Source organism: Oryx dammah, unplaced genomic scaffold (genome assembly GCF_014754425.2).
Source record: "Oryx dammah isolate SB20612 unplaced genomic scaffold, SCBI_Odam_1.1 HiC_scaffold_9, whole genome shotgun sequence".
NCBI classification, from domain to species: domain Eukaryota; kingdom Metazoa; phylum Chordata; class Mammalia; order Artiodactyla; family Bovidae; genus Oryx; species Oryx dammah.
The window spans coordinates 27,401,202-27,545,380 of NW_024070193.1; positions in this window are offsets into that span (position 1 = coordinate 27,401,202).

Sequence of the window (144,179 nt, forward strand, 5' to 3'; positions counted from 1 at the left end):
ATACTCTTGCCCAGTGATCCATTAAATTGCAGGATTCTGTTTGTTTCATTTTTTTTTTCTAAATTAATACTATTAGGATGTGTGGTATTTCTAAGAATTTGCAGTTCAATGATGATGTGTTTCTAAACTCATCATCAAGAAGGAACTCAGCAACTTTATAGTTCAATGGTGGTTTGAGGTAGAGGGTTTAAAAAAAAAAAAAAAAAAGGCTTCCCAGCTATTTAGGAAGATTTTCTGTTCCTCAAAGATACTTTTTATTCTTACTTGATTTTGCATTTAAAACAGCAGTTAAGAGACCCTCCAGGCACAGACCATGGTTTCAAATATGAATCTGAATAGCTGTTGGCAGAGTTGAAGCACCAGGGGCTGCTGGTGTCAAACACACACACACACACAGCAAAGAATTTTTTCAGGTTTTCGTTTCATGAATTGGCCCTACCAAGTGCTGAAGGCTTAAAATCAGGATCTAAGTAATTCCCAAAACACGTTTTGGCACACACAAGGAGATCTCTTAACAGTTTCAAGGAGAGTCTAAAATTCTCAAAATACTTCATTTTTATTTGCAATCTTTTTCAAAATAAAATACATCCCAGAGTAGGTTAGAAGGGCTGGGTGATGCAACCCAGATTTTCTCAAAAGTAATATCCCAGACTGCTGGCCATGGACTGAAATCACGGCGAGAATGCTTTCTACAGTCTTCTTTGAGCCATTGCTACTCGTGGGATGGGATTTTAATGAAATAGTTATTTGGCTTTAAACATTGATTCTAGTCCCAAAAACTAGACACTAGACTAGGCACTGCAACTTCTGCAACTGGAAATAAAAAATAAATTAAAAACTCTTTTGGTCAAATATTATAATCTGAGCATACAGTTCATTATGTCATTGAATAAACTGGAATCTAGTTTTCAAACTGATCACTCAGCATTTCAAATTTGTTCAAGCTGATTTCTAAAAAGAATAAGAAATCAGCCTGAACAGAGAATAAAGATTTGGGTCAGATCAGAAACACTCTTAGAGAAACTCAAGATAGGCTCAAAGCCTACTGGGGAGATTCTTTTAATTTATAAGAAAATGGTGGTCATTATGTTGGTTTTATAACTTCTGAGATGTTTATCAGATTTCAATGACATCTGAGAGGTATGTGTATGTGAGACATACAGATTTTACAGAGGGGGCTTTGGAGTCCTATAGATTTTGGATTTGACAGCTGTAAACCTAAATTAAACATGTGATTAAAAAGTGAATCTTTAGAGACCTTGCCCTCCCCTGTGAGCTCTTCAAACTGCCAACTCTAAGGTCAAAGCCCCTGAACATACTTGAGGATTTCTGGCTTCATTTTGTTCCACGCTGGGGCTCTTTTCCTTTTTTAAATTTTTTTTATTACAGAAAGTTTCAAGCATAAGCAAAAGAAGATCAAATAATATAATGAACCTGTTTACCCACAAAGCAGCGTTGACAAATACCAATACACAGCCCCTCTTCTTTTGTCCACATCACCACCAACTGCCCCCACCCTAGATTATTTTGAAGCATATCATACCGTTTCATCTGTAAATATGTCAGACTATATACAACAAGGAATTTTTTTAAAGACAATTTTTTTGTCACAAAATGATTGTCAAAACTAATCAACAATGATGTCATTAATATCAAAGAACAAGTCAGTGATATTTGTGCTCTTCTGATTGTCTTACAATTTTTCAGTAAAGTGCTTGAGTCAAGATTCAAATAAGTCCCATCCATGACAATTGATTAAAGATGTGATTTTCTTTAAACTAATCAGAGTGAGGCAGTTGGTATGAACCAACACAGTGGATTATAGCCTGTTATATTTCCTCTTGATGAGAAACACCGTCCATGAAGTTCATCAAAAAGCCCAATCCCTAGGATGGAGGAAGATTGAGAATGTGTTGCAGAGGAAGCACTTTATAGAGAACAAATTGTATTTTCACAAACCCTTTTTAGTTGAGCAGAAGTAGGGAGAAGATGGAAATAAAAGAAGACCCTTTAAAGCAAAAAATTGTTTCAGGTCAGACTAGCTTTTCCTGGAAGAGGATTAAGCCCTGTGATAGGTGTCTTAACACTATCAAGCGTTTTGCTCTAACCCAATAAACTGGATCTTTTTCCTGCTGACGAGAGACATAAAATAAGCATGATATCTTAACCGTGTTTCAAGCAGATGAGCTGCAACCCTAGTGTTTGAAATGGTCTGAGGCTCTTCAACCATTAACCTGTTTTCCTCCATCACAGTTCATGTTACACAGGATGGTTCAATGAGGCTGGGAATAAGTGGGAATTTGCTGTAAAGTCAAGCAATGATATTGTTCTCTTGGCAAAGTAACGTTTACATAATAAAATGAAATCAAATGTTTCTCTTAATGACTCTTTAAAAGAAAAATTGGCTGGAAAAAAATTAATAGGAGGGCAAAGGTATTTCAGGAAAAAAATAACAACAGATGCTAGTAACATCTCTCCACATTCATTGCCTACGATTGAAGCTATCTCTTTTTGAGTTTTTTGGTCTTTTTTGCTCAAAGCAGCATACGTTTATTATGTCAACTTCCATGGGTTAGAAGTACAGGTTCAACATGACTGAACTCTCTGCTTAAAGCCTCATAAGGCCAAAATCAAGATATCAGCCAGTGCTGACATTTTTGTTTGTTTAATTTTTATTAAAGTATGATTGATTTACAGCATTGTGTTAGTTTCAGGCACATAGCAAAGTGAATCAGCTAGTTATACATATACATGTATCCACTCTTTTTTAGATTCCTTTCCCATATAGGTCACTACAGAGTACTGAGTAGAGTTCCCTGTGCTATACAGTATATATCCTTATTAGTTATCTATTTTACATATGGCAGTTTGTGTGTGTCATTCCCAATCTTCCAATTTATCCCTCCCCTCACCTTATGCCCTGCTAACCATTAAGTATTTTACATCTGTAACTCTTGTTTCTGTTTTGTAGATATATTCAATTGTACCTTTTTTTAAGATTTCACATATAAGTGATGTATGATATTTGACTTTTTCTGTCTGACTGCAGTTAGTATGACCATGTCTAGATCCATCCATCTTGCTGCAAATAGCACTATTTTGTTCTTTTTTATGGCTGAGTCATATTCCATTGTGTGTGTGTGTTATATATATGTATGTATATAAAGGAATAGATATTTCTTTATCTATTCCTCTGTTGATGAACTTTTAGCTTGCTTCCATGTCCCAGCTATTGTAAATAGTGCCTCAGTGAACCCTGGGGTGCATGTATCTTTTCAAATTACAGTTTTCTCGAGATATGTGCCCAAGAGTAGAATTGATGGATCATATCGTAGCTCTAGTTTTAGTTTTTTTAAAGGAACTTCCATACTGTTCTCCACAGTGGCTGTACCAGATTACATTCTGACAAACAGTGTAAGAGGGTTCCCTTTTCTCCACACTCTTTCCAGCATTTATTGTTTGTAGGTTTTTGGATGATGGCCATTCTGACTGATGTAAGGTGATACCTTATTGTAGTTTTGATTGGCATTTCTCTAATAATTAATGATGTTGAGCATCTTTTCATGTGCTTTTTAGCTATCTGTCTTCTTTGAAGAAATGCCTATTGAGATCTTCTGCCCATTTTTTGATTGGGTTTTTTTTGTTTGTTTGTTTGTTTTAATATTGAGCTGCATAAGCTGTTTGTATATTTTGGAGCTTAATCCCATATCATTTGCAAATATTTTCTTCCATATAGGTGGGAGGATCAAACTATTATCTCCTACCAGTGACCTCAGAGTTGCTTAACAGGCTGCCCAGGAAAAAGCAGATGCCACAACAAATGTGAAATACCTGAAGGAAAAGCTAAAAATGAAATCAACCAGGTTTTAACAGATAACTAGATATAGACATTGTTTACATCAAATACCTAGATCATGGGTCAACAAACTTTTTTCCATAACGAACCAGAAAGTAATTATGTTAGACTTTGCAGGCAGTTATTGATTTCTGCCACCAGAACATGAAAGGAGGCATAGACAATGCATAAATATCTCTATTTAATTTATTTACAAGATGATATACAAAAGCAAGCAACAGGCTAGATTTGGTGTACAAGTTATAGTTGGTAGACTTCTGATACAGATGATGACCGAAATCTTGCTTTCATGTGGGAATTTGCCACTTAGTTGCAGATATGAGAAGAAATGTGCAGATTATAAATTTTGTAAGTGGCTCAAGTAGGAGGTCACAGCCCAGATATCTACAGGTTGACAGCTTTCAGCTACGTGAAGAGATGTAGGTATGTATTAAAACGTTGAAAGTGACGAAGACATAGCCAGGTAGAAAGACCTTTCTCTCCCAGTGGAAAGGGACCCTGTTACTCAGCTGTACCTGACTGTCACCATGTAGAAATGTCCAGCAGCTCCATCTCCTCTAATGGTTCAGTGAAATCTCCCTATTCTATTTCTGAATATCTGAATATTTAAATATAGAAAATAACTAAACATTTTTAGGACAATGGAAAGCAAACAACAAATCTCAGGGCACCCAGAAAAGTGTTGAATAGACACATAATAGATTCTCAACAAATATGTGTCTAAAGGGCAAGAAGGAGAGGGAACCAAGAAGAAAAGAGAGATGGAGGCAGAGAAGCTGAGAGGGAAAACAAGCAAGGAGAAAGGCAGAAAAAATGAAAAGAGACAAGTGGACAAAACCGTTCCTTAAACCACCAGTTTTCAAACTCTGGGCAAGAGGCTACATCCCAGTCCTTCACACATGGCCTCTGCACAGGCCTGATGACACCATGTGTGTTAGAGGAGAGGTTTTATATTTCTCGAACTTAAACAAAGTGTGCTATCATCAACCTAGTAGGAAGGAAATAAAGTGAAGACCAAGAGTCTGGAGAGAGAAATCTCGATTTTTGTTTCTGCCCTGCACTGTGGGGCACCGCCAGACTTCATCGTCAATGCCCATGTACTTGTATTCTCTCCCTCCCTGAACACGAGTCATCAGGGAGTTTTGTAGGAGCGTCAGTGTGCAGTCAGAGTCCTGAGATTCTGATTTAGTGGATCCAGTATGATGCTCCAGCCTCGATATTTTTTTTTTAATGCACCCCATGTCATTCTAAAGCACAAAGTAGAGAATCACTAAACACTAAGGACGTATGTGGTGTTAGGAGCATAGTTGGGCATCCCAGCTGGCTCAGCGTTAAAGAATCTACCTGCCAATGCAGGAGACGCAAGAGATACAGGTTTGATCCCTGGGTCAGGAAGATGTCCTGTAGTAGGAAATGGCAACCTAGATTTACAAAGAGCAGACAATACAGAATCCCTTCAGTTTGCCATTCAGGGATGTCTCTAATGATGGTCTACACTGTGGAATTGAGTCATCCAGCAAACTCAGCAATTAACACAATTTCACTTCCCTATCCTTCCCAAAAGTACCATCTGACCAATGTCTTATTTCAGGGATCAGTCAGCTACAATCCATTATGGGCTTTTGTATGGCCTATGAGCAGGAATGATTTTTTACATATTTAAATGATTGAAAAAATTCTTAAAGAATAATGTTAGTGACCTATCAAATTTAAAAGAAATTCAAATTCCAATCTATAGTGAAAGAAAGTGAAGTCGCTCAATTGTGTCCAACTCTTTGCAAACCCATGGACTGTAGCCTGCCAGGCTCCTCCATCCATGGGATTTTCCAGGTAAGAGTACTGGAGTGGGTTGTCATTTCCTTCTCCAGGGGAAATTCCAATCTATAAATAAAGTTTTACTGAAACCTCTTCATTTACATATAGCCTGTGGTTTTCTATTCACTGCAAGGGCAGAGTTGCATCACTGCAACAATAACTGTGTGGACTGAAAATTCCAGAATATTTACTGTCTGACCCTTTACAGAAAACCTTTGCCAATCCGTCTTGGAGAGTATAAACTCTTTGATCTGATCAGTGGGTTAACCAAGCAAGTGCTTATCTTCCCCATATGTCACAGAGTCCTCCCATGTGGCATCATGATTCTTAACCTTTTTGTGCCTCGGACCCTTTGGGAAGTCTGGTGAACTCTATCAGCCCTTTTTCAGGATAATAATTTTCAAATGCATAAAATAAAATATGTAGAATTTAAAGAAAAATAAAATTCAATAATCAAAATATTTTAAAATGTGACATAATAATAGACATGCTTCACTACTAAAGAATTAAATAACAAAATCTAGCAACAGGTTCAACAACTATCATAACTTTAAAACAGTAGTAAGTGTAAAACACTTTTGAAATATCTGCAACAACAAAGTGATATGAAAAATCTGTGATGTATCCAGGTGACAGTCACAGGGAGTACTTAAATCATTGTGGTTATTTGCCTACATTCATAATAGAAGGAGATACTAAATTTAAGTTAGAGTTTCATGAAAATGTAATCTTTTTCTAGCCAAGGCTGTAAACTCCTTGAATTTTATCCATAGATCAAGCAACCAGGGACTCAACGTTATAAATTCCTGAGAAGCTCTACCATTTCTGAGACAATAGAAACATCTGTTTGAAACTCTGCTTTCCACTAGCAGGCAGGGAAGAGAGAGCAAGCACAGGGCAGTCTTAGAAGTAGTAGAAAATACAACAGCCCACATTTCATGAAGCAGAACTCCGGTTTATTGGAGATTCCAGCAGAACCCACCTGACTGCAAGAGAGGCTAGGAATGCATCCCAGGCTGTGCCTAGGAAGGAGGAGAGACCCACTTGGTCAACCCTCAGCTGATCTCCACCACAGCCTCTTCTCCAGAGTATAAAACACCACAGACTGACTGGCTTAAGTAACAGATTTATTTTCTCACAGTTCAGGAAGCTAGAAGTCCCAGGTCATGATGCTGCCTTTTCAGTTCCCCGGTGATAACCCACCTCCTAGTTTGTAGATGGCCCCCTTCTCACTGTGTCCTTACATGGAGAAGGGAGAGCACTTTTTGGTGTCTCTTATTAAAAGGATACTAATCCTATGGGTTCAGGTCCCCACCTTTAGGACTTCATGTAAATGTCATTGCTCCATAAAGGCCCTATCTCCAAATGCAGTCCCATTGAGGGGTTAGTCCTTTGAGGATAAATTTTGGGAGAAATTCACATTTAAGTCCACAGCAAAAACCATGCCAGGTTCTCCTTTAAGGCTTAGAGAAAAGAGGCTGTTTTGTTCAGAGTCTTCCTGGTGGCTTGATCTCAATATGGTAAACAGCTCCACGTTTTTCCATTTTCATGTTTTATCCCGAAGCAACAGAGCATTACATTAATTGACTTGTCTTATTAATTCAGTAAGCTGCTTCTAGGATGAAATGCTTAGCTATGCTTGCTTGTTTGGGGTCCTTTTTGGTTGTTGGGAGAAAGCTTCAAGGCTCAAGCCGTTCTGCTGTTTTTCACAGTCACTGAAAATTTTTATGCACTGGTGAAGATTCACCACATTTGGAATTACTATGCACTTCTAGTTTCTCATTATATTATAATTTAATTCACACTTTCTAGTATGATAAGAATGTATTGGGTAGTTCACATATTGTAGTGGGATATTTGCTCGTAGACAGTTAATATCGTGCTTTAGCATTTATCTTAAAGGGAATTTAATGCAGCAAATTTGACAGCTTCAATTAAAGCTGATGGAAGCGCTTGTGTGACAATGCTAACTGCAGCCTAAAACAGCGGAATAAGGACTTCGCTCAAATACTTTTTTGAAAATGAAATTAGGAAATCAACCAAGTAGAAAGTGAAAACTTTCTACAAATACAGGGGGAAATCTAGATATTTAATTATCAAATCATTATGTTGTACACCTTAAGCTTACACAATGTAACATGGCAATTATATCTCAGTAACCTGAGGTTAGGGGGAAAGTATAGATATTTAAGAGGCTAAAATCTTTAAGGAGTTAAAATAAATCTTGATAGGAACTTATTTATTAAAAGACTTCCCAGACTTACATTGTTGAATTTCTTTTTCCCCAAAATCCTTTGGTACAGTACCAGAACAGTACAGATGGGTGCCTAATGTGTGTTTTTAATGAAATCTCTATTGATGATGATAAATATGCCATTTTGTGAAACACAAGGATAGGTACTAAAGCATGGCAAAAGGATGTTTTTAAAAGTTGTTAGCAATTTAGACACTAATCTCAAGGACAATTGGAAATTTACATTAGTATTATAAAAGCAGCATTTTAAAGCAAAACTAAAGACAATCTCATCTTCCACAAGGACACAGATGTGTATGTGTTTTTCTTTGCAAACAGGCAATTGAACAAAAGATTTTTGCAAAAATCCAAGAAGGTTTAAAATGCTTATTCTACACTATGTTTGATATATAGAGTCTACAAAGCAGCTCACACCTAGACAAGTGGGTTTAATACAAATAAATATTCATGGTCCAGTGCCCACTTAAGCCTGGAACAAAATGTTGAAGTAACTAAATATTATTTTAAGCTTTCCTCCAGTGTATTGTACCAAACCCTGATGCAAATCAAAGGTTAATGCAATGCATTAGGTAAAAGGGTTTTTATTGCATAGAATTGACTTTCAAACAGGTTTTCCAGTACTAATATTAGGAGAACTGATAATGACGAAAAATACAAAGTCAATAGCTTGGACTTGCAAATCTTATGTGGTCTTCTATTAGCTGTAGAATTTCGCAAACCACTTCCTTGCTTCCACATAATGCATAGCAAAAGAACTGAAAACATGTGAATCCGTGCATTCATTTGTTCATGTGAACATTTATTCTCTCATTCAAAATTCATTCATTTATTCAACAAGTATTTCTTGAATAATTACCTTGCAGCAGGATTTTCCCCATTCATTTATTTCATAGCACTTTTTTAACCCATACATTTCAGGAATACATTCCCTGAGAAAAAATAATTCAAACAATAGAGACCATATTAAGGAAAAAAGTCTAAAATCGCCCTTCACTCTTCCCAATGCCACAGATTTCACCAGAACTAGCCAAACCTAGATCAAGAGACAACAACCAGTAAGCCCAGAGGATTTTATTTTTATATAATTCATGAGCTAAAAATATTTTTTATTTTTGCAGTTTGAAAGAGTTGTTTACAAACAAATGCATAAATAATATCCAACAGAAACTGGTAGATGAGCTGCAGAGCCTAGAATAGTTATAGTCTGGCCCTTTACAGAAAAAAATGTTTGCCTACTGGCATAGACTTTCAGACCTTTCTCCTAGTGTATATCTGCATGTGTACATATATAAAAACACAAATAGACACACAGAATCTAGAGTTTTGTTTTTCCATTTGTTTATAGAAGAGAAGTTGTATTTATTTGTTCATTGCACTTACTACTATTTTTTTTACTAAATAGTGTATCTCTAAGATGGTTCTATGCCAGTATATTTATCTCAATTTCTCCTTTTTTAACTCCTAGTAGTATTTCATGCCTGTTTCCTGTTCCCTTCATCTATAAAGCCATTGGCCCCTCTTCAATTTGGAGCAACAACTTCTCTGAAGACTCTCCCATACACGTCCTCAGTTTATGGCTCAAATATGTGTCCTTGTCTTCCATTTTAATCATCCATCCATTTATTTCTTCATTCTACATATTTTTTGACACATACTATGTATCAGGTACTCTTCCAGCTGTTGAGGATTCAATAGTGAATCCAAAACTCCTACTTCATAAAATTTAACTTTCTAGTAGAATAAATGGAACCCGCTAGTGAAAAATAATATGAAGCAGGGAAGGAAATGTCAAATGGTGGGGCTTGAAATTTAGATCAGGTGGCCGTACATGCCCTCCATGCAACAGTGACTTGAGGAAAGACCCTTGGGAAACAAGGGTGCTGACCCTGAGGATACCTGAAGGGAGACGTTCTGGAATTGAGGGAGAAGCAAGTGGAAAGGCCCTGAGATGGGTGAATGCTTGATAAGTCCAAGGAAGAGCAAAGGTAACAGGAAGAGCAGTGGGCCAGAAGCAAAGAGAAAGCGTTGATGGTTTCATGCAGCAAGATGACCAAGCTCGTGATCGGAAAGGAGGAGTGGAGACGAGGTTAATAGGTAATAAGAACCTGCATTATGTGGGTTAAATTGTGGATTATTATGAGGACTTGGGGTTTGACTCCAAATGAGGGGGAGCTGTGGGAGTGTGTTGAGCAGAAGAGTAACAAGGTCTAATTCTCTTTGTTTTTTCTTGTTTTTGTTTTTGTTTTTTGCGTTTCTTTTTTTTCACTAAGCATAATTCCCCAGAGATCCATCCCAGTCATATGTATCAATAGTCCATTTGTTTTTTGTTTTTTTCTTTATTTTACTTTACAATTTTGTATTGGTTTTGCCATACATTGACATGAATCCACCACGGGTGTACATGCATTCCCAAACATGAAACAAAGTTACTCTGGTTGCTTTGTTGAAAGTAGATTAAAGAGGCAAAAATATAAGGATAGAAGCAGTTAGACCAGTTAGGAGGCTATGATCATAATCTAGGTGAGATATGCTGGAGGCCAGGAATCGGGGGGCCTTGAAAGGGAGTGTATTATGGAATAAATGTTTGTGTCCCCCACTGTCAAATTCATATGTTGAAATCTTAACCCACCAGTTTTGGAATTTGGAGATAGAGCCTTTGGGAGGTGATTAGGGATCAATCAGGTCATGAGGGTAGGAGGCCCCATGATAGCTTTTAAAAGGAGGAAATACAAAATGAGTATCTCTCTCTGCACATCAGCGTGTGAGATATGCTGCAAAGGCAACCATCTGCAAACCAAGGAGAGGGCCCTCAGCAAGCACCACCTCTGTCAGCATCTTGATCTTAGACTACCAAGACTCCAGAACTGTGAGAAATAAATGTTTGCTGTTGAAGCCACTGGTTGATGGTAATTTGCTATAGCACCCTGAACAGAAGACAGGGTGGTTAAGAAATAGAAGCTATAAGAAGCCACAGAGGAGAAAACCAGTTTTGTGACTTCAGCATACTGACCCATAAGTAACACTCTCATTCTAAAAATGACAAAAGTATGTTACAAGATGAATTTTCAACTCTCAAAAACAGGCCAAAGGCAGCCTAGAAAGTAAATCTTAATGTCTGAGATCACACCTTATGTGTGTAAATATCCTTAAGGTAGGGTTTTATTACTTATTTTAAGATCAAGGCCATGTTCTGGTGAAACGTCATCTTAGAAGTTTATTTGTAAGCCCCATTGTGAAAACAGTGAAACTAGAAGGAAACGTTTTCCTTTGCAACTACTCCAGGAAAGAATCCAGTAATATGTGTGCAATTTTTTTTAACAGAAAAAGAGTTTGAGCATACGCCAAAGAACAAGGAGATCCCCAGAGCATAGGGCTGTTTGGCAACAGATATGAGTAGATGAGGGCAGAGCCTAAGAAACAGCAGAGCCAGCAGTGGTCATGAAGGCTCTTGGCCAAATCCCAGGGGTCTATTTTCAGCAGGTTGGGATAGCTCTGGTGGTCACTCCAGCATCTTCTCTTCTTGCAGGCTTGACTCCCTCAAGTTGTCAGTGGAGGCCACATTCCAGCATCCTTCCATTTCTCCACCTGAAGGGTGTTTCCTTTTTCTGTCTCCCAACAAATTCAGAAAGTTGAGAGTTCCACTGAGTTGAATAGCTTCTCAGAGGCAGTCTCAGGAGCAAATTCTAAGTCAAGAGTCTCAAGAACATTGTAAAGAATCTGAAATTCAGAATGTTTTGTGCTTTGAGTTGGACTTTATATACCTTTAAACAATACTGATGCTTGTATGCTGAAACTGGACTTAGTATATACTAACATGAGTAAGATCATTCTTAAGTGTGAGGCACAATGAGGTTAGAAGATATCCAGACAATTATTATTAAATTTCTGTTTCTAAGGAAAAGAAGTCCAAGATGTACTTCAAACTTTGGGGGGAAAAAAACTAGTAATAATTTTAAATATAGTAACACTCTTCATACCACTGTATATATTGATTGGATTCTTTTGGTTACAAATGATAGAAAAAATGACTCAAACTAACTCAGAAAGAAAGTGTATTGGCTCATCTAGCTGTGAAGTCCAAGAGTGGACACAAACATAGAAGAAATTTACATGTTGGGTACGGCAGATTCCAGGGCCTCAGATGACATCCAGCTGCTTTTCTTTCTCCACCTCTAGTTTTACTTCCAATATGCGTTGGCCTCATTTTCATTCAACTATCATGTAATTTGATAGATCACAGACAAAATCATACAGAAAGTAAGAGGACTAATCTTCCAAAGAAAGTGGAACTGAGAACACAGAAACTTCTGTCCGCTATAACTGTATTTCTCTTTTTACTGAGGTTTAATTGAGTTACATTATTATATTAGCTTCAGATGTACAGCACAGTGACTGAATACTTTTATAGATTATATTCCACTTAAAGTTATTAAAAATAATGGCTTTATGTCCCTATGCTATACAATATATCCTTGTAACTTATCTATTTTATACAGAGTCATTTGTATCCCTTAATCCCATATCCCTATTTTGCTCTGCCCACTGATAACAACTAGTTTGTTTTCTATATCTGTGGATTAATTTATGTTTTGTTATATCCATTTGTTTGTTGTTGTTGTTGTTGTTTAAGATTCTACATGTAAATAATTCAGTCAGTTCAGTTCAATTGCTCAGTTGTGTTCGACTCTTTGCAACCTTCTGGATTGCAGCATCCCAGGCTTTCCTGTCCATCACCGGCACCCAGAGTTTACTCAGACTCATGACCATTGAGCTGATGATGCCATCCAACCATCTCATCCTCTGTCATCCCCTTCTTATCCTGCCTTCAGTCTTGCCCAGCATCAGGGTCTTTTTCAGTGAATCAATTCTTTGCATCAGTTGGCCAAAGTATTGGAGCTTCAGCTTGAGTGTCAGTCCTTCCAATGAACATTCAGGGTTGATTTCCTTTAGGACTGACTAGTTTGATTTCCTTGCAGTCCAAGGGACTCTCAAGAGTCTTCTCCAACAACACAGTTCTAAAGCTTCAATTTTTTGGCACTCAGCTTTCTTTGTAGTCCAACTCTCACATCCATACATGACCACAGGAAAAACCATGCTTTGACTATATGGACCTTTGTCAGCAAAGTAATGTCTTAGCTTTTGAATATGCTGTCCAGGTTTGTCATAGCTTTTCTTCCAAGAAACATCTTTTAATTTCATGGCTTCAGTCACCATCTGCAGTGATTTTGAAGCCAAAGAAAATAAAGTCTGTCACAGTTTCCATTGTTTCCTCATCTATTTGGCATGAAGTGATGGGACCAGATGCCATGATCTTACTTTGTTGAATGTTGAGTTTTAAGCCAACTTTTTCACTCTCCTCTTTCACCTTCATCAAGAGGCTCTTTAGTTCTTCTTCCTTTGCTTTCTGCCATAAGGGTGGTGTCACCTGCATATCTGAGGTTATTGATATTTCTCCCCGCAATCTTGATTCCAGTTTATGCTTCATCCAGCCTGGCATTTTGCATGATGTACTCTGCATATAAGTTAAGTAAGCAGGGTTACAATATATAGCCTTGACGTATTCCTTTCCCAACTCGGAACAAGTCCATTGTTCTATGTCTGGTTCTAATTGTTGCTTCTTGACCTGCATATAGGTTTTGCAGGAGGCATGTTAGGTGGTCTGGTATTCTCATCTCTTTAAGAATTTTCATGGTATTTTGTATCTCTGTCTGAATTATTTCACTTAGCATAACACCTCTAGATCCATCGACAGTGCTTATACATTATACATCTTATATGATTCCCATAACCTGAGGGTTTTCCATCCATCTCCTGCCTTACCCATTCCACATAACAGCCCAAGTCTCTATCACTGCATCTTCTGCACCCAGAGGGCAGATACTGCCTCTCATGCACTTTTAGAAAGCAGAAGTTGACTATGTTTATTTCCTGTACCAAGACAAACAGCAGTCTCTGTCACCACCAGTAGTTATGCTAGGGTTCATTTCTAGCCAGTGAATTTAATTGGCTATATTTCTAGAGTGCCAACATCAGCAGAGCTTCTCCAGTTCATCAGTGACTGTTATTTCATCCACTGAATGAAATCCCCCCGCTGAAAAGGGCATAAATCCACAACAATAAAGACATTCAGTGGTTAAATAGTCTCTAGCATGTATGACTGCTATATTGAACAATGAGCTCATAGAGAAACTGTTACACTGAACACTGGACCTTATGTGGATCTCAGAAGAATGGGGTTCAATAGACAGAGTGAGGGTCTTCATGGAGCCTTAATTTACTTTTTAAGGACCCAAGGGCTTCATCAAAAGATAGCTTCACTTATGAGAGTGTTCCACAGAGATAGAAGTGAAATTTTACAGCAGGTAAAACGATAGCCTTTGGCATTAGAAAAGCTTGGGCTTGAATTCTCTCTCCACTTCTTGCTTCTTGGGTAACCTCGGGCAAGTCACTTAATCTTTCTGAGCAGACATACCTCTTTCTGTATATTGAAGTTAAGTAATGATGTACCACGTCACAGGGTTCTTGGGATCATTAAATTAGATAACCTTCAGAAAGTAATTAGCACAGTGCCTGGCACAAAGGAAGCACTCAAGAAATTTCCCTCCAACAAATTCCTTCCATTCCTGCACTCCTTGGGACCAAAAAATCTGTCTCTCTAAATATATGCCCAAGTTTATCATGGCCCTCACTCAAAGATCATTCCTGGCTTCCTAGCTACCTGGTAACATTGAAACTCCTTAAGATAACATATAGGCATTCACAGTTTACTCCTCTGATATCCTTTCAGCCTCACATCTAGATTCTTCTTACCTTGAATGTTTTACTGCACCCATAGCAATCTCATCACTGTACCCCACTTGCTCACAGTATGATGCCTTCTCTATTTTCTCCCCTTTGCCTGGAATGCTTTTATGGAGGGTTCAAGGCTTTATTTAGTCAAGGATCACCTTATTAGCTTATATTTATTAAGTGCATATTGTACATCCAACACCATGATGATCAACCACTCTATGATGTGGTACTATTATTAGGAATAAGAAGAAATCTGAGACTTGGCAAAGTGGAACTCAGCAAAGTGATCCAGGGATACATGTCCAGGAAGTGGCAGAGTGAGAATTCAAATCAGGGCATTCTGACTCCAAAGTAACTGTATTAGTTTCCTATTACTGTTGTCCCAAGTAACCACAAACTTTGTAGCTTAAAGCAACACATACTTGTTATTTCCCAGTTCTAGACATCAGAAGTCCAAAATGAGTAGTAATAGGTTCAAATCATGGTGTCCATGGTGTCAGCAGGCTGTGTTCCTTCTGAAAGCTCTAGAGGAGAATCTGTTTCCTTGGCATTTCTAGATTATAGGCACTACCTTTGTTCCTTGGCTCTTGACCTCTTATTCCATCTTCAAAGCCAGCAGTCATGGTAATTATTTCCTTGGTGGCTCAGATGGTAAAGAATCTGCCTGCAATGCAAAATTCAATCCATGAGTCAGGAAGATGCCCTGGAGAAAGGAATGGCACCCCACTCCAGTATTCTTCCCTGGAGAATTCCATGGATGGAAGAGACTGGTGAGCTATAGTCCATGGGATCACAAAGAGTGGGACACAACTGAGCAACTAACACACACACATTAAAATATCAGGTTGTACACCTTAAATATATACAATTATCCTTTGTCAAATACCTTAATAAAGCTGGAAAAGAAATATTTTTTAAAAACTTTGCAAGCAAACTGTAACTACTACTGCAATAGAGAGGAAAACAAAAACCACATCAGCTTAGATTGTTTTATTCTGCATTGAATCTGTCTGTGAATAATCTGTGTTTACTATTTAGTAAGCTATACATATATTTTTATAAATCTGATTGACATTTAGGTATTTTATAAAACACAACAAATGCCAGAGAAAATTAATTTAAACCTCCCCCACCCCGAAATGGAAAATTTGAGCACACCTATGCTGTAGGGATTTATGAAAATTAGATGAGATTTATGAAGAGCTTAGCTTAAGATCTAGCAAATTCTTTGCATCAAAGAAATGCTAACTAGCTAGCTATAATTATCATTTAGGATAATCCTTTGCTTTTTTTATATTAAAAAACAGCCCATTATGCAGTATAACAGAATAACATTTCAAAGTGTTTACCAAAGTCCTACTGACTACTTCCCAGTACAGATACCAACCATCCATTTTAGGAGTCACATGGAGGAACACCAGTTGTAGAAGTTATGCAATTTACTACTAAGAGCAAAGGTGACATCCTTAGCTCTCAGCGGTGGAAAGAATGAATAAGAAAAGATGTTTTCTTCCTGCCCCTGGATTCTAGAAAAGATCCTCTAAGGTATAGACAGAAAAAAAGAATTTGGATGAGAAGAAAGACAAGACATTCCAGAGGCCACTTACTCTGTCTCTCCTTCTTGGAATAAGTCCTGGTGAGGAAGAGGGGAGACAAACTCACAATTGATTTTAATTTGGGGTCTAGAATAGAGAGGACTGGTACCCTGCCAATTTTCTCTCAAACTCTGGTCATTAATAGTCTCAAAGACTTGAAAGTAAGTGTCAGGGGAGAGTAGCTCCCCATCTCCTGTGGACCTCCAAAAGATGAAGGACAGCAATCAGACCATTAGGAGAGATCCCAGAAGACAGAGGTTGGACTGAAAGAGCTGAATGAACCTGGAGTCAAGAGTATGAAGAATGGAGAATGACCTGAAGGCATAAGGATGAGAGAGTTACAACAAACCTTTATTATCTCAAGGGACAGAGTTGCTAGACGCCAGTGACCATAAGCTGTGATAGGTGAAGTGCAAAAACATAGACTGGATAGCACACCCCAGACCAGGCAAAGTACATTTTACATATTTAAAAGCTCTAACAAAATATCAAGATATAGTAAGTCTAAGATCTGGCATCTTACATCACCTGTCTTAACCCTGGGACATGTACTGAGTTGGAGGAAGGAGAGAACGTCAAGATGGTTGTATGAGATTTTTCTCAATGATCCTGAGTTTCAGCCCAGAAGTAACTTAAATAAAAATCTCTGAACTGGACTGATAAAATGCTGAAAAGTGTTAAGCTAATTTTTCTCTCTGGGGAAGTTGTAAGTCATAAAATCAGAAAGTTTCATAGAGGTAAAGTTCATTTTTGCACACCTGAGATAATCACTATAAATTGATAACCCACCAACATCTGCCTTTCAGTAACTCATTTGCTCAAGTTGTCACATTTGTGACAACTATGTTTAAAAGAGCATAGGTTGCATTTTATACTGTGTATTCCATTAGCAGTGCCAGGGGCACTGGATTACTGAAAAGACCCAGGGTGGGGTGTGTGATTTAGTGCATAGTCCTTGCTTGGTAAAGTATGACAAGTAGAATCTGCTAAATTAATCACCATTTGTTCAGGTGCCGCTCCTCAGATGAAGAAACAGAGAAGAGTGAAGGGTTGAGAGGGGTAATTGTCCATGTGCTGCCCTGAAACCTTCGTGACCAGTTCTAGAAATCAAAGTGCTTACTGCATAGCTCTGGTTTGGCAATTTTTTGCAGAGGGTTATGTCTCAGTCCAGAGAAGGCAATGGCACCCCACTCCAGTGCTCTTGCCTGGAAAATCCCATGGATGGAGGAGCCTGGTAGGCTGCAGTCCATGGGGTCACTAAGAGTCAGACACGGCTGAGCAGCTTCACTTTCACTTTTCACTTTCATGCATTGGAGAAGGAAATGGCACCCAACTCCAGTGTTCTTGCCTGGAGAATCCCAGGGGCGGGGGAGCCTGGTGGGCTGCCGTCTGTGGGGTCGCATAGAGTCGGACACGACTGAAGCGACTTAGCAGCAGCAGCAGCATGTCTCAGTCAGTTTGGGTTGCTATAACAGAATATCTTAGACTGGGTGGCTTGTAAACAATAGCAATTCATTTCTCACAGTTGTGGAGGCTGGAAATCCAAGATCAGGTGCCAACAGGTGAGAGCCTTCTTCTGGGCAGCAGACACCTTCTTGTATCCAGACATGGCAAAAGGGGTTAGGGAGCTCTGTGGAGCCTCTTTTATTAGGAGGTTAGGATTTCCACACATAAATCCAGGCACAACACAAACATTCAGACCATAGCAGGCCAGATAGTAAATATTTTAGGATTTGTGAATCGTAACATCTCTTCCGCAACTCCTCAAGCTCTCCACTATACCATGAAAACAACGATACACAATAAAGGAGTATGACTGGGTCTGAATAAAACTTTATTTACCAACAAGAAAAAATAAACTGCATTTGGCTCACAAGTTACAGTTTGCCAACCTCTAGTCTAGCTTATCTGCACCAAAGTGCAGCCAGTTGACAACGTGGGCATACAAATGACATTGCCCAGTGGATAAATGTAACAGATACAGGAAACAGGGGTATTTTTGGTTTTGTTTCATGGCCTCCTTAGGATCTGTTTCCATTAATGTCCTTTGGGAACCACCCTTACCCTACCTTCAGATCACATGATTTTGTTTAGACTGGACCCTTGGCCTCATGGATAGAGAATGGGATCCAAATCTAACCAATGAACACACCTATCCTCCTAGCCATGGGGATTGATGCAGAGATTGGAAAGAGATCCCAACTTGTCCAATCAATCAGGATGAGACTTGTGGCATGTTCAATCAGGAAGAATTCTTCCAAAGCAGACCCAGGGACAAATATTTGAGTGTGATTTTTTTTTTTTTTTAAGAAGCAATCACAGGAGACACTTGGTGTTATCTAGCAAGTTACAACTGAGGGAACTTGGAACTTCATCCTATTGAGGGATTCTGGGAGTTAGTGTAGAACAGGAGCCTCAGAGGCAGCCCACACCAGGGTACATCAGTACCCCTCAGTCACTGGTTGAGAGTTACTCTTTAGAGGATTCATCCCTGCTCCTTCTTACCTGCCCTGAACACTAGCACAGTGGCTGTTTCAGCTACAAAAGGATGACCTCAGGCAAGAGGTACAGATTCTAGGATGTGGAAGTCAAGGCTTACTGCACTGAAGTAAACCCTGAGAGGGAATTTCATGGAGGTCCTGCATCTTTTGCTACCAGAGAATTTCATTAGAACCCTTTTAAGTTGATGAAGAAACTGGGGGATTAGTTGAGTTAGTTAGAGCCTCTGAATCACACTGCACCAAAGTCATTAAATGGACATTTTAGTTACATGAGCCAATAAATTCCTTAATTGCTTAAATGGTTTGAGTCAGACTTCTTCTGTATGAATCAATAAGGACTAAAAAAATTACATGAGAACTTGGGTCACAAAGTGTTGGACACAACTGAGTGACTAAACTACCACACCATGTGCAGTAAGTAGATTACAAAGATGGATGTACTAATATTGATTCACTGCTCATTGTCATAATTTTGGGGGGTTATAGAATTCCTAACATTATAGGTTGGAGAAGGCAATGGCACCCCTCTCCAGTACTCTTGTCTGAAAAATCCCATGAATGGAGATGGAGGAGCCTGGTAGGCTACAGTCCATGGGGTCGTGAAGAATTCAACACGACTGAGCGACTTCAATTTTACTTTTCACTTTCACTTCTCACTTTCATGCATTGGAGAAGGAAATGGCAACCCACTCCAGTGTTCTTGCCTGGAGAATCCCAGGGACAGCGGAGCCTGGTGGGCTGCCGTCTATGGGGTCGCATGGAGTCGGATACGACTGAAGCGACTTAGCAGCAGCAGCAATATTATAGGTATAGATATATTAGATATGGATTATATACATCATCTGTATTGGATGTACGTGTATCATATATCACCCATGCTCATGTGCTTAGTCATTTCAGTCATGTCTGACTCTTTGTTGTTGTTTTTCTTAATTTATTTTTTAGTTGGCATCTCTTAATTCCCTGTTCCTATCTTGCCTCTCTCTCTTCCCACTGATAACCACTAGTTTAGTGTCTGTATCTGTGAGTCTGTTTTTGTTTTGTTGTATTCATTTGACTAGTCTAGTTTTCAGATTCCACACATAAGTGATAATATATAGTATTAGCCTTTCTTTCTTTGACTTATTTCACTAAGCATTATGTCCTCTAGATCTGTCTGTGTTGTTATAAATGACATTATTTCATTCTTTTTATGACTAATAGTCCATTGTATATATATATATACATCTTCTTTATACATTCATTTGTTGATGGACACTTAGGTTATTTCCATGTCTTGGCAATGTAAATAATGCTGCTATAGACATCAGAATGCATGTAGTTTTTGAGTTAGTGTTTTCATTTTCTTCAGATATATATCCGAGGGAGTGAATTTGCTGGATCATGGTAGTTCTTTTTTAATTTTTTGAGGAACTTCCATATTGTTTTCCATAGTGACTACATGCATAAGAAGTCACCTCTGTCGTGTCCAACTCATTGCGATCCTGTGGACCACAGCCCGCCAGGCTCCTCTGTCTATGGGATTCTCCAGGCCAGAATACTGGAATGGGTTGCCATTTCCTTCTCCAGGGGATCTTCCCAACCCCAGGGATCAAACCCATGTCTCTGAACTCTCCTGCATTGGCAGGAAGGTTCTTTACTACTAGCACCACCAGGGAAACCCATAGTGACTACACAAGTTTACATTCCCACCAACAGTGTACTAGGGTTCCCTTTTCTTTACATCTTCAACATTTGTTATAGACTTTTATATCATAGTCATGTCTGACTCTTTGCAACCCTATGGACTGTAGCCCGCCAGGCTCCTCTGTCCGTGGGGATTCTCCAGGCAAGAATACGGAAGTGGGTTGCCATGCTCTCCTCCAGGGGATCTTCCCAACCCTGTGATTGAACCCAGGTCTCCCACATTCCAGGCAGATTCTTTTCCATCTGGGCCACCAGGGATGCACAGGAAATCTGGAGTGGGTAGCCTATCCCTTCTCCAGGGGATCTTCCCAACACAGGAATCAAACTGGGGTCTCATGCATTTCAGGCAGACTCTTTACCAGCTGAGCTACTAGGGAGGCCCATGAATCATCAATATTTATGTCTATATCTGTATCTATATATACAGAGGTGTAGGGCTATATTCAGGAAAGAGCTACATACATAGTTGAGTTTTAAGAGTTAAGAAAGCCTACAATGTAGGATCTCAGAGAAAGGTCACCAAATCACCACAATCCTTTCATCTATCCACATGATGAAAACCCATGAGTATCGGCTTCCATGTAAAGCAACAACCGTGCAGAGTTGCCCAGCAGATTCTCAGGAATTGTTTAACGAAAGTGATCAATGTCTGTTCCTCGGGAGAACTTATTTTTGTCCACAATCTCTGTGCTTGAGCTTTCTCTCTCTCATTTTCTCCTCTTCTATTTGCTCAATGGAATTAAAGGATTAGAGTTTAGATGGTCAGGACAAATAGAAGAGGATCCGAAGATAATAAGACCAGAAAAACCAAATGTAGTCTTTCAGAGGAAGTCAGAATGTCAAGGGAGTGAGCAAAGGATGACATATGCTTATGAGTGTGGGAGAAGGGTCCAAAAAAAAAACCAAAATATTAAAAGAAAAAAAATTATAATGCCTGGAGCATACACCCCCCCTTTTTTGTGTTCTCAGAAAAAATGGAATATATTTCTATTATATTTTTGTTTGAACTGGTATTTCATGTAATGTGATTCTCTGCTGATCTGTGCTTACTTAGGCTAAGGTAGCTTATGAAACCCTGTGTAATCTGTGATCTGTGTGGTTCAGTCTTTGCTGTCCACTTATATAGGAGTCACAGTTCAAAAGCCTACAAGTAGACTAAGATGGATTCCATTCATTCATTCCAATTTCTCTTGAACAACCTTTATGTCGGCCACTACTCACGGCACTATTGATGCAACGGTAAACAGACTAGATGAAAAGCACTCTCATAAGTTCACATTGAGTGGAGAGAGGCAGATGATAATCTGAATAAACTGAGTCACATTAGGTGATCATCAGTGATGTGTACAGAACACAGCAAGAAAAATGACTGCGAGTTCTGGGAGTGAAGAATCTCTTTTGAGATGCTGGCTTTTAACCAAAACCTGAAGAGGCTGAGGGGTGAGTCACGTAGATATGTGAGGAAAGAGCATTGCAGACAGAAATGCAAGTGCAAACGCCCTGAGGTGGGAAAGCGCTGAACCTTTCTTGGGATTCTAAGGAGGTCAGTATGCAACTAGAACAGGCATCAGCAACCTTTTTCTGTAGAAAAATAAATAATAAAAAAGATTAGGGTCTCCATAACAAGCACTCAGTCCTACCACTGTGGTCTAAAAGCTGCTATAGACAGCAGGCCTTTGGTTTAAAGGAGTAAGTATTTGGTAATGAGACCTGAATATATGGGGCCTTATACATCATCATAATAGCTTTGGATTTTAACTTGTGTATTAGTCAGGGAACACCAGAGAAACTACCCAAAAGAACCAATAGGATAAGTGAAAAAGCGTGTGTGTGTATGTAGAGACAGAGATTATAAGGAATTTGCTCCCATGATTATTGAAGCCCACAAATGCCCAAATTTACAGTTGACAAGCTGGAGACCCAGGAAAGCTAATGGTGTAGTTCTAGTCTAAAGACCAGCAGCTCTGAGATGAAGGAAGACTCAGTGTTTCAGGTTTAGTCTAGAGGTAGGAAAAAAATCTGATGCCTTGCCCAGTTCGAAGACAATCAGATAGGAGTTACCTCTCATTCAGGAGAAGGTCAGCCCATTCATTCTATGCAGGCCTTCAACTGATTGAATGAGGCGATCCACATTAGAAACAATGATCTGATCTATATTCAGTCCAACAGTGTAAATGTTAAACCCATCAAAAAAAAGAAACTTTCACAAAAACACCCAGAATTGTGTTTGACTAAATATCTGAGCACCCTGTGGAGCAGTCAAATTGACACTTAAAATTAAACATCACATTTCACATGGGATGAAGAGATATTAAACGGTTTTCAGCGATGAAATGACATAATCTGTTTGACGTATAAACCATGTCACTCTAGTTGGTGTATCAGGTCAGACACAGGGTGACGAGCTACGAGGCTCTTTCGGTATTCCCGGTAGTAGATAGTGGGAGTTGGACAGAGGTGGTAGCAGTGGAGGTGGGGAGAAATAACCAGATTCTGATTACTCTCAGAAACAATGAGACTGATTTTTGATAGTAGCACTGATTACACTTTTAAAAAATCTATTGAAATACAGTTGCTTTACAATGTTGAGCTAATTTCTGCAGTACAACAAAGTGAATCAGCTGTACATGTAAATATATTCCCTCTTTTGGGGATTTCCTTCCCATTTAGGTCACCACAGAATGTTGAGTAGAGTTTCTGAGCTATACAGTAGGTTCTCATTAGTTACCCATTTTATACATAGGCGGGTATGCCAATCCTAATCTCCCTCTTTGGTGTCCATACGTTGGTTCTGTACGTCCATGTTTCTATTTCTGCTTTGCAAATAGGTTAATTTGTGCCATTTTCTAGATTCCATATATCTCTGTTAATATTGTTGTTGTTGTTCTGTCGCTTAGTTTTGTGTGACTCTTTGCAACCCCATGGACTGCAGCATGCTAGGCTTCCCTGCCCCTTCATCATTTCCCAGAGTTTGCTCAAACTCATGTCCATTGAGTTGGTGATGCCATCCAACCATCTCATCCTTGTCATCCTCTTCTCTGCCTTCAATCTTTCCCAGCATCAGGGTCTTTTCCAGTGAGTCAGCTCTTCACATCAGGTGGCCACTGTACTGGAACTTCAGCTTCAGCATCAGTCCTTCCAGTGAATATTCAGGATTGGTTTCCTTTAGGATGGTCTGGTTTGATTTCCTTGCAGCCCAAGGGACTCTCAAGAGTTTTCTCCAGCATCGCAGTTCAGAAGCATCAATTCTCATGCTCTCATGCTCAGCAGTTCAATGCTCATTCTTTTTTTATTGCCCAGCTCTCACATCCTTACATGACCGCTGGAAAAACCATGGCTTTGACTAGACGGACCTTTGTAAGCAAAGGAATGTCTCTGTTTTTAATATGCTGTCCGGTGTGTCGTTGCTTTTCCTCCAGGAGTAAGCGTGTTTTAATTTCATGGTTGTAGTCACAGTCCACAGTGATTTTGGAGCCCATGAAAATAAAAGCTTTCACTGTTTCCATTGTTTCCCCATCTGTTTGCCATGAAGTGATGGGACCAGATGCCATGATCTTCATTTTTTGAATGTTGAGTTTTAAGCCAGTCTTTTCCCTTTCCTCCTTCACCTTAAGAGGCTCTTTAATTCCTTTTTGCTTTCTACCGCAAGGGTGATGTCATATGCATATCTGAGGTTATTGAGATTTCTCCCTGCAGTCTTTATTCCAGCTTGTGCTTCATCTAGCTTGGCATTTTACATGATGTACTCTGCATATAAATAAGCAGGGTGACAAGGTACAGCCTTGATGTACCCCTTGTCCAAGTTTAAACCAGTTCATTTTTCCATGTCCGGTTCTAACCGTTGCTTCTTGACCTGCATACAGGTTTTTCAGGAGGCACATTAGGTGGTCTGGTATTCCTATCTCTTGAAGAATTTTCCACAGTTTGTTGTGATCCACACAGTCAAAGCTTTGGCATAGTCAGTAAAGCAGAAATAGATGTTTTTCTGGAACTCTCTTGCTTTTTCAGTGATTCAAGAATGTTAGCAATTTGATCTTTGGTTCCTCTGCCTTTTCTAAATCCAGCTTGTACATTTTTCTCTTTATGACTTACTTTACTCTGTATGACAGTCTCTAAGTCCATCCATGCCTCTGCAAATGGCACAAAATTGTGTTCATTTTTATGGCTGACTAATATTCCATTGTATATATGGAACACATCTTCATCCATTCCTCTGCTGATGGACATTCAGGCTGTTTTCATCTCCTGGGTACTGTAAATAGTACTGCAGTGAATATTGGGATGCATGTATCTTTTGGAATTACAGTTTTCTCTGGGTATATGCTCATGGGGAACAGTATGGAGGCTCCTTAAAAAACTAAAAATAGAACAGACTACATTTTCTGATTATATGAGTATGCAAGAAAGATTCCAGAAGGCTGGACTGCAAAACTTTGTCCTGAGGAACTTAAAGGATTGAGGTTTCCTCATCTGAGATAGGAAACATGTGAGTAAACTGATTTGGGAGAAAGCATAGGCGTTTTGGAGAGGTGGTATTAAAATGCTTATTAGATACCCAAGTGTCAGAGTAGGTGCTATCATCTGAATGTCTGTACTCTCTCCCCACAAATTCCTATGTCAAAATTCTAATGCCTAATATGACAGTATTTGGAGGTAGGGCCTTTGGGAAGTACTTAGGTCATGAGGGTGGTACTCCCATGGATGAGATTAGTATCCTAAAAAAAGAGACCCCACAGAGATTCTTTGCCCCTGCCACCACTGAGGATATACCCAGAAGGTGCTGCTTATGAACCAGGAAGAGGACCCTGGTCAGAACGCTATTTTGCCAGCACCTTGATCTTGGAATTTCAGCCACCAGAACTGGAAGAACTAAATTTCTGCTGTGTATAAGCTATCCAGTCTGTGATATTTGGTTGTAGCAGCTCAAATGGACTAAGACAGTAGAATAGGCAGTTGTATATACCATTTGCAGTTCAAAATGAGGAAGGGACTTTCCCTAACATAAATTCATAAGACAATTTGAGAGATTCGATTCAATACTCTCAACATTTCCTCTTTCCTCTTTGCTTCACATTCCTGAAACTCCTTGGCACTCTCTGCCTACAGCTCACCCTCTCCCTACCCTGTTAACACCCAAACTTCCCTCTTCCCCATGATTTCCTTGAATCTCTCACCAGGTCTATACCCCCCCCCCCACCTGCCCCCCAATTCCTGTCTGGGTCTTCCCTTGTCTGTCCTTTGCTGGATCTGTATCCCCAGGTCTCCCGGCTTGGGAAAGGCAAGGAGTGGATTACAAAGAGGGGAAGATGAAGAGAGAATTTAGACTGGAAATTATGCATTCTTCTGGGCAGATATAAGGATGGGTGAGATCTATAGACAACTCTATGATAAGCAATAGCAATAATAACCATATATGTATGTTTGTATATGATTTATAAGTAGCTGATGCTCATTATATCTGTGCATATTTATCAGTATCATAGGATTTTAGCATAATAACTCTGGAAGTTTAAAGATTGTCTTGTCTCAGTCTATCTTTTATAAAGGAAGAAACTGAGAACACAGCAGTGAAGTAACTTGTCTGAGCTTCACGTTTTCTCAGGAGTGTACTCATTTATTAATCACCATAGCAGTGTAATGTGTGTACAGATGTATGTATCTCTCATCAGTGTAATAAACGGAACATCTACACTTGTAGCACTGTGGCAAGTGTTATATGTTCAGAAAGTCTTTGAGTCCTCACAACTCTATGAAGTACATAAAATTAGCTCAGTTTCACACACAAAAAAAATGTCCAGAGGGCTAAACAGGTGCAATGACTGGCCCTGGCTCACTAGCTAGGCAGTGACAGAGCCAGGCTTAGAAATTTGTCTAAATCCAGTACTTTGCCTGCACATAGCTCCCTTTCAATTATGAATCATTACATGTGTTGGTATAAAAATAAGAAATAGGAATGATCTATATTATATAGTATTCCATTCTCCCTGAATTTCTTTCAGTATGGTGTGGACATGTTTGGAAGTCCCTGTGATTGAACTTCATAAGCTCTGAACTTTCTCTGAATGGCCTGGCTTTGTCTTCATTCATAGTTTTGCTTTTCTCTCCTATTATTTGCAAGAATGCACATGTTTTAAAAATGGTAACAGTGGTGCAAGAGAGAGGAATAGAGTACCATCCTATCCTAAAAAGAAAGCACACACAGAGGAGAGAGCATGCAGGCTCTACCAGCAGAAAAAGTACAAGCAGAAATTTGACACGAGCAAGTGTTAGGAACTTGTGACAACCAAACATAAGGAAGTGATCGTTGCCCACTCTAAACTAACGGCACTTAACAAAAAGAAGACACAAACAAGCTGTGGATCTGTTCCTGTTTCCATGAACTGTCATATTTTTCAGCCATATAATTTTTTCAAGGTAAATTCCAAAATATCATCCTGTAGAGGAGGATTGGAAAGGAGTCGTCTTCTTACTAAAGAGAATTTCGATAGAAGGGAAAGCAGGAAAGGTAATAGAGCTGTCCAGGGACACACGCTTTTATTTTTAATTTGTAGATGCTAAAGTCATTGTTTCCGTTCATTGCACTCTTTCCATTCACTGTCTTATGTGCTCCACTATAGAAATCCTTTCTCCTTTTGTCAAGTATATCTGATATATCTCACTCTTCCAGGCAAGCAAAAGGGCAAGGAAATTTTGTGCAAATGCAAAGAATCTTTGAATCAGTCTGATGGTTTATTTTGCTAGGAACACTGTATGGTGTCCGTGAATTGCGTCCATAACTTTCCTGTATTTTCACTCAGAAGGTCTGGACAAAGAGTAGGCAGTAAATGTCAATATGATGCATTTTAATTTCTGGAAATAGACTATGGCTTCTCAATTTGACATAGCTGACATTTTCAGCTAGATAATTCTTTGCTGTGGGGCGATATCCTGTGTATCACAAGACGTTTAGCAGTATCCCTGGCTTCTCCCCACAAAATGCCAATGGCATTCTCCTACTAGTCACGACAAGCAAAAATGCTTGTGGAGAAATGGGTGATTTCATGGCCGGGGAAGGAATAACATGATGAATTGAGTGCATCTCTTAGTATCAAGGATGAAAAAAAGATAGTTATCAAAACACACACACACAAACAAATTCAATGATGGTGTATGCCAGATGAACACAGAAGAGCTTACAGAGGCCAAAGCTGGAACAGTTTAAGCAACAAAATAAGAGTATTGGGTTCTAATGCAAAGTATAAAATCAATATCCATTAAGTCTATATTAATATAAATAAATGATTAAACAATTAAATGGGGATAATGGACAGTCTCGTCTGCAGAAGACTTTCAAGTAATTTATGTTGACACTCATTTTCATACACACACACACACACACTCATATCATGAGTTAGGCAGTCCTCAATGAGGTATGGGTAACTTCTCCCTCCTTAATTATGGACTATGCATAGTTACTCACTTAAAACGAGCACTTAAAAAGGAGGGATAAAATGAGTTACTTCACAGTAAAGAGACCTGACAGACACTAACCAGCCATGTGCTCAAGGGCAAAATTAGCAGTGGTAAGTCATGGTGATTGTGTGTGCCCTTGATTTGATGTGATAAGAATGATGCTCTCCTTCTGTGGTCTTCCTTCTAAAACCCATAACCCCAGCCTAATTATGAGGAAAGCATGGACAAATCAAAGTTGAGAAGATATCTGACGAGTTCTCCTCAGAACTGTCAAGGTCATCACGAGCAAGGAAACCGTGGCAAATCGTCATGGCCAAGAGGAACCTAGAGCTTCCCAGGTGGCTCAGAGGTAAAGACTCCACCTGAAATGCAGGAGATGCAGATTCGAGCCCTGGGTCTGGAAGATTCTCTGAAGAGAGAAATAACAACCAACTGCAGTATTCGTGCCTGGGAAATCCCATGGACAGAGAAGCCTGGCAGGCTACGGTCTAGGGGGTCACAAGAACTGGACATGAGTAAGCAACCAAACAACAAGCAAAGGAGCCTAAGCACAGATACCTAAACCGATTGTGGGATCCTGGAACAAAAAGGGACATAAGATAAAAGCTAAGGAAATCTGAATAAAGTATAGAATTTATTTAATAACAATGTATTGATATTGGTTCATTAATTGTTACAAATTGTGGTTCAGTCACTAAGTTGTGTCTGACTCTTTGTAACCCCATGGACTGAAGCACATCAGGCTTCCCTGTCCTTCACTGTCTCCTGGAATTTGCTCAAATACATGTCCATTGAGTCAGTGATATTATCTAACCATCTCGTCCTCTGCTGCCCTTCTCCTCCTGCCTTCAATCTTTCTGAGCATCAGGGTCTTTTTCCATTGAGTTGGCTCCTTGCATCAGATGGCCACCGTATTGGAACTTCAGCTTCAGCACCAGTCCTTCCAATGAATATTCAGGTCAGTGTTGATTTCCTTTAGGATTGACTGGTTGGATCTCCTTGCAGTCCAAGGAACTCTCAAGAGTCTTCTCTAGAACCACAGTTCAAAAGCATCAATTCTTCAGTGCTCAGCTTTCTTTATGGTCCAGTTCTCACATCCATACATGACTACTGGAAAAACCATAGCTTTGACTAGACAGACTTTTTTTGGCAAAGTAATGTCTCTGCTTTTTCATATGCTGTCTAGGATGGTAATAGATTTTCTTCCAACGAGCAAGCATCTTTTAGTTTCATGGCTGCAGTCACCATCTGCAGTGATTTTAGAGTGCAAGAAAATAAAATTTGTCACTACTTCCACTTTTCGCCATCAATTTGCCATGAAGTGATGGGACCAGATCCCATGATCTTAGTGTTTTGAATGTTGAGTTTTAAGTCAGCTTTTCACTCTCCTCTTTCACTCTCATCAAGAGGCTCTTTAGTTTCTCTTCATTTTCTGCCATTAGACTGGTGTCATTTGCATATCTGAGGTTGTTGATATTTCTCCCAGCAAACTTGATTCCAGCTTGTGATTCATCCACCCTGGCATTTCACATGTTGTACTCTGCATATAAGTTAAATAAACAGGGTGACAATATGCAACCTTGCCATAATCCTTTCTCAATTTTGAAGCAATCTGTTGTTCCATGTCCAATTCTAACTGTTGCTTCTTGACCCACAAACAGGTTTCTCAGGAGGTAGGTTAGGTGGTCTAGTACTCCCATCTCTTTAAGAAATTTCCACAGATTGTTGTGATCCACAATGTCAGAGACTTTCACATAGTCAATGAAGCAAAAGTAGATGTTTTTCTGGAATTCTTTTTCAGTGATCCAACAGATGGTAGCAATTTGATCTCTGGTTCCTCTGCCTTTTCTAAATCCAGATTGTACATATGAAAATTCACGTACTGCTGAAGCCTAACTTGAAGTATTTTTAACATTACCTTGCTAGCTGAAATGAATGCCGTTGTGCAATAGTTTGGACATTATTTGGCATTGCCCTTTTGGGGCACTGGAATAAAAGCTGACCTTTTCCAGTCCTGTGGCCACTGCTGAGTTTTCCAAATTTGCTGACATGAAATTGAATGCAGCACTTTCACAACATAATCTTTTAGGATTTTAAAAAGCTCAGCTGGAATTCTATAACCTCCACTAACTTTGTTTGTAGTAATGCTTTCTAAGGCCCACTTGACTTCACACTCTGGGACGTCTGGCTGTAAGTGAGTGACCACACCATTGTGGTTATCTGGATCATTGAAACCTTTTTTGTATAATTCTTCTGTGTGTTCTTGCCACCTTTTCTTAGTCTCTCCTGCCTATTAGGTCCTTACTGTTTCTGTCCTTTACATACCCATCCTCGCATGAAATGTTCCCTTGCTATCTCAACTTTCTTGAAGAGATCTCTAGTCTTTCCCTTTCTACTATTTCCCTTTCCTCTATTTCTTTGTATTGTTCAACAAGAAGGCTTTCTCATCTTTCCTTGTTATTCTCTATAACTCTGCATTCAGTTGGGTATATATTTCAATTACTTCCTTGCTTTTCACTTCTCTTCTTTCCTCAGCTATTTGTAAAGCCCCCTCAGACAACCACTTCACCTTTTTGCATTTCTTTTTTTGGGGATGTTTTTGGTCACTGCCTCCCATACAGTGTTACAAACTTCTGTATATAATTCTTCGGCACTCTGTCTACCAGATTGAATCCTTTGAATCTATGAGGTCACAAGAGTCAGCCACAACTTAGGGACTAAAAACAATAAACAATAAGAAGAGGAGCTTAAGGAGACAGGTGCTTAAACCTTATATGGGATCCAGGAACAAAAAGGGACGTCAGATAAAAACTAAGAAAATCTGAGTAAAGTACAGAATTAATTTAATAGTAATGTATTATGTTGGCTCATTAATTGTTACAAATATATCATACTAATTATTAACATGAACAAATTACCATACTAATTATTAACATGATGTTATTAATAGGAAGAAGTGGGCATGAGAATATGGGAAATTTGTTACTATTTCTGAAACTTTTCTGTAAAGCTAAAACAATTCCAAAATAAAAGCTAATTTTAAAAAATCACTGGATAGTGCCAAATGTCCCCATGAAGGCAAAATAGCCCCAAACTATGGCTTTAACATATCTTGTTCAAGTCTCACATCTTCCACTTTCTAGCTGTATGGCCTTGGGAAAATTCCTTAGCATCTCTGAGCCTCTGAAAAATGGGAAAAAAAATACCTATCTCAGAAGATCAGTTTGAGGATGAAGTGAGGGAATGTAAAGTGCAGGCTGACACCTCATAAGCACTTGATAAATGTCACAGCACTCGCCACGATCATTATCATTATCAATTCACTTGGTAGGACTAATGCACTACTGACATAGTCCTATTTGTCCCTAGACTATCAGGCTCCAGAAAAAAAAAAAAATCTTAAGGGTGAACTCGGCTTAGACAAATCTCCCTGCTTGCCTTGAAGAACACAATGTGCCTTTTAGAAAATGATAAACTCTCCCCTGAACCTGCAGACTGTCTCAAGAAAAGCCCAAACAGTGATTGACAGTGGCATTTCCTGGCCTAATACCGAGTCAGCCTAGCTGTCCCGCATCAAATTTCTTTTGGTTAAACTCGTTTGTTGAATCCCAGAGTGAGAAAGGCAAGCAATAGCACAAGTGGAAGATGAAGGAATAGCACAAGTGGTCTGTCTGGCCAGGGAACAAATGGGGACGTGAGAAGAGTGGGCCCCACTGCATGAAGGGCACAGCCTCTGATGACAGATCCGTTAGGTCAACCGTCCCTGGAAAATGTCTCCCATCTACCCTCTGACTGTTCAGTACTGGAACATCTGAGTCATCTAACCACCCACTCTTCAGCCTCTTGGACTCAAAACTAGTTAGATGTAATGATAGTGTTAGGAGTTTAGGGCTAAAGGAAAATTCAGAGAGCCATACAGTTTACATTTTCACAAAGGGCGCAGAGTGAAACAGGACAAAGGCAACCTCTATTGCAGCTCCTTGTTGCAAGTGAGGCTGAAATGAAGCTCAGCCTCGGGCAGCCTTCCACGTACCTGTTGATGTGGGAAAGTATGATCCCTAATGTCAGATTATCTCGGTTTCAGATTCCTCCAGAGTCACTTCCAGCTGGGTGACTGTGAGCCAGGCTCTGCCCCTTCTTTGAGGGGACATTTTATACTCTTTCTATATAAACTGGGGTGTGATTACAAGGAATAAATGAAGGAATTTTTAATAAAAGAAAATCAAAAGGACCAAAATGGCCACAATTGTCAGAGACCTGATGATTCTAGTCGGACTGATCCTGAAGACTGTTACCTCTGGAAGTTCAAAGACACAAAAGCAACACACTGTATCTGCAAAGAGGGTCTTGGTTCTCTCCAGCCAGGGCCCAGAGGGATGTCCTTCTCCTCTTTGAACTCAGGTCTGAAACTCTTGAGGTCAAAGAGTAGAATCTGTTTTCTCGCAGATTGTGTGTTCAGTTACTAAGGGATTATTTGAAAGGCAGTGATGGAAATAGCTTAGTCCAAGCAGTCTTTGTGGGAAGGAGGTGCTGGAGAGCAGGGTAGGTCCAAGAGAGGGTGTGAGATGGAGTCTAGGTGCCCCAGCTCTGAGAGTCAAGTGTGGAGAGCATTGGAGCCATCACCTATCACCTAGCCGCCAATGCATTAATCAATCTTCACATTCTTGAACCTTGACCTTTTTCTTGGATCCTGACCTCTGAAATCCTGATTTGAGCCCATTTTCTGGGATTTGGCTTCTTTTATTCAAAAAGTAAGTATTAAGCACCCACTGAATGCCTAGGCATGGGAGATACACTAGTATTGATTTGGCCAAAAATTTTGTTTGGCTTTTTCAGTAAAGTGTGTAACAGAAAAACCTGAAAGAACTTTTTAGCCAACCTAATAAAAACAAGCAGGCTGCCAGCTGGCCTTCCAAAGATAGGAAACAAACAATAGCTAAGGAGAGATACATGTGAATGAATAATCAAGACAGCCTTGGTGATGAGCTCTATAAAGAAAATAAATCCAGGTTAGCAGACAAGTGACTAGATTTGAGGTGACCTCCAGATAGAGTCAAAGAAAATGCCTCTGAGGAGATGGCATTGGAGATGAGCTCTAAAGGGAGAGAAAGAGACAAATATGCAATGATTTGTAGAATTATCCAGGTGGAATCAACAGCCTGAACTAAGGATATCTTTGATTGCTTCTTACTTTTGATTTGAGCACAATTTACTGAAATCTGATCGTCTGATTTCTCCCTGTTTAGGGAAGAGTTTTAGACTCTGCTTATGAAGACCATGTGTTCATTCATTCATTCATGCATGCACCCAGTTATTTATTAAGCACTTCCTAGTTGGCGAACACTAGAAATAAATAGTGAGTAGATCAGACATGAGTTCCCATTCAAATGGAAACTGAGTTAACAGAGACTATCCTCAAAATATGTCAGTGGCTAATGCCCCAGACAGTAGTTTCTTGGAAGGATGTTTCAGAGCCCCTACCTTCAGTTCAGTTCAGTCTCTCAGTCGTGTCCGACTCTTTGCAACCCCATGAATTGCAGCACACCAGGCCTCCCTGTCCATCAAAACTCCCGGAGTTCACTCAAACTTGTGTTCATCGAGTCAGTGATGCCATCCAGCCATCTCATCCTCTGTCGTCCCCTTCTCCTCCTGCCCCCAATCCCTCCCAGCGTCAGAGTCTTTTCCAATGAGTCAACTCTTCGCATGAGATACCCAAAGTATTGGCATTTCAGCCTCAGCATCAGTCCTTCCAATTAATACCCAGGACTGATCTCCTTTAGGATGGACTGGTTGGACCTCCTTGCAGTCCAAGGGACTCGCAAGAGTCTTCTCCAACACCACAGTTCAAAAGCATCAATTCTTCGGCGCTCTGCCTTCTTCACAGTCCAACTCTCACATCCATACATGACCACTGGAAATACCAAGCCTTGACTAGATGGACCTTTGTTGGCAAAGTAATGTCTCTGCTCTTCAATATGCTATCTAGGTTGGTGACAACTTTCCTTCCAAGGAGTAAGCGTCTTTTAATTTCATGGCTGCAATCACCATCTGCAGTGATTTGGGAGCCCAAAAAAATAAAGTCTGACACTGTTTCCACTGTTTCCCCATCTATTTCCCATGAAGTGATGGGACCAGATGCCATGATCTTTGTTTTATGAATGTTGAGCTTTAAGCCAACTTTTTCACTCTCCACTTTCACTTTCATCAAGAGGCTTTTTAGTTCCTCTTCACTTTCTGCCATAAGGGTGGTGTCATCTGCATATCTGAGATTATTGATATTTCTCCCAGCAATCTTGATTCCAGCTTCTGCTTCTTCCAGCCCAGCGTTTCTCATGATGTACTCAGCATAGAAGTTAGATAAGCAATATACAGCCTTGACGTACTCCTTTTCCTATTTGGAACCAGTCTGTTGTTCCATGTCCAGTTCTAACTGTTACTTCCTGATCTGCATATAGGTTTCTCAAGAGGCAGGTCAAGTGGTCTGGTATTCCCATCTCTTTTAGAATTTTCTATAGTTTCTTGTGATCCACACAGTCAAAGGCTTTGGCATAGTCAATAAAGCAGAAATACATATTTTTCTGGAACTCTCTTGCTTTTTCAGTGATTCAAGGATGTTAGCAATTTGATCTCTGGTTCCTCTGCCTTTTCTAAATCCAGCTTAAGCATCTGGAATTCCACAGTTCATATACTGTTGAACTCTGGCTTGGAGAATTTTGAGCATTACTTTACTAGCATCGCCTTTCTTTGGAATTGGAATGAAAACTGACCATTTCCAGTCCTGTGGCCACTGCTGAGTGCTCCAAATTTGCTGGCATACTGAGTGCAGCACTTTCACAGCATCATCTTTCAGGATTTGAAATAGCTCAACTGGAATTCCATCACCTCCACTAGCTTTGTTCATAGTGATGCTTTTAAGGCCCACTTGACTTCACATTCCAGGATGTCTGGCTCTAGGTGAGTGATCACACCATCGTGATTATCTGGGTCGTGAAGCTCTTTTTTGAACAGTTCTCCTGTGTATTCTTGCCCTCTTTTTAATATCTTCTGCTTCTGTTAGGTCCAGACCATTTCTGTCCTTTATCAAGCCCATCTTTGCATGCAATGTTCCCTTGGTATCTCTAATTTTCTTGAAGAGATCTCTAGTCTTTCCCATTCTGTTGTTTTCCTCTATTTCTTTGCATTGATCTATAAGGAAGGCTTTCTTATCTCTTCTTGCTATTCTTTGGAACTCTGCATTCAGATGCTTATATCTTTCCTTTTCTCCTCTGCTTTTCACTTCTCTTCTTTTCACAGCTATTTGTAAGGCCTCCCCAGACAGCCATTTTGCTTTTTTGCATTTCTATTCCATTGGGATGGTCTTCATCCCTGTCTCCTGTACAATGTCACGAACCTCATTCCATAGTTTATCAGGCACTCTATCTATCAGATCTAGTCCCTTAAACCTATTCCTCACTTCCACTGTATAATCATAAGGGATTTGATTTAGGTCATACTTGAATGGTCTAGTAGTTTTCCCTACTTTCTTCAATTTAAGTCTGAATTTGAAAATAAGGAGTTCATGATCTGAGCCACAGTCAGCTCCTGGTCTTGTTTTTGCTGACTGTATAGAGCTTCTCCATCTTTGGCTGCAAAGAATATAATCAATGTGATTTTGGTGTTGACTATCTGGTGATGTCCATGTGTAGAGTCTTCTCTTGTGTTGTTGGAAAAGGGTGCTTGCTATGACCAGTGTGTTCTCTTAGCAAAACTCTATTAGCCTTTGCCCTTCTTCATTCAATACTCCAAGGCCAAATTTGCCTGTTACTCCAGGTGTTTCTTGACTTCCTACTTTTGCATTCCAGTCCCCTATAATGAAAAGGACATCTTTTTGGGGTGTTAGTTCTAAAAGGTCTTGTAGGTCTTCATAGAACCATTCAACTTCTGCTTCCTCAGCATTACTGGTTGGGGCATAGGCTTAGATTACTGTGATATCGAATGGTTTGCCTTGGAAATGAACAGAGATCATTCTGTCGTTTTTGAGATTGCATCCAAGTACTGCATTTCAGACTCTTTTGTTGACCATGATGGCTACTCCATTTCTTCTAAGGGATTCCTGCCCACAATAGTAGATATAATGGTCATCTGAGTTAAATTCACCCATTCCAGTCCATTTTAGTTCGCTGATTCCTAGAATGTCGAAGTTCACTCTTGCCATCTCTTGTTTGACCACTTCCAATTTGCCTTGATTCATGGACCTGATGAAAGTGAAAGAGGAGAGCAAAAAAGTCCTGATGAAAGTGAGAGAGGAGAGTGAAAAAGTTGCCCTAATGCTCAACATTCAGAAAACGAAGATCATGGCATCCGGTCCCATCACTTCATGGGAAATAGATGGGGAAACAGTGGAAACAGTGTCAGACTTTATTTTTTGGGGCTCCAATATCACTGCAGATGGTGATTGCAGCCATGAAATTAAAAGACGTTTACTTCTTGGAAGGAAAGTTATGACCAAGCTAGATAGTATATTCAAAAGCAGAGACATTACTTTGCCGACTACGGTCTGTCTAGACAAGGCTATGGTTTTTCCAGTGGTCATGTATGGATGTGAGAGTTGGACTGTGAAGAAGGCAGAGTGCCGAAGAATTGATGCTTTTGAACTGTGGTGTTGGAGAAGACTCTTGAGAGAGTAGATCTAACCAGTTAGATCTGCAAGTAGATCTAACCAGTCCATTGTGAAGGAGATCAACCCTGGGATTTTTTTGGAAGGAATGATGCTATAGCTGAAACTCCAGTACTTTGGCCACCTCATGCGAAGAGTTGACTCATTGGAAAAGACTTTGATGCTGGGAGGGATTGGGGGCAGGAGGAGAAGGGGACGACAGAGGATGAGATGGCTGGATGGCATCACGGACTCGATGGACATGAGTCTGAGTGAACTCCGGGAGTTGGTGATGAACAGGGAGGCCTGGCGTGCTGCGATTCATGGGGTCGCAAAGAGTCGAACACAACTGAGCAACTGAACTGAACTGAACAGAACTGAACATGGACCTGACCTTCCCAGTTCCTATGCAATATTGCTCTTTACAACATCGGACCTTGCTTCTATCACCAGTCACATCCACAGCTGGGTATTGTTTTTGCTTTGGTTTCATCCCTTCATTATTGCTGGAGTTATTTCTCCACTGATCTCCAGTAGCATATTGGGCACCTACCAACCCGGGGGAGTTCCTCTTTCAGTATCCTATCATTTTGCCTTTTCATACTGTTCATGGGGTTCTCAAGGCAAGAATATTGAAGTGGTTTGCCATTCCCTTCTCCAGTGGATCACATTCTGTCAGACCTCTCCACCATGACCCGCCCGTCTTGGGTGGCCCCCCACAGCATGGCTTAGTTTCATTGAGTTAGACAAGGCTGTGGTCCATGTGATCAGACTGACTAGTTTTCTGGGATTATGGTTTCAGTATGTCTGCCCTCTGATGCCCTCTTGCAACACCTACCATCTTACTTGGGTTCCTCTTACCTTGGACGTGGGGTATCTCTTCACAGCTGCTCCAGCAAAGCACAGCTGCTGCTCCTTACCTTGGATGAGGGGTATCTCTTCACAGCCACCCCTCCTGACCTTGAAGGTGGAGTAGCTCCTCTTAGCCCTCCCGCGCCTGCGCAGCCACCGCTCCTTGGACATGGGGTTGCTCCTCTCAGAAGCTTATTTTTGAGGAAGTCAGCCATGGCTCATAGATAGAATCCCAAAACTTGATTGCTGATCGATATTGGGAAAACACTGTACTTTGAGGTCAGAAAGAACCTGGCTTCAAATCCTAGTGCTGTCACCGACTAGCTGTGAGACCTTGGCAAAGTTACTTCACCTCTCTGAGTCTTAGTTTTCCCAACTGTAGTATCTAGTCCAGGGTTCAGCACTGAGCAGGCGGTTCATAAATGATTAAGGTAACACTTTCACCCAGTTTTGCTGCCTTTTTGAGTAAGTAAATTGTACTTTTTGTTCCCTGAGAGAGCAAAATTGTGTAGAAATGGAGGTTTTTTTTTTTTTTTTAATAAACCTAGTTTAATCTGACTTTTACAAAGAGACTATCAGATCCCCTTAAAATCCAAAGAGGATATTTAGCCCAAAGGTATCTATACCACTTTCTAAATTAAGACATTCTTTCTCAACAGAGCTTATCTAAGTGGTCCCTTTCCTAAAACCTGGATTCTCCAGTTGCCTGTACAATAGCATTAGTTAAATAATTATCTAATATATGTATGTATGGGACGTAGCCAAGCTATTATTCCCGAACTTTGGGGACTGTCCTGTCAAATTCATGCAAATACCCAGAAAAAAAAAAAAAAACAAAAAAGCGCTGTGTCTTAGCTTTTGGTGGAAATGGAAAATGAAATTAATGATGTTGGATTATACCTTACTCTCTATGCCCTACCAAATATGGAATTCAGAAACGACTGCATAATGTTAACCCCCCATAATAAACCACTTCTCAGAACAGTTTAGCTCTCATTATCAAAGGAAACAGATGTTGGCATTCCTATCTGTCAAACATCCTACATCTGCCAAATCTCTCCATGAGTTGGTTCAGGGAGACTCCCAGGGAAGAATTACTTCCTGGGTTTCTCAATCACCTCCTAGAATAAGGATCAGTGGGAGAAACAGAGAGGTATCGTATGAAGGTCAATTTCTAGCTATGTCATGCACCAGCCCGTAACTGGCAGCAGGGAGCCACACTGCTGATTTGTACCAAGGCCCTGGGAGTTACTCAGCTGTATTAAACTATTAGGAGGAAGAATAAAAATCGAAACAGATCGCATCCATTTGAGGTGAGCTGTTCAAAATGCGTTCACAGGGAGTGTTAAATTCAATATAGATGACAAGGTCGGATGAGACCCACTGTCTTATTCCAAGCAGATTAACGTTCAAGTGCTCACCACAGGATATCACTGCACACTTCATTAGATTACACTCCTCACCTGAAACAATAACTGTTAAATTCCAAACTCCATCTGAGTCTTGGAAATTGTGCCTCAGAGATACCTTAACCTTGGGATGGGCAGCTGAATGGGAATTGATCTGTCATCTTTTAGAACTGGCAAGAGCTAAGAGTTCACAGATTGACACTCACATGACATATTCTGAATTCTGCAGTTATTTCAGCTTGTACAGTTCTGTCTGGCCCAAATTGCTGCAGCCCTATAAAATATTATATTGGAATCACACTCCCAAATAGGACACTGCCCTCGCTGTGGAAGGTTGTTTACATTGAAATTATGTCTGCCTGGTGACCCTCTGGCCAAATTTGTCATCAGCTCACTTTGGCCAAAATTCATTTTTATTTGCACCATTTTGAGGTCATGAAGTTTAACCTGACCGGTGAGAATAGAACCACAAATTTTCAACCCTTTCAGGTCTGTTTCAACTTCATCTTTCTGTGCCTTGTTCTTACAGGCTGGGGCTTATGTTCCTTGATCAATCTTGTGCTTTCATAAAGTGACAATGTTTTACCCAGATGTTATTTTTCACCTCCCTAGCCCTCCAAGATGTTATCTATCTTCCATACAAAAGAAATATCCTCATGATTACAGCTGGCATTCAGTCTTTGCTTCAGAGAATGAACTCACTCATTCATTTAATTAATATTTCAGTTGAGTACCTACTATGTGCCAAGCATTGTTTTAGATCCTGCAGTTGCAATGATAATACTGAGAGAATCTTTGGAACTCACATACTACTCAGAGTGAAAGACGAAAAAAGTCTTTCTAAGAGGTGACATTTGTGAGAGATCTGAAAAGATCTGGGGGAAGAATATTCCAGACAGCTGGGACACCAAATGCCAGCCTCTGGGAATGGGAATAGCTTGGTTGGTTAGAAAAACAAAAAGTATCTAATGCAAAAAGAATGAGAACCCAGAGGTAGGTGACCTTTCCAGCCCTTAGCAGGCATTTGAGATTTTATTCTCTGAATGATGGAAAGTCATCATAGGGCTTTAGGAGGAGAAGGACATGATCAGCTTTAATGTTTTTAATTAAATTTTGGCTCATCAGTAGCAAATAGGTCTATGGCTTATGCATAATACATTGTTGTTGCTCTTCAATTGCTAAGTCATGTCCAGTTCTTTGCGACCCCATGGACAAGAGCACACCAGTCTCCCCTGTCCTTCACTGTCTCCCAGAGTTTGCTTAAATTCATGTCTATTGAATCATTGATGCTATCTAACTATCTTATCCTCTGCCTCCCCCTTCTCCTTTTGGCTTCAATTTTTCCCATTATTAGGGTCTTTTCCAATGGGTTGACTCTTCACATTAGGTTGCCAAAGTATTGGAACTTGAGCATCAGTCCTTCTAATAAACACTCAGGGTTGATTTCCTTTAGGTTTGACTGATTGATCTCCTTGCAGTCAAAGGGACTCTCAAGAGTCTTCTGCAACACCACAGTTCAAAAGCATCAATTCTTCAGTGATCAGCCTTCTTTATGGTCCAACTCACATCCATACATGACTACTGGAAAAACCATAGCTTGGACTACATGAACCTTGATTGACAAAGTGATGTTTCTGCTTTCTTAATATGCTCTCTAGGTTTGTCATAGCCTTCCTTCCAAGGAGCAAGTGTCTTTTAATTTTGTGGCCGCTTTCACCATATGCAGTGATTTTGGAGCTCAAGAAAATAAAACCTGTCACTGCCTAATATATGATAGCTTAATAAAGCAGGCTTTGGTAATTGCGTAGTGCTGAGTTCAAATTCCAGTTCTGCCATTTACTAGCTCACCTTAGACAGGTTATTTAATTTCTTGCCTTAAACCCTTAATGGCAGCAGACTGAAGATGATAACACCTGCCTTCTTAAGTAAGATTATATACACGTCTAGTACATAGGAAATCACAATATACGGTAAAGGTTATTTATTCATTGACAGATTCATTTTTTGTCTATTCTTCAATATATATTCAACCACTGATACTCTGCCTCTTCCAAAATCTTGCATATAGCAACATTTTTATTTAGCTCTGGTTTTTTTTTGTTTTTTGTTTTTTGTTTTTTTTTTTTTGAGCATTTGACTTCCTGTGATCACTCTCCCAACTTTTTAATACAAAGAAGTTCCACACTTGCCATTCCTCCATACTTTTGTGCTTCCTCAAATCACAACCCCTCCAGTGAATCTGGAGCATTCCACATATAAGCACATAGATCGTAGATTCCCATTCACCAGGTAAATACTGAGCTGTTCTCCCTATAATATTTGAGGGATAAGGTTTTGTGGTGCTGAGTGATCCTCAACCTTTAAAACACCAGAAATTTTGGCCACATATTAAAGCAGTTAAGAGATTGAAGGCAGCAGTTAATGAATCCATTACACCTACAGTACAGTTCTTTAAAACAAGTTAACATTTTAGTGTGTGATCATCATCGTTTTTCTCCTCTTTGTTGATTGCCGTCAACCCAGTGGAGACTGTTTACTTGCTTACTAAACTCCCTAATATACCCACAAGGTAAAATTGTTGAGTGTTCTAAGAAACCCGAGCTCTTTTCTGCATGCTGACTTGATATCATGACTAGACTCTTCTGACTGACAGCAGGTGTTCTCTACTGACAGAGCCACCTCAATCTCAGGACAACCTCACATCCGACGAAATCACTGTAATAATTAATATGAACCCTCAGTTGTAGAAGATATTAATACATATTGTTCAAAATGTGAAGGCAAAGACATGAAGGATTCACAGCACCCTAGTAAATTTGTGACACCCCTTTGCTAACCGCTAAAGGACTGTCACTGAACTCCTAATTTTTATTTTCAAACAGCAGTAACTGCTCCTGGGATCATACCACATAGACTGTGATATTGGTACACAAACTCCCAGCCTAGCATTTCATTAAAATTTTCCAAAGTCAAAGAGGGCTCTGATATTTCCTAAGAACTGTGTCCTAACTCATTGTGTCCAGACAGGTCTGTGACTTATGAAAGATTTCTCAGAATGACACTTCTTACAAATTTAGACTAATGAACACATCCAAAATTCTAATGCTCAGAGCATGTCAAAGTCAAGTCTGAAGTTGAGAGGCCCTATGAAGAGTGTTTCCAGATGCCACATCTGGATCTTAAGATCATTACATGACATCACTCTGATTAAAGGCTTATTAAAATTTGAGAAGCCATAAGGAAGAAACAAAGATCTCTATGTAGACATCTGGACATTCAAACCCTCAGCAGTTAGCATAACTAGAAAATCCTTAGCAGTAGATGAGTGTGAAAAACCTCTAAAACACCTTTCCTTGTTCAGCATTTGAGCCAATTTCCCACTAAAATGATCTGTTTGAGGAGATGATATAGAAGAATGAATACGAGGGGAGTGGAGGGCCAAGAAAAAGTTAGATCTAAATTCAGCTTGTAAATTAAATGCATGCAAGCTCCATCTCTGTTGTAACTCCTATTTGACCTGCTAAACCCAGAAAAATTTTATAAAAATAAAGTCTATCTATTTAACATTCTCTATTGCCCTTGCATTTCTTTAGTATTCCAGGTGGAATGCCAGAGCCTGGGATGTACTCACAGTAAAAACATACATTGAGAATCTTTTTTAAATTGATTTATAATTGGCATACAATATTATATTAGTTTCAGGTATACAATATAGTGATTTTGTATTTTTGTACATTACAAACTGATCACCACACTAAATCTGGTTACCATCTATCATTATACAAGGTTGAGTGAGTGAGTGGGTGAAGTCGCTCAGTCGTGTCCGATTCTTTGCAACCCTGTGGACTGTAGCTTACCAGGCTCCTCTGTTTGTGGGGTTCTCCAGGCAAGAATACTGGAGTGGGTTGCCATTTCCTTCTCCAGGGGATCTTCCTGACCCAGGGATTGAATCCAGGTCTCCTGCAAGGTTATTACCATATTATTTATCTATATGTTATACATCTCCATAACATACTTATTTTATAACTGAAAATTTGTACCTTTTAATCCCCTTTACCTATCTTGCCCAACCCTCTACTGCCCTCCCCCGTGACAACTATCAATTTGTTCTCTGTATCTATGTGTCAGTTTCTGTCTTGTCTAGTTTTTTGAGATTCCACATATCAGTATGATAATGTAATATTTGCCTTTCTCTGACTTGTTTCATTTACCCCCTCGATCCATCTTTGTTGTCACAAATGGCAAGATTGAATTCTCTTTTACAGTTAAATAGTATCACATTGCATATATACCAGATCTTCTTTATTTACACTTAAGTTGCTTCCATATCTTAGCTACTGTAAATTATACTGGAGTGAATAGTGGAGTCCAGCTTTCTTTTTTGAATTAGTGTTTTTGTCGTCTCATAAAAAACCAGAAGTGGAATTGCTGGGTTGCTTGGTAGTTCTACTTTTAACTTTTGAGGGAACCTCTCTACTGTTTTACTGGATGGGCTGTACCAATTTACATTCCCACCAACAGTAAAAGAGGGTTCCCTTTTCTCCACATCCTCATGGACACTGGTTATTTGTTGTCATTTAATAGCTATTTGACAATAGCTTGTTGTCTTAATAGCTATTCTGACAAGTGTGAGGTGATACCTAATTGTGCTTTTGATTTGCATTTCCCTGATAAGTAATGTGCGGGCATAGGAGGGTCAGGAAGGGCTGCAGTAAGGATATACCCCTCGTCCAAGGTAAGGAGCAGTGGCTGTGCTTTGCTGGAGCAGCCGTGAAGAGATACCTCACGCCCAAGGTAAGAGAAACCCAAGTAAGATGGTAGGTGTTGCAAGAGGGCATCAGAGGGCAGACACACTGAAACCATACTCACAGAAAACTAGTCATTCTAATCACACTAGGACTCCAGCCTTGTCTAACTCAATGAAACTAAGCCATGCCTGTGGGGTAACCCACGAAAGGTGGGTCATGGTGGAGAGGTCTGACGGAATGTGGTCCACTGGAGAAGAGAATGGCAAACCATTTCAGTATTCTTGCCTTGAAAACCCCATGAACAGTATGAAAAGGCAAAATGATAGGATACTGAAAGGAACTCTCCAGGTCAATAGTTGCCCAATATGCTACTGGAGATCAGTGGAGAAATAACTCCAGCAAGAATGAAGAGATGGAGCCAAAGCAAAAACAGTACCCAGCTGTGGATGTGACTGGTGATAGAAGCAAGGTCCGATGCTATAAAGAGCAATATTGCATAGGAATGTGGAATGTCAAGTCCATGAATCAAGGCAAATTGGAAGTGGTCAAACAAGAGATGGCAAGAGTGAACTTCGACATTCTAGGAATCAGCGAACTAAAATGGACTGGAATGGGTGAATTTAACTCAGATAACCATTATATCTACTATTGTGGGCAGGAATCCCTTAGAAGAAATGGAGTAGCCATCATGGTCAACAAAAGAGTCCAAAATGCAGTACTTGGATGCAATCTCAAAAACGACAGAATGATCTCTGTTCATTTCCAAGACAAACCATTCAATATCACAGTTATCCAAGTCTATGCCCCAACCAGTAACGCTGAAGAAGCTGAATGGTTTTATGAAGACCTACAAGACCTTTTAGAACTAACACCCAAAAAAGGTGTCCTTTTCATTATAGGAGACTGGAATGCAAAAGTAGGAAGTCAAGAAACACCTGGAGTAACAGGCAAATTTGGCCTTGGAATGCGGAATGAAGCAGGGCAAAGACTAATAGAGTTTTGCCAAGAAAATGCACTGGTCATAGAAAATGCCCTCTTCCAACAACACAAGAGAAGACTCTACACATGGACATTACCAGATGGTCAACACCGAAATCAGATTGATTATATTCTTTGCAGCCAAAGATGGAGAAGCTCTCTACAGTCAACAAAAACAAGACCAGGAGCTTACTGTGGCTAGATCATGAACTCCTTATTTTCAAATTCAGACTTAAATTGAAGAAAGTAAGGAAAACTGCTAGACCATTCAGGTATGACCTAAATCAAATCCCTTATGATTATACAGTGGAAGTGAGAAATAGATTTAAGGGCCTAGATCTGATATACAGAGTGCCTGATGAACTATGGACTGAGGTTCGTGACATTGTACAGGAGAAAGGGATCAAGACCATCCCCATAGAAAAGAAATGCAAAAAGCAAAATGGCTGTCTGGGGAGGCCTTACAAATAGCAGTGAAAAGAAGAGAAGTGAAAAGCAAAGGAGAAAAGGAAAGATATAAGCATCTGAATGCAGAGTTCCAGGGAATAGCAAGAAGAGATAAGAAAGCCTTCTTCAGCGATCAATGCAAAGAAATAGAGGAAAACAACAGAATGGGAAAGACTAGAGATCTCTTCAAGAAAATTAGAGATACCAAGGGAACATTGCATGCAAAGATGGGCTCGATAAAGGACAGAAATGGTCTGGACCTAACAGAAGCAGAAGATGTTAAGAAGAGGTGGCAAGAATACACAGAAGAACTGTACAAAAAAGATCTTAACAACCCAGATAATCATGATGCTGTGATAACTCACCTAGAGCCAGGCATCCTGGAATGTGAAGTCAAATGGGCCTTGAAAGCATCACTATAAACAAAGCTAGTGGAGGTGATGGAATTCCAGTTAAGCTATTTCAAATCCTGAAAGATGATGCTGTGAAAGTGCTGCACTCAATATGCCAGCAAATTTGGAGCACTCCACAGTGGCCACAGGACTGGAAGAGGTCAGTTTTCATTCCAATCCCAAAGGCAATGCCAAAGAATGCTCAAACTACTGCACAATTGCACTCATCTCACATGCTAGTAAAGTAATGCTCAAAATTCTCCAAGCCAGGCTTCAGCAATACGTGAACCATGAACTCCCTGATGTTCAAGCTGGTTTTAGAAAAGGCAGAGGAACCAGAGATCAAATTGCCAACATCCGCTGGATCATGGAAAAATCAAGAGAGTTCCAGAGAAACATCTATTTCTGCTTTATTGACTATGTGAAAGCCTTTGACTGTGTGGATCACAATAAACTATGGAAAATTCTGAAAGAGATAGGAATACCAGACCACCTGACCTGCCTCTTGAGAAACCTATATGCAGGTCAGGAAGCAGCAGTTAGAACTGGACATGGAACAGACTGGTTCCAAATAGGAAAAGGAGCACGTCAAGGCTGTATATTGTCACCCTGCTTATCTAACTTCTATGTGGAGTACATCATGAGAAACGCTGGACTGGAAGAAGCACAAGCTGGAATCAAGATTGCCAGGAGAAATATCAATCACCTCAGATATGCAGATGACACCACCCTTATGGCAGAAAGTGAAGAGGAACTAAAAAGCCTCTTGATGAAAGTGAAAGAGGAGAGTGAAAAAGTTGGCTTAAAGCTCAACACTCAGAAAACAAAGATCATGGCATCTGGTCCCATCACTTCATGGGAGATAAATGGACAATCAGTGGAAACAGTGTCAGACTTTATTTTTTGGGGCTCCAAAATCACTGCAGATGGTGACTGCAGCCATGAAATTAAAAGACGCTTACTCCTTGGAAGAAAAGTTTTGACCAACCTAGATAGCATATTGAAAACCAGAGATGTTACTTTGCCAACAAGTGTCCGTCTGGTCAAGGCTATGTTTTTTCCAGTGGTCATGTATGGATGTGAGAGTTGGACTGTGAAGAAAGCTGGATGCCGAGAAATGGATGCTTTTGAACTGTGGTGTTGGAGAAGACTCTTGAGATTCCCTTGGACAGCAAGGAGATCCAACCAGTCCATACTGAAGGAGATCAGCCCTGGGATTTCTTTGGAAGGACTGATGCTAAAGCTGAAACTCCAGTACTTTGGCCACCTCATGTGAAGAGTTGACTCATTGGAAAAGACTCTGATGCTGGGAGCATTTGGGAGCAGGAGGAGAAGGGGACGACAGAGGATGAGATGGCTGGATGGCATCACTACCTCAATGGTTGTGAGTCTGAGTGAACTCCAGGGGTTGGTAATAGACAGGGAGGCCTGGCATGCTGCGATTCATGGGGTCGCAAAGAGTCAGACACGACTGAGCAGCTGAATTGACTGAATAAAGTAGTCGAGTTTCACTCTTTTGTAGCTTTCCCAGTACCATTTATGGAAAGACTGTTTCCCTCATTGTATATCCATTGTTGTAAATTACTTGATCATGTAAGTGTTGGTTTATTTCTGGCCTCTCCAATTTGCCCATTGATCTATATGCCTAGGTTTTTTGTTTTGGTTTGGTTTTTTTTTTTTTTTTTTTTTTTGCTGGTACCATCCGGTTTTGATTACTATAGTAATATAGTAATCTAGTTTTGCAGTAGCATGATACCTCCAAATTTTTTTCTTCTTTCTCAGAATTGCTGTGGTTGTTTGTAGTCTTTTGTAGTTTCATACCAATTTTAAGATTATTTGTTTTGGTTCTTTTAAAAATGTGATGAATATCTTGATAGGGACTGCATGTACTCTGTAGATTGCTTTGGGTAGTACGTACATTTTAACAATGTCAGTTCTTCCAGTTCATGAACAGAGAATATCAGTCTATTTTTTATATATCATCTTCAGTTTCTTTCATCAGTGTCATATAGTTTTCAGAGTACTTGGTTAAATTTATTCCTAAGTATTTTATTCTTTTTTGATGCAGTTTTATTTTTTGATGCAATTTTAAATGGTATTTTTTTTGCCTTCGCTTTCTGATAGTTCATTATTAGCATATAGAAATGCAATAGATTTCTGTAAACTATTTTGTACCCTACAAGTTCACTGAATTCATTTATTGGATCTAAGAGTTTTTTGGTGGAGTCTGAAGGATTTTCTATATATAGGACCATGTCATCTGCAAATAGTGACAGTTTTATAGAAGTGGGTATCCTTATTTTTTTCCTGATCTTAGAGGGAAAGCTTCCAGCTTTTCACTGTTGAATTTGATGTTAGCTGTGGATTTATCATATACAGCCTTTATTATGTTGAGGTACATTCCCTTTATATCTACTTATTGAGAGTATTTGTCATAAATGAATATTGAATTTTTTCATATGCTTTTTCTTTATATGTAAGATGATCATATTATTTTTATCCTTTGTTTTGTTAATGTAGCATATTGTATTGATTGATTTGCACTTGTTAAATCATCTGCCTCTCCAAATGAATCCCACTTGATCGTAGTTTATGACTCTTTTTAATGTATTGTTGAATTTGATTCACTAAAATTTTGCTGAAGACTTTTGCATCTGTGTTCATCAGGGATATTGGTCTGTAATTTTATCTTTTTGTCATTTCTTTGCCTTAGTTTTATTTGGAACCCTCGAGGCTTCCTTGATCTGGATATCTGTTTCCTTTCCTAGAATAGGGATATTTTCAGCCATTCTTTCTTCAACTAATTTTTCTGGCCCTTTCTGTCTATTCTTCTTCTGGGAACTTTATAATGTGAATATTATTCCACTTGATGTTGTTCCAGAGGTCCCTTAAGATACCCTCACTTTTTAGAATTCGTTTTCTACTTTGCTGCTTTGTCTGGGTGATTTCCATTGCTCTGTCTTCTAGCTTGCTGATTCATGCTTGTGTTTCTTCCATTTTGCTCTTGAAGTCTTCTAGGGTATTTTCCAGTTCAGTTATAACTTCTGTGTGCTGCTTTCTTGTATATTTATTTGTTGAGGTTGTCTCTGTGGTCATCCATTCTTCTCCTGAGATTGGTCAGCATCTTTATGACCATTGCTTTGATCTCTTTATCAAGTACATGGCTTATCTCTATTTCATTAAGGTCTTTCTCTGGGGATTTGCCTTGTACTTTGGTTTGGAACATATTCCTCTGTCTCCCTCGTGTTAGGTCTAATGGTTTCCTCCCTCAGTCATAAAGGAAGTGTTTTGATAGGGGCTGTTCCATGTGGCCTAGAAGCACAGTTTCACCTGGGCACCAGAGCTATGGTATGGGCTGCACTGTGCCCACTAGCTTGATAGGGCTGTGGCTGCTGCACAGGGAGGGTGGGGCTCAGGGTGCTCCCCTGTCTTGTTGTGGCTCGGCCACTAAAGGGAGAGGGCCGGGTTTAGAGCTGCTTGCCCATCGCAGTTATGGCTTGTCTGCTGCAGAGGAGAGTGAGGCTTAGGGTATTCAGCCAAGATGGTTGTGAACTGGTTGCTGCCCATGCATGGCAAGTCTCAGAGGGCTTGCCTAACCCTGTGGCAGCTCAGCTGCTGTGTAGAGAGAGTGGATTCAGAGGACTGGGGGCCAACCTTTTTGTTAGCAAAAAAATGCTTACTTTAATAGCAGATGCTCACTCTCTCCCTTTCCTACCACTTCTTCCCTTTGCAGACTTCTGATAATTCAGATTATGAATAGTTTTAGCTTTAAACTAGAAAAGAAGCTATGCTCTCTTATTCCTTCAGCAAAACGAGGCCATTCTATCAGCTCAAAGTCCACTCCATATGTGGACTGATGTAAGCCATGGAAGTCAGGGGTGTAAACAAAATAAGGCCACATGCAATTGCTCTTGAGACCCTTCTTGATACTTCATAGCCTAATGAAATGGAAAGACCGTGGGCTATAGACTGAGATGGACTTTGATTTGAAACTTAATTCTGTATTATTACAGTTATGTAATTTTGCACAAATCACTAAACCTCTTTTTACTTCCACTTCCTAATCTGTGAAAATGTCACATGGTTTTTGCAATGAATAAGCAAATCAACATATATGATCAATCTTGTTATCAAACATAACACGCAGTAGGCAATCAGTTAAATAGTAGTTGCTTTGTCATTATTGGTGTAGCTTCTATTTTTGCTGCTGTTCTTACCAATAACGTATCTGGCCCGTACTACCCACTGAGGAAACATTAGCTCTTATCTATTAAGCCCTTTTTACTCACAGCTGTCTTTGCCTTCTCTCCTTTCCAGCCTACTCCATGAGGCACCCAGCTGGCTTCCTGGTGCAATCCTAGCCTTTGTTCCAGCCTTCCCACTGGCCTGCCTTTCTAGATAGATGAACTGGAGCAGAAATAAGGAGGCAATGTTCTTTCTTTCTATCATATACCTAAGGGAATTTGTTTTAGCCTTTTGAGAACATTCAACTCTCCCTCTAGCTCAAAGTAATTCTCAATGAGAGAAATCATTCATGGGAAACCTGGGGAGTCTACTGAACATCAAAGCCAGACCAAACTACAGCTGGTCCCCTCTACCACCCTCTCAAGAATAGGAAAACAGCAACTGAAAAACTAGAATGAGAGGATAGACAGAGGGGGAACCAGGGTGAAAACTCCCATGGCGTTTACATACACAGACAGGCTGAACTCAAACCATCAGTTCAAAGAAATTCCAACCTAAGACAAAGTCTCTGCCACAGAAGTAGCAAATTTTCATACCTTAAACTTCTTGTCATTCTCATATGAAACCTGCAAGTCCATATTAAGAGACCGTTGTCTAGAAATTGGAAGCGTTAGAAATGATGAATAAAGTTACCTTAAGGGAAGTCTCTGAGCCCAAGCTGGCTTTTCTTTGTTTCCTGTTTAGTTTATCTTGTAGGCGTGTTAAGAATGGATTGCTGGCTTTTAAATGTAGGTTATTATTTGGCTGTTTACTCAGAAGTTGGTATTTTGGACTCCCTGTGAGTTTCTGGCTTTCTGATAGGAAATTTAATAGCTCATTAAATGGTTTACCCAGTCACTTCCTGCCCTCTGCCCCAGGCTTACTTTTTGCTGTTGTAATGTGTGATGCAAAATTTGGAGATGTACCCTCGTGTTAACAAATAATGCTGGATAAAGAACCATACTCAGCCCAGAACATAGGGAAACTGTTGTTTTTTGCTTTTTTTTTTTTTAATAGTGTAAATTGAGTTCATAAGAAGCGTACAAACCATTACTGAAACAGTAGTATAACATTTCCAAACTTCTTTCATATGCGTGATCTCATTTAATTTTCACAGGGTAGAAAAGTATTCCTCCATTGAAAAAGAGCTTTTGTAGTTCCTACTAAGTGCCCAACATTGTGCTAAAATGCTGGATCTGTAATTCTAGATAACATCATGTGTCTCTTCATTCTCAAATGAGGAACCTGGTTGCAGGAACATCAAGTGACTTTGCCAAGGTCCCCAGATAGTGAGAAGTACCAGGTTCTCTGATTTCAAACCCCACATTGATTTCCACAGAAGAAATTTAGAGCTGAGTGGGGCCTTGCAGATTACATAATTCAATATTTTTATTTTATACATGAGAGAAATAAGTATTCTGCCCAAGGTTACATTTAACAAATAGTTGAATGAGGATGGGAACTTACATCTTCCAACACCTAGTGCATTGTTCCTACCCAAAGGATAGCTTTAAATATATTGTATAATTTTAGTGTTAGTCATTCAGTTATATCTGACTCTTTGCAACCCTATGAACTGTAGCTGGCCAAGCTCCTCATCCATGGACTTCTCCAGGCAAGAATGCTGGAGTGGGTAGCCATACCCTTCTCCAGGGGATCTTCCTGACCCAGGATTGAATTTGAGTCTCCTGCACTGAAGTAGGATTCTTGACTGTCTGAGCCACCAGCGAAGCCTCAGCCACCAGGAGAGTATATTTTTAAGTCATATTTAAAAACCTACACTCTTTACTAGAGAACATTCTCTAGAATTCTTTTTCCAACTTACATTCCCTTGGAGGAAATGATCTTACAATATAGCTGAAAATAATGGACATGATGATAATTATTGTGGCTTGGCACATGGTAGTAGCTTAATAATAAGCTGTTAGTTGAATACACTAATGGCCTATGAGAGCCTTTAAAAACTCATGTTATTTATGTATTAGTTCTGGCCTCCATTTAGATCTCTGGAAAGCAAGCACTTATCTTATGTATCTTTGTTACTCCCACAGTACCTCACATGGTCCCTGACACAAACCATATGTTCAGTAACATTTATAAAAGAACCATCCCTTAAAGAAAGATAACTCAGAATTATTACAAATACCAAGGAACAGGTATCTGACAGAGGCTGCTGACTTTCTCAGTCCAACCAGAATAGTTTTCTATCTCCCTGCCTCCCTGGTTAAGCCAGCTGATGTGCCTCTATAGCTTTGTTGAGTTTCAATTTGTGTTTAAATCTGTGTTTGTGAGAGTTAGTTATTTTAACTCCGGTGTCATTAAGTTGGAAAAAGTTCTTACCAGCCCTTGCACAGTTCAATTCAGTTCAGTCGTGTCTGACTCTTTGCATCACCAGCTCCCGGAGTTCACTCAGACTCACATCCATCGAGTCAGTGATGCCATCCAGCCATCTCATCCTCTGTCGTCCCCTTTTCCTTCTGCCCCCAATCCCTCCCAGCATCAGAGTCTTTTCCAATGAGTCAACTCTTCGCATGAGGTGGCCAAAGTACTGGAGTTTCAGCTTTAGCATCAGTCCTTCCAAAGAAATCCCAGGGCTGATCTCCTTCAGAATGGACTGGTTGGATCTCCTTGCAGTCCAAGGGACTCTCAAGAGTCTCCTCCAACACTACAGTTCAAAAGCATCAATTCTTCAGCGCTCAGCCTTCTTCATAGTCCAACTCTCACATCCATACATGACCACTGGAAAAACCATAGCCTTGACTAGATGGACCTTTGTTGGCAAAGTAATGTCTCTGCTTTTCAACATGCTATCTAGGTTGGTCATAACTTTTCTTCCAAGGAGTAAGCGTCTTTTAATTTCATGGCTGCAGTCACCATCTGCACTGATTTTGGAGGCCCCCAAAAATAAATCTAACACTGTTTCCACCGTTTCCCGATCTATTTCCCATGAAGTGATGGGACTGGATGCCATGATCTTCCAATCCCAAAGAAAGGCAATGCCAAAGAATGCTCAAACTACCGCACAATTGCACTCATCTCACCTGCTAGTAAAGTAATGCTCAAAATTCTCCAAGCCAGGCTTCAGCAATACGTGAACCATGAACTCCCAGATGTTCAAGCTGGTTTTAGAAAAGGCAGAGGAACCAGAGATCAAATTGCCAACATCCGCTGGATCATCGAAAAGGCAAGAGATTTCCAGAAAAACATCTACTTCTGCTTTATTGACTATGCCAAAGCCTTTGACTGTGTGGATCACAATAAACTGTGGAAAATTCTGAAAGAGATGGGAATACCAGACCACCTGACCTGCCTCTTGAGAAATCTGTATGCAGGTCAGGAAGCAACAGTTAGAACTGGACATGGAACAACAGGCTGGTTCCAAATAGGAAAAGGAGTACGTCAAGGCTGTATACTGTCACCCTGTTTATTTAACTTCTATGCAGAGTACATCATAAGAAACGCTGGGCTGGAAGAAGCACAAGCTGGAATCAAGATTGCCGGGAGAAATATCAATGACTTCAGATATGCAGATGACACCACCCTTATGGCAGAAAGTGAAGAGGAACTAAAAAGCCTCTTGATGAAAGTGAAAGAAGAGAGTGAAAAAGTTGGCTTAAAGCTCTTGCACAGGAGTCTCCAAAAATATTAGCAACTTAACTGATGATGGCTTCCATGGTAATTAGATGTCTTAAGAAACTTAAACATAAGTCAAAGAAAAAAAGAATAAAAGTGACAGTGTCACCCATTTGGCCATTGGCCATCATCCTCTGGATAGTAAGTACTTCACTACAGCAGTTTTATATCTAGAATTCTTAATGGAATAGTGGGGTACAGGACGAGTGGTACCATCCTGAGGGTATCAATGTAGTATTTACAGCAGAAGACCCTACCTCTCCCTTGAAAAACATTCTTCCACAAAAAGAGCTTGAGGGAATTGTACACATGAGTGACAGAAGCAGAAGAAAGCCAGGACCAGCTGCCTGCTGGGTGGATTTATGCTGAGGTTGGCAAGCCCTGGCAAGCTGAGTGAAAGCTTTGGGCGGTTTTTGTGTGTGGTCCACAGCCCAGCGGCACCTGTTTAACATGAGACGGTAGGAGAAATGCAGAATCTCTGTCCTCTCTCCAAAACTATGAAATCAGTATCTGTATGTTAGCAAGGTTCCTCCAGTGATTTCATGCACATTTATCTCCATGTAATGGAGTGAGATACAGAAGAGAGAAAAGCAGAGAGAGAGGTACATCCAGTTGTTATGTCTAATGAAAGTCCCACGCCACCCACTCCCCTCCAGTCAGTGTCCCTAAGAAAGAGGTCTAAGAAAGACCGTAAGATTGGCAGAACTTGAGGTTTGTTCTTCCTGTTGGTGTATCCTGTGTCATGAGAGCGAAGCAGAGTTCCTCTATCAGGATGACTTGGAAATAAAGGCTTTCGTAAGGATTTTATAGAACTCCGAAGTGATAGCAAGTAACATGTACAGTGTGTGTTAGTCGCTCAGTCATGTCCAGCTCTTTGTGACCCCCTGGACTATAGCCCACCAGGCTCCTCTGTCCATGGAATTCTCCAGGCAAGAATACTGGAGTGGGTAGCTATTTCCTTCTCCAGGGAATGTTCCCAACCCAAGGATCGAACCTAGGTCTCCTGCATTGCAGGAGTAACATATTGCTCCATACTAATTCCTTCGGCCAAAGACTGTAAATGCCATTTTTAAGACACAGTGAGAGGAGGAGGCCTGAGAAAGCTTATCACTTCATACTTCAAAGATAAGAGAATAAACTCCTTGGAACCCAATAATAAAACTTCAAAAGTATAAATTCCTGGATAGGAAAACTAACTTTTGTTCACCTTTCATACCTGTACCTTTGCTTACAGTGGACTGTAACTGACTTGCAGAACTGAATATGTGAATAAAAGAGAAAATCTAATTCAGTTGTCTGGGAGGGAAAGAGAACCCAGAAAATTTATTATGCATAGTCTGACCATTGTAAGGGATCTATTTTTGTATACCTGAGACTGATATTTGGGGAGGAGTTCTAGATTTACAATCTAGTTCATTCAAACTCTATTTTGACATTGAACTTTAAAAGTTTTGAAACTGTTCTTCAGTACCAACAGGTTACCTCTTAATTTCCAATGACTCCATCCACCACTAATAAATTTTTCCATAAAGGAATCTATAATCTAACCAATAAAATGAGCATTTTATTTTCTTAGGTGGAGCAATGGAAAGAGTGATAAAGAAAGTTGGTGAGCTCTTATTGCATGCAGGGCTGTCCTCATGCAAGTAGGCTTAATGGGGAAAATGAGATCCACAGGGCATTGCAGGGGGGTGTGTGTGTGTGTAGGGAAATTACACAAGAGAATGAGAAATAGACGAGTATCTGTTGGTTCCAGACCCCTAAGAAATCCTTCAGAGTCTCGGTCACAGCTTTAAATCTTCCCCAAGCAGAGGGGAAAATAATGCCTCTTAAATGTAGCTTCATAGACTGGTAAAGCTTTATCACTTTCCAATGTAGTTTTTCCACTCCCAGTTGAGTGAGGAGCGACCCAAGGAAGCATCTCCCTTCCTCAAAAGGGTCCTTACACTGAGATATATAAATTCCCATTATCCTAATTAGCATAATTTCCCTTTCTATTAAGGTTTTTTGAGACAAAGTCTTAAATGCTGCTTTGAAACTTTGAGGAGTAGCAATCACCTTAAACATAGAGTTGTTTTTCCTCTCAATTCACCTCTTGAGACATTTAAACCCTACAAAAAGAAAAAAAGAAACTCTTTGAGTTTTAATGTTATAATATTCTAGTAATAGGCAACTTCGGAAATAAGATAATGCCCTGTTTAAAAAAAATCTAGTTTGTGATAGATTTAAATATTCTCTTCCCACCCACACAACCCCAGATGGCTAATGGGCTGGTTGCTCAATTTTGGGGTTTATGGGGTCATGACTGTCTTAACAAGTTATGGGGTTTTGTTACTTAGTCAAAAAAAAAAATTAAACTATGCTTATACAGAATATATCTGACATAATATCTTTTCATATGATTCCTGAAATCCCTGCAAAATAGGCAGAAACATATGATTAATTTTGTTTATAAATGAGAAAATTGAGCTGTGTGAAAGATTAAGTGATTGCCCAAAATAGCATATCTGGGATTATAACGCATGACTCATTTGCTGGCATTATTTCCCTACTGAAAAACTGCCTCTTGTGCTTCTAGGAAAAGACCATTTCTCTGAATTCTGTGTCATGTGTTGTTGTAAACCATGACAGCCAAAACATCACTTAATGCATGTGATGTTTTGCTCTGAGTAAAAAAAAAAAACCCCATCTTTGTAAATTATCTTCACTATTTTACCTGTACCTCCGTAATAATAAGTGAGAGAGTTCTTCAAAGGACATACATGAATATCAGAAGGGATGAGGCCAGGGGCCCACACAAGGCCAAGTTCTTAGTAGAGCTGGCTCCTCTCCAAGGTGCTGATCTGAGATGTTGTCCACAAAAGCAGCTCTGATTCATATTTCTTGCAGAGTATAGCATTGTATCTGTTTTCACACATTCATTTTATAACCGTGTACTGGGTGTCTGCTATGCATCGTAGCAATACATCAGAAAAAAAAATTTTTTTAAAGGCTGGATCCCAGTGAGGTGTATAAAGTGACAAGTATCTCAGTTCCTGAGTAAACATAGGATGGCTTCAAAGAACACACGCATTTTATCTAAGTTTTGGAAAATATGTAGCATTTGGGTTGAAAGTTGAGGCATCCTATGTGGAAGAATAATATCGGTGCAAAAACATGGAGATAGGAAATCTTGTGAGGAGTAGTATTGAGCTGGAGAGTTAAATAAAATAGGATACAAAGTCAAAGATGTGGGCAAGTGCTGAATTTATACAGAAACCTTGTAGAACCTCTGAGCTTTCCAGTAATGTCATTTTGGGGAAATGAGTTTTACAACGGATTATATTCTGTGTATTATTGAATTTCTTTGAGGTACTATCAAGTCAATCTTCTCATGCTGCCAGTGAGGTGATGGAGTATAGTGACAAGGACTTGGGAGGAGAAGGACCCAGGTTTACATCATGGCTCTGCCATTTCCAACTATTTGGTTTTGGACAAGTTACTGAACTTCACTACAAGTATCTGCTAATTGATAAAAAAAATAGGATTATAATAATTCAGTCAAGTTATATCAACCTTCTAACGCTTATCAATAAATGAAGATATTACCTGCTTAATGAGTTTAGAAAGAGAATTATGCTAGGTAATATCTCTAATGCATCTTGCCCATACATTGCCAATATTCAATATATGTGTTTGCACTTCACTGGATTCCCCTATCTATGCACCAGGATTTTATAGACTGGAATTTTTTTTTGCATATTCCACATCCCTAATGATATTATATCCTATCATTTGGATTATTTCAAAACTGCTTTTGTTTATTTGAGTGTATTTGAGTTTTCTTTACCTCACAAATTTACTTTATCAGATGTAAACATTCTCTGATCCAAATATTCATACAGGGATGTATGAATGTGTATGTAATAAAGATAGGAAAAGATAAAGTTAAAACTGATGGAAGATACTCAAGGTAGACAATGCTCTGTGTTCCCTTCCCACTGGGTCTGATTTCACCTGGAGAAGCTATATTAATGGCACTTTCTGAATCATTTACTTGAGCTTCCATCTTTCCTGTTCAGGAAGAGCCAATGAAGTAACATTTGTTCTTAGAGTCTTACTCTAATGGCTGATTGTAATGGCAAAGATACAGCTTCAATCTCATCCAGAGCTCAGAATTTCTAGGATGTCTCTCCCTACTTCTTTTCATCAGAAAAGAATCAGCTTTTTAAAAGTCCCTCCCTGCGGAGATCCAGACACAGAGAAAAGACTTGTGGACATAGCCAGGGAAAGGAGAGGGTGGGATGAATTGAGAGAGCAGCGTTGAAACATATACATTACTATATGTAAAATTAGATAGCCAGTGGAAACTTACTGTATGACGCAGGGAGCTTGAATCCAGTACTCTGTGGTGACAAACCTAAAGGGGTGGGATATAGTGGGAGAAGGGAGGGAGGCTCAAGAGGGATGGAACATATGTATACCTATGGCTGACTCATGTTGTTATATGGCAGAAATCAACACAAAATTGTAAAGCAATTATCCTCCAATTAAAAAAAATTCCTCCCCTAAAAGAATTCATCAGAATCTAGGAGGGCCTATCTGTCACTGGATTTCTTATTCCTAAAGCTCAAGCAGCAGACAGAGGAAATATTAATGCATCAAATATTTTATCTTAATTAGGGAGACACAGTTAATAAATCACAGCAGTTATCTGGCTGTTCCCCATTGACCAGTACAAAGATGCAGGCTGATTTTGTGATCCAGAGCTAACGTACACTTGCTACCTCTACACTGCACATTAGCACCAAGTTGGTTTATTATTCCAGTTGTCAATGTTAGATCATCACAAACAACTTGAAAAATTATTTCCTACACACCTTCCACCTCTCTTAAAACCAGCATCCCTTTCAGGTGAGTGCTGTGGAGACAGACAGTGCTGGTCCTAAGCTGGGGCAACAGAATCCATTGCCAAGGTGCATCTCTTTGTTCATGGAACCACCCGACATGTGGCATAAACTGCCACTCCGTCACTAACAAAGAGGTATTGTGTGACTGCTGTCTGTCAAGTACTGTTTTAAGATCTAGCAATAAACCAAAAAATAGAAAACTTGCATCATTAGAGTAAGCTTACAGCCTAGCTAGAGAGAGAGATAAATATATCCATATCTATTGTTATATTGGGTGAGAACAAAGAAAAAAGTGAATTAACAACCTGTCTATGGAAGCAGGAAATGCTTGAGAGTGAGGCAGGGAGTTGTAATTTTTCACATTTCCTGTGGCCAGGGAAGGTCATTAACAGGATATATTTGAAAAAAGACCTCAGGGAAGCCAGAAAGGGAGCCATGCACATATTCAAGGGAAGAGCAATTCAGGTAGAGGAGGTGAAAAGTACCAAGGTCCTGAGACAGAAATAAGCTTAGTGAGTTTGAAAAACAGGAGAACCGTGTGGCTAGGGAAGAATGAATTTGATGCGGTTAGAATAGGCGTTCAAGGTCAGACCACGTAGGGCTTTGGAAGTCATCACAGGGACTTTTTTGTTCGTCTCTGGTGATGTGAAAGCCACAGAAAGATTTTGAATGAAGGAGTGACAAGACAGGTCTTAGATTTTCAGAGGTTCACCCTGTCTCCTATGCATCTGTTTTTAAAAGGCTTAGTGAGCATATACTTAGTATCAGGCTTGAGGCCATGTACTAGGGACAAGTTAAACAAAATCTGTTTTATTTTTCGATTCCTGGGCCTTACAGCAGCTATTGATACAAGATACGGAAACGAGTAAATGTGTTACTTAATTCAGTCCGTAGGCAAAGACCATGGATTGTAAGTAAGTGAGGCTATAATTTTAGTCCAGTGCTGAGTGCCTCCGCCATTCCTATATATTACCTTTTATTTGCTTTCTGGCAAACACACTTTTTACAGTCTCATCCATTACCTTCCCTAATCTGACAAACATTTCCTTTCTTATGGCTAAACTAGAACTAGTATACATTCAGCTAAAAGCAAGACACATTTAATCTGATTTCAGAGAGTCAGTTTCTCTCTCTAAAAAAAATGTGAATTATTCAAAAGAGCCTTATCATTATTCATCAACTATGGATAGCCTTATGGAGAAGCAAGCAAGAAAGGGGTGCTAAAATCACTTCCTCTCCCGCTCCCCCACATAACTGGCAGATACTATATGTGAGTCCTCAGGCAGAATAAATGTTCTCAGACCAATTTGGGGGTAACTGATATGGCAAAAAAATTATCAGAGCCCCAAACCAGTCTCCCTAATAACTACCATGACACAAAGTCACTTCTTAGTGTTGTTGTGTCTATGACATATTTACAAATTCTGTGTTTGCAAGAGGGAAATAAGTGGATATATTTTTCACATCTGGTGTATTAGTCAGCTTCTGCTGCATAACAAGTTACCACAAAGTCTCAGTGGCACATAAGAATTAGTAATTATCTCTAGTTTAAGTTTCAGCAGATCTGGTATGATTTGATTCAGAGTGTGGGTTAAGGGACAATGAGGGAAACCTGGTTCCTTCTCTTTTTTTCCAGGGTTGAGCTAGTATTTTATTTTAATATTTATTTTCAAGTTTTATCAAGTTCTATTAGTTTAAGTGTAAAACATAACAATTTGATGTATGCATACATTGCAAAATGATTACTACAACGAATATATTAATATGTATCACCTCACATAGTTACAATTTTTTCTTATAATGACAGCTTTAAAAATCTACCCTTTTAGCAACTTTCAAATATAAAATACAGGAATGTTAAAGTCATCATGCTGTATGTTACAGCTCCAGAACTTATTTAACTTACAACTAAAACCCAGTTCATTCTAATGTACATGGAAACTTTTTTTTTTTTCAACCAACTCCCAGGGCCTGACCTTTAAGTCCAAATTCTATTTATCCCTACTATTCATTGAACATCTGTGGTTTTAAGGTTAGGAACTAGATACTTTACTCTGGAAAGATAAGACAGATAGAAAGATAGATACGTAGATAGACAAAAGGTCTGTATCCATAGCTATCTAAATAGATATGGAGATACAGCTAGAGAACAGAGAAAATGTTGTGGCTGACCCAGTGAGCTAATGAACACTGAAGTAATATCTTATTCTTCTCCCATCATCTCCATGGTATCTATCTCCACAGTACCTAGAACAATGGTTAAACTGATTTAAAGTAGAATTTAGACATTGCTTCCAGTCCTGGCCATGTAACTTTTAACACTATCTTTGCCCTTCCTATAAAATGGGAGTAGTAGAGTGCATCTGCCATGGATACCAGTGCATAAACAACTAGTGGGTTAATTACACTTTGGTCAAGGCAGGTTCAGCAGCTAAGAGGTCAGTGATTGTGCTGCAGTTGATGTCGGTCACGGCCATAGGCATCACATTTTCCGCAGCCTAAACGATGGGCAGTGCAAGATGTTCAGAAAAGTGGATGTTAGGGAATGCTGCCTTGAGAGAATTTAGGGGGTTGGTGTGACTCTGTCATGGGGACATATATCCTTATAAATGTGAAACAAGTAGTATGAGAATAAGTTTGCCTAGAATTTTATTTGTATATTCACCTTATGTTAAATTTTATGTGAAAACATATTGTATCATTCTCCTTGATAATAAACCAACCTGGTTTTTTATTTTGAGAAGAAATATATGCTTATTCCAACTTCTTTACCTTCAAACATTGTGTGCCTAGGAATTTAAATGTGACTGGGGAGAGGGCAATTTTCTTTGCTATCTACTGAGCTGTTGGTTATTTTTGCTATAAAATATCATTCTCTCCACCAAGTTTCCCCTTGTTACAATTTAAAATGGGCAAGCGATACAGACTCAGAGAGGGGGAAAAAAAATTAAGCCAAGCTCTATTGGAAAGCCTGACAGACCCTTAACAATAGCATTGCTATCAAATGTTAGTTCTGTAGTTTATAAATAATTCATTGATCACATGGCTTTGAATAGTTCTATCAAACTCCACAAGAAGAAGTGGCAAATTATTCTTCAATGCAATCATTTGTTTTCATCCATGAAAAATAGTATGCATTAATACCATGGCAAATAAGAACTGAAACTCCAGCCAGGCAATCTTTTAGAAGAGTCTTGTAGATGAAAATCTGTGGCACACTGTGTAAGATTGCCCCTTGTGCCATCACTGCATGGAGTCACTGTTCTTGTTAATTTTATTAATTTGTAGGTTTGGTGGTTGACCTTCAGAAGTGGTTCTGAAATTCTGCAACATTATCAGTTCTCTAAAAGGCCTAGAAAAAAACATAGGTGAATCAGAGTGTGTAGAAAATCAACTATGAAGTCTGTGAGACAACCAGTTCTTTTATCTCCCATACTTGGCTTGGTGTATGAATCTGGTTTTCTCATCTGGCAATTACAGACAGAAAAATATAATTGCACATAGTTAAACAGATCGGAGAAGGCGATGGCATCCCACTCCAGTTTTCTTGCCGGTCAAATCCCATGGACAGAGGAGCCTGGTGGGCTGCCATCCACGGGGTCGCGAAGAGTCGGACACGACTGAGCAACTTCACTTTCATGTTTCACTTTCATGCATTGGAGAAGGAAATGGCAACCCACTCCAGTGTTCTTGCCTGGAGAATCCCAGGGGTGGTGGAGCCTGGTGGGCTGCCATCTATGGGGTCACACAGAGTCGGACATGACTGAAGTGACTCAGCAGCAGCAGCAAACAGATGACAGATAGGTAGATAAATAGATAGATATTGGATAGAACAAATAAGGAAGCTCAGAGGGAGAAAAGGTTCTATATATCCTTGAAAAATCAGCATCCAGATGAAATAGCTCTGAAAAAGACCACTGTAGTTGGTCTTATTTTCTAAACAAGCATGATGGATGAAGTTAGAGCCAAGTCCTAAAGGATGAGATGATCGAAAGTGATTTCCTCCTGGTCATACCCAAATATCCAAACAGTTAAGATAACAAATCAACGGCAGCGCTTTATACAGGCATCACCGAAGGGTGCCAATTTAGCCTAATGGAAATGAGTTAAAAGAAGCTGAAAAGTAGCTGGAACTACATAGTCACTCCTCTCTCTCCTGAGTGTCTGCCTACACATAACTCTACTGAAATTGCCTTTTTTTTTTTTTTTTAGTCAAAAGCCAGGTAAGCAATGAGTCCCATGTTTCAGAATCCTAATCATGTTGGAGGCAGTATCATATTATACCTGGACCATTGGACTGAAAACAGGAAAGATCCAGGCTGTGATGTGAGTCAGCTCTTGTGTAACCTCAAATGAGTCACTCTACCTTTCTGGAATTCCGTTTTGTTGTCTTGATCATGAGGCAGCTGGAACAGAGAAACTGCTGAGTGCATTTTAGCTCTGAGCATGAGGCAATATGTAGAGGTCAAGAGCATGGGTTTTGGCAGGTGGGCCAGGCCTACCACTTAAATAGCCTTGTCTGTGAAGTTTCTTTACTTCTTTAAGTCTCTGTTTTCTTATCTGGAAAATGGGCTTAGTAGTAATGTCCACTTCACAAGAGATAGTTTATACATATCACCCTGAAACACCATATATAGTTTATAAATAGCTGCTGTTCCTTGGGTTGTTTTATAATAATGATTCATCTCAATTTTTAAAACCAGAAGATGTTATGGGAGAGAAAGAAGTGAGAGACAAGCCATTGAAAAGGAGGCTGTGCATTGATGACCCCCAGGCAGGCTGTATAGTGGTCCACATGACTTCAGGCCATCTTAAGAGATCACATGATAAAGTTAAACCATATTACCAATTCTTTTTTTATGATAATCACTTTGTAAGTTTTTAGTAATAGTAGGCAGAGTGAAGTTGGAGTTAGCACAGGAGTGAAACTTTGAAAAATTATTTATTTTGCTAGGAAGTTTTGAAAAATAGAGAACAGCTTAAAAGTTTTTCATTTGTTGAAATTTCTAAATATAAAACTTACTAATCTGGATCTTGTTCAACTCTACATGTTCATTTCTCAATTCTATATTCATCCACTTCTGATGTCTTGACAAATTGTGAGGTAGCAGAATGAGGTGGCAAAAATACCCTTAACTTCCACTGGAACACAATTGCAGTCTGTGTGGGCTTCAGAGACCTGTGCTAAAGGCAGGAGTACCCCCGTGCCCCAGGCATTCTCATTATTATTTCTTGAGTTCAGAAGAAAATGTCATAGATGAGGAAACCAACTCCACAAGAAAAGGGGACAGGCCAAGTTTTCTAAAAGCAGGTTATAAAATATGAAATTGGTTTCCTGGGCCCATGTATTGTGGGAATACTAAATCTGTGCCTTGAATTAAGGGTCTGTCACTTGTTCCATGAAACGCTTGTGTTTTCAAGAGGGGCTTTATGTGACAAATGAAATAGAGGTGAAACAGGAATGCAGGATTTTTCTCAAGAAGTGTTGCTTTGAAGAAAAGTGGTTTTGTTGTTTGGACTTGCGAGAAATTGACTTCAGTAAATGGAATAAGGTTTATTTCAGCCATTGTGACCAATCGATCTGGTTTTTATATAGTCTTAAATAGCATACGTGCCTGAATATAAGGCAAGGTATTTTCTTCAAAATTCACCATTCAGAAAATAGGGAGTCATCTTCTAGTAGAAGTTCATACAAAGTTACTAAAGTACTTTCTTTTGAGCTACCAAGCATCATTTAGGGAAAACCAAGCCTGAAAGACACTCAGTCAGTGTTAGTATAAGATACTTGTAGGGTTAATTCTTTACATTTAATTTCTTCTTGTCTTTCAGTCTTGAGTATTTCTTTTTGGAGATATGACCCTCACAGTTGCAAAGTGTTAGTGTCATAAGTAGGCCTTTAAAAATCTCTTTAAAATAAAATAGGGTGACAGGTAGTGGCACTGAGGAGATCACAAGCGTAGTGAATGCAGAATGAGTGGGGAAAAACAGCATCCAGATGTTATACAAAGCATGCTTGCAGCTTGGGATAAAATAGCCAAAATTAGCAAAATATCTGGATTCTCCCTTCATGAGTTGCATGTTAAACTAAACCTTGAAGGTGATACGCTCTAGAATGTGTGTGTGTGTGTGTGTGCACACACACGCACTCAGTCCTTCAGCCGCGGTAACCCAAAGTGTTTCTAGTCATGACAGAGTTACTGAGTCAGAGGCGCACTCCACCAGCTGGCAGTGTCTTCATGGTTTGCTCAGCTACAGAGAGCTGCCTCAGCCAAGGGGACACTGAGGGCAGCCCACAGCAGTGACTGATGTAGTAGGAGGATAAAGACCTGGCCCAGCCTGGGACAACTCTAATGGGTCCAGCGCACTGCAGAGCTCGCCACCCAGTGAGCCAAGACTTTGCTGGGCATGCCTCACAACCCAACTTCTCTCTTTGCTCTCTTCACCCCACTTCTCACTCCCTCTCCACCTTCCCATCCACAGATGCTGATCCCTAATCAATGCCCTGCTCACCAGCCTCTTAGCTCAGTGTTTGTTTCCACAGAATGCAACCTGTACAAGCTGGCTAGAGGGCAGAGAGGGAGGAAAATTATGCGGGGTGGGGATACTTGCAAGGTACCTATTAGGAAGCTGCAGGGAGGGGATGCCAAGGAAGAAATTCTGTATGTGAGCCCAGTGCTCGGGGCAAAGTTCAAGGCTGGAGAGACAAATACAGGAGATAGCAATTCAGTAGATGATATTTAAAGCCAGGCAACCAGATGAGAGCTCTTAGGAACTAAGTATAGAGAGTGAAGAAGAGCTTCAGGGATTGAGCCCTACCATTTAGAGGTCAGAGGAAGGAAATCAAACAAAGGAGATTGAAAAAGAAGCAACCAATGAAATAGGAGAAAAACCAGTTGTGTTTGGTATCCTGGAAACCTAAGAAAGAAAGAGTTTCAAAGAAGTGATTAGCCATTTCACAAGTGATTGTGCTAACAGGTTGAGTAAGATTTGGCAAGACAGAACCATAGCTATCTTGACTGGAGTGATTCAGTGCAATGATCTGTGTATCTGAGTGTTTTCAGGATAGATCGGATGCAAGGAGCTTCCCAGGTGGCACTAGTGGTAAGCAACACATGCCTCCCTGCTTAATTCCCAAATCCTGCGCGCACACACATATAAGAGTTTATTTCCAATAGGAATATTTGGGTACAAAAATAAATTGTTCAGCTCTTTAAATGTGTCTGCACCTCTGGAACCATTGATAATCACTTTGCTTCACTTAGTTTTCCAGAGATCCCACACTGCTTAATCCCTAAAATACTCTCAGCAGTAGAACATTTATCCAATGACAGATCTGAGTCCACTGATAATTTTATATCAAAAGCCCTGAGATATGTTACAGAAATTAAATCTTGAACTTTTTTCTTGTTAAAACATTTTGGCCATAAAAAGTTGGGGTTTTTTTTTTGTTTGTTTGTTTGTTTGTTTGTTTTTGGCCTAATACAATTGAAATGTTTTTCCCCAGAATCCACTATTGGTGCATGTGTTTGTTTGTTAGGGCGGTGATAACAAAGTATCACAAACTCGCTGTCAAAATGACAGAAGGGCACCCTCCACAGTTCTGGGAGCTAGACAAACAGAATCTAGGTGTCAGCAAGGTTGTCTGTCTCTGAAAGCTCGAGAGGAGGAGGAATCAATCTTCCTGACTCTTCCTGTCCCCTAGTGCAAGTCCTGGCATTCCTCCACGTCCAGCTGCGTGACTTCAGTCTCTGCCTCCACGTACAGATGTCCGTCCTCCCTTCGTCCCCTTGGATCTTTATATCTCTCCCTTTAAACAGACACCCATCCCTGGGTTTGGCTTCCCTGGTGACTCAGACAGTAAAGAATCCACCTGCAATGCAGGAGACATAGGTTTGATCCCTGGGTTGGGAAGACCCCCTGGAAAAGGCAATGGCAACCCACTGCAGTATTTTTGCCTGGGAAATCCCCTGGACAGAGGAGCCTGGCAGGCTACAGTCCATGGGATTGCAAAGAGTCAGACATGACTGAGCGGCTATGCACGCAGGAACATTGGAATATCAGTGGATTTAGGGCCCACCCCAACCCAGTATGACTCCATCTTAATTTGATGCTAGCTAGAAAGACCCTACTTCCAAATTTGGTCATAGTCACAGTATCAGGGCTTAGGACTTGAACATATCTTTTTGGAGGACACAGTTCAACTTATTAGACAAGCCAACCAGACTTTCTCTGACCCAAGTCACCTCCCACCTAATATCTGGGATCCACCTTAGTATTCCTCAGTGTCTGGCCCAGTGACTGATGCCTTTTATGAACTGACTGACTAGATCTGGGGCACAATAAGTATAGAAATAAACCTTTAGAAACATCTGTAGCAATGTGACATTGCCATGCCATCCAAGCATGCATTCAGGGGGCTTAATTTATTTCAAAGGCAATAGGCTGGTTTGGATGTTGTCAAGCTCATCTGGTGAAATACCTGTGGTACTGGTCATCCCATGGCTTGGAAAATTGTAAAAACTTTGCTACCTGCTGATAATCTGAGATGGACTGACGTGGCTAACAGCCTGTAAATGGTCACAAATGCGGGGGAAAAAAGCTTGCTATCTCCAACTTTTCCCTAGGTATTTACATAACCCAAACCTCAGGTCCTAAACAAAGAATTGCTATTATCTCTGCTAACTAAGTATTCTAGCTCATTCCAAAATCTTCTTTTTCCATTAAAAGAACACAATCTAAAATAAACTTTCAGTAAATTTCCTAGGGAACAGAGTTTGTTCATTGTTTGCAAAAAACTTTGCAAATCTGTGGGCATGGGCTGCTTTGTTTCAAGACACAAGCCATATCAATTAGGTGCATTTTAAATGCTTTTGGTGATTTAAAAAAAAAAGTTGTTATTCTAAATGTGAAATATGGAGTTCATTATGTCTCACTGTTATTTTTGCGTGTTGAACACATTTGCTATTGATGACACCATTTATTTTCCTGCACTTCCAACTTAAACTTCCAAATATTTGTGCATTATAGCAAAGATATTAACTCTGCAAAGAAACTGTTTCTTTAGAAAACTGCTTTTTACATAGAAAAAAAACCATATTATTCAATTCGATGTGACTTATTAGTCTGAGAAAAAGTAAAAGAAGCAACGTCAGATTCTAATACCAGCTTGCTCTCTTAGGGGTGACTGTATGGTGGACTCAAATTTGGATAACAATTTGTGTTCACTTTGTTGGCGTTTTATTTTTTTGGTTTGGTTTATTTAAAATGTTTTCACTAAACATTGATCAATCAATTGATCAAACTATGAAAATGATATATGTTATAGAAGATGCTACTTTTCTGCTGCAACCTCCTAGGCCCCTAAATCCAGCTGATGCAACTGTTATCAGTTCATTAGGTATCCTTTCAGAAAGAGTCTTTAGGCACTGATGTGTGTATGTGTGTATAGGTAAGGGCTTACCAGGTAGCTCAGCAATAAAGAATCTGCCTGCCAGTGCAGGAGACATGATCCCTGGATTGGGAAGATCCCCCAGAGAAGGGAATGGCCTCTCACTCCAGTATTCTTGCCCGGGAAATCCCACGGACAGAGAAGCCTGGCGGACTACAGTCCATAGGGTCAAAAAGAGTCGGACACAACTAAAGTGAATTAGCACATCCACAGAGGGTGATTTTAGAGGGTAGATGGTAATTTTAGATAACCAGTATATACCCTCACACTCCATTTTTCTTTGTTGTTGCAAATGATAATAACAAAGAAACAACAATCCGAAAATTCAATGACTTAAAAAAAGAAGACTGTTTCTCTGCCATAAATAGGTTGGAGATGTGAGGTCCAGCCTGGTGGAGAAACTGTTCTCCATACAGTCTTTCAGATACCCAGGTCCCTGCTGTCTTGTTCCTTTGCTATTACGTAGGCACTGTCATCATCTCTAAGATCAAAGCTGGTTGCTATGCTCTCTGTATACCAGCTCAAAGAAAGGAGAAAGTAAAGACACCAAAGGTATGCAGTTTTCTTATAAACAGAGTAAAATGAAAGCTGCATCCATCTCATCTCAGTTCAGCTCAGTTGCTCAGTCGTGTCTGACTCTTTGCAACCCCATGAATCGCAGCACGCCAGGCCTCCCTGTCCATCACCAACTCCCGGAGTTCACTCAGACTCACGTCCATCGAGTCAGTGATGCTATCCAGCCATCTCATCCTCTGTCGTCCCCTTCTTCTCCTGCCCCCAATCCCTCCCAGCATCAAAGTCTTCTCCAATGAGTCAACTCTTCACATGAGGTGTCCAAAGTACTGGAGTTTCAGCTTTAGCATCATTCCTTCCAAAGAAATCCCAGGGCTGATCTCCTTCAGAATGGACTGGTTGGATTCCCTTGCTGTCCAAGGAACTCTCAAGAGTCTTCTCCAACACCATAGTTCAAAAGCATCAATACTTTGGTGTTCAGCCTTCTTCACAGTCCAACTCTCATATCCATACATGACTACTGGAAAAACCATAGCCTTGACTAGATGGACCTTAGTCGGCAAAGTAATGTCTCTGCTTTTGAATATGCTATCTAGGTTGGTCATAACTTTTCTTCCAAGGAGTAAGCGTCTTTTAATTTCATGGCTGCAATCACAATCTGCAGTGATTTTGGAGCCCAAGAAAATAAAGTCTGACACTGTTTCCACTGTTTCCCCATCTATTTCCCATGAAGTGATGGGACCGGATGCCATGATCTTCGTTTTCTGAATATTGAGATTTAAGGCAACTTTTTCACTCTCCTCTTTTACTTTCATCAAGAGGCTTTTTAGTTCCTCTTCACTTTCTGCCATAAGAGTGGTGTCATCTGCATATCTGAGGTTATTGATATTTCTCCCAGCAATCTTGATTCCAGCTTGTGTTTCTTCCAGTCCAGCGTTTCTCATGATGTACTCTGCATAGAAGTTAAATAAGCAGGGTGACAATATAGAGCCTTGATATACTCCTTTTCCTATTTGGAACCAGGGTGTTGTTCCATGTCCAGTTCTAACTGTTGCTTCCTGGCCTGCATACAGATTTCTCAAGAGGCAGGTCAGGTGGTCTGGTATTCCCATCTCTTTCAGAATTTTCCACAGTTTATTGTGATCCACACAGTCAAAGGCTTTGGGAGCCTTTAATTCTATGGCCACCCCTAGCTGCACAGAAAGCTAGGAAATTATTGATCTAACTGGCCAGCCATATAGCCAATAAAAACTGGAAAAAAGATTTCAGGAAGACCATCATTCTTCCCCAACTTTGTAGTGTTCCTTTGTTTAGATGTATGTACTTTCCCAGGTGGCTCAGTGGTAAAGAACCTGCCTATGAATGCAGGAGACACAAGAGATGTGGGTTTGATCCCTGGGTAGGGAATATCCCCTGGCGTAGGAAGTGGCAACCACTCTAGTATTCTTGCCTGAAAAGTTCCGTGGACAGAGGAGCCTGGTGGGCTGCGGTCCTTGGGGCCACAAAGAGTCGGACATAACTGAGCACAATCACTGAATGGTGACTGCCAGACACTGGACTCCCACGGTCATTGTAGCAAATGACTCAAGAGAAGGAAAGTCATCATCCTACAGTGTGGGAAATCTACAAGAAGCACTCAGGTACTGACAGTTCGAATGATCATGGTCTTGTAGGAAAGAGAGAAAATGACCTGCCCTTGTCATAAAAATGGGCTCCTGTGCCAGAAGTGTACAGTGTAAAAGTCAAATGACATGTGCCACAATTTTTCAATGAACATTCTTTTTACCCCACATTTGTAAAGTCTGTTTATATAAGATCCTGGTTCTCCAAATGTGACCCTTGGGAAGCAACAGCAGCCCTACCTGTGAACTTAGAAATACAAACTCTTAGGCCCCATCCGAAACGTCTAAGGATAGAGACTCTAGAGGTGGGACCCAATCATCTATGTTTTAATGAATGCTCCAGGGGAATTTTGTTGCTTGTTAAAGTTTGAGACCCACCAATCTAAGACTGAGAGAAGCATATGTGAACTTACTAGCTATGTGATGTTAGGCAAGTAACCTCACCTCTTTTCCTTAATTCCTGCCTCTGGGAAATATGGATAGAAATAATGTTTGTTATTTTTTAATGCACATCAGAAGAGCTAAAATGTATAAAGTGCTTTTTAAAATGCTTCACATATAGTGAGTCCTCAAAAAGATACTGAAGATTATTGTAGCTGTTGTCTTTATTCTCCTGACTTGTAATCTCACTAGCCTGTGGTCCAAAATGAGGTCATGGCTTTTAATATACGAGTGAAATGACTCTGAGACACGGTGCTTCCTGCAGAGAGAATAATGTCTTCCTTCCTTCCCTGGGCCAATTCCCCCCCTCACAATCACTCCAAGCCCCCCAAAATGCTTTTTAAAGTCTGGCGGTCATTGACCCCAGCAGCAGCTAAACAGATTGACTGAACAGCTCATTTATAGAAATGAATGAATGATAATCCTACAAGAGTATCAACCAGAAGCCCAAGTCCAACCAAAATGGCTAATCATTCCCCAGCGTTTGTCATTTTGAGCTCTCACTTTCATGGAGCAACGTGAGACTGTGGGAAATTGGGGATAATGTCAAGGATCCCCAGCATTGGCATGGGTCAGTCTAAGAGACCAAGGAAGTGGGTGAGTTAGAGGACAGAAGAGCTCTCACCACCCATAAGAAGCCATATATATATAAGCCCTGGCCAGCTTGAGCTGTTCCCACCAGGACCACCTCCCCAGAGCCTGCCCTCAGGTGTGGAGCAGAGAAGGCAGTCTGTAATCTTTTCCTTGACCAAAGCTTTGTCTAAAGGGAAGCATTTTGGGGAATGCCCTGGAGGTCCAGTGGTTAGGACTCCTTACTTTCACTGTCGAGGGCATGGCTTGATCCCTAGTCAGGGAACTAATATTCCACAAGCCATACAGTGAGGACAAAAAAGAGCAAAATAAAGGGAAGCATTTTCTCTCCCTGCTTTGACAGTGAACTTGAGGTCTGGGGACCCTTCTGAGCTGCACAATAAGGATGCTTGTAGCCTAAATAATTACCTGGAATTGAGAAATGGGTTCTTTTTCCCTCGGTCATCCTCAGCACTATGGTTACCGCTTTAAGATTTTGAGGGTTTTTGGATTGGTCACACTACTGGTTTTTACAGTCTGACTCTTTTTTAAAATTGAGATAGAGTATTGTATTAGTTTTAGATGTACAACATAATGGTTTGATATATGGATATATTGCAAAATTAGTGTTTTATATTGTGTTAGTTTTAGATGTATAATGTAATGGTTTGATATATGTATATATTGCAAAACAACTACACCACAATAAGTGTAGTTAATATCCACCACCACACATAGTTACAATCTGTTTTCTTTTTGCCTGTGATGGGAACTTCTAAGACCTAATCTCTCAGGGACTTTCAAATATATTATATAGTATTATTACCTATGGGGCTTCTCAGGTTGCTCGGTGTTAAAGAATCTGTGTGCCAATACAGGGGCCACAGGGGACCATGGGTTCAATCCCTGGGTCGGAAAGATCCCCTGGAGGAGGGCATTTCGATCCATTCCAGTATTCTTGCCTGGAAAATCCTTTGGACAGAGCATCCTGATGGGCTACAGTCTATGGGGTCACAAAGAGTCAGATGCAACTGAGTGGCTGAGTGCGTACACACGCGTTATTTCCTATAGTTACCGTGTGGCACGCTACTCCCCAGAATGTATCTTAGACCTGAAAGTTTGGACCTTTTGACCATAAAGTCTCCTTTTTTTTTTTTTTTTTAGTGTGATGGAACCGTGTAGGCAGGAAGAAATAAAATGTATCTTAAACAAGTGACATCCACTAAATAAGTGAGAAAAGTGGAGCTGAGCCCCGCTCAAGCCTCAGTTTAGTAATCTAAGAGGAGTCAGGTATTTTCTTTCCAAGAGATCTCATCATATTACAAAATTTGGGGAATCTGTCCTTTATCTCTCCACTATCTGCCCCACTCCACCCTACCAAAAATCAGGTCCCTGGTTTCCCTTTGAGAGCTTCATCCCTTATCCTTTCTCATCACGTGTGTCAGGGGGGTTCACCTCACACTTTTATTTCCATAGTCTCTGATAGGCCTAAGTCAAGACCCTTCCCCAAGGGACTGGCTCAAGAATGAACATCTGACCACATCAGAGCCACAAAGATACAGGAACCATTTTGGAGGGAGAAAGAATGTTTCCAGGAATGAGCAGCTCTGGCTTTCTCAGTCCCTATAAAGTGAGGTGTGAGGAGATGAAATCTAGTTCTGCTGCAGAAATACTCCTGTCATTACAACATGCTCAGTTGCGTCCGACTCTTTGTGACCCCAGTGGACGGTAGCCCACCAGGCTCCTCTGTCCATGGGATTGTTCAGGCAAGAATACTGCAGTGGGTTGCCCTTTCCTTCTCCAGGGGATTTTCATGACCTAGGAATCGAACCCCCATCTCGTGTCTCCTGCATTGGCAGATGGATTCTATACTGCTACTACTCAGCCACCTGGGAAATCCTTATTGAGCAGGAATGGTTACTAAAGGCAAATGCAGAGCCCAGAGATGAAGGACACTGAGCAGACGGCAGGACAGAGGAGAGCCACTCAGGTGCTGGTGACAGTGTTTGTGCCTTTGTTTTTATATTGACATATAGTTGATGTATAATGTTACATTAATTTCTGATGTACAGCAAAGTGATCCAGTTATATATGTACGTATATACATATATATGTACATCCTTTTTCATATTCTTTTCCATTTTGGTTTATCACAGGATATTGTATATAGTTCTTTGAGCTATTTAGTAGGACCTTGTTGTTTATCCGTGCATTGCATCTGCTAATCCCAAACTCCCGTTCCATCCCTCTCCCCACCCTCCACTTGGCAATCACAAGTCTGTTCTCCATGTCTGTGATTCTGTTTCATGGATAGGTTCACCTCTGTCATATTTTAGATTCCACATATAAGTGATGTCATATGGTATTTGTCTCTTTCTGACTTAGTTCACTGAGTATGATAATCTCTATAAGTTCACCCATGTCTATACCTTTGAATGAAACCCCATGTGAAATATACTGCAGTCTCTAGAGTAGTCTTTTCCATTGTGTGGTCCCTACATCAGCAGAGTTAGCCTTAGCTGAAAACTTGTTAGAAATGCCAACTGTTGGGTACCTACTGCAGACTTCCTGAATCAGAACTCTGTGTGGAGTTCCACAATCTACATTTTAATGAGCTTTCTGGGTGATTTGAATTCACACTAAAGTTTAAGGAGCACTGCTGTTGACCTGTGGAGTAAGCTATTAGAAAATCAGCTAGTCTAACTCAAGTACAATTATTCCAGAGTTCTCAGTGCTACAGGCCAGTCTTTGCATTTCTTATTAAATCTGGTCTGAATTTGGTTTTTATATTCCTCATCCTTGCTTTAATATTTTTTGTTGCAATAGTTTGAAAAGCAAGTGAACTGCCTAAATTAGAATCTTTGCTTGTATTTCCAAAATTTAATGATATATGTTGATTTCTGTTCCTCAGGACAGCTCTCAGAAGGACAGCAAGGATGTTCAGTATGCAAACTCCTCATTGTAGGGAATAGAAAACCAAAGTGCCATCCTGTAAACCTCCTGGCTGGCTAAAATTCTGATCTGGTTCTTTCTGCCATACGTGGCTGCCTGTGTGGCTCAGTAATTAGACCCACAGGAGATAGAGTCGCACCAACCCAGGTTTATGTCCTGACTCTGCTACACGGGAGCATTCTAGCTTTTATGTCTTGGTTTCTTCATCTGTGAAATGATGAAAACAGTTCTCCTTCCTTGAGATGCCTAGTGTGAGGGATCTATGAGAATTAGTATGGGAAGGGCCAAGCACTGGGCAAATGGTCAATAAACGGTATCCATTCAGGATACTATTGTCAAATCCATCATTGCTGCTGCACTATAAAATGCAGGGGCTGCATCCACAGCAGGCTGCACTGAGCCAAAGAGTGTTATCTGGGAGAAGCAGCACTTTGACCCTGCATGGAGTTACCCAGCCAGCTGATTTCCAGGAGCCATCACCCTGGAATTCTCCCGACCAATCACCCTAACTCAAGCACCTGCAATCAGCATCACAACGTAATCTCTCACTTCAGCTTCCCGTCAGAAGCTATGTTCCTAAACCTCATCTTCCCCTTTCAGGCCGTCTTTCTTCTGATGGGAGCAAGGCTGCTGGTGATTAGGAGTTGTTTAAATTGCCATAAAAACAAGGAAAGATTTCTCATTCTCACTAAAGAAGTCATCTGCTTGAATCAGTGGGTGTCTCTCTCATTTCCATGGATGCTTAATTCAAGTCTGGTCCACACGGAGGATGGTGGTTTATTAAGGATTATGACTTCCTCCCTCCTCTGGGCCGTCTAGACAGTGTGCTGCTCTGGAAGGGGAGGACTCTGTATTAGGTGCAGTAATATTTTTATAGTCGCACATCTCTTGCCTGGCTCTCAATAATCGACCTGGCCATTCAGCATAGCCACGACTTAAGTCACACACCAGGGACATTTCCCTGAGAGATCTTATTTGGAGTAGCATCTTGTAGCCTCATGAATAAAATGGATCTCTGTTTAATAACTGCCCAAGTTCAAGTTCCAGCTTTGCCATTTAATACCTGTGTGACTATAAGGGATATATTTAGCCACTTGGGGCCTCAGTTTACCCATCTTTGAAATGGGTATAATGGAACCTATACATAGGACAATGATTACAGAATTTAACATTTATTAAATCTTTTGATAAATAAAACTTAATGAATAATATTTGCCTTTTACTAAGAACCTACTTTGTGCCAGACTTCATGCTAAGCACTTTACATTTAACAGATAAATTTATCCCAAACGTAAATCTCTGTAGTAGTGTGATAGTAGTAATAAACAATAATAATAACAATATTAATAGTAATGACAGAAATAATAATGATAATAATATGTGCACTTGGCACTAGTTTGCTATGTTTCATCTCACAAAACCTGGTTAATGAGATTCTATTATAATCTCCATTCTATAGATGGGTAAACTGAGACACAGAAAGAGTAAAAATCTAACCCAAAGCCACACAAACAGTAAGTGGCAGAGTTAGAATTCCATCCTCCCTAACTCCAGATCCCAAGCTTTCAATTGCCCACCAGTCAGATCCACATAAATATTACATCATAAAATGAAAACGTCAGGGTTCAAACTTTCTTGACATATGAGATAGATCAAAAATGTCAATATCATTGTTTTTCCTCTGGGAAAATAATTCCAAATGAGACACGTAAATGGAACGGAGGATTGTAAAGCTTCCTAATTGATGGTGATGCCAACCCTGTGTGCTCTGTGAAAACGAGGGATTATTTTCCAAGTGAAAAATGACTCCATTAGTAACAGGTTTTAAAAACTATAGAGTCAGCACCTTTCAGAAGATACTCAGCTGGGTAATAAAAAAAAAAAGTAGAGGCTTTTATAGCATCCAATTACATGACAAGTGAATTACATTTAAAGATATTGAAAAAAAAATAAGCGATTTCAAATGTGAAATGAAGAGTGTGAGCAACTGTAACTAGTCTTCATATTGAGTTCTTTACAAGCCCCTGGGGGAGGTGAAGAAGTGGTAAAGGATAGCTATGTAACCTGACTTGAACTTGATAAGTCTGCATGTGAGTAAGTGATGTGTCTGATGACCAGAGACAGAAGGGAAGTCTAAGGCTGGTGATGAGAGGCGTCACTCATCTGCTACCCACTGTGTGCCTGTCGTTTAGTCACTCAGTCGTCTCCGACTCTCTGCAACCCAATGAACTATAGTTTGCCAGGCTCCTCTGTCCATGGGATTGTTCAGGCAACAATACTGGAGTGGGTTGCCATTTCCTTCTCCAGGGGAATCTTCCTGACCCAGGGATTTAACCTGCATCTCCTGCATTCTGTGTAAAGTCCTTCCCGATATCCTGTTCTGGTCCTTCCTAAAGTATTTCAGTGAGATCCCTTATGAGCTCCATTTTACAAATGAGGAAACTGGAACTGGGAGAGAGTAAGTGACTTGCCAATAGTCGCTACTGCCTGGTAAGGGGGAAACTGGCGTTCATGGCTGGAGTCTGTGTACTTGAGAATCAGCATGCTTCCCACTGCAACATGCTGCCTTTCTCAAAGGAGACCACAGGAAAGAAATTCTAGGATTTGAAGGTGCAGGGTAAATGACTTCTTATCTTATTTGCCTGATGTCATATTTAGGTAGAGTTATAGGTGGAGACAAATTGAAGCCTTGCTATTAAGAAAGGATACTTAAGAAAGGATAGTCTACTGAGAAAGATTAGGACAAATCTCTTCTGGGACTAAGTTCAAGAGAAACATTTGTGTATTTATCTTTATATCCTAATGTTTTATGCCAACCTGGTGTAAAGTACATGCTTCATAGATGTTCACTCAGTTGGCTTGAATTCTGTTTTTTTAATTCACAAACCCCTTAGGCAGAGTCAAATATATTTTCTTTAAGTTTCTTGAACCCTGGGAGAATGCCTGGCATTTCTTTAGTACCCACTTCTGCCCTCCAAAGTACCATGGTAAGCATGTTGGTGCTCATGTCAACACAATGAATACAGACCCTGTGGGAAATTCTGTTATGTTTACTCTGAGTTCAACATCTGCACTTTGGGGGACCATGAAGGACTGAAGTGGACATTGATTCCAACCTGGATCAAAATACTAGCTATATTCTTGGAAATCCTGATTATGGAGGATTGAGAGACTAAAGATTAAAATTTTTAAAGTAAGACTGTGTACTACAAATCTATATACAGAAAGAAGAAAAGAATGGTTTAACTCTCCCATCTTCTTGGAATCTTGAAATTAAAATCACTGTTGTATTCACCCTTATGCGGTATTATTTTAGTGGCCTGAACAACTGGCCAGAAATTTATTTAAGAGGATTATCTTTCTTTGGGGTTAGGAATGTTGTTATTTTGGTTTGTCTAGAACTGCTTTTCATTCTTTTGTGGTCACATGATTCTAGTGATGTGGGGGGGTTGGAGGACAGAGGTGTCTAAAAAATCAGGGGTAGTTTCTAGATTCTTATAGTGGTGGAAGATAGGCAAATTAATAGTTCCCCAAAGATATCCATGTCCTAATTGCCCAAAACCTGTGGATGTGTTACCTCCATATGGCAAATGAGATTTTGCAGATTTTTAAGTGTTTAAGATGGTTAACTTAGGAGTCTTGAGATGGGAACATTTTCCTGGATTATCCAGATGGGCTCAGGCACAGTGATCCTTCTATTAATAAGCTGGAGACAGGGTGTTAGAGTCAGAGAAGGAAAGGTAATGATGGAGTGGAGGTCAGCATGATGCACTTACTCACCTAGAAGACAAGAGAAAGGCACAAGCCAAGAAATGCAGGCAGCCTCTAGAAGCCATGAAAGTCAAGGGACAGTTTCTTCCCCTGGAGCCTCCAGAAGGAATAAAGTGAGGCTTCTGACCTCCGGTAGTGTAACATACTACCTTTGTATTGGTTAAGCCACCTAGCTTGTGGCAATCGTTACAGGAGCCATAGGAAACTAATACAGAGACTAAGTTCCTCATCTGCAGCTTCTCCCAGAGAGGGGTGTTTCCTGATGGAAGTTTCAGAAAACATTCTCCCTGATTGGAAGCCAACTTAGTATCTTTGACTACTTGTGATTTACCTAAGGGTTTCTAAACCTCTTTAACCTCAGCACTAACATTCTGGCTCAATAACTCCTTGTGGTGGAGCCATCCTGTGTACTGCAGGATGCTAAGCGCCACCCCTTGCTTCTACCCAGTAGATGAGACTAGTACGTCTCCTCCTCAATCATGATGATCAGAAATGTCTCTGGGCATTTCCAAAGGCCCCCTGTGGAGAGAAAGAGCAGCAAAACTGCCCTCAGGCTGAGAACCACTGCTCTCACTTGATCATATGCTCCTTGATTAAAAACTTGGCTGGTGACAGTGAGCAACCCATCTTTCTCCCATGATTCTAATTCATAAATTAGCCAAAGCCTACGACACACAAAATATGCTCTAATCCAAGTCATTTTGCTGCTCAGTTACAAGGCAAAATAATCCTTGCCTCTAGAATAGATAGAATAATCTCATGGCTTGTCCCAAGAGATCAGACAGGAAGACAGGATTTCTTTGTGGATGAAACTCTGCTGATAACCCAGAGCAAGTTGTTAATCTACTCAACCCAGCTAGCTAACACCTTAAGCCTGTTACTGTCAGTAAATGCCAGATAAAGTGTTTTATCAAATTGAGTGAGGTGGCTTTGTGCCCCTCCTCTTCATTGGTAGAAGTTAATTGGGAATTCAATTCATAACTATTACTGGTTGAAAACTCCCCAGATGTATTGGGATGAAATGTGGCAAATCTGACTAAAGGAGAAAATGAGCTCTGTGCCTCTTCTGTCTCAGAGACATAGCTGATGTTACACATGGAAGCAAGAGCAGATCCAGAGAGCCAGTTTTCCCTTCTTTGAGTTGACATATCTGCCAAAGGATGCCTGAATTCAAGATTAAGGGAATGGAGAGAGAACTGAATCGGTTTATTTTCCAAAATAAATTCATACCATGCCATGGATACATTTGGCAGAGATGAGGCGGTCAGGAACAGCAAAAGGATAAGAGAATAAATGGCCATGACTGAGGATCAGTTCAGATGGAAGGATAGGATGATGTTATAGACTGAATGTTTGCATCCTTTCAAAAATGCTTATGTTGAAGCCCTAATCCCTGGTGTGATGGAATGTGGAGATGGGGGCCTTTGGGAGGTATTAGGTTTAGATGAGGTCATGAGAGTGGGGCCCTTAGGATAGAGTTAGTGTCCTTATAAGAAGAAAAGGAGACCAGCAAATAGGTGACCATCTGCAAAGCAGGACAATAGCTCAAGAACCCAGCCATGCTGGCACCCTGATCTTGAACTTTGCCAGCCTCCAGAACTGTGGGAAACAAAGGTCTATTCTTTAAGTCACCCAATATCTGGTATTTTGTTGTAGCAGCTTGAGCAGACTAAAATGAACAATGGAACCACAGAAATTTTATCAGGAGCTAGAAGGATAGCAACATGTTTGAGTCTTTTGGAGTGACCCCCACCATCAACACCAAACATGAGACCACTGGCTTTTTAATTGGTTTCTTGAATTTTATAAACATGAAAATAACGTGCTATGTTGAAGACTAGATTCTCACTAGCTATATGAGTGTGGACAGATCTCTTTCTTGTTTCCCTTTTTTGGTTTCAATATTAAAATGGGAAAATAATACCAGCCTTGGAAGAGCATCAGAAGAAGAGAATGAAATCCTAAGTATGAGATTGATAGGTATATGATAGGCACTCAGTAAAGATAAATCTCCTCTTCTATCTAATCTCATCCTGAACAATTTAAAATAGGTCAAGCCTAAATTAGGCAGGTTCAGCTAGTATGTGAATGAAATGAGGGTACGTGATCATTTATAACCCATCTGGGTAATTACCAACCTAGCGTACTCAAGTAGGAAAAGTAGTTCTTGTCAGGGTCTCATTGTGGTAAATATCTGAAAGCATTGCTTTTGTAAACACACCTCAGTCCGCCTTCTTCTGGTAATTGCACCTAGTTTCTCCTTTGAGAAGTCTCCTTTTCTTTACTGTTGGTCTATGAGTTTCAGTGGGAGCTGAAAACAGTGTCTCATACACACAGAGACACACACACAGACACACATGCATAAACATCTTATTCCAGGAAAGAACCCTCCCATGGGTCTGGGCAGTGAGTGTATTAATCATTACCCAAACCAGACCAGAATGAACTAACTGCAAGAATACTGTTCAGTCAGTTCAGTTCAGTCACTCAGTCGTGTCCAACTCTTTGTGACTTCATGTACTACAGCACACCAGGCTTCCCTGTCCATCACCAACTCCCAGAGCTTACTCAAACTCATGTCCATCGAGTCGGTGATGCCATCCAACCATCTCATCCTCTGTCGTCCCCTTCTCCTCCTGCCTTCAATCTTTCCCAGCATCAGGGTCTTTTCCAGTGAGTCAGTTCTTTGCATCAGGTGGCCAAAGTATTGGAGCTTCAGCTTCAGCATCAGTCCTTCCAATGAATATTCAGGACTGATCTCCTTTAGGATGGACCAGTTGGATCTCCTTGCAGTCCAAGGGACTCTCAAGAATCTTCTGCAACACCACAGTTCAAAAGCATCAGTTCTCCAGTGCTCAGCTTTCTTTATGGTACAACTCTCACATCCATACATGACTTCTGGAAAAACCATAACCTTGACTAAATGGACCTTTGTTGGCAAAGTAATGTCTCTGTTTTTGAATATAGTGTCTAGGTTGGTCATAGCTTTTCTTCCAAGGAGCAAGCTTTTAATTTCATGGCTGCAGTCACCATCTGCAGTGATTTTGGAGCCCAAAGAATAAAGCCTCTCACTCTTTCCTTTGTTTCCCCAACTATTTGCCATGAAATAATGGGACTGGATGCCATGATCTTAGTTTTCTGAATGTTGAGTTTTAGGTCAACATTTTACTATCCTCTTTCACTTTCATCAAGAGGCTCTTTAGTTCCTCTTCACTTTCTGCCATAAGGATGGTGTCATCTGCCTATCTGAGGTTATTGATGTTTCTCTCGGCAATCTTGATTCCAGCTTGTACTTCATCCAGCCCGGCATTTTGCATGATGCCTTCTGCATATAAGTTAAATAAACAGGGAATCAATATACATCTTGACATACTCCTTTCCTGATTTGGAACCAGTCTGTTGTTCCATGTCCAGTTCTAACTGTTGCTTCTTGATCTGCATAGAGATTTCTCAGGAGTCAGGTAAGGTGGTCTGTTATTCCCATCTCTTGAAGAAGTTTCCACAGTTTGTTGTGATCCACACAGTGAAAGGCTTTGGCATGGCTTTGGCTTTCCCAGTTGAAGTTGAAGTTGAATTTGAACGATTCTATGAAAACCTACAAGACCTTTTAGAAATAACACCCAAAAAAGATGTCCTTTTCATTATAGGAGACTGGAATGCAAAAGTAGGAAGTCAAGAAACACCTGGAGTAACAGGCAAATTTGGCCTTGGAGTACAGAATGAAGCAGGGCAAAGGCTAACAGAGTTTTGCCAAGAGAGCACAGTGGTCATAGCAAACACCCTCTTCCAACAACACAGGAGAAGACTCTACACATGGACATCACCAGATGGTCAATAACAAAATCAGATTGATTGTATTCTTTGCAATCAAAGATAGAGAAGTTCTATACAGTCAGCAGAAACAATACTAGGAGCTGACTGTGGCTCAGATCATGAACTCCTTCTTGCCAAATTCAGACTTAAATTGAAAGTAGGGAAAACCACTAGACCATTCAGGTATAACCTAAATCAAACCACTTAAGATTATACAGGGGAAGTGACAAATAGATTCAAGGGATTAGATCTGATAGACAGAGTACCTGAAGAACTATGGACAGAGGTTCATGACATTGTATAGGAGGTACTGATGATCAAGAAAAAGAAATGCAAAAAGGCAAAATGGTTGACTAAGGAGGCCTTAAAAATAGAAGAGGAGTGAAAGGCAAAGGAGAAAAGGAAAGATATACCCATTTGAATGCCAGTTCCAAAGAATAGCAAGGAGATATAAGAAAGCCTTCCTCAGTGATGAATCCAAAGAAAGAGAGGAAAACAATAGAATGGGAAAGACTCTTCAAGAAATTTAGAGATATCAAGGGAATATTTCATGCAAAGATGGGCACCATAAAGGACAGAAATGATATGGACCTAACAGAAGCAGAAGATATTAAAAAGAGGTGGCAAGAATACACAGAAGAACTATACAGAAAAGATCATCATGACCCAGATAACCATGACGGTGTGATCACTCACATAGAGCCAGACATCCTGGAATGCAAAATCAAGGCTTACTTTGAGTAAGCCTTAGGACACATCACTATGAACAAAGCTAGTGGAGGTGATGGAATTCCAGTTGAGCTATTTCAAATCCTAAAAGTCATGTTGCACTCAATATGACTGCAAATTTGGAAAATTCAGCAGTGGCCACAGGACTGGGAAAGGTCAGTTTTCATTTCACTCCCAAAGAAAGGCATTGTCAAAAAATGTTCAAACTACTGCACAATTGCACTCATCTCACAAGCTAGCAAAGTAATGCTCAAAATCCTCCAAGCCAGGCTTCAACAGTATGTGAACTATGAACTTCCACACATTCAAGCTGATTTAGAAAAGGCAGATGAACTAGAGATCAAATTGCCAACATCTGCTGGATCATCAAAAAAGCGAGAGTTCCAGAAAAATACCTACTTCTGCTTTATTGACGATGCCAAAGCCTTTCACTGTGTGGATCACAAAAAAACGGTGTAAATTTCTTCAAGAGATGGGAATAACAGACCACCTTACCTGACTCCTGAGAAATCTCTATGCAGGTCAAGAAGCAACAGTTAGAACTGGACATGGAACAACAGACTGCTTCTGAATCAGGAGAGGAGTACGTCAAGGCTGTATATTGTCACCCTGCTTATTTAACTTATATGCAGAGTACATCAAGTGAAATGCTGGGCTGGAAGAAGCACAAGCTGGAATCAAGTTTGTGGGGAGAATTATCAATAACCTCAGATATGCAGATAACACCATCCTTATGGCAGAAAGCAAAGAAGAACTAAAGAGCCTCTTGATGAAAGTGAAAGAGGAAAGTGAAAAATTTGACTTAAAACTCAACATTCAGAAAACTAAGATCATGGCATCCAGTCCCATCACTTTATAAGGGCAAATAGATGGGGAAATAAAGGAAATAGTGAGAGGCTTTATTTGGGGGGGCTCCAAAATCACTGCAGATGGTGACTGCAGCCATGAAATTAAAAGACACTTGCTCCTTGGAAGAAAAGCGATGACCAGCCTAGACAACGTATTCAAAAGCAGAGACACTACTTTGCCAACAAAGGTCCATCTAGTCAAGGCTATGGTTTTTCCAGGAATCATGTGACATTGGACCATAAAGAAAGCTGAGCACTGAAGAACTGATGCTTTTGAACTGTGGTGTTGCAGAAGATTCTTGAGAGTCCCTTGGACTGCAAGGAGATCCAACTGGTCCATCCTAAAGGAGATCAGTCCTGAATATTCATTGGAAGGACTGATGCTGAAGCTGAAGCCCCAATACTTTGGCCACCTGATGTGAAGAACTGACTCACTGGAAAAGACCCTGATGCTGGGAAAGATTGAAGGCAGGAGGAGAAGGGGGTGACAGAGGATGAGATGGTTGGATCACATCACTGACTTGATGGACATGAGTTTGAGTAAGCTCTGGGAGTTGATGATGGCAGGGAAGCCTGGTGTGCTGCAGTCTATGGAGTCACAAAGAGTTGGACATGACTGAGTGCCTGAACTGACAGGTATTTCAGGACTTCATATTGGGATAAATCCCTGTGTTCTGAAATTTGTTTTCCCATCTAAGAGACTCTGCAGCTGCTGTTCAAATGCTGTTAGAATCATCCCAGGGTTAATTGGCTGGGCATGTGTACTGCTGACCAAACCCCCAGCACCACCTCCATATGCCTGGGAGGCTGACCACAGTCACTGTGTCAGTGTTAGTTGTAAAGAATTTTTACAGTCAGTCAAACAATGCCTTTGTCCCCCTGCAACTATTAAGGCTAAGTCATCACTTTATAATAAACAACGGGCATTCTCTTTCTATGTGACACTGAAGAAAGGATACAGAGATAGCCTCCTTTTTTTATTGGGATATACTTGTTTTACAATTTGTGTTAGTTTCTGCTGTACAAGGAAGTGAATCAGCTGTACATATACATATACCCCCAGCCTCTACGATCTCCCTCCCACCCCCAAACCCACTCCATGCATCTAGGTTACCACAGAGCACCCAGCTGAGCTCCCTGTGCTATAGAGCAGGTCCCCGCTAGCTACCTGCTTTACTGGTGGCAACGCGTATACATCAGTCTCAGTCTCAGCCTCCCAGTTTCTCCCACCCCCTTACGCATTCCATTTGGCTGTGCTCTATTCCTGCCCTGGAAACGGTTTCACCTGTACCATTTTTCTAGATTCCACAGACAGGCATCAATATATGACAGTTGTTTTTCTCTTTCAGACTTACTCCACTCTGTGTGACAGACTCTAGGTCCATCCACATCTCTACAAATGACCTAATTCCACTCCTGTATATGGCTGAGCAATATTCCATTGTGTATAGGTACCACCTCTTTACTCATTCATCTGTCAATGGATGTTTTGGTAGCCTCATTTTACTTTAGCCAAAAAGATTCCAACTGTTGCTTGCTGCCTTAAGTCTCCAAACATGAAACAATAGAGGCTGCTTTTCTCCCTTCTACCCCAACCATTGTCTTTTCCAGAAGTTCCTACCAGGACATTTCCTATTTTAATAAGCATTTAAGACGCTTTCCTAATCACAGAGGGAAAAGAGACAGACAACAATAGGTCAAAAAAGAAAGGGAAGCAGAAGTATAAGTTCCAAATGATGTGCTGTCATGATGTGTGATAAATAAAGCAACATAGCATTTAGAAAGGAGAGCCACTAAGGAAAGGTTTCATTTTATTCATAAATTTTTCCTGATGTGAAAAAAAGTAACTTTTTCTTGCTGCGCAGTTGCCAAGTAAACTTGGAGAAACATGTCCAAAGGAAGAGTGAATCCCTGGATACTGCCCCAGCCTGTGACATCAAGATGTTGTTGTTCATTGTTCAGTTGCTAAGTCGTGTACAGCTTTTTGTGACCCCATGGACTGCAGCAAGCCAGGCTTCCCTGTCCACTACCTCCTGGAGTTTGCTCAAATTCATGTCCACTGAGTCAGTGATGCCATCCAACCATCTCATCCTCTGCCACCTTTCTCCTCCTGCCCTCAATCATTCCCAGCATCAGGGTCTTTTCCAGTGAGTCAGCTCTTTGCATCAGGTGGTCAAAATATTGGAGCTTCAACTTCAGTGTCAGTCCTTCCAGTGAATATTCGGAGTTGATTTCCTTTAGCACTGCCTGGTTTGATCACTTTGCTGTCCAAGATGAGCATAGATATTTACAAACCAGCAATATCTGAGTCTGTAATTGACATACCAAGCTAGCCTTTCATGTCTACAATCAGTGTCTACCTTTCCATGAGTGGATATCCTTCTCCATGAATTATATAAGATGGAGTCTACTGTGCTATTTTGGCAATATTTCTTAGGTACAATTTTTATTAATTTCTCTACATTAAGTCAAAAAATATTTCCAGAGTGAGTGATTATCCATCAAAAAGGTCTAGACAAGAAGAAGGAAAGAATTTAAAGACAGACATGATTAAGATGTCTCCAGAATTGTCTGCTTGTGTAACTCCAGCAGCATTCTTACTTTATTAATTCTATGTCAGCAGGAACATAATGAAGAGAGTTTGCTTTTTGAAATGAAAATATAAAGTGGATTTGATCATTAGACATGTTCTTTTTCTTTAACACTGACTAATCCTGAAATCACTAACCTGGAAAGGAATCTACCTTGTCTCTGGAAACCAGAGACTACAGTTTCTAAGGGCACTGGGTCTCTCTCCCTATAGATCCCTTTTTGGTTTTTCCAGGGCTACCTCTAAGGGTTTCAAAGCTAACTCTGTTTCTTCCTCCTAGATAAATGGGAATGTAGGACTGAGGCTGCCATCAGCCTATGTCTCTTGAAACACGTATGTTCCAAGTTCAAGAAACAACAACCATAAGCAGATTACGCTGCCTCTGTGTCTCATTTCCACATCCCAAGAGACTCTGATGGCCAAACCTGGGCCAGGTGTTCACCTTATCCAGAGGGTGGATAAGATCCAGTCACCTTATCCAGAGGGTGACACCAGGAAATACAAACCCCGTTTCATTAATAACCATGGGGTTATTTTAGAAGTAACGCCAAATCACAGATGGCAGCTTTTCAAAAGCCATCTCTGTCATTCCATATTCAGAGTCCCCATTCCTTTCTGTGCTCCTCCGCTCCTTTGCCATCCTTAGCTAATTACACTTGTGGCACCTGCTCTCCAAATCCTAGCCTGGAGAAAGCTTGTTTCCCTTTAAGAAGAGCTTAGCCAAATGGTGCTTTTCCCAATGCAGATTTTATACAAACAGGCCCTGAAATTTAAAAGGAGTCTTTAAACCCCATTAAATAAGACAGTTCCTTAGCAGGAATATCTCCTGGGACGGGGTGTCTGCTATTCAAATGCCATGTTATGACAAGCATGACAGACTTGATAGGGATCTGTTCTGACTCATGACATCCCTTAAATTAAGTTAGGTAGGATGTGTGCAGGCATTCTAAGAAAATCTCCTCGGGGCCCCAGCCCTATTATTTTTGTTAATAGCTCTGAATTATGACTGCCTTCTCCTAGGGCCAATAAACCCTCTTTCCATACTGGCTACATCATGGAATGTTTTTATTACCTGATACCTTACTAGCAAAGCCAGTTGGGCTGCCACGCATTAAATATTAATTTACTGTTGTATTTCTTCTCCTCTCCCTCTCTTCTTCCAATAGGCCAGAGTCAGCTTGCCCACCTAAACTTTAACTTCTGCAAATGTTACAAGGGGCCCTCTAACATTCACTAAAGCAAAGAGTGCTGGGATGCCTTCTAATCCCCACCTTCTATCTCAAAATTGAATTGCAGTTGCCATTTCTTTGGGGGCAAAGGCTCAACTTGCCAGGGATCATTATCAGTTATATTGGCTCTCGGATCCAATTTAGTGCATCTTGTCCACATATCACTGCAATGTTAATCTACCTCTTTATATGCTCTTCCAGGAAATTCGAGGCAGGACTTGTTCAGTGGTAAGCCATCGGGACTCAGTTTCTGTCTGTCTCAGTTCTGCTCTCCTGCCGGGCAGCTTTGTGAAGACACCTGAGAGCTACAATGTCACATGCTCCCAGCTTCAAGCCAGCAGAAGGCAAGAGTCAAATCTCCAGTAGAGCAAAAAAAAAAAAAAAAAAATCCCAGAATTTCTATTGATTTAGTTGCAGTCACTATCATCAAGAGAATAAGATGCTCATTGGTCAAGCCCAATTCCTCAGTCTGCTCTTAGACCTTCTATTCATTGGAGACCTGGAGCATGCCTCTCCCACTACCCCCACTACCTCAGTTTGGACAACTTAAAATGTCTCCAGACATTGCCAAGTATGTCCTAAGGAGCAAAAGGGACCCAGGTTTGAAATTATTGGCCTAGTCAACCTGGTTGAGTAGCCAACCTCTCCTTGGTTTGCTACAAAATAGCCATTCAGAATCCTGGAACTAACTCTGGCCCCTTAGCCTTCTTGGAAGCATAACTTAGAAGGAGTCATTATGCATAAGAACCAACCAGATTCTCAGGGCCCACCTCCAGAGACCATAACTTAATAATCATGTGCAGAGTCATTGAATTTGCAGTTTTTACAGAATCTTTGAGACCCAATTCCCAGTTCCATAGAGTACTCTTGGTCATTTTGCCACAAGTTCCTTCACTCGAGATCAATTTACTGAGCATGTACTATGCTAAGAATTGTTCTAAAAGCTGGAAATATCACTTCCTTCATTGAGCTTTCATTCTATTGGGGGAGACAGGCAATAAACATAATAAATAAGTAAATTATATAGTATAAAGAAATGTGGTAAATGACATGGGAAAACATCAAACCTAAATGGGGAGAGGGTAGTGGTAGAGTGGGAATCCTAGGAGTGGAGATAGTAGGGTAGACCGGGTGACCTCAGTGAGGGAATAACATGTGAGCAGGCACCCGGAGGATTGGAGGGAAAATACTCCAGCATGCATCTAAGGGAAGAGCAGATCAGGACAAGGGCAGCCAGTGCAAAGGCCTTGAGGTGGGTATGTGCCTGATTTATTGAATAAGTACCAAGGAGATGACATGGTTGAAGCAGAGTGAGCAAGAGACAAAGGATGAGGGGATAAGAGTTAAGAGTAAATGTGGGGGTGAGGTGGGAAGAATATCACATAGAATCTTGCATAAAATTATATGGACTCCATACAATGTGAAGTGATAAAAGAAATTTTCACATATTGCAATGTAAGGAAGTCATTCTGGCTTATACGTGAGTTAACTTGAATTTTATGCTAATTAAAAGAGCCTGCTTGTAGTCTATCAAACATACATGGTACATCTACTTTAATTATTAGAGAAAAGGACATACTGACCAAAAGTAAAGAACATCCATGTTAAAAGTAAAAATTAAATGCCTCTCTTCCTGGGACACCAGGAAGATATTGCTGGTATTCCTTTGATGATAGGAGTTCCTTCCCAGGTGCTATGGCCATACTGACTCTCTGTATACATGCAGATCTTTTTGTGGTTCTTTTTTTTAACTTTAAAGAAATGTAACCCTGATTGTTTAATACTCTTTGTTCCGACAAAATATAAAACCATGCTTCTCAGGAGTAGTTTCTCAGAGTCATCTGGAAAGTGGCCTTCCAGCCTAGTCTTCAGTTGCTGTTAAGTGACTGAGTCATGTCCAACTCTTTGTGACCCCATGGACTGCAGCACGCCAGGCTTCCCTGTCTTTCACTATCTCCTTGAGTTTGCTCAAACTCATGTCCACTGAGTTGGTGATGGCATTGAACTACTTCATCCTCTATCACCCTCTTCTCCTCCTGCCCTCAGTCTTTGCCAGCATCAGGGAAATCTGACTGTTTGCATCAGGTGACCAAAGTACTGGAGCTTCAGCATCAGTCCTTCCAATGAATATTCAGGGTTGATTTCCTTTAGGATTGACTGGTTTGATCTCCTTGCTGTCCAAGGGCCTCTCAAGGGTCTTCTCCAGCTACACAATTCAGAAGCATCAGTTCTTCAGTGCGCAGCCTTCTTTATGGTCTAAGTCTCACATGTGTACATGACTAATGGAAAAACAATAGCTTTGACTATACAGTAGTTTGGCTCAAATAACAGCCTTTCCTGATCTTATTATTGATTGTGTTAGGTACCTAGAATAGGACAAAGGAGTCCAGAATGGCAGTGGCTAAAAGACAAAGAAGGAAAAAAAATAAATAAATAAATAAATAAATAAATAAATAAAAGACAAAGAAGGGAAAAGCCTACGAAAATAGAACAAAGGAAGGTCCAAGGACCAGAGTGAGAGTCTCATGTGAAACAAACAGCCCTCCTGGCTAGCCCAATTTACACAGGGCAGGCTCATGGGGAGGAGAAAAAACATATAAAAAGACGAGCCAAATTTGAGCCACTGGCTTCTCTTAGTATCTTTTGGGTTGGCCCACCCTCACTCCTCGAGGATGTATTTTCCTTTGCTTGCCAAATAAAATAGCTGTAACACCCAGCCGTAACACTGGTCTATTCATCACTTCAAGTTTTTGCTGCAGTGAGAACCGAGGACACTACAAACTCCCTGGACAATTGTGTGTTGAACTGTTTTCATCGACAGAAACTATGAACGTGTTCTGAGCAGAGATGTGACATGATTTGACTTACATCACGTTGCAGAGTTTGAAATATTTTATGGAGATCAAAGACGGGAAAAGCCAGACTAGTGAAGAGGTTATGAGACAAGAGAACAAGGAATTCATTGGTGACATCACTGAGAATGCGTTCAGTGCAGTGGTGTGGGCAAAAGCCTGGAAAGACTGGTTGAACTGTTTCAGAGCCAAAGTGCAGCATGTGATGTGTGTTTGCATTAACAATTCTTAGAGGAGTTTTGCTTAAGTAGATCCAAAAAGTGACGCTTCAGAGGGAAGGAGCAATGGGATCCAGGAGACTTAGGGTGGGAAGGATGTCAGTAGTTATATGAAGCTGGGAGCAATCTAAGAAGAAACAGACGCTCTGAGACATAGGAGGAGAGACTCACGAGCTGCTGAGCGCATTTGTGAGCGTGAGAGCAAGGACCAGCTCTTATGCTTGAGGGAGTTGTGGCCTTGGGACAAAAGTGTGGTCCGCTTGCCTACCGTGATGACAAGAAGAGGATGAAGGCGAGTCAGTGTCCTGGTGGAAGTTTGTGGAAGTCCTCCTGTTAACTCTTTAATCTTCTCAAGGACGGAAACGCCTTGATCGTTAGCTAAGAATGATGGATGGGAAAAGGGAAGAGATGTCAGAAAGCAAATGGGAGACAGAGCCAATGTGGTTCTAGCGTCAGGAGTGCGGTTCACACCTGAAGAAGGGTCAAGGGATAGGAAAGTGAGGGAGTCCCTTTCCTCTGTGTTGTGTTGACTGGAGGCTGGGGACAGGTAATTTCTTCAGCATCGGTTTTAGGAATGTTTTCAAGACACACCAAGGAATTCATTGAGTCTTAACAAAGTACGGAGGAGAGGGCAAACCCTGGCAGGCAGAACTGGAATTGGGAGACACACGAAAAAAATATCTTGCTGGGCTCTTCTGTCTAAGTTTGATGTTGGCATTGAGTAGTTCTTAATCCTCAGGTATGTAAAGTGTTTTCTTTCTTGCCCTCTCATCACCAACATTTTTTTAAGGTGGGAAAGGGAGAAACTGAGAAGGTATCTAAAAGCCATTGAACCTCTTAGGAGAACAGCTGCTATAAATCACCGGGTACTGTTCCAGCATTAAACTGACAGTGTTGGGAAAACCTGTTGTTTACAGTGAGGATGCTTGTAATCTTCTGGTCACTGTGTGTTGAATAATAGATAGGTGACTATTCGTTCAGCAAAGAAAATAAGATGGAAATGCATTTTTCTAGAGTTATGCATTTTTCAGAAAAGGACTGAGCCATCGGCCCCTCAACATCAGCCTTGCATAAAGGAAGGCCCGACAGGATCAATTAAGTTCACTTGTTGACTCATCCTATTAAAATGTCTTCAGGCCTCTAGGAAAAGATGAGCCCAAAATGCACCCTCATCAAAGAGAAAATTGATGGATGAAAATAGATCAGCCAGCCAAATTGGGTCTGAGAGGCAAGACTAGAGATTGGAAGGACTTAATCTGAAAATCACATAATACTGATGCTAAAAAGGAGCTGACTGTATCTTTCCATTTGTTCCCTTATGTCTTAAAAAAAAAAATAATTTTCTTCCTTCATGCCTTACAATGAATGTATCCAAATTGCTTTATTTCTTTCAAAGTAGTTGCCTTTGCAGCTTAGCACTTATCCTAGTGCTGTTCACATGAGCTGCTTTTGATAACTTTTGTGGAATCGTTTTGCACCACCCAGCATCCTAGTACATCTCCTTTCAGAGGGATTTACTTTCTAGAAACTATCAGGTGTTCTGAGTCAAAGGCTAACAAATAACATGGTGGATCAGATAGGAAATTTGAAATTTTAAAGAGGCCTGATTTTCTAGTACAGTGTAAATTAAATCTACAATTTGCAAAGTTGATATGAGATGTAAAAAGACACTAGTATGTAATTGTAGCCACTTATATCTGAATTTCCCCTTAATTAGAAATAGCTTTATGTTATTTTTTCTGCTTATGTCTTAAAATATATACAGAAAACATACAGATCAAGTGTAATCTCACTGCCAAGAGGTACCTGTGATTTATGTTTTTGCATCTATCTTTTTAAATTTTTCTTTGTTCATATAGAGATCAAAATAAATACTTTTCTTTTGTAAATGGGATTATGATAATAATTTAGCTTGTCATTTATGTTAAATGAATGCCATTCTGTTAGATATAGAACTAGACATTTTTAATGGCTGCATGATGTTGTAGAGAGGATTCAAAAGGTAACCAGCACCCTCCAGATGGACACTTAAGTGGTATCCAAAATGTTGCTGTTATAAACATTACCAGGAACGTTGCTGTCATTCCCAATTCTGTTGTTTACAAACAGGCCTTAACCTGTTCTGCCTATTCACTCATCCTCCTCAGGCTTTCTTCTTGAGGGAACATGTTTTTGAAGAATGATATGGAGTGTCCATAGTCATCATTTTTTAATCTCAAAGTTCAAATAAAAGTGGTTCCTCTGTGGCCAGCCTCGGTGTGGACAGTGGCAGTTCTCATCCCAATGTTGGCCTCTTGGCCAGGAGAAGACAAATTGTGTTAAAAAAAAAAAAAAAAAGTTTGCCTGAGTCACATTTCTAGCCATCTGTCCCCTTGGGAACCCAGGGGACACATTTGAACATGGCCATGCTCTCCAAGCTCACATGATAGGCTGAAAGAATTCGTCTGAGAAAAAAAAAAATAGAGGAAATAGCTTACACATCGTCTAATCTATCCTCTGCCTTCTGTAATGAGATGACCAGGTTCCAGGAAGACGGAGTCCTCCAGTCAGTGTGTGTAGCAGCACCTCATAGATCTGGAGATCCAGGTTCAGACTCCCTGGATCCCTGGTTACAGCATTCTGTGAGCACAAGTAGTCAAAGGCTAAGACTCCATTTTGGAAAACAGAGTTCCAACGTTTAACTCATTGGATTATTTAAAGACCATGGTATATAGTGACTTCTGGATAGTTTTTTGTTTGTTTGTTTCTTCCAGCAATAGCGGAAGGTAGCAGCAACTGTAGAGGAGCAGTTATTGTTATCATAGCAACTGTTGCTGTGGCGGCCGTGCAGCTGTGATAGCACTTGTGGTTGTATAGTTAGAGCAGTGGAGAAAAGTGCATAGCGCTAGCAATAGTTCTTGTAAGAGAAATAGGCACTGTTTGTGGCCGTTGTTGACACATGGTTGCTGTTGATGTCGTTGTTATACGAGTAGCTCCCATTGTGGTATAATGTGGGCAGAACTCTGGCTAGCTTCCCTACTGCTGCTCTCATTTCACCTGTCTTACTAAGGTTTCCAATTCATTATTTTGAACCCGACGTTAAAAGCAGCACTCTCTCTGAGACCCGTGCCCACCATGCTTCTGTGGGGACACCAGTCCTCACTGAGTTCTCTGATGGAGGAGAGCCAAGTCACGCCTGCCTGTAGTTCACATCGCATCCTCAGTTGTCAGGGGCCCCCGATCCCAGGGAAACTCATGCGTGTTTGAAGCCATTGGAGTGGCCGTACGTTTAAAGAATGAAGTGAAAATGCTGTTTATAACACTAATTTTTCTTCTTCACCTTTTCTATTTGCTTTCTTGACAAAATGGACTCCTTAGACAAAGTGTGTGTGGCTTTAAATATTTAAAGGGAAAAGAGGAAAAAGTGTCCATAGGCAGGCAATCAATTATAATTCTCACAAATATAACAAGTGGATCACATTTGAGGGTACATTTTCAAGTCTTGTGTATGGATTTATTTATTGACTCCCCACTGATTAAAAGGAAAAACACTGGTAAATTATAATGCAACTTTTTTGTTTTAATTAAGGGCTAGACATCCACTTGAGATGCTCAAAATCAAATTATATTTTTTCTTAACCATACTCAGATAACCATTCCAAAGGAGAAAATAATTACCTAACCTTCTAAGAAAGGCTGCAGAACTACCATACAACGATTTTCACTAGAAATATTCACATCCAAGCTTCCTCCAATTCATCTGCAGTGATTCAGCATCCAAAATGGTTGTAAGCAGTGACGCCAGTGTTTGTTTAATGTTCATTATGTGCCACACATTGTGCTAGCGATCTTTCCTCATGCTGTGCCTCCATCCAGAAGAGTGGTTTTAATCTGGGCATGATATGGCCCTCAGGAGATACATGGTGGTATTTTTGGTTGTCACAACTGGAGTGAGTGCTCTGGCATCTAGTAGAAAGGGGTCAGGGATGCTCCTGAATATTCTATCAACAAGAAATTGCACTAGCTTTTTACCATTAAAAAAATTAAGCTATTGAAAATTCAAAACAAAAATGCAGTACATCTATAGCATGCCATATTAACATTCTTAATATAAAAATGATATGGAATATTTGAAAATTAGAAAGCAACTAAATTAACAAAATAAATCTAATTTACTTTCATTCCTCCAAGCTTCCTAGGTGTTGTGTTTTAATTTTTGATTGAAGGACTTTGCTATACAATGTTTTGTTGGTTTCTGTTACACAACAGTGTGAGTCAGCCACGAGCATACATATATCCCCTCCCTCTTTAACCTCCCTGCCACCTTTCACCGCAACCTACCCCTCTAGGTGGTCAAAGAGCACCAGGTTGAACACCCTGTGTTATACAGCACAAAAACTTCTGACTCGCTGCTTTACAGGTAGAATGTAGGTTTCAGTGATACTTTCTCAATTTATCCCACCCTCTTATTCCCCCACTGTGTCCATAAATCTGCTCTCTACCTCCGCATTTCTATTCTGCCCTGTAAATAGGTTCATCAGTACCATTTTTCTAGATTCCATATATACACATTATTATACAATATTTGTTTTCCTCTCTTTGACTTAATTCACTCTGTATAACAGGCTCTAAGTTCATCCACCTCACTAGAACTGACTCAAATGTGTTCCTCTTATGGCTGAGTAATATTTCATTGTATATATACGCCACAACTTCTTTATCCAGTCATCTATTGATAGACATCTAGGTTGCTTCCATGTCCTAGCTATTGTAAATAGTGCTGCAACAAACATTGGGATACATGTGTCTTTTTCAATTATGCTTCTCTCAGGGTATATGCCCAGCAGTGGGATTCCTGGCTCACATGGTAGTTTTGTTCCTAGTTTTTAAAGAAATCTCCACGCTGTTCTCTATAGTGGTTGTATCAGTTTACATTCCCACTAACTGTGCAAGAGGCTTCCTTTCCTCCACACCCTCTCCAGCATTTATTTGTAGGGTTTTTTTGGTAGCCCTTCTGACCCATGTGAGGCGATACCTCATGGTAGTTTTGATTTCATTTTCTCTGATAATGAGCAATGTTGCACATATTTTCACGTGTTTGTTGGCTGTCTGTGTGTCTTCTTTGGTGAAATGTCTGTGTAGGTCTTCTCTGCTTTTTTTTGATTGGGTTGTTTGTTCATCTGATATTGAGCTTCATAAACTGCTTTTATATTTTGAAGATTAATCCTTTGTCAATTGCTTCATTTCCAATTATTTTCTCCCATTCTGAGGGTTGTCTTTTCACTAGATGTTGTTCTTAATCAGTTTTGTTATTAGAGTGTAGGTGGTTTACAATGTTCTGTTTCTTATAACAAAGTGAGTCAGTGAGTCAGTCATACATCTACGTGTATCCAGTCTTTTTAGATTCTGTTTCCATAAGTCCTTACAGAATACTGAGTAGAGTTTCACATGCTATACAAATGGTTCTTATTAGTTATCTATTTTACAATATGTATAGTAGTGTATACCTATCAATCCCAGTTTATCCTTTGTCCTCTCCCGCTAGGTAATCATATATTTGTTTTCTACATCTGTGATTAAGTTTATGTTTTGTAAATAGGTTCATTTGAAACACTATTTAGATTCCAAATAAAAAAATATCATATGATGTTTGTCATTCTCTGTCTGGTTTCACTCAGTATGACAATAATAGATTCACCCATGTTGCAAATGGCTTTATTTCATTCTTTTTATGGCTTTCTGAGTAACTCTAAGGCTAATAGAGTTTTGCCAGGAGAATGCACTGGTCATAGCAAATACCCTCTTCCAACAACACAAGACTCTACACATGGACATCACCAGATGGTCAATGCCAAATCAGATTGCTTATATTCTTTGCAGCCAAATATGGAAAAGCTCTATACAGTCGGCAAAACCAAGACGGGAGCTGACTGTGCCTCAGATCATTCACTCCTTATTGCCAAATTCAGACTTAAACTGAAGAAAGTAGGGAAAACCACTAGACCATTCAGGTATGACCTAAATCAAATCCCATATGATTATACAGTGGAAGTGAGAAATAGATTTAAGGGATTAAATCTGATAGAGTGCCTGAAGAACTATGGATGGAGGTTCATGACATTGTACAGGAGGCAGTAATCAAGATCATCCCCAAGAAAAAGAAATGCAAAAAGGCAAAATGGTTGTGTGAGGAGGCCTTACGAAGAGCTGTGAAAAGAAGAGAAGCAGAAGACAAAGAAGAGAAGGAAAGATATAAGCATCTGAATGCAGAATTCCAAAGAACACCAAGGAGAGATAAGAAAGCCTTCCTCAGCAATCAATGCAGAGAAATAGAGGAAAACAATAGAATGGGAAAGACTAGAGATCTCTTCAAGAAAATTAGAGTTGCCAAGGGGACATTTCATGCAAAGATGGGCATGATAAAGGACAGAAATGGTATGGACCTAACGGAAGCAGAAGATATTAAGAAGAAGTGGCAAGAATACACAGAAGAACTATACAAAAAAGATCTTCATGACCCAGATAATCACAATGGTATGATCACTCACCTACAGCCAGACATCCTGGAATGCAAGGTCAAGTAGACCTTAAGATGCATCACTACAAGCAAAGCTAGTGGAGGTGATGGAATTCCAGTTGAGCTATTTCAAATCCTAAAAGATGATGCTGTGAAAGTGCTGCACTCAGTATGTCAGCAAAGTTGGAAAACTCAGCAGTGGCCATGGGTCTGGGAAAGATCAGTCTTCATCCCAATTCCAAAGAAGGGCAGTGCTAAAGAATGTTCAGACTATCAGACAATTTTGCTAACTTCCCAGGCATACTTAGGGTTTTGCTGACAAATGTTTATTTCAGTTTTCCGGGCACTTCCCAGATGCTTGTGCTGGTATATTGCATAAAATCTGTCTCAAAACCCTCAGTACATGAGTGTGTCTTCTTGAGGCTCCTTCTAGGCCAGTGAGAGCTCAGACTGACGTAACCAAGCCACAAGAGAAGGACTTAGTCTTTCCATGCAGAAAGGAGAATTGCACTGTTTCTCTCAAGCTTATCAAGAAAAATTCCCTCACTTCATCTTTGACCTCATGATATTTCTCAGTTTTACTGCATTTCCTTATTTGCTGTTTATACTCATGAGATTCCAAGCAATCACTGAGTAGCTGTCAAATGAGAGGATATGAAACCTTCAAAATTACCATCTAGGGGCTAAAATATAAGAATGGTATTTCTGAGCAAAATGTGCAAAACTTGCATACAGATGGAACATTACTTTTTATGTGTGGAGACATCAGGCAAACCAGGATCAAGTGAAAGAAAATGTCTTTGAAATAACAGTATTTGTGATTTATTCTCATCTTCTGTATTTCAAGCTAATTATCTTTGTTTGAGGTGAAAAACTAAAAAGGACTTAATCTGTTTTTGAAGTTCAGCTCCATCAAATTAGGCAGAATATATATGAAACTTCTTACTGATGGAACTAGGATCCATTAATTATGTAAAAATTAATAGCAACTACATTTATAATATTTTACTTCTTGGCAAATTTCATTTATTGATTCCTTAGAGGCAATCCACTCCCGTATTCTTGCCTGGAGAATTCCACGGACAGAGACGCCTGCCAGGCTACAGTCCGTGGGGTCACAAAGAGTCAGACATGACTGAGCGACTAACACACACACACAGAGGCTTATAATTATTCTAACTCTCTAAGGAACTAACTGTGCACACCATTGAACTAGCAGTCTCAATTTAAGATCAGGACAGGGAAATGAAGACTGTGTTTTAATGGTTTAATTTTTAGGTGAAATGTGTAATGTATGCAAAATCTTATATATATGTTTTTTATTAAGGCAAGAAATGGTGGTGACTAAAGGCTGAATTCTGGAATAAATTAGACATGGAACAGAATAGAAGCTCTGTGGTTGTATTTACTGTTTGAGCAAGTTTATTATCCCCTCCAGGCTGTTTTGTGATCAGTAAAATTAGAATGATAAAAACTTTCTAAAGGAATTGTTGTAGGTAATAATTAAGTGCCTGACATACAAGTAAGCAAGCTTTATGAGTACTGTTCTCTTATTTCAAGAATATTTTCCTTCTGATAAAGAAGGAGAGGGAGACCGAATTTTCAGTCTATGTAATGTGTGATATATGGGCTTCCCCGGTGGCTCAGTGGTAAAGAATCTACCTGCCAATGCAAGAGATGCAAGAGACATGGGTTTGATCCCTGGGTCGGGAAGATCCCCTGGAGAGGTAAACGGTAACCCACTCCAGTATTCTTGCCTGGGAAATCCCATGGACAAAAGAGCCTGGTGGGCTACAGTCCATGGGGTCACAAAAAGTCAGACATGAATTAACAACTGAACTACCAGTGGAATGTATAACATACATTTACTGATTCCATGTATAATGAGGGTTATGGCCCTCTTTGCAAATGAGAACAATGAAAAGCAAAGATCAATTATATGAGTGCCCTTGGTCTCACAGCTACCTTTTTGGTCAAATCAGAATTTGAACTAAAGTTGTTGGACACCTAACCCCTGGGCTCTTATCCAGTACCATGCACTGATGGCTGCTCAATGGTCCTTTTGGGGGTTTGGGAAAGCAGACAGTGAGAGGGGTTCAATAAACCAAGTAGCCTCAAAGGCTACTTCACTTTCTCAGGGCCACCCAGTGACAATGCCAAAACTGATACCAGCTTTCTGAGTCCTACCTGTGGAGCTTTCATATCTCCTAGGCAGCTTTCATATCTCCTTGAAGCTTGCTAGTCTCACAATAATAATAATAATAATAATAATATGTCCCTTAAACCAATGCCCTTTCACCCTTTCTCATTTAAATAAGCCTATTCGTGCACTTTAAGCCTTAAGGCTTAAAGCTCAAAATTCAGAAAACTAAGATCATGGCATCCAGTCTCATCACTTCATGGCAAATAGATGGGGAAACAATGGAAACAGTGGCAGACTTTATTTTGGGGGGCTCCAAAATCACTGCAGATGGTGACTGCAACCATGAAATTAAAAGGCAGTTACTCCTTGGGAGGAAAGTTATGACCAACCTAGACAGCATATTAAAAAGCAGAGACATTACTTTGCCAACAAAGGCTATGGTTTTTCCAGTAGTCATGTATGGATGTGAGAATTGGACTATAAAGAAAGCTGAGTGATGAAGAATTGATGCTTTTGAACTGTGGTGTTGGAGAAGACTTTTGAGAATCCCTTGGACTGCAAGGAGATCCAAGCAGTCCATCCTAAAGAAAATCATGAATATTCATTGGAAGGACTCCAATGATGTTGAAGCTGAAACTCCAGTACTTTGGCCACCTGATGCAAAGATCTGACTCATTGGAAAAGACCCTGATGCTGGGAATGATTGATGGCAGAAGAAAAAGGGGATGACAGAGGAAGAGATGGTTGGATGGCATCAGTGACTCAATGGACATGAGTTTGAGTAAATTCCGGAAGTCGGTGATGGACAGGGAGGCCTGGCATGCTGTAGTCCATGGGATCACAAAGAGTAGGACACAACTGAGTGACTGAAGTGAACTGAACTGACTCATGCACTTAATTGTCTTTCCTGTAATTAGAAATGATCTTTCTTCTTTAAAGTATAAGCCATGCTTTTCTGAGTGATGCTGCTGTCTATGTGAACTCATCATAACAGTTCTCTGTAATTTTTTTAAGTGTCTGTTGAAAGTTCACATCTATAGAGATAGAAACTATTTCCCCTGAAACAGCTGTTGCTTTGAAAAGCACTAGAATTTGTGGAGAGCTGTTTGAAAATTCATCCCTGGATTTTTTTTCTTAACCTATCCATTTCAGAAACACCTGCTCTTTGGTCTCAAGAGTCTGATATAGTAAGCCTCATCTAAACACTCTCTCTTATTGCTGTTTTAATTGTGTGATTCTCTATGTCATTCTACTGTAGTTTTATACTAGGCATACCTTTTATGTGGGTTGACCTTGAAAGAAAAAGCAGTATTACATGACCAAATAACCCAATTTTGTCTTCTACTTCTTTTTTCCTATTGGACCTTTCACTGTTAAGGAACCATGATTAAGTGTTTAAGATCATTCCTATCATTTGTGATTGGTGAAAATCCCTATATCCTCAACGCACTTAATAAATATGCTGGAAAAACTGTAGTCCACTATACTCTATTACTAGTGGGAGGAGAAATATAAATACTCATCCATTTGGTTAGATTAAATCTATTATATAGTCACAGGTGTTTAGAAAGCTTCTGGAAAATGATTGACTTTTTGACTGAAATATAATTGACATACAGTGTTATGTTAGTTTCACATATATAACATTTAAATACATTATAAAATGATCACTGTGCTAAGTCTAACAACCGTCTGTCCCCATACAAAGTTATTAGTTTTATTGGCCATATTCTTTATGCTGTATATTACATCCCCATGACTTATTTATTTTATAAGTGTAAGCTTTACCTCTTACTTCCCTTCATCTATTTCACCCGTCCTTATTCTACCCTCTTCTGGCAACCACTCATTTGTTCTCTGTATCTATGAGTCTGTTTTAATTCTGTTTTGTTGGTTTGTTTTGGTTTTTAGATTCCATGTATAAGTGAGATCTTATTTTATTTGTCTGACTTATTTCACTTAGCATAATACCCTTTATAATGTTGCAAATGACAAGATTTCATTCTTTTTTATGCTGAGTAATATTCCATTATATATGTATATACACACTTTATCCATTCATCCATCTTTGGACACTTAGGTTACTTCCAAATCTTGGTTATTGTAAATAATGATGCGGTGAATATTTTACCTTAAGGCCTAATCTGAAGTCCTCATTCTCCTGCCCTACCTCCTGACTAATGGTTAATTTTAACATAAGAAAAAAAAGTTAACCCATTGTTATGAGTTTTTTAATGTTGAAAATGAAAACATCTGGCTCTATATGGATAAGCCCTTATTATATTTTCTCTTGACCTAATGACCACTAGGTTGACTTTTTAAATGTTATAAATACTCTCTTTCAAGATTTATGTTTAATTTAACTTTGTTTTGTGACCACATTAATATTAGTTATATAGAAGCCTTATTTATTTGTTAATTATTCCTATTATACTATGAGTAATTTATTTCAAGTTTTCACATATGTATCTAAATTTTACATATATGTAAAAAATAAATTTTACATATATAAAAAGTTATATAAATAAAATTTAATATGTACAATTATATTAAAATATATAAAATTGCATATATAATTACATATATTAAATTTATGTAATTATATATATATATAATTAAATGTATGTATATGTAAATTATGTTTGAATGTGAAAGTTCCTCAGTCATGTCTGACTCTTTGTGACCCCATGGCTGTAGCCTGCCAGGCTTCTCTTGTCCATGGAATTCTCCAGGCAAGAATAATGGAATGGGTAGCCATTCCCTTCTCCAGGAGATATTCCTGACACAGGGATCAAACCTGGGTTTCTTGCATTGAAGGCAGATTATTTACTGTCTTAGCCACTAGGAAAGCCCAATTTATGTGTGCATATATATATACATACACACACACACACACACACATAATTGTTTTAAGGAAAGCTATATGTGTGGTATGCTTTATAAGATTTCTAAGACCAGCTTGCTGTTGTCCTGGGAAATGAAAAATTATTTAGGCAGAAATAGATTTCTTGAATTAAGTGTTTTTCTCAAGTGTTGGTGATTCACTTATTTTCTAGTTTTTGCATTATAGAGTCTTGCTCCTTTGCAAGTGACATTTTTCCTTGTTATTTATAAGACTTTTTTTAAATCCATAAAACTCAAAAGTTGTAATAGGATAAGCTTAGACATTTTGTTCTCATTAATTTTTCTTCAGGCCTTTCTTAAAGACAGAAAAATTGCCTGGTGTTGTTTTCTTTTTTACTTACTCTGCTTCATCAATTCTGTTGTATTTCAGGTTTTCCTCATATGTATTTTTCCATGTTTCTGACCTTTTCTCCCATTAGTTTTATCTACTTTTGCCTGCATTCTGAGTGTATTTAACAAGGTTGCTAAATTCTGCAGTAACTGATTTCTGTGGATATTTTATCATCTTTCACTGCCTTTCTTACTGTTTAACACATTTTTATATATTTTATAATTTTTGTGAATGCTACATGTTTATTAAAGAATAATCAGAAAATACAAGAAAAGAAAAAGTAAACACTCAATACAGCATCATAGAGATAATTGCTGCTGTTGATATTTATTTTCCCAGCTCCAAATATTTCTTACATTTGAAAACTATCCACTTTTTGACTTTGTATATATATGTAATGTATGTTTCATGAAGGTGTTCATACTACTTGTTAACCTGATTTTTAAAACTGAGGAACAGTTTCCCTGATGATGCATATAGATTTAGTTCAACATTGTTAATAGCCTCATATAAATCTAATTAGATGAATTTTCTATAATTAATGTTCCATTAGCTAAAAGACATCTAGGAGTTTTACAGATTTTTTCTTATTGAAAAGTTGCTGTACAATATTATGTAAGTTACAGGTATACAGTATAGTGATTCACAGTTGTTAAAGGGGTCGCACAATTGCCCTCATCTCACATGCTAGTAAAGTAATGCTCAAAATTCTCTAAGCCAGACTTCAGCAATATGTGAACTGTGAACTCCCTGATGTTCAAACTGGTTTTAGAAAAGGCAGAGGAACCAGAGATCAAATTGCCAACATCCGCTGGATCATTGAAAAAGCAAGAGAGTTCCAGAAAAACATCTATTTCTGCTTTATTGACTATGCCAAAGCCTTTGACTGTGTGGATCACAATAAACTGTGGAAAATTCTGAAAGAGATGGGAATACCAGACCACCTGACCTGCCTCTTGAGAAATCTGTATGCAGGCCAGGAAGCAACAGTTAGAACTGGACATGGAACAACACCCTGGTTCCAAATAGGAAAAGGAGTACGTCAAGGATGTATATTGTCACCCTGCTTATTTAACTTCTATGCAGAGTACATCATGAGAAACACTGGACTGGAAGAAACACAAGCTGGAATCAAGATTGCCGGGAGAAATATCAATAATCTCAGATATGCAGATGACACCACCCTTATGGCAGAAAGTGAAGAGGAGCTAAAAAGCCTCTTGATGAAAGTGAAAGAAGAGAGTGGAAAACTTGGCTTTAAAGCTCAACATTCAGAAAACGAAGACGTAGCATCTGGTCCCATCACTTCATGGGAAATAGATGGGGAAACAGTAGAAACAGGTCAGACTTTATTTTTGGGGGCTCCAAAATCACTGCAGATGGTGACTGCAGCCATGAAATTAAAAGATGCTTGTTCCCTGGAAGAAAAGTTATGACCAACATAGATAGCATATACAAAAGCAGAGACATTACTTTGCCGACTAAGGTCCGTCTAGTCAAGGCTATGGTTTTTCCTGTGGTCATGGATGGATGTGAGAGTTGGACTGTGAAGAAGGCTGAGCACCGAAGAATTGATGCTTCTGAACTGTGGTGTTGGAGAAGACTCTTGAGGGTCCCTTGGCTGCAAGGAGATCCACCCAGTCCATTCTGAAGGAGATCAGCCCTGGGATTTCTTTGGAAGGAATGATGCTAAAGCTGAAGCTCCAGTCCTTTGGCGACCTCATGCGAAGAGTTGACTCATTGGAAAAGACTCTGATGCTGGGAGGGATTGGGGGCAGGAGGAGAAAGGGACGACCAAGGATGAGATGGCTGGATAGCATCACAGACTCAATGGACGTGAGTCTGAGTGAACTCTTGGAGTTGGTGATGGACAGGGAGGCCTGGCGTGCTGCAACTCATGGGGTCGCAAAGAGTCGGACAAGACTGAGCAACTGAACTGAACTGAAAGGGGTCGCACAGAGTCGGATACAACTGTAGCGACTTAGCAGCAGCAGCAGCAGCAGCAGAGTTATTGTAAAATATTGACTATACTTCCTGTGTCATACAATATAATCCTTATAGCTGATTTTGTACTTAATATTCTACACCTCTTAACCCCCTCCCTCTAAGTTGCCCCTCTCCACCTCCTTCTCCGCACTGGTAACTACTAGTTTGTTCTCTGTGACTCTGCTGCATTTTTGTTATATTCACTAATTAGTTGTATGTTTTAGATTGCATGTATAAATGATATCATAGAGTATTTGTTTTTATCTGTCTGATTTACTTTGCATAATGCCCTCCAGGTCCATTCACGTTGCAGAAAATGGCAAAATTTTCTTCTTTTTATGGCTCAGTAATACTCCAGTGTGTATATGTACACCTCATCTTCTTTATCCATTCATTTTTTGATCCCTGATGATTAGTGATGTTGATAACATCAGTTTTCTTTATTGTTTGCTGGTTTCGTGTATCATTGGTGTCTTTTTTTAACTTTAATTACCCTCTTTCTTCTACATAATTTGGGTATTATTTAATTATCCACTTTATCTTTCCCCTGACTGTGCAGCCTTTCAGAAGTGTAGATTATTGTGGAAAGAGTCTCCTATTAGAATCACCAATTCCAGGGCTATGACATCTCCCTGAGAACTTTTCAAAACTAAAGGGCATTGTTTTTGTTATCTGCTTAATTCTCTGCCTTCTTAGTTTTCCTTTCAATTATGGTCAGCTAATTTCTTACTCTTCCGTTTCTCTTTGCTGTTTGTAAAAGTTTGTTTTATGATTTATTCTGCATTTTTGTTTGTTTTTCATAGTAGGATTTGTCTGGAAAAGCTAGCCTTCTATTACCAGCAGCTGAATCCCTAGCTGTTTTTTCATGTTGGAGAAACATTGTCTCAAAGGCATCTGTGGCCCTTTCCTTCCCGTCTTCTCTTATTCCATCAGAACCTCGATGATTGTGCTAGTGGATACTTAGGTTGAATTTAGTGTTCTGTGCCTCACATGTTCATTTTACTTTTGGGGGGAAAAAACTTGTATTTCCACAGAGACTATATGTGAAAACTGTATTTTCTTGATCCTAAACATAATAACCCTTGAACAGTTTTTAAAAGAATGAAGAGAAAGTGTCTATGTATCTTTATTCTAAAGGAAATGACAATGAATATAATACTGCGTTTCCTGCCAACAGTTTTTTTCTTTTTAATGTAGACACACAGATACACTGGCCAACTAACTGTGTTTAATAGGAATCACTCTATTATCTCTACACTACCCAGTAGCGTAGCCACCAGTCACATGGTGCTGTTCAGCATCTGAAATCCAGATAGTCTTTTTTGAGATGTGCTATAAGTGGGAGATATTCTCCAGATTTGGAAAACCTATTATAAAAAAAAAAAGAGTGTAAAATATCTCATCTATAACTTTTATATTGATGATGTGTTGAAATAGTATTTTGGTTGTTATGAGTTAAAATTATGAAAATTAACTTCTCCCATTTTGTTTCTTTACTGTTTTATTAAGCATGGTTTCCAGATTTTGACAATAATTTATGTGAATTTATAGCTGTCTCTTCCTATAATTATATTGGAAAGAGATGGTATATACTGTTTTATTTTTTTTCACTCAGCTTTATAGCAAAGGAAGTTTTGCATGCCATACAGAATTCCTCAAAATTATCATTTTAAAAATAATTCAGTTTTTATTATTTAGAGATACGATAGCATATTTAAGCTTTAAATAGTATGTTTTAATTCATTTTATTAAAGTATAGTTGATTTACAGTGTTGTATTAATTTCTACTATACAGCACGGTGATTTTTTTCAGATTATTTTTCATTATGGTTTACCACAAAATATTGGATATAGTTCCCATGCTATTTAGTAGGATCTTGTTTATCCATTCTATATGTAATAATTTGCATCTCAGTCCCTCTTCCAAAGCCCCTGCTGCTGCTGCTGCTGCTAAGTCACTTCAGTCATGTCCGACTCTGTGTGACCCCATAGATGGCAGCCCACCCCGCTCTTGGCAACCACAAGTCTGTTTTCAATGTTGGTGAGTCTGTTTCTATTTTGCAGATAAATTCATCTGTGTCATATTTTAGATTCTACGTGTAATAGACTATGATATTTGTGTTTTTCTTCCTGACTTACTTCACTTAGTATGATAATCTTTAGGTTCATCCACGTTGCTGCAAATGGTATTATTTCATTGTTCGTTATGGCTGAGTAGTAGTCGATTGTACAAAGGAATGATGTCTTCTTTATCCACTCATTTGTTAATGGACTTTTAGGTTGTTTCCATGTCTTGGCTATTGTAAAGAGTGAACATAGGGGTGAACATATCCTTTTCCATTACAGTTTTGTCAAGAGGTATGCCCAGGAGTGGGATTACTGGACTTAGCAGCAGCAGTAGCACGACAACTTTATTTTTAGTTTCTTGAGGAACCTCCAAACTGTTTTCCATAGTTCAGTTCAGTCGCTCAGTCATGTCTGACTCTTTGCAACCCCATGGACTACAACACACCAGGCTTCACCGTCCAGCACCAACTCCCATAGCTTCTCAAAATTCATGTCCATCGATTTGGTGATGCAATTCAACCATCTCATCCTCCGTCGCCCCTTCTCCTCCTGCCCTCAATCTTTCCCAGCATCAGGGTCTTTCCAGTGAGTCACTTCTTCGTACCAAGTGGCCAAAGTATTGGAGTTTCAGCTTCAGCATCAGTCCTTCCAATGAATATTCACAATTGATTTCCTTTAGGATGGACTGATTTCCTTTAGGATGACTCCTTGCAGTCCAAGGGACTCTTAAGAGTCTTCTGCAACATCATAGTTCAGAAGCATCAGTTCTTCGGTGCTCAGCTTTCATTATACTCCAGCTCTCACATCCATACATGGCTACTGGAAAAACCATAGCTTTGCCTGGACGGACTTTTCTTGGCAAAGTAAGGTCCCTGCTTTTTAAAATGCTGTATAGGCTGGTCATAACTTTTCTTTGAAGGAGCAAGCGTCTTTTAATTTCATGGCTGCAATCACCATCTGCAGTGATTTTGGAGCCCCAAAAAATAAAGTCTGACACTGTTTCCACTCTTTCGTCATCTATTTCCCATGAAGTGATGGGACTGGATGCCATGATCTTCATTTTCTGAATGTTAAGCTTTAAGCCAACTTTTTCACTCTCCTCTTTCACTTCCATCAAGAGGCTTTTTAGTTCCTCTTCACTTTCTGCCATAAGGGTGGTGTCATCTGCATATCTGAGCTTACTGATATTTCTCCCGGCAATCTTGATTCCAGCTTGTGCTTCTTCCAGCCCAGCGTTTCTCATGATGTACTCTGCATAGAAGTTAAATAAGCAGGGTGACAATATACAGCCTCGACGTACTCCTTTTCCTATTTGGAACCAGTCTGTTGTTCCATGTCCAGTTCTAACTGTTGCTTCCTGACCTGCATATAGGTTTCTCAAGAGGCAGGTCAGGTGGTCTGGTATTCCCATCTCTCAGAATTTTCCACAGTTTAGTGTGATCCACACAGTCAAATGCTTTGGCATAGTCAATAAAGCAGAAGTAGATGTTTTTCTGGAACTCTCTTGCTTTTTTGATGATCCAGTGGATGTTGGCAATTTGATCTCTGATTCCTCTGCCTTTTCTAAAACTAGCTTGAACATCTGGAAGTTCACGGTGCATGTATTGCTTAAGCCTGGCAAGATGAGCTCCCTGACACTAATGGTTTGAAGAGACAGCAGTCTCTGGTCTGAACATAACTCTAGTCATTTGATCATGTAGAGAGACTCATGAAAGACATTAATATCAGTCAGCAAAATAAAATGCATTTTCACAAATAGTGAGCAGTTCAGTTGGACTAGCCAGCTGCATTTTTGGAAAGAGAGCAAAGTGCATTAGTAGTTTCACACGCTGATACCTGAGATGGAGGCATGGGAGATACTTTAGCAAACTTCATAATAAAAATATAAACAAATTACCAATGTGGTACAGGTATTATTCTATTGCAGGTACCTAGTTATCAAGCAAAATACCAAATACTATTATCAGGTAAAGTGGGAAGACTTTCCCTTAAGACTTCAACTATGGGTAAGAAAGTTGTTGGGAGTTTAAGAAAAATTTAATGTAGACTAAAAAAAGTCCTTGATTTTAGAATGGGAAAGAACAATGTAATGATTAGCATTGACAAAATTGCTTCTTACTTAAATTATCCAACCTCAGTATAATGTCCAAGTGAGTTTGTGTGTGTATTTTCCTTTCTCTTTTTTTAGTGATAAGAACTATACTTGAAGCAACCCTCATTCAAGCCTTGAATCTGCTAAATTAATAGTCAGTTTACTGGTCCAAAACAATTTGGTTAAGTGCTTGTCTTTGTACTAAAGAATATATATCAGAACTAGAAAGCTTCCTTAAAGTCATTTATCTCTCTTTGTACTCTTCACATCATGTTTATCTACTAAGTTAATTAATAGTGGCCAACTCATAAACAAATAGAAGGAATGTCTTGTAATGAAAGGTGTAAAGATTTTGACTGAAAGATAGTGATACAATATGACTTAAATATTGCTTTGTCATTCAATTAAGGCTTATGAGGATTTCGTTTATTTTTGTTCACCTTTTCATTGGAAAGTCAAGGTGTTTATAAATCCAGACTAATGAGAACAGCAGTTAGCTACACCTGCTCATAGACCTATGTGTGTTGGTGTATTTTGACAGGTAGAATGTATTGTAATTTAACTCCCACTGTATGCAGTTCTCTTTTCTTTCCAATTTATAACAATCCCAAAAAGAATGCAGTAAGGGGCATACTTATTCTGTAATATGTTTTTGTGTTTTCATTTATTTTGTAAACTCATTTCCAATTTAGTTACACTGCCAGCTTTGCCATGATTTATGGTTATAACTTCTTTGTTTTGGTTATATATTTCTATCTGCATGAAAATGCTCTGATAAATGTAAGCTGATATATTTCCAAATTAAAATGCTGTGTTCTGTGTGAGTATTTAATACACTAAAGACATTTTTAACACAATAGCTGCTTGAGACAGAAATTTCTCTTAAAGCACTACTGAGTGATAAAATACACAAGATATGTGTATATGATTTACGAAACTATCACCAAGCGATCCTGTGTTGATTTGATGTCTTTCTCACTAACGGGTAACTATTAATAATTAATCAAAGAGGACAGTTGGTTCAGTTGTTCTCAACAGGGACAATTTTTCCCCCAGAAAATATTTGGTAACATCTGGAAACATTTGTGCTTATCACTACTGAGGGATGGGTACTGTTGGCATCCAGTGGGTGGAGGCCAGAGATACTGCTCAGCATTCTGCAGTGCACCAGACAGCCCCTCACACCAACAAAGAGTTCTTTGTCCAAAACTGCCAATAGTGCCAAGGATGAGAAACTCTTGTCTGAGCTGAAGAATTTAAATCCCCTTCATATACTTTAAGTGTGGTCAACCATATTCCCCTATCTACTAGCCCTTGTCAAAGCAATGCAAACGTACTTGATTGTGCCTACCTCTCTGGCTTGATCTAAATTGGCGAGAGTCTGAGAAATTGAGGTGGTTGAGCTAATCCCATCTGAACCTTCACTGGTTCAGACACACACACACACACACACACTCACTCACTCACCACTCTTTCAATCTCAACATAGAGCTTGTCTCTCTCACCTATATACAGGCAGCCCAAAAGTTATCACAATCATTCTGACTTGCTGACAGCCCACCCCTGCCATGTTGGTTTCTTATGGCTTTTTAATGAACCAATGAGAGAGGCAGTGGGGAATACAGACAGTTAGGCAGCGGCACTGTGAATAGTTACTTGCTCTCCAAGCTAGCTGTGATGCTTGCCAAGCCTCAGCTCTTGTATGCCTGGCTTTTGAACACCCTTTCAATGTGGTTCCTGTGGAGACAAGTGGCTATGACTTCCCTTTCAATAGGTCTACTGTTTGCAGTCTGCCATTCCCAATGACTTGCAGGACAGAAAAGATAATAGTGAGCTATTCAGAGTCAGTAATTCTGTGTTCCAGAGACTAATTCTACAGCATGTGGTAGACACGCCTTTCTTTCCACATACAGGGTGTGTGTGAGTGTCTTCCTTTGAAAAGCACCAAGGGAATTCGTATGGTTTTACACTCTGGATGGGGAGAGAGAAAAAATTCTAAAGGAAAGGAAGATCTGTCATGTCGCTCCCTCTCCTCTCTCAAACACATTTATTTCTGTTCCTGGGTGTCAATCATTCAACACGTAATTACCAAGTATTTACAACATACAAAGCATTCATGTGGAACTGTTAATACAAAGAAGGAAAAATAACCTCTTCTCTGAATTCCTCCAAAAATTTGGGGAAAAGGTGAAATGATGTTACACAAGAGCGACCTCAAGGCAGGATGGGATTTATAACCAATATAAAGCTTCCTGGGTGGCTCAATGGAAAAGAATCCACCGGCAATGCAGGAGGTGCAGGTTCAAGCCCTGATCCAAGAAGATCCCCTGGAGAAGGAAATGGCAACTCACTCCACTATTCTTGCCTGGAAAATCCCATGGACAGCAGAGCTGATGGGCTAGAGTCCTTGGTGTCCCAGAAGAGTTGGGCATGACTTAGCGGCCAAACAGTAAGAAGGTGGTGATAAGGGATAGCAAAACTCACAAGAGGTACAATAATACATGACAGTCTCAGCTCCATTCCCCGCTCCCATGCTTGTGGCAGACATAAGATGAGTCGTATCCCTCTTTCCTGCTGTACCCAGACATGGACTCGGAAATCTTTTCATCATCGCAATGCAAGTGGGCATAACAACTCAATGGGAGAAGGTGTCTGAGAGGCACACTAGTTGCCCACCTTAACCTATAGACTCAGAAGTCACATAGGTTTGGAGAGAATAGACTGATGGGTGGATGATGTTTCGGTAGCAAGAAGGATATTTCAGGTCTGAGTCTGACACCATAAGATCATAGTGAATGGAAAGTATTTGGAGAGTTCAGAAGCATGTAAGCAGGAACCTGGTGCTTTATTGAATTAAGTGGAACAGTCAGAGAAGTTGCAAGTTTGGCGAAAATGTCAGAATGGAGCCTTAAAATTATGTACCTCAGCTGCTGCTTTCTTACTCCTCCATTCTGACGTTTCCTCTCCATGTCACCATCTCACCTTTTCCATACGCCCTCTCTTTCTGACATCACCCACCCCTAAGAATAAGACTGTTGAAAAGAAGAACATAAGAATAAAATCAGAGGCCTTTCTTTGTCTTGCTGAACTAGTTGTATAACTGATTACCAATTTCAGCATTCTGCCTATGTAATTTTTTATTCTCTTCAGTGATTTCAGGTCTCAGTTTATTGATAATATAATAATAATGGTAAATACTTACAGCTAACATTTACTGGGTACCTCCCCCAATGCTTGATATACATGCATAACTTCATTTCATCTTCAGAACAACTCTTTGAGGATAATTAGTATTAACATCTCCCTTTTGCAAAAGAGACATAGTTCAGTAACTTGCCCAAGATCGTCTAGTCAGGAAACAATGGAGATGCCTGGCTCTGAAATCCATGCAATTAATAACACTGCTGTTCATCCTAGTAGAGAAAGATAATTCAAATAAATGATTTATCATGATGAGAAATACAGATGTATTTAAGGAACAGTGAGACATTACTTTCTTCCATGTGTGTGGGTTTGGGGATGGGTGGAAATATTAAGGAAATGTTTTCCTCTTCATGTTCCTCTCAGAGTTCTGAGGGAAGGAAAACTAAAAATCTGCTGAATGAAGGAAGCACTCAGGTGTCCCCAAATGGATTCATTTGAGAACAACCTTAGTGACAGGAGATGAACCAGAAAGTCAGGGAAGGGGAATGAGCTCATTTAGCTGCAGAATCTAGTATTCATTTGAGTAAACGTATTGTTTCTGAATAATTCTTTGTCCCAGACATGATGCATTTGGCACAGATACCTGGCCACTCATTCTTTTTCTTCCAAAACCTGTGAAAAATATATTCATCTGCTCTTGCATCATAGTTGTGGCTCATGCAGTACCTTTTCCTGGAGACATACACACACCTTCATTTCCCTCTGTGCAAGAATGTGCAGATGAAGTCAGGTCTTTCAACACCATCCCAGGCAATCACGGAGCTGTTGGGAGATACTGCTTGGGGAGCTTTTCTTTGTCACTGCTAACACACACACCGGCACAGTTTGCAGTACTCTGTGGGTCCTTCTGATGTTTGGAAGTCAGCCACCCTTATTGTTACATAGGTTTATTCTGTCAACAGGACAGCTACCTTACCAAGTCTAATTATACACATAAAAAAAAGGAAAATGTGCACGTATCAAGCTGGGAATAGAAGTCAAAGCATAACAGAAAAGAGAGACTTTTAATTCAGTAACGTCAGTTATCTTTTCCTGTCAGCTCGTGGTTTAATTCAAGCACTCTTATATGGAAGCACTGGGTCAAGAATCCTCCTTCTGGAGTCTTGGGGAATACAGTCATTCTTGTCCAGCTGCAGCCAGACTGTGTTTGGAGGCCATTCCCACTGCTTTAATTAGGGGGAAAAATTTAATGTTGTAAATTCATAGCATGTCACTCCTAATTCCTATACAATCCATCACACTCAGAGCCTGCGTGTGGCAGCTCTTTTTAATAAAGGATTGTGCTGAGCACCTGCTGGGACTAAAACACTTTATCATCTTTGCTAGCTCCAGGAGTCCTAGCATTATGTCAGATTTGACTCCAAAAAATATTATTATAAGCCTTGGAATTAGAAACCCAACAATGGAACTAGCTGATTTCAATTGCCTGTGAACTTATCGTATTTTGAGGAATAAAACTTGGTAAGTTTTCATTTTAATCAAAACCTATAACAGTATTGGGGGTATTTGTCTGAAATGAATGGTCTCCATCTTTCTGGATGCTATTGGATAATGACTCTCTCATCCATGAATTAATTGTAAAGCTAGAAATACACTAAGAATATCAAATTGTATCCCTCACATAACTTTTTGTTTCATCAACTCAGAGCTTAAAAGATGGGAGTGAAAAGCCATCGAGAGACAATTTTTAAAGTATCTTTCCAACTGCAGCATGTGGGAAGTTCATCAGTGCTTGCCATATCTCAAGCATCGTCCAAGAGTAAAGGGGCTTATTGAAGAGTCACAAGTTGTTGGGGTAACTTTCAGGGAAAAACTAACTTTCTAATAGTAGTGTCCAAGGAACATGTGTAAAACCTCCTGTAGTATTTCTCAGCTGAGTGACATCCCCCTCAATACTGAAGCCCAATTCCACAAGTCTGAGCTCTTTTCTACTTACCCCAGTGGTCTCTTTGCAGTTTGTATTGAGACTGTTAAACAACAATATTAAAAGCTCAGATGGTAAAGTATGCACCTGCAATGCAGGAGACCTGGGTTCAATCCCTGGGTTGGGAAGATCCCCTGGAGAAAGGAAAGGCTACCCACTCCAGTATTCTGGCCTGGAGAATTCCATGGACTCTGTAGTCCATGGGGTCGCAAAGAGTCGGACACAACTGAGCAACTTTCACTTTTACCTTTCACTTGGAGTATAGTTGATTTACAATGCTGTGTTAGTTTCTGCCGTACAGCAAAGTAAATCAGTTTTACGGATACATATATCTACCTTTTTAAAATTTTTTTCCCATACAGGTTTGAATAGAGTTCCCTGTGCCATTCAGTAGGTTCTCATTAGTTGTCTATATATCAGTTCAGTCGCTCAGTCATGTCCAGCTCTTTGCGGCTCTATGGACTGCAGCATGCCAGGCCTCCCTGCCAGTCACCAACTCCTGGAGTTTACTCAGACTCATGTCCATTGGGTCAGTGATGCCAGTACCACCTCATCCTCTGTCGTCCCCTTCTCCTCCCACCTTCAGTCTTACCCAGCAACAGGGTCTTCCCTAAGAAGCCAGTTCTTTGCATCAAGTAGCCAAAATATTTGAGTTTCAGCTCCAACATATCAGTCCTTCCAATGAATATTCAGGACTGATTTCCTTGAGGATGGGCTGGTTGGATCTCCTCATAGTCCAAGGGACTCTCAAGAGTCTTCTCCAACACCGCAGTTCAAAAGCATCAATTCTTCGGTGCTCAGCTTTCTTTGTCGTCCAACTCTCACATCCGTATATGACTACTGGAAAAACCATAGCTTTGACTAGATGGACCTTTGTTGGCAAAGTAATGTCTCTGCTTTTTAATATGCTGTCTAGATTGGTCATAACTTTTCTTCCAGGGAACAAGCATCTTTTAATTTCATGGCTGTAGTCACCATCTGCAGTGATTTTGGAGCCCCCCAAAATAAAGTCTGACACTGTTTCCACTGTTTCCCCATCTATTTGCCATGAAGTGATGGGATCAGATGCCATGATCTTAGTTTTCTGAATGTTGAATTTTAAGCCAACTTTTTCACTCTTCTCTTTCACTTTCATCAAGAGGCTCTTTAGTTCTTCTTGCTTTCTGCCATAAGTGTTGTGTCATCTGCATATCTGAGGTTATTGACATTTTTCTTGGCAATCTTGATTCCAGCTTGTACTTCATCCAGCCCAACATTTCTCATGATGTACTCTGCATATAAGTTAAATAAGCAGGGTGACAATATACAGCCTTGACGTACTCATTTCCCAATTTGGAACCAGTCTGTTGTTCCATGTCCAGTTCTAACTGTTGCTTCTTGACCTGCATACAGATTTCTCAGGAGGCAGGTGAGGTGGTCTGATATTCCCATCTCTTGAAGAATTTTCCAGTTTGTTGTGATCCACACAGCCAAAGGCTTTGGCATAGTCAATAAAACAGAAGCAGATGTTTTCTAGAACTCTCTTGCTTTTTTGATGATCCAGTGGATGTTGGCAACTTGATCTCTGGCTCCTCTGCCTTTTCTAAATCCAGCTTGAACATCTGGAAGTTCATGGTTCATGTACTGTTGAAGCCTGACTTGGATAATTTTGAGCATGACTTTGCTAGCATGTGAGATGAGTGCAATTGTGGGGTAGTTTGTTAGAACCCTGCATTCAAATGGGTATATCTTTCCTTTTCTCCTTTGCCTTTCACTTCTCTTCTTTTCACAGCTATTTGTAAGGCCTCCTCAGACAACCATTTTGCCTTTTTGCATTTCTTTTTCTTGGGGATGATCTTGATTACTGCCTCCTGTACAATGTCATGAACCTCCATCCATAGTTCTTCAGGCACTCTATCAGATCTAATCCCTTGAATCTATTCGTCACTTCCACTGTATAATTGTAAAGGATTTGATTTAGGTCATACCTGAATGGTCTAGTGGCTTTCCCTACTTTCTCCAATTTAAGTCTGAATTTGGCAATAAGGAGTTCATGATCTGAGCCAGTCAGCTCCTGGTCTTGTTTTTGCTGACTCTATAGAGCTTCTCCATCTTTGGCTGCAAAGAATACAATCAGTCTGATTTCAGTATTGACCATCTGGTGATGTCCATGTGTAGAGTCTTCTCTTGTGTTGTTGGAAGAGGGTGTTTGCTATGACCAGTGCCTTCTCTTGGCAAAGCTCTATATATAGTAGTGTGTATATATCAACCCCAATCTCCCAGTTTATCCCTCCCCCATAATTTCCCCTTTGGAAACCACAAGTTTGTTTTCTACATCCGTGACTCAAGTTCTGCTTTGTAAACAGGTTTATTTGTGCCTTTTTTTTTTTTTGTATTCCACATATAAGCAGCATCATATGATATTTGTCTTTCTCTTCCTGACTTACTTACTCAGTATGACGATCTCTAGGTCCATCCATGTCACTGCAGATGGCATTATTTCATTCTTTTTTATGGCTGAGCAATATTCCATCACATATATGCACCACATCTTCTTTATCCCTTCCTCTGTCAGTGGACATTGAGCTTGCTTCCACGTCCTGGCTATTGTAAATAGTTCTGCAGTGAACATAGGGATGTACATATCATTTCGAATGATGGTTTCCTCTAGATATATCCCCAGGAGTGGCTTTGGTGGATCATATGGTAGCTCTGTTTTTAGTTTAAGAAATCACCATAGCATTACACTTCTGTATTTAAAATGGATAACCAACAAGGACCTACTGAATAGCACTTGGAGCCCAGCCCGGGTGGCAGGGGGTTTAGGGGAGAGGGTACACCTGTATATGCATGGCCAAGTCCCTTCACTGTTCACCTGAAACTATCACAACATTGTTAATTGGCTATACCCCAACACAAAATAAAAGTTAAAAAAAAAAAAGAAATCTCCATATTGTTCTCCATAGTTGCTATACCAGTTTACATTACCACCAACATTGTAGGAAGGTTCCCTTTTGTCCATACCCTCTCCAGCATTTATTGTTTGGAGACTTTCTGATGATGGCCATTACAACTGGTGTGAAGTGATTCCTCATTGTAGCTTTGATTTGCATCTCTCTAATAATTAGAGATGTTGAGCATCTTTTCATGTGCCTCTTGGCCATCTGTATGTCTTCTTTAGGGAAATGTCTATTTAGATCTTATGCCCATTTTTTGATTAGGTTGTTGGTTTTTTGATACTGAGCTGCATGAGCTGTTTGCATACTTCAGAGATTAATCTCTTGTCAGTCACTTCATATGCAAATATTTTCTCCAATTCTGTGGGTTTTCTTTTCATTTTGCTGATGGCTTCCTTTGCTGTGCAAAAGCTTTTAAGTTTAATTAGGTCACATTTGTTTGTTTTTATTTTCATTACTCTCAGAGGTGGATCAAAAAGAAATCTTGCTGCAGTTTATGTCAGAGAGTGTTCTGCTTATATTTTCCTCTAAGGGTTTTATAGTATCCGGTCTTACATTTAGGTCTTTAATCCATTTTGAGTTTATTTTTGTGTACAGTGTTAGAAAATGTTCTAATTTCAAGGAATGACATCACTGTCTTTTGGCACAAAATAACACCACCAGGAAGACTAAAACAACTGTGCTGGCCAGGAAAACCGCAGAAAGTGTTTTCAAAAGTTTTGCAGTCAGAGAGAAGTTGCAATAATCTTCAACTCCTTTTACAGTCCATAGCCTCAGATTCTTCATCTTTAAAATGGGGATCATTTTAATCGCAATACAGTATTACCTATGAGAAAACAATGAGATAACATACATTAAACCCTTAACCCAAGGCCTAGCACCAGAGGAGCAATAGCTGGCAGCTGCTGTTGTCCTCCTTATCCTTGTCGCCAGGTACAGCCAAAGAAAGACAAATACCTGTTGCCATAACACAGGGGAAGGCAGGCAGTCTGGGAAGCTGCCAGGTTTTGTCCCAGGAGGCGCTACAGAGCTGAAATGAACAAGCTTACCCGTGTGTCACTGAGCCACTCTGGGCCATCATTTCCAACTCTGTCAAGCTGAGATAACCTCTCCCTCCTCCTCCTCCTTTGGTTGGGGAGGTATGTGGTAGCTGATCGACGTTTGTAGAAGAAACATGTCATGGGATAATTATATGGTGATGAATACCTTGCTTCCAGGTCTCTTGTTTCCTCCCCAGAGTATAAAGTTATTCTTGCAGCTCTCTGACTAACATGGCTGGGTAACAGAACCTTCCTGGGCAATCTATCATCCTATTACTTTATAGCTGGAATTTGATTATTTAGTCATTTGGACTCTGCTACAGACTGCTGCATACTGCTGAACAGCACGTAATCAATTAGCGCTCAGTTTTCCTGTTGTCACACCTGTATGTTGGAATGGGCACCTTTGAGACCTCAGGAGTATTCTTGGAGTCTTGAAGACTCAATACTGGCCAGCTCTTTTCTGACACGTAGTTTCATGCATTCTCAGCTAAATATGATGCTTCTTAGGATGCTCTTTTGTAATTGATTTGCAGGCATCTGTTGTGAAAGCAGATGCGACTCATTCAAATCCACACATAAGGATGTCTTGGTTTGAAATGAGAATATTATGTTTTCTCAGGCTTATTATGTGTCAAATGTCAATATGTGAGTTTCCAGTAATGCAGACATGGCTGGTAACCAAAATGGAAGTGTATTTTAACATCCCTGTTTCAGAGCCGGAGACCCTGTAGAAAGAAGCATTGTTCTTGTAAATAAACTCATCACGAACTGGTAGATTAGAATCTCTGTAATTCAGTAAAGTTTACAAAATCAAATTACTTGTTGGAATTATGCAGAGGAAATATCCCCAAAGAACACAGAGAATCATAATGATAAAAGAACATGGTTAATAAATCACACTGCCAGAAACCATTTATCAGACCGGGGAGTGGTAAATACGGTCCAGCCCACTGCCTGTGTTTATAAATAAAGTTTTGCTGTAACATAATCACACTTACTTGGTCTCATGTTATCTGCAGCTGTTTTGTCACTGCAGCTGTAGAGCTGAGTAGTTGCAACAGAGGCCATATGGCTTGCAGAACCTAAAATATCACTTTGTCCTTTACCGAGAACGTTTCGGAGGCCCCTGGTCTAGAACACTGGTTATTAAATTATCTTTGTAAAGACTGTTACATACAAAGTTCATTTAGACTATTTCTGTGTCCATTTAGCCCACAGCAGAGTCAATTATGATGGCACGTGTGTCAAGAGAAGACAGTACACCTAACAATGTCTTCCCAAGAGATGTGAAGCGAAAACCGACAAAGTTAAGAAATATGCCTATTTTCAATAATGATAGTTAGAGACTTCATATTCTATACTCTCAATGATGGATAGAACAACTGCACAAAAGATGAATAAGGACATAGAAGACTGGAACAACACTTTGAACCAAATAAGCTTAGAGACATCTATAGCACACTTTCTCCAACAACACTTAGCTTGCTCCTCTTTCTCAAGTGCAGATGAAACCTTCCATGGTATAAACCATATGTTTGGCAATAAAGTAAGCCTTAAAATGTTTCTAAAGAATTGAAATCATACAAAGTATATTCTTCAACCACAGTGGAATGAAATTGGGAATCATTAACAAGGAGAATCAGAGACTTCAGAAATACATGGATATACTTTGAGATGGATGGAAAAAAAAGCGCAGTGTGCCAAAACTTAGGGGATGTGACTCACATGGTGTTTGGAGAGAAGTGTATCGCTGTAAACACCCATGTTAGAAAAGAAAAATCTCCAGTCAATAGCATAACCTTACAGGAGGATACGGAGAAAAAGGGAACTTTTGGCAGGAATATAAAGCCATGCAGTCACTGGGGGAAACAGTATGGAGCTCTCTCAAAAAACTAAAACTGGACCTGCCAAATGACCCAGCAATCTAATCCTGGGTATATATCTTAAAAAAAATCCACTAATTTGAAAACATACTTGCACCCCAATGTTCACGGCAGCGTTATTTACAGTTGTCAAGTTACGGAAGCAACCTCAGTGTCCATCAACAGATGAATGGATAAGAGGTGATGTGTGTATGAGTGTATGTGTTTATATGCACACATACACACACACACAGTGAAATACTACTCAGCCATGAAAATGAAATTTTATTTGTAGCAACATGAATGGATTTGGAGGGTATTACAATAAGTGAAATAAGTTAGACAAAGATAAAAATATATGAAGTCACTTATATATAGAATCTAAAAATAGAACAAACTAGTGAATATAATAGCAGAGAAACAGACTCACAGATACAGAACAAACTCTTGGTTGCCAACGGGGAGAGGGAAACGGGGGAAGGGGCAAGGAGTTAAGAGGCACAAACTATTATGTATAATATAAAATGAAGTACAAGGATATATTGGAGAACACAGGGAATATAGCCAGTATCTTATAATAACTGTAAATGGAGTATAAACTTTAAAAGTTGTGAGTCCCTATACTGTACACCTGTAACTTATAAAATATTATACAGCAACTGTAGTTCAATTAAAAATTAAAATCTTTTAAAATATGTGAAGTATTTGAGTTGATATTTCTCCAAATAAAATGTTCTGAATTAGATAGTGGTGGTGGCTATAGAACTCTGGATATACTAAAAATTCACTGAATTACATATGTTAAAATAGCGAATTTTATGGTATATGAATTATATGTCAGTAGAAAAAGCAAAAAAAGGAAAAAAACACAAGGCAGATGGAGTAGGTGGTTTATCACTAAATGCAAAGCCTCACATTCGTTTACGTCTAAGACAGAATGGTTCTGTAGAATTTCCCATTATTTTCCCTCTCTCCTAAACACATTTCTTTTAAGATATCCATCAGGTTAAAATCCTGTGGAAAACTTCCACTTCTGGAAGGAGGTCCTTATTTCTCCCAATCAGTTCAGTTCAGTTGCTCAGTCATGTCCGACTCTTTGTGACCCCGTGAATCGCAGCACGCCAGGCCTCCCTGTTCATCACCAACTCCCGGAGTTCACTCAGACTCACGTCCATCGAGTCCGTGATGCCATCCAGCCATCTCATCCTCTATCATCCCCTTCTCCTCCTGCCCCCAATCCCTCCCAGCATCAGAGTCTTTTCCAATGAGTCAACTCTTTTCATGAGGTGGCAGAAGTACTGGAGTTTCAGCTTTAGCATCATTCCTTTCAAAGAAATCCCAGGACTGATCTCCTTTAGAATGGACTGGTTGGATCTCCTTGCAGTCCAAGGGACTCTCACCAATAAGTACAAATAAAAACTCTGGGAAAATATAACAGACATCTAAAAAGTGGAAAGAAGAAGACAGACGAAATAAGGAGTTTGGGATCCAGGGAACGTGGCAGTGAGTTCCCAGCTTCCTCTCTCTGCTTCAGGTATATCTCAGGCTGGCTGCTGGGTGAAAGCACCAATCTCGGAACACCCGGGGCTATCTGAAGACCTACACGATTTCACTAGACAAGTCTACCAAATTTTTTTTTTTTTTACTTTATTTTACTTTACAATACTGTATTGGTTTTGGCATACATTGACATGAATCCACCACGGGTGTACCTGAGCTCCCAAATATGAACCCCCCTCCCACCCCACACCATCCCTCCGGATCATCCCCGTGCACCAGCCCCAAGCATCCTGCATCCTGCATCAAACATAGACTGGCGATTCGTTTCTTACATGATAGTATACATGTTTCAATGCCATTCACCCAAATCATCCCACCCTCTCCCTCTCCCTGAGAGTCCAAAAGTCCGCTCTACACATCTGTGTCTCTTTTGCTGTTTTTCATGCAGGGTCATCATTACCATCTTTCTAAATTCCATATATATGTGTTAGTATACTGTATTGGTGTTTTTCTTTCTGGCTTACTTCACTCTGTATAATCGGCTCCAGTTTCATCCATCTCATTAGAACTGATTCAAATGTATTCTTTTTAATAGCTGAGTAATACTCCATTGTGTATATGTACCATAGCTTTCTTATCCATTCATCTGCTGATGGACATCTAGGTTGTTTCCATGTCCTGGCTATTATAAACAGCCACTATGGAGAACAGTGTGGAGATTCCTTTAAAAATTGCAAATAGAACTGCCTTATGACCCAGCAATCCCACTGGAAACACTGAGGAAACCAGAATAGAAAGAGACACATGTACCCCAATGTTCATCGCAGCACTGTCTACCAAATTTTTGAAGGATTAATACCAGCTTTAAAAAGTCTCTGACGGAAAAGAGAAGAGAACACCTGTCAATTTCTTTTATGAAACTATTGTTCTAAATCCAGAGCAGCCAAAGGCAATACAAAGAAAACGGGAAACTACACACCAGCATCTCTCATGGACATAGACACAATAATCCTTAACAAAATATTTATAAAAAGAATTGAATAATTTATGAAGACAACTATATACTGTGGCCGATTGGGATTTATTCTGGGGCTGCAATGTTGTCAGAGTATTCAGATTTCAATTGATAGCACTCATTTCAGTTCAGTTGCTCAGTCATGTCCGACTCTTTGCGACCCCATGAATTGCAGCACGCCAGGCCTCCCTGTCTATCACCAACTCCTGGAGTTCACTCAAACTCATGTCCATCAAGTCAGTGATGCCATCCAGCCATCTCATCCTCTGTCGTCCCCTTCTCCTCCTGCCCCTAATCCCTCCCATCATCAGAGTCTTTTCCAATGAGTCAACTCTTCGCATGAGGTGGCCAAAGTACTGGAGTTTCAGCTTTAGCATCATTCCCTCCAAAGAACACCCAGGACTGATCTCCTTCAGAAGGGACTGGTTGGATCTCCTTGCAGTCCAAGGGACTCTCAAGAGTTTTCTCCAACACCACAGTTCAAAAGCATCAATTCTTCGGCACTCAGCTTTCTTCACCATCCAACTCTCACATCTATACATGATCAATGGAACAGGCATAGCCTTGACTAGATGGACTTTTGTTGGCAAAGTAATGTTTCTGCTTTTGAATATGCTATCTAGGTTGGTCATAACTTTACTTCCAAGGAGTAAGCGTCTTTTAATTTCATGGCTGCAGTCACCATCTGCAGTGATTTTGGAGCCCAAAAAAATAAAGTCTGACACCGTTTCCACTGTTTCCCCATCTATTTCCCATGAAGTGATGGGACTGGATGCCATGATCTTCGTTTTCTGAATGTTGAGCTTTAAGCCAACTTTTTCACTCTCCTCTTTCACTTTCATCAAGAGGCTTTTGAGTTCCTCTTCACTTTCTGCCATAAGGGTGGTGTCATCTGCATATCTGAGGTGATTGATATTTCTCCCAGCAATCTTGATTCCAGCTTGTGCTTCTTCCAGCCCAGCATTTCTCATGATGTACTCTGCACAGAAGTTAAATAAGCAGGGTGACAATATACAGCCTTGATGTACTCCTTTTCCTATTTGGAACCAGTCTGTTGTTCCATGTCCAGTTCTAACTGTTGCTTCCTGACCTGCATACAGATTTCTCAAGAGGCAGGTCAGGTGGTCTAGTATTCCCATCTCTCTCAGAATTTTCCACAGTTTCTTGTGATCCACACAGTCAAAGGCTTTGGCATAGTCAATAAAGCAGAAATACATGTTTTTTTTTTTAACTCTCTTGCTTTTTCCATGATCCAGTGGATGTTGGCAATTTGATCTCTGGTTCCTCTGCCTTTTCTAAAAGCAGCTTGGACATCTGGAAGTTCATGGTTCACGTATTGCTGAAGCCTGGCTTGAAGAATTTTGAGCATTACTTTACTAGCGTGTGAGATGAGTGCAGTTGTGCAGTACTTTGAGCATTCTTTGGCATTGCCTTAGCTCACCCCATTAATATACAAAAGAATAAACAGGATAAGATCTTGTCAGTCAATGTGTTGGGGGGTGAGGGGAGGAAGCATTTGACAACATTCAGTACCTATTTGTGATTGTAAAAATCTCTCAGAGAAATAGAAATAGAGTTGAAAGCCCTCACATTGATAAAGAGAATCCACAAAAAAAGAGAACATAATATGGTTAATATTATACTTTATGGTAAAAGACTGAATTCTTGCCTCCTAAAATTATAAACCAAGCAAGGATGATTGATTTCACCATTCTTATTCTCTGTGGTACCACAAGTTTTATCCCGGGTGATAAGGAAAGAAAAGAAAAGGCACCCATACCAAAAAGGAAGAAGTAAAACTGCTTTTTTTTTTTTTGTAGATGGTGTGCTATTTAACAGAAATATTCCAAAGAAAGTACCAAAAAAAAAGTCTCCTAGAATAATGAGTTCAGTGAGGTGTCAAGAAACATGATTGATATACAAAAATCAATTGTATTTCTATATACTCCCAAAGAACACATGGAAAATGAAATTCAAAATACAATATGACTTATAATTGCCCCAAAAATATGAAATGGCTTCTGTATAAACCTATCAAAATCTGTATAGGAGTTGTATGCTGAAAACTTGACCATGCCACAAAAGAAATCAAAGAGAATCTAAATACATGAAGAGAGATTCCATGTTCATGAACTGGAAGGCTCCCATTAGTAAAAACTAGTTCCCCCACATTAATATACAGATTTTAACACAGTCATTTTTCTTGTAGATATAGAAAATACTACTCTAACATTTATATGGAAAGGCAACAGAACTAGAATAACTAAAAATAATTCTGAAAAATAAGAATAAAATGGAAGGAAGTGCTCCGTCACTTTGCAGAGTATGTAGGAGTCTTGATTGATGTTTGGAGGGACAGACACACAGATAAATGGAACTGGAATAGAAAATCCAGAGGTAGAGTCACTAAGCATGATTCTTCCTCTTTTTTAACTGAACAATGGTAGCTCTATTTTTCATTTTTAAAGGAATCTCCATACAGTTCTGCATAGTGGCTGTGCCAGTTTACATTCCCCTCGAGCGTGTATGAGGGTTCCCTTTCCTCCATGTTCTTTTCAGCATTTATTTCTGGTAGATTTTTTGATTAGGGCCGTTGTGAGTGGTGTGAGGTGATACCTTGTTGTAGTTTTGATTTGCCTTTCTCTAATAAATAGCCACATTGAGCAGGTTTTTCAATTGTGTGCAAAAAATGTACCTGTCTAAATTGACTTCTTGAAGGTCTGCCCTGTTTGGATTTCTTTTTCAATTACGTTCCCCAGGTCATTTCTTGAGGGCAGTTATGTTTTACAGCCCCTCAGACCTTGTGAATATGAAGTGTCTATTCAGTTCAGTTCAGTCGCTCAGTCATGTCTGACTCTTTGCAACCACATGGACTGCAGCACGCCAGGCCCCCCTGTCCATCACCAACTCCCGGAGTTTACTCAAACTCATGTCCATTGAGTAGGTAGGTGATGCCATCCATCTCAAATAAGCACTGGTTTTCAAGTTGTAGTTATAGGAACGGCCGCAAGGTGGCAGCATTTCTTCATGCCCCAACAGGGTTACAGGGGCAACCAGAGCCTTATGAAAATAGTGTTGCTGGATTGTAAATTAGGGTAGAATGTGCCAGAAGAGACACACAAGGGTTTGTGTCTCATACTTCTTCCTTCTTATCCTGCATCCCCCTGGACTAATCTCAGGCCCTGCAATAGAGCAATGCTGACAGTTCCATTGCACTTGTATGGGTGGGGTAATTCTGAGGCATGATGTTAAAGGTAGGAACTCCAGCACCAGGAGACTTGGAGACCAGGAGGATTTTCAAAGCGCTTCCAGCCTGGAGGGTCCTCCTTCTTTTGCGGGCAGTAAGCTTGGTTCATCTGGAAGAGGACCCACCTGGATCTGGAGATTGGAGTCCCATCCACCGGGGACCAGGCACTCTGTGTCCAAAGGGGCTCCTTTGCTGACCCATCCTCCTCAGCTCCCTCAGCTTGACCCAAGGCTGCTCAGGCTCCAGGGTTGCGGCACCAGCCCATGTATATATATACATATACATACATACATATATCTATATATCTAATTTTTTGAGGTTCCCTTTCCATATAGGACCTGCCAGTGTTGAGTAGCATTCCTGTGCTCTGCAGCAGGTCCTTGTGGATCATCTGTTGTGTCTATGTTCACGTGTACATGTGAATACCATCCTCCTAATGTATCCCTCTCCCCATTTTCCCCTCTGGGAACCATAAGCTTGTTTCCTAACTCTGTGAGTCTGTCGCTGTTTTGTACATTAGTTCATGTGTATCCATTTTTAGACTCCACACTTAAGTGATGATGACATGACATTTGTTCTCTGTCTGACTTCATATTATCATCATCCGGTCCATCCATGTTGCTGCAAATGGCATCATTCCATTCTTCTCTATGGCTGAGTAATATTCCCATTGTGTGTATATATACAACATATTCTCTATTCCTCTGTCAATGAGCATTTTGCTTGCTTCAGTGTCTTGGCTATTGTACAGAGTGGTACATTGAGCCACAAGGTGCTTGTATCTTTTTGAATTAGTTTTCCGAGGACATAGGCCCAGGAGTGGGATTGCTCGGCATATGGTAGCTCTATTTTTTCCATTTTCTAAGGAACCCCCATACTGTTCACCTGGTCGAATGTGCCATTTAAGGCCTGTGTTTCCTTATCAGTCTATCTGGATGACCTGTTCACTGAAGAAAGTGGGGTGTGAAAGTTTCCCACTATCACTGTGTTAGTGTCCCATTTTATGACTGTTAGGGTTCACCTTATATAATGAGCTGACCCTGTGTCAGGCTTGTATATATTTACACTTGTTATACTTCTTCTTGGATTGCTCCCTTGATCATTATGTAGTATCCTTCTTTGTCTCTTGCAACAGTCTCTAAAGTCGATTTTGTTTGATATAAGTATTGCTACTCCAGTTGTGTTTTGATTTCCATTTGCATAGAGTACCTTTTTCGATCCCCTCCCTTTCAGTCTCTGTGGGTCCCTACATCTAAAGTGGGTTTCTTACACACAGCATATATATGGGTCTTGTTTTTGTATCCAGTAGTTCAGTCTGTCTTTTGGTTGGAGCATTTAATCTATTTCCATTTAAGGTAATTATTGACGTATATGTTCTTATTGCCATTTTGTTCTTTGTTTTGGATTCAGTTTTGTAGGTTCTTTTTCTTCCCTTCCTCCCTTGTTCTCTTGTGACTTGACGACCGGTGTTTGTATTGTGGTTGGATTGCTTCTTCTTTTGTGTGTGTGTATCTGTTGTAAATTTTTGGTTTGTGGTTGCCTTGAGGTTTTGATGTAGTAGTCTGTATATAAACAAGATTGTTTTAAGTTGCTGGTCACTTAATTTCATATACATGTCCAGTCTCCTGCATTCTTACTCTCCTCTCCTCACGAATGCTGGTTTTGATACCATGTTTGTGTGTGGATGATTTCCTTCCTTTACTGCATGTTTACCTTCAGTTCAGTTCAGTTCAGTTGCTCAGTCGTGTTTGACTCTTTGCGACCCCATGAATTGCAGCACACCAGGCCTCCCTGTCCATCACCAACTCCTGGAGTTCACTCAAACTCACATCCATCGAGTCAGTGATACAATCCAGCCATCTCATCCTCTGACGTCCCCTTCACCTCCTGCCCTTAATCCCTCCCAGCATCAGAGTTTTTCCAGTGAGTCAACTCTTCGCGTGAGGTGGCCAAAGGACTGGAGTTTCAGCTTTAGCATCAGTCCTTTCAATGAACACCCAGGACTGATCTCCTTTAGAATGGACTGGTTGGATCTCCCTGCAGTCCAAGGGATTATCAAGAGTCTTCTCCAACACCACAGTTCAAAAGCATCAATTCTTCAGTGCTCAGCTTTCTTCACAGTCCAACTCTCACATCCATACATGACCACTGGAAAAAACATAGCCTTGACTAGATGGACCTTTGTTGGCAAAGTAATGTCTCTGCTTTTGAATATGCTATCTAGGTTGGTCACAACTTTCCTTCCAAGGAGTAAGCATCTTTTAATTTCATGGCTGCAGTCACCATCTGCAGTGATTTTGGAGCCCAAGAAAATAAAGTCTGACACTGTTTCCACTGTTTCCCCATCTATTTCCCATGAAGTGATGGGACTGGATGCCATGATCTTCGTTTTCTGAATGTTGAGCTTTAAGCCAACTTTTTCACTCTCCTCTTTCACTTTCATCAAGAGGCTTTTTAGTTCCTCTTCACTTTCTGCCATAAGGGTGGTGTCATCTGCATATCTGAGGTTATTGATATTTCTCCCGGCAATCTTGATTCCAGCTTGTGCTTCTTCCAGTCCAGCATTTCTCATGATGTACTTTGCACAGAAGTTATATAAGCAGGGTGACAATATACAGCCTTGATGTACTCCTTTTCCTTTGGAGCCAGTCTGTTGTTCCATGTCCAGTTGTAACTGTTGCTTCCTGACCTGCATACAGATTTCTCAAGAGGCAGGTCAGGTGGTCTGGTATTCCCATCTCTCTCAGAATTTTCCACTGTTCATTGTGATCCACACAGTCAAAGGCTTTGGCATAGTCAATAAAGCAGAAATAGATGTTTTTCTGGAACTCTTTTGCTTTTTCCATGACCCAGCAGACGTTGGCAATTTGATCTCTGGTTCCTCTGCCTTTTCTAAAACCAGCCTGAACATCTGGAATTTCACGGTTCACGTATTGCTGAAGCCTGGCTTGGAGAATTTTGAGTATTACTTTACTAGCATGTGAGATGAGTGCAATTGTGTGGTAGTTTGAGCATTCTTTGGCATTGCCTTTCTTTGGGATTGGAATGAAAACGGACCTTTTCCAGTCCTGTGGCCACTGCTGAGCTTTCCAAATTTGCTGGCATACTGAGTGCAGCACTTTCACAGCATCGTCTATCAGGATTTGAAATAGCTCAACTGGAGTTCCATCACCTCCACTAGCTTTGTAGTGATGCTTTCTAAGGCCCACTTGGCTTCACATTCCAGGATGTCTGGCTCTAGATTAGTGATCACACCATCGTGATTATCTGGGTCATGAAGATCTTTTTTGTACAGTCCTTCTGTGTATTCTTGCCACCTCTTAATATCTTCTGCTTCTGTTAGGTCCATACCATTTCTGTCTTTTATCGAGCCCATCTTTGCATGAAATGTTCCCTTGGTATCTCTAATTTTCTTGAAGAAATCTCTAGTCTTTCCCATTCTGTTGTTTTCCTCCATTTCTTTGCATTGATCAGTGAGGAAGGCTTTCTTATCTCTTCTTGCTATTCTTTGGAACTCTGCATTCAGATGCTTAAATCTTTCCTTTTCTTCACTGGTGAGCTTTCCCATTTGTAATTTTCTTGTTTCTGTTTGCAACTTTTCCTTTTCCACCTAGAGAATTTCCTTTCACATTTTTTGTAAAGCTGATTTGGTGGTGCTGAATTTTCTTAGCTTCTGCTTGTCTGTAAAGCTTTTGATTTTCCATTAAATCTGAAAGAGAGCCTCACTGGGTAGAGTATTCTTCCTTGTAGGTTTTACCTTTCATCACTTCAGATAAGCTGTACTACTTTCTTCTTGGCCAATTGATTTTTGACAGTGGTGCAAAAGCAGTTCAATGGAGGAGTTTAGCCTCTTTAGCACATACTGGAGCAATCGAACATCCATAGGCAAAAAATGAATCTTGACTTAAATTTCATGTATTATAGAAAAATTAGCTCAAAGTGGATTATAGATTTAAATATAAAATGTAGAACTATAAAACTTTAGAAGACAGCATGGAAGAAAATCTTCAGGACCTACCAGAGTTTGTTGAAATGTTGTTAAACATGACACAAAAAGCATGATCAAAGAGAAAAATTGATAAATTCTACTTCGTCAAAATTTTAAAGTTTTACTCTGTGTAAGACTCTGTTAAAAGACAAGCTATAGAGTAGGAGAAAATATTTGCAAACTACATTCCTGTCAAAGGATTCATACCTATAATGTGTAAAGAACACTTAAAACTCAACATGTAAAATGATGAAACAAAATCTGTCACTTTCTTGTAAAAAAAAAAAAATTACACGTACAATTACCACTTGACCCAGCAATTGCACTCTTGGGCATTTTTCCCAGAGAAATGAAAATCTAATGTTCACTCAAAAACTGACACATAGTTGTCCATAGAAAACATATTTATAATAGCTAGAAACTGGAAACAATCAATATATGCCTTAATAGGAGAGTAGACTAAAGAAACCGTGGTTTATCCCTGCTATGGAATACTACTCAGCACTTAGAAAAAACTATTGACATAAGGTAAATTTCAAGGGCATCAGGCTGAATTTTTATAGAGATAGAATTCGACATTAGTAGTTATCAAGGATCAGGAATGGTGGGTCACAGGGGAGTGTAACTGAAAAGGGAGCTATGAGTGAGATCTAGGGTAATTGAATAGGTTTATATCTAACATCAGAGAAGGCGATGGCACCCCACTCCAGTACACTTGCCTGGAAAATCCCATGGACAGAGGAGCCTGGAAGGCTGCAGTCCATGGGGTCGCTGAGGGTTGGACATGATTGAGTAACTTCACTTTCACTTTTCACTTTCATGCTTTGGAGAAGACAATGGCAACCCACTCCAGTGCTCTTGCCTGGAGAATCCCAGGGACGGGGGAGCCTGGTGGGCTGCCATCTATGGGGTCGCACAGAGTCGGACACGACTGAAGTGACTTAGCAGCAGCAGCAGCATATCTAACATTGTGTGGCACACACAAACGTTGTATCAATGTGAAATCCCTGCTTTTGGCATTGTGCTAGGATTATGTAAGATGGAACCCGTGGATGATCTGGGAGAGGGGTACAAGGGACCCATATCTCTGCTATCTCTGTAACTTCTGTAATTATTTCAAAATAAAAACTTGACAAACTCGAAGGAAAACCATTCACACTGGAGGGGCAAGCTTGTCAACCTGCTATTTTCCTAACAACTGTCTGCATTGTTTAAAGTGTCAAGTTCACTGAGATTAATCTGCTGACCCTTCAAAACCTCTCAGATCCTGATGGGCAAACTGAGTACATGTGTCCTTACAGTGTCTTGGTGCTGTCTGGACAACTGCATTTCACATACAAGTGGAAGATGATAACTTTAGGAACACTGAAGCTGAAGTACTCTAGGCTCTTAACCTCTCCTAGGGAGCACAGAACTATTCTGAATGATTAAATCAGTGTACCTGTTGAATGCATGTCACAGAGAAAGGAATCTCTAGCAATTGATGTGTACCACACCACAGATGTTCCAGAGATCAGAAGAAAACAAAAGGAAACTTTCCTTTGTTTATTGACTCTTCCTGTTTTTTAACTGTGAAACCAGGGAATTACTATTGCTTCCCTGTGTCCATTGAAATACTTAAACAGAGTTCAAATATGACATGTGATCAAATGTCTAAATATATCATCAGGCCCTTTTACCTACAAAGGCTTTACTCTGATTCATTAAATCAACCTTCTCTAGGGGTCCTCCCTGGGGATACCGTAAAACAGAGCTTGGTTTTGTAATTTGTCCTTTTGAATACCTGTATTTCTTTTCAAATGCAATCATTAGAACTGACTTGATATCAGCCATGATAAAAAAAGTATCTTTTTGAGGGGAACTTTTCAGATAAAAAGATGAAAGAAATTCTCCTTTTGTTAGGCAAAGATTATGAGAAAGTAGAATGAGGATGTTTATTAAAAAATAATTATGGCTTCATGGGAGAAAAAAAGAAAATATGCCTCTTTTTCTCTCATGGTTTTATTTTGTCATTGTTTCTCTGGCTTCCCTGGTGGGTCAGATGGTAAAGAATCTGCCTGGCAGTGCAAGAGACCCTGGTTCTATCCCTGAGAAGATCCCCTGGAGAAGGGAGTGGCAACCCACTCCAGTATTCTTGCCTGGAAAATTCCATGGACAGAGGAGCCTGGTGGGCTACAGTCCACGGGGTCACAAAGAGTCAGACACGACTGAGCGAATAACACTTTCATTTTCACCCTGGACAGTGCTTGGAGTAGTGGCCCAGCTAGAAGGGATATCTTTCTCTAACAGAAAGAAATGTTCGGCTGACCAAGGAAATCTTGAGTCTGATGTTCAGAGCACAGAGTAGGTGGTCAGCACTTGCATAGCTGCAAAACCAGAAGAGACGTTTATTCTCCAGGCCCTGTTTGCTGCTCCTCGGAGCCATGAAAAACAACCTCCTTCTAGCTAATTACACCCTGTTGGCTCCTATTTTCTGCTGAGACAGGGTCTCAGCAATTGGGATGATGTTCCATTAAACTCTTAGATGTGTACTTTCTCATTTCAGCAGTCTTGCTGACGATACTTCACATAATGTCTCTTTACTAAAATCAATTAGTGTCTTATCAAATTTTTAGTTAAGCAGTTCTCATTTAAATTTACTTACTTTCTAAGAGCTCACATTCCCAATTCTGGATAGTCTTTTATGTAATTACAAAATTAATTATAGCATTAGGCTCCGAATCTCTCTCCTTTTGACTTCTGTTATCACCACCCTGATGTGGCTTTGTTTTTACAATGCCTTCTCTGAGGGGAGTTGGATTTGCTAAAGCCTTAAGGCACTGAAAATGACTTGAGGTCCTGATGTTACTATTTACTAACATTTGCTGTCAAAGTGCAAATTTCTATGAAAGACTAGGGGCTTTAGATGGTAAAGAATCTGCCTACAATGTGGGAGACCTGGGTTGGATTCCTGGGTTGGGAAGATCCCATGGACAAGGGCATGGCAACCCACTCCAGTATTCTTGCCTGGAGAATCCCATGAACAGAGGAGCCTGGAGGGCTACAGTCCGTGGGGTCTCAAAGAGCTGGACATGCCTGAGAGAAAGACTAGAAAGACTAGGGAGGGACGTGACAGAAGGTGTGAATCTTAGCTCAAACACTTCCTGTGTTCAGGGTGGCTTCTCATTCTTTCTTTCAGTCTTTTCATCTGGAAAATACTGGAGAGCTACGATGTTCCACCTTACATATCCTTGGTGTCTGGTAAAAATCAATTCTCTTTTTCTCTCTAGGGATTTTTGTACACTGGAGCCAAAGATGTTTTAGGCTTGCATTGAAATCTAAAATGTGAGGGGTTGGATGGAGAGGTAATAGATGAATTCTGATGGCTATACAAATCTCTCTCCAAACATTCTGACAACGTGACATTTCTGGATTGGTGAGACTCACATTTGAGAGATAAATTTGAAAGAGTGATCTTCTTGGGGTATTTCAATAGTCGATAGAATGTTATTTCTAGGTATCTGGAAATTGTCCTCCCTGACATGGAATAATAACTCATTTTAAGTTAGAGTGACTTGGTAAACCCAGAGAATATCTAAAGGGAGATCAGTTAGAGACTAAATATATTAGTGAATCTGTCTCAAAAAAAGATTGTGTAAAGAAGGACTCTAAAACCACCCATCTTCCTTCCCCTTAATACTTTATATATGAGATCTCTGCCTGTATTTTAATAAAATGGGATTATACTAGATAGTTCAGTATAAATCAATACCATTATGGTTCTATAATATTTATTGCTTGGAAATACTATAACATATTTAGCTACCTCTTCTTTATAATAACTTCATTTTGAAACCTTCGTTTGACTCATAGAAAGTTACCAAAAAAAAACATATATAGTAGAATTTATGTGTACCTTTTAACCAGATTCTCCTGATGATAATATCTTATATAACTATAATACCATGTCAAACCAGAAAAATAATGGCGGTATAATCAGTCCTCATTATTCATGGATCCGGAATAATGAGGTGCTCAAATTTGTGAACTTGTCTACTGACCAAAATTTATTTGTAAAACCAAAATCAACAACCTCAGTCCTTCCACAGTCATTTGGACATGTGTCTGCACAGAATGATGAAAATTTTTAGTTGCTCAATGTAAATGTTCACAGCAGAGGCTAAGCATGGAAACACTGTGCCTTCTTGTTTCAGCTCTCATGCTATAAATAAGTGCCTTTTATACAGTCTATTTAACACCATGTTTTCTTGCATTTTTATGCTTTCTGTAAGCAAATTCACTGTTAAGATGGCCTCCTGGCTAGTGCTTCTACGTACAGGAAGGCTGCTGTGTGCCTTATGGAGAAAATGTGTGTATTAAAAAAACTTCATTCCAACAGAAGTTACAGTGCTGTTGGTCATGAGTCCAATGTTAATCACTCAACATTAATACATCACATATGGTGTCCTTAAACAGAAATATACACTGAAAAAGGTAATGTACTGATATTAAAAAGTTGATGAAATGTTGTCCCTGGAAGCCCATAGAAACACACTCTTGTGTTTCCCATAGGAGCAATGATTCAGGATTCATTCATTCAGTGTTCTAGTGATGCTGTAGACCCTACCCACCATGAATAATCAGAATCGCCTGTACAAATCTGGTGAGGAGGTGGAGTAAGTAGGTCTGTCTCTTGCACACTGCAGGTGGAAATGTAGGGTGGTACCACAGCTCTGTAAAAGTCTGGAAGCTTATAAAGTTAAACATGCATTTACCATGCAACCTAGTAATTATACCTCCTGGATATTAATCCCAGAGAAACAAAAACTTACATTCACACATGTACCTTGGAATTTGTAAGTTTCTGTCTTTTGTCAAATTTGGGACATGTTCAGCCATTTTTAAAACATTTTTTGAACTCCATATTCTTTCTCCTCTCCTTGTGGGTCTCTGAGGACATGAATGTTAGATCTCTTGTTATTGTATAATGTGCCTCTAAGGCTCAATTTATTTTATTTCAATCAGTTTCCTCTCTGTTTTTCAGATTAGGTGATTTCTATTAGCCGATCTTCAAATTCACTGAGTCTTTCATTATTTCAGTTCTGCAATGAAAGTCATCCAGTGAAATTTTCAAAAAATGTTGTTGTATTCTTCTATTCTAAAAGTTTAATTTGTTTCTTCTTTGTGTCTTCTGTTTTATTGTTGAGATAGGCTGTTTTTAAATTTGCTCAGGAGTGTTCATAGTTGCCTGCTGCAGCATTTTTGTGACAGCTGCTTGAAAAACATTGTTAGAAAATTGCAAAATCTGTGTCTTTTCAGTGTTGGAATCTGTTGCTCACATTTTCTCACTTGAGTTGAGATTTTTCCTTTGACTTGATATGATGAGTCATTTTGGACTACATCCCAGGCTTGAATATTACACTATTCGGATTTGGTTCCTATTTAAATCTTCTAATCAACCTATTCTAAATACATATCCTAGTTCACTCTTGTGGTTCATGGTTCAAATATCAGTTTAGTTTATACAGCCTCCACAATGCTGTTTTCTTCCCCAACTTGCATGTTACTTAGATGATAGGAGTTGACACTATAGTGTCCTCAGTGGTGGCTGGAGGTGGGAAGAGGAGAGACACCTCATCTCTGCAGGATGGGGAAAGAGGGTGGAGTCTCCTGCAGTGACAGACCTTGGGGAGGAGGGGCCACCGTGTTTCTGCAGAGAAGGTTGAATCAAAATCTTGCCCACAGGCCCCACAGAGCCAGGGTGTCCCCTCATCATCATGGTGGTGGAGTGAGGGTGCTCGTCAGAGTTCTGCCCACAGGAGAGGAAAGTTGCCTTATCATTCAGAATGGAAATCATGGAATTCAAGTTTTTTCAGCAGGCTTAGTAGGAAAGGAGAGCTATCTGATTACAGCTATGTGGCAGGGAGGGTTCTGACCAAAGCCTGCACAGGAAGGGGACACACCTCCTTGCCACTGCAAGAATGTGGAGGAAGTCTTAGTTCATCCCCTATCCCTGCAGGGGAGGGACATGCACTTTTGGAGACAGAGATGAAGGACAGAGTTCCTCCTGCAGACCCCCAGCTGCAGTGCACACTGGGGGAGCGGTGGCTACAGAAGATTTTCAAGGTGGCCAGCGTCCAACTCTTTGCGACCCCATGGACTGCAGCCTGACAGGCTCCTCTGTCCATGGGGATTCTCCAGGCAAGAATACTGGAATGGGTTTCCATGCCCTCCTCCAGAGGATCTTCCAACCCAGGAATCGAACCGAGATCTCCTGCACTGTAGGCTGATTCTTTACCAACTGAGCTATCAGGGAAGAGCTATCTAATATCAAGAACAGGCAGATATGGCCAAAAGTTTCGATTCTGTTGGATCGCCCTTTTCTCAGTCCTTTGTATGAAAGAAAGCAGGTTTTGGGGGGGTGCTATGTTTTGTCTGTACCCTTTGGCATTTCTGGGTTTCAGGCTTCTCCAAACCCAGCTGGGTTACACAGAATACAAGGGGAAAAGAAAATACAAATCAGATATCACTTCTGGGTTGTTCTTGCATTGCTGAAAAAAAAAATGTGCAATGTGAGTTGTCAGTTACATTTTGGGGGTGCAAAATGAGGACTACAGTCTAAGAACCAGCCTCTCGGATAGCTCTGAACTACTCTGAAGTGAGGGGAAAGGTAGTATGTATGTGATTTTAGTCAAGGGAAATACAGGCAGTCAAGCTCAGATTTTGGCAGAAAGTTACTGCTAATCATAAGAAGTTTGTTGCTAGGCATGAGGACCACTTTGTTGTTCTGTCACTAAGTCATGTCTGACTCTTTGCGACCACATGAACTGCAACACCCAGGCTTTCCTGTCCATCACCAATTCCCAGACTTGGCTCAAACTCATGTCCACTGAGTCATCAATGTCATCCAACCATCTCATCCTCTGTCCCTCCCTTCTCTAGCCTTCAGTCTTTCCCATCATCAGGGTCTTTTCCAATGGGTTGGCTCTTTGCATCAGGTGGCCAAAGTATTGGAGTTTCAGCATCAGTCCTTGCAATGAGTATTCAGGGTTGATTTTCTTTAGGATTGACCAGTTTGATCTCCTTGCTGTCCATGCGACTCTCATGAGTCTTCTCCAGCACTACAATACAAAAGCATCAGTTCTTCAGTGTTCAGCCTTCCTTGTGGTCCAACTCTTACATCCATTCATGACTACTGAGAAAACCATCGCTTTGACGCTACAGACCTTTGTCAGCAAAGTGATTTATCTGCTTTTTTTAATATGCTCTCTAGGTTTGCCATAGCTTTTCTTCCAAGAAGCAAGTGTCTTCTAATTTCATGGCTGCAGTCACCGTCCACAGTGATTTTGGAGCCCAAGAAAATAAAATCTGCCACTGTTTCCATTTTTTCCCCCATCTGTTTGCCATGAAATGATGGGATTAGGTGCCATAATCTTAGTGTTTTGAGTGTTGAGTTTTAAGCCAGCTTTTCCACTCTCCTCTTTCACCCTCACCAAGAGGCTCTTTAGTCCCTCTTCACTTTCTGTCATTAGATTGGTATCATCTACGTATCTGAGGTTGATGACATTTCTCTCAACAGTCTTCATTCCAGCATGTGATTCATCCAGCCCAGCATTTGGCATGATGTACTCTGCATATGAGTTAAACAAGCAGGGTAACAATATACAGCCTTGTCATACTCCTTTCCCAATTTTGAACCAGTCCATCATTCCATATCTGGTTCTAACTGTTGCTTTTTGTCCTGCATACAGGTTTCTCAGGAGGCAGATAAGGTAGTCTGGTATTCCCATGTCTTTAAGAATTTTCCACAGTTTGTTGTGATTCACACAATTAAAGGTTTTAGCATAGTCAATGAAGCAGAAGTAGACTTTTTTTTTTTTTCTGAAATTCCTTTGTTTTCTCTGTGATCCAACAGATGTTGACATTTTGATCTCTGGTTCCTCTGCCTTTTCTAAATCCAGCTTGTACATCTGAAAGTTCTTGGTTCATGTACTGTTGAAGCCTAGCTTGAAGAATTTTGAGCATTACCTTGCTGGCATGTGAAATGAGTGCAATTGTGTGGTAGTTAGAACGTTCTTCGGCATTGCTGTTCTTTGGGATTGTGATGAAAACTGACCTTTTTCTAGTCCTGTGGCCACTGCTGAGTTTTCTAAATTTGCTGGCATAGTGAGTGCAGCACTTTGACAGCATCATCTTTCAGGATTTAAAATAGCTCAGCTGGAATTCCATCACTTCCAGTAGCTTTGTTTGTAGTAATGCTTTCTAAGGCCCACCGGAGTTCACACTCCATGATGTCTGCCTCTAGGTGAGTGATCACTCCATCATGGTTATTGGGTCATTAAGGACTTTTTTGTACAGTTCTTCTGCATATTCTTGCCATCTCTTCTTAATCCTTCTGCTTCTGTAAGACTCTTGCCATTTCTATCCGTTACTGAGCCCATTTTTTGCATGAAACATTCCCTTGGTATCTCTGATTTTCTTGAAGAGGTCTCTAGTCTTTCCCATTGTATCATTTTACTGTATTTCTTAGCATTGTTCACTTAAGAAGGCTTTCTTATCTCTCTTTCCTATTTTTTGGAACTCTGAATTCAGTTGGATATATGTTTCTCTTGCTCTTCTGCCTTTCACTTCTTTTCTCAGCTATCTGTAAGGCCTCCTCAGACACCCATTTTGCCTTCTTGAATTTCTTTTTCTTTGAGATGATTTTGGTCACCACTTTCTGTACTGTGTTACGAACCTCTGTCCATAGTTCTTCAGGCACTCTGTCTATCAGATCTAATCTCTTGAATCTATTTGTCACTTCCACTGTATAATCATAAGAGATTTGATTTAGGTCATACTGGAATTGCCTACTGGTTTTTTGCTACTTTCTTCAATTTAAGTCTCAATTTGCAATAAGGAGCTCGTGATCTGAGCCACAGTCAGCTCCAGGTCTTGTTTTTGCTGACTGTATAGAGCTTCTCCATCTTTGGCTGCAAAGAATGTGATCAAACTGATTTCAGTGTTGACCATCTGGTGATGTCCATGTGTAGAGCCTTCTCTTGTGTTGCTGGAAGAGGGGGTTTGCTATGACCAGTGTGTTCTCTTGACAAAAACTCTGCTAGCCTTTGCCCAGCTTCATTTTGTACTCCAAGGCCAAATTTGCCTGTTGTTCCAGGTATCCCTTGACTTCCTACTTTTGCACTCCAGTCCTCTATGATGAAGAACCAGAGGAACCAGAGATCAAATTGCCAACATCTGTTGGATCATTGAAAAAGCAAGAGAGTTCCAGAAAAACATCTACTTCTGCTTTATTGAATATGCCAAAGCCTTTGACTGTGTGGATCACAACAAACTATGGAAATTTCTTCAAGAGATGGGAACACCAGACCACCTTACCTGCCTCCTGAGAAGTCTATACGCAGGTCAAAAAGCAACAGTCAGAACTGGACATGGAACAACAGACTGTCAAAATCAAGAAAGGAGTCCGTCAAGGCTATATACTGTCACCCAGCTTATTTAACGTATATGAAGTATACATTTTGCAAAATGCCGGGCTGGATGAAGCACAAGCTGGAATCAAGATTGCCAGGAGAAATATCAGTAACCTCAGATATGCAGATGACACCACCTTTATGACAGAAATTGAAGAACTAGAGTCCCTTGATGAAAGTGAAAGAGGAGAGTAAAAAAGTTGGTTTAAAACTCAACATTCAGAAAACTAAGATCATGGCATCTGGTCCCATCATTTCATGGGAAATAGATGGGGAAACAGTGGAAACAGTGAGAGACTTTAATTTGGGGCTCCAAAATCACTGTAGATGGTGACTGCAGCCATGAAATTAAAAGACGCTTGCTCCTTGAAAGAAACACTATGACCAACCTAGATAGCATATTAAAAAGCAGAGACATTACTTTGCCAGCAAAGGTCTGTCTAGTCAAAGCTGTGGTTTTTCCAGTGTCCGTGTCTGGATGTGAGAGTTGGACTATAAAGAAAGCTGAGCGCCGAAGAACGCATTTGAACTGTGGTGTTGGAAAAGACTCTTGAGAGTCCCTTGAACTGCAAGGAGATCCAACCAATCCATCTTAAAGGAAATCAGTTATGAATATTCATTGGAAGGATTGATGCTGAGGCTGAAACTTCAATACTTTGGCTACCTGATGTGAAGAACTGACTCATTTGAAAAGACCCTGATGCTGGGAAAGATTAAAGGCAGGAGGAGAAGGAGACAACAGAGGGTAAGTTGGTTGGATGGCATCACCAACTCAATGGACATGAGTTTGAGTAAGCTCCGGGAGTTGGTGATGGACAGGGATGCCTGGCGTGCTGCAGTCCATGGGGTCACAAAGAGTCAGACACGACTGAGCAACTGAACTGAACTGATGATGAAGAGGCCATCTATTTTTTTAGTCAGTTCTAGAAGGTCTTGCAGGTCTTCATGAGGAGCATATGTCTCTGTAAATGATTTTTGTGCTTTTCTAGATATGACAACCCACTCCAGTACTCTTGCCTGGAAAATCCCATGGACAGAGGAGCCTGGTAGGCTGCAGTCCATGGGGTCGTGAAGAGTCGGACATGACTGAGCGACTTCACTTTCACTTTTCACTTTCATGCATTGGAGAAGGAAATGGCAACCCACTCCAGTGTTCTTGCCTGGAGAATCTCAGGGATGGGGGAGCCTGGTGGGCTGCCATCTATGGGGTCGCACAGAGTCAGACACAACTGAAGCGACTTAGCAGCAGCAGATATGAGAAGATGCAAGAAATTGGGCTCATACCATCTTTTCCTGAAATTTCCTATCTGAAGCCCTCTCCTGCCTTTTTTTCCTATAGTACAGAGTACCTCCTTCCTTGTCTGCACCATGGATTCCCATCAGGGTGTGCTGAAGTCTACAGTAGCCAGTGACTTCAAGTGACAGTTTTCAGTTGACCCCTGAGTCCCCAAATTCCAGCTTGTCTCTGTCATCCATCTTTGAGCCTGCCAGGTTTTTAATGGGTTTTGTCCAGGGATTTCTGTTGAGATCAGCAGGAATAAAGCGGAATGCACTGTCCTCAGAACCAAATGGCAATATAGGATAGATGGTAATATAGGATTTCTGATTGCTAGCCCTTCTGAACAGTTCTGGGATTCATAGTCTGGCCTATGCCACTTGGCCTCTTACTCCCTCACATTTCTATAAGTAGAAACCTTGAGACAAGAAGGTTGACTGCTAAGACTCTTGGTGCGGTATGGACTGGAGTGTCACAGCCCTTGCAGCTCCTGTTAAGTATTCTTTCTTTTTAATATCAGCCAAACTGACATGAGAGACTATTCTTCAACATCAGCTTCTCATCAAAGATTGCAAACCATCTGGCCTTCTTGTTTCTCTTCTTTTGTCAATTATTACGCCTTTTGTTTGCTTTTGTATTGAGGTGCTTGTCTTTGGCTTACTGGTTTGTATAAGTTTTGCATATATGGATATAAATACTTTGTTTGCCTATATAAGCTGCAAATACTTGTCCCACTGTGACTTTTAGTTGAGTTTCTGTGGTTTGGCCATGCCCCAGATTTTGCTTTTTATGGAGTCAAATCTATCACTTTTTACAAATTTTTTCTTGCTGAGGAGATTGACCTTCCAGGTCCTACTCTGAGCCTGAAGAGATCCCCTTCCCCCTTTTGACCCCTTTTTACATTTGAAATGTCAGGGTGGGGAAGAGAAAGTGATACAACTCTCTTTAAAGAGCAGGAAGACGAGTGGAGTGACAAATGGGAAGACCTTCTCCGGTAGGTTTCTGTCTAATCAGAAGTGAAATAAGAGCTGTTCAAAACCACACTCAAACCCATTTTCTGCTTGACTCTGTCTGACCACATCCCAGGTGCCTACATCACCACATCAGAGCCATCGGAACTGATTTTCTGCAGGAAAGACCCTTTCCCGTGAGAACATTAGACATGGTGTCTGGAAAGATTCCCCTCCCCTATCGCCGCTCATCATCTGGACTCCAGTAGTGAATCAGGAGAGACTGTGATTGAAACAGCATATGGCATCATCAGATAGTGGGTTTCTGACTCTGACAGTTTTAAGAGTTGTCATTGACTTTTTTCTGCAGCTGAGGCTTAGTGGCTTTCCTTCCCTTTTCACTGTGGCATTAAAGACCTGTTTCAGTCCTCTATTAGATATGTAGAGCTCAAACATATTTAAATGTCTCAAAATATTGTCCTGATTCCTGTTTCAACCCATGCCTCCACCTAGCTGACCTCAGCAGTCCACCCTATGGATTTGTGTGTGAAGAGAGACTGTATGGATTTTTTTTTATGTTTTCCTTTCAGTTATTGTATGCTAAAATAATAAGGGCATGATTAAATTTTCTATGATGTCTGTGAACAGGCGATAAAGCCCTGAATGTTGAACTTAATATATGTAACAAGAAAGCAATATATGTAACAAGAAAGCCATGCCCCAGATTTTGCTTTTTATGGAGTCAAATCTATCACTTTTTACAAATTTTTTCTTGCTGAGGAGATTGACCTTCCAGGTCCTACTCTGAGCCTGAAGAGATCCCCTTCCCCCTTTTGACCCCTTTTTACATTTGAAATGTTAGGGTGGGGAAAAGAAAGTGATACAGCTTCACTCAAGGGTGAAGAGGCAATTCAAAAAGAGGGCAGGCCAGTTCAGAGATGCACGCTGAACTCCTGATAGTAGGATTTTAGATTTGGAATAGAGGACCCAAGTTCATCTGCTTACTTCCATCCCTTGGTTGTTACTTACAGTTTTCAATTAATAATTCAGTGTCCTGAACTATTTTGATAACTCCTCTTTAAGAGAATCAAAGCTGATAATTGAAGGATGGGTCACAGACCCTATCCACAGAGAGCAAAGGCCCAGGTGAGCAATATGAGAGAGCAGTACCATTGCTCATGCCTCCCATGGGAACTGAAGAGAACAGGAAAAAACTCCAGCACGAGCTTGCAGTGCCCTGCTTTGTTCACAGCCCCAAATCGATAGTACAAAGACCGCCCAACATGCTTCAGTAACCAGTCATCAATTATTTACCGGGCTCTTTTGTTCAGAGTTTCTGTTTACAAGATTACTTTGTAACTAGAAATGGTTGTTTCCTTTCATATGGCTGCTGGCTGGGGGCTTGAGTCTGTTACGAGATGAACCTGAAAGAATGGTGTTTGTGTATGTCCTACATCCCTCAACTCAGACTGCAGATTCAAATCAGCATCACTGGGTAGTACATCTTTCCAATGGTGCTTGGGATTCCCCCAGATAGGTATTACAGACTCAAGACTGACCTCTCTATGTAGAAAGCATAAGCATTTTCAGTATCTGCCAAAGGACAGCGAAAGTCAGGGGGAAGCCATGCCTCTTGAGTCGTTTGCAGAGTTTGTCCTTGCCCACCTTTCTCAAGAGATTTAACTGAAAAAAACCAAGAGAAAATACATTAAGGTCTAGTCTTATTGTTGTTGTTCAGCCGCTAAGTCCTGTCTGACTCTTTGCGACCCCGTGGACTGCAGCACACCAGGCTTCCCTTTCCCTCACTATCTCCCGGAATTTGCCCAAACTCAGGTCCATTGAGTCAGTGATGCCATCCAACCATCTCATCCTCTGTCGTCCCCTTCTGCTCCTGCTCAATCTTCCCCAGCATCAGGATCTTTTCCAGTGAGTCAACTCTTCACATCAGGTAGCCAAAGTATTGGCGCTTCAGCTTCAGCATCAGTCCTTCCAGTGAGTATTCAGGGTTGATTTCCTTTAGGATTGACTGATTTGATCTCCTTGAAGTCCACTGGACTCTCAAGAGTCTTCTCCAGCACCATAGTTTAAAGCATTTATTCTTTGGCGCTCAGTCTTCCTTATGGCCCAACTCTCACATCTGTACATGACTGCTGGAAAAACCATAGTTCTCACTACATGAACCTTCATCAGCAATGTGAAGTCTCTGCTTTTTAATACCCTGGCTAGGTTTGTCAATGCTTTCCTTCCAAGGAGCAAGCCTCTTCTAATTTCATGGCTGCAGTCACCGTCCACCGTGATTTTGGAGCCCAAGAAGAGAAAATCTGCCACTGTTTCCACTTTTCCCCCATCTATTTGCCATGAAGTGATGCGACCAGATGCCATAATCTTAGGGTTTTTTTTTTTTTAATATTGAGTTTTAAGCCAGCTTTTCCACTCTCCTCTTTCACCCTCATCAAGAGGCTCTCTAGTTCCTCTTCACTTTCTGCCATTAGAGTGGTATCATCTGCATATCTGAGGTTGTTGATATTACTCCCAGTAATCTTGATTCCAGCTTGTCAGTCATCCAAGCTGGCATTTCACATGATGTATTCGGTGTATAAGTTAAATAAACAGGGTGATGATATACAGCCTTGTCGTACTCTTTTCCCAGTTTTGAACCATCCATTGTTCTGTGCCTGGTTCTAACTGTTGCTTCTTGACCTGCATACAGGTTTCTGAAGAGAGAAGTAAAATGGCTTGTTATCCTCATTTCTTTCAGAATTTTCCACAGTTTGTTGTGATCCACAGTCAAATGGTTTAGCATAGTCAGTGAAGCAGAAGTAGATGGGGTGTTTTTTTCTTTTTTCTTTTTGAATTCCCATACTATATAATTGAACAAATATTGGAAATTTGACCTCTGGTTCCTCTGCCTTTTCTAAATCCAGGTTGTACATCTGGAAGTTCTCGATTCAACTACTGTTGAAACCTAACTTGAAGGAATTGGGGTATAACCTTACTAGCATGGGAAGTTAGCAAAATTGTCTGATAGTTTGAACATTCTTTAGCAATGCACTTCTTTGGAATTTGAGTGAAGACTGATGTTTTCCAGTACTGTGGCCACTGCTGAGTTTTCCAAATTCACTGACATACTGAGTGCAGCACTTTAACAGCATCATCTTTTAGGCTTTGAAATAGCTCAGCTGGAATTCCACCACCTCCATTAGCTTTATTTGTCGCAACACTTCCTAAGATCCTCTTGACTTCACATTCCAGAATGTCTGGCTCTCGGTGAGTGGCCACACCATCGTGGTTACCCTGGCCAATAAGACTTTTTGGTACAGTTCTGTGTGCTCATACCACCTCTTCTTAGCCTCTTCTGCCTCTGTTAGGTCTTTACTATTTCTGTCGTTTATCACGCCCATCCTTGCATGAAATGTTCCTTAATATCTCCAGTTTTCTTGAAGAGATCTCTAGTCTTTCCCATTCTATTGTTTTCCTGTATTTTTTCCCACTGTTCATTCAAGAAGGCTTTCTTATCTCTCCTTGCTATTCCTTGGAGCTCTGCATTCAGTTGGGTGCATCCTTCCCTTTCTCCAGTATCTTTCACTTCCCTTCTTTCTTAAGCTACTTGGAAAGCCTCCTGAGACAACACTTAGCCTTCCTGCATTTCTTTTTCATGAGGATGGTTTTGGTCACTGTCTCCTATACAGTATTATGAACCTGAATCCAGAGTTCTTCAGGCACTCTGTTTGCTAGATCTAATCCCTTGAATCTGTTCATCACCTCCACTGTATAATCATAAGTGATTTGATTTAGGTCATACCTGAATGACCAGTGGTTTTCCCCACTTTCTTTAGTTTAAGCCTATAATCTTAGCTTTTTGCTATATGAATTTTGTTATAAGGAGGTGATGATCTGAGCCACAGTCAGCTCCTGGTCTTGTTTTTGCTAACTGTATAGTGCTTCTCCATCTTTGGCTGCAAAGAATGTAATCAGTCTGATTTTGGTATTGTCCATCTAGTGATATACA